We start from the raw sequence: 144,179 nt of genomic DNA, 5'->3' as shown, positions 1-144,179 counted from the left end.
TGTGAGTTTTTGCACGCAGTTGGATAGCAAGAGCTCGTGAGCTGTGATTTCAACTGCCTCGAGGACATACATTTATGAAGAATGGTCAGAACCGAGGCTTCTGCGCAGTTAACACGAAAACAAGGTTGCACACAGACTCGTCCCCAACTTTCAAGCCTACGTCGCTGGTCCTTCTGCCCTTTTAGATATTGTACATATTGTAGTTAGAGATGCAGGGGCTGCTGGTGGTGACGCGTCGCTGTTGCTATACGCTGGCTTTGTGTGAGTTTTTGCACGCAGTAGGACAGCAAGAGCTCGTGAGCTGTGATTTCTACTGCCTCGAGGACACACATCTATAAAGAATGGTCAGAACCGAGGCTTCTGCGCAGTTAACGCGAAAAAAAGGTTGCACACAGACTCGTCCCCAACTTACAAGCTTACGTCGCTGCTCCTTCTGCCGTTTTATATATTGTACAAATAGCACTAAGACATGCAGGGGCTGCTGGCGGTGACGCGTCGCTGTTGCTATACGCTGGCTTTGTGTGAGTTTTTGCACGCAGTAGGCTAGCAAGATCTCGTGAGCTGTGATTTCAACTGCCTCGAGGACACATATTTATGAAGAATGGTCAGAACCGAGGCTTCTGTGCAGTTGACGCGAAAACAAGGTTGCACACAGACTCGTCCCCAACTTTCAAGCCTACATCGCTGGTCCTTCTGCCCTTTTAGATATTGTACATATTGTAGTTAGAGATGCAGGGGCTGCTGGTGGTGACGCGTCGCTGTTGTTATACGCTGGCTTTGTGTGAGTTTTTACACGCAGTTGGATAGCAAGAGCTCGTGAGCTGTGATTTCTACTGCCTCGAGCACATATATTTACGAAAAATGGTCAGAACCGAGGCTTCTGTGCAGTTAACGCGAAAACAAGGTTGCACATAGAATCGTCCCCAACTTTCAAGCCTACGTCGCTGCTCCTTCTGCCCTTTTATATATTGTAGGAATTGTAGAAAGACATGCAGGGGCTGCTGGTGGTGACGCGTCACTGTTGCTATACGCTGGCTTTGTGTGAGTTTTTGCACGCAGTAGGACAGCAAGAGCTCGTGAGGTGTGATTTCTACTGCCTCGAGGACACACATTTATGAAGAATATTCAGAACCGAGGCTTCTGTGCAGTTAACGCAAAAAAAAGGTTGCACACAGACTCGTCTCCAACTTTTAAGCCTACGTCGCTGCTCCTTCTGCCCTTTTATATATTGTACAAATTGTAGTAAGACATGCAGGGCCTGATGGCGGTGACGCGTCGCTGTTGCTGTACGATGGCTTTGTGTGAGTTTTTGCACGCAGTAGGACAGCAAGTGCTCGTGAGCTGTGATTTCTACTGCCTCGAGGACACACATTTATAAAGAATGGTCAGAACCGAGGCTTCTGCGCAGTTAACGCGAAAACAAGGTTGCACACAGACTCGTCCCCAACTTTCAAGCCTACGTCGCTGCTCCTTCTGCCCTTTTAAATATTGTACAAATTGTAGTTAGAGATGCAGGGGCTGGTGGCGGTGATGCGTCGCTGCTGCTATACGCTGGCTTTGTCTGAGTTTTTGCACGCAGTAGGCTAGCAAGAGCTCGTGAGCTATGATTTCTACTGCCTCGAGCACATATATTTACGAAACATGGTCAGAACCGAGGCTTCTGTGCGGTTAACGCGAAAACAAGGTTGCACACAGAATCGTCCCCAACTTTCAAGCCTACGTCGCTGCTCCTTCTGCCCTTTTAGATATTGTACATGTTGTAGTTAGAGATGCAGGGGCTGCAGGTGGTGACGCGTCGCTGTTGCTATACGCTGGCTTTGTGTGAGTTTTTGCACGCAGTACGATAGCAAGAGCTCGTGAGCTGTGATTTCTATGCCTCGAGCACATATATTTATGAAAAATGGTCAGAACCGAGGCTTCTGTGCAGTTAACGCGAAAACAAGGTTGCACACAGACTCGTCCCCAACTTTGAAGCCTACGTCGCTGCTCCTTCTGCCCTTTTAAGTATTGTACAAATTGTAGTTAGTGATGCAGGGGCTGCTGGCGGTGACGCGTCGCTGTTGCTATACGCTGGCTTTGTGTGAGTTTTTGCACGCAGTAGGCTAGCAAGAGCTCGTGAGCTGTGATTTCAACTGCCTCGAGGACAAATATTTATGAAGAATGGTCAGAACCGAGGCTTCTGTGCAGTTAACGCGAAAGCAAGGTTGCACAAAGACTCGTCCACAACTTTGAAGCCTAGTTCGCTGCTCCTTCTGCCCTTTTAGATATTGTACAATTTGTAGTTAGAGATGCAGGGGCTGCTGGCGGTGAGGCGTCGCTGTTGCTATACGCTGGCTTTGAGTGAGTTTTTGCACGCAGTAGGCTAGCAAGTGCTCGTGAGCTGTGATTTCTACTGCCTCGAGGACATACATTTATGCAGAATGGTCAGAACCGAGGCTTCTGTGCAGTTAACGCGAAAACAAGGTTGCACACGGACTCATCCCCAACATTCAAGCCTATGTCGCTGCTCCTTCTGCCCTTTTAGATATTGTACAAATTGTAGTTAAAGATGCAGGGGCTGCTGGGGGTGACGTGTCGCTGTTACTATACGCTCGCTATGTGTGAGTTTTTGCACGCAGTAGGATAGCAAGAGCTCGTGAGCTGTGATTTCAACTGCCTCGAGGACATACATTTATGAAGAATGGTCAGAACCGAGGCTTCTGTGCAGTTAACGCGAAAACAAGGTTGCACACAGACTCGTCCCCAACTTACAAGCCTACGTCGCTCCTCCTTCTGCCGTTTTATATATTGTACAAATAGTAGTAAGACATGCAGGGGCTGCTGGCGGTGACGCGTCGCTGTTGCTATACGCTTTCTTTGTGTGAGTTTTTACACGCAGTAGGCTACCAAGAGCTCGTGAGCTGTGATTTCAACTGCCTCGAGGACAAATATTTATGAAGAATGGTCAGAACCGAGGCTTCTGTGCAGTTGACGCGAAAACAAGGTTGCACACAGACTCGTCCCCAACTTTCAAGCCTACGTCGCTGCTCCTTCTGCCCTTTTAGATATTGTACAAATTGTATTTAGAGATGCAGGGGCTGCTGGCGGTGACGTGTCGCTGTTGCTATACGCTGGCTTTGTGTGAGTTTTTGCACGCAGTAGGATAGCAAGAGCTCGTGAGCTTTGATTTCAACTGCCTCGTGGACAAATATTTACGAAGAATAGCCAGAACCGAGGCTTCTGTGCAGTTGACGCGAAAGCAAGGGTGCACACAGACTCGTCCCCAACTTTCAAGCCTACGTCGCTGCTCCTTCTGCCCTTTTAGATATTGTACAAATTGTAGTTAAAGATGCAGGGGCTGCTGGGGGTGACGCGTCGCTGTTGCTATACGCTGGCTTTGTGTGAGTTTTTGCACGCAGTAGGCTAGCAAGAGCTCGTGAGCTGTGATTTCAACTGCCTCGAGGACAAATATTTACGAAGAATGGTCAGAACTGAGGCTTCTGTGCAGTTGACGCGAAAACAAGGTTGCACACAGACTCGTCCCCAACTTTCAAGCCTACGTCGCTGCTCCTTCTGCCCTTTTAGATATTGTACATATTGTAGTTAGAGATGCAGGGGCTGCTGGTGGTGACGCGTCGCTGTTGCTATACGCTGGCTTTGTGTGAGTTTTTGCGCGCAGTTGGATAGCAAGAGCTCGTGAGCTGTGATTTCAACTGCCTCGAGGACATACATTTATGAAGAATGGTCAGAACCGAGGCTTCTGCGCAGTTAACGCGAAAACAAGGTTGCACACAGACTCGTCCCCAACTTACAAGCCTACGTCGCTGCTCCTTCTGCCGTTTTATATATTGTAGAAATTGTAGTAAGACATGCAGGGGCTGCTGTTAGTGACGCGTCACTGTTGCTATACGCTGGCTTTGTGTGAGTTTTTGCACGCAGTAGGATAGCAAGAGCTCGTGAGGTGTGATTTCTACTGCCTCGAGGACACAAATTTATGAAGAATGGTCAGAACCGAGGCTTCTGTGCAGTTAACGCGAAAACGAGGTTGCGCACAGACTCGTCTCCAACTTTCAAGCCTACGTCGCTGTTCCTTCTGCCCTTTTATATATTGTACAAATTGTAGTAAGACATGCAGTGGCTGCTGGCGGTGAGGCGTCGCTGTTGCTATACGCTGGCTTTGAGTGAGTTTTTGAACGCAGTAGGCTAGCAAGTGCTCGTGAGCTGTGATTTCTACTGCCTCGAGGACATACGTTTATGAAGAATGGTCAGAACCGAGGCTTCCGTGCAGTTAACGCAAAAACAAGGTTGCAGACAAACTCGTCTCGAACTTTAAAGCCTACGTCGCTGCTCCTTCTGCCCTTTCATATATTGTACAAATTGTAGTAAGACATGCAGGGCCTGATGGCGGTGACGCGTCGCTATTGCTATACGATGGCTTTGTGTGAGTTTTTGCACACAGTAGGCTAGCAAGTGCTCATGAGCTGTGATTTCTACTGCCTCGAGGACACACATTTATAATAATGGTCAGAACCGAGGCTTCTGCGCAGTTAACGCGAAAACAAGGTTGCACACAGACTCGTCCCCAATTTCAAGCCTACGTCGCTGCTCCTTCTGCCCTTTTAAATATTGTACAAATTGTAGTTGGAGATGCAGGGGCTGCTGGCGGTGACGTGTCGCTGTTGCTATACGCTGGCTTTGTGTGAGTTTTTGCACGCAGTAGGCTAGCAAGAGCTCGTGAGCTGTGATTTCAACTGCCTCGAGGACAAAAATTTACGAAGAATGGTCAGAACTGAGGCTTCTGTGCAGTTGACGCGAAAACAAGGTTGCACACAGACTCGTCCCCAACTTTCAAGCCTACGTCGCTGCTCCTTCTGCCCTTTTAGATATTGTACATATTGTAGTTAGAGATGCAGGGGCTGCTGGTGGTGACGCGTCGCTGTTGCTATACGCTGGCTTTGTGTGAGTTTTTGCACGCAGTGTGATAGCAAGAGCTCGTGAGCTGTGATTTCAACTGCCTCGAGGACATACATTTATGAAGAATGGTCAGAACCGAGGCTTCTGCGCAGTTAACACGAAAACAAGGTTGCACACAGACTCGTCCCCAACTTTCAAGCCTACGTCGCTGGTCCTTCTGCCCTTTTAGATATTGTACATATTGTAGTTAGAGATGCAGGGGCTGCTGGTGGTGACGCGTCGCTGTTGCTATACGCTGGCTTTGTGTGAGTTTTTGCACGCAGATGGATAGCAAGAGCTCGTGGGCTGTGATTTCTACTGCCTCGAGCACATATATTTACGAAAAATGGTCAGAACCGAGGCTTCTGTGCAGTTAACGCGAAAACAAGGTTGCACATAGAATCGTCCCCAACTTTCAAGCCTACGTCGCTGCTCCTTCTGCCCTTTTATATATTGTAGGAATTGTAGAAAGACATGCAGGGGCTGCTGGTGGTGACGCGTCACTGTTGCTATACGCTGGCTTTGTGTGAGTTTTTGCACGCAGTAGGACAGCAAGAGCTCGTGAGCTGTGATTTCTACTGCCTCGAGGACACACATCTATAAAGAATGGTCAGAACCGAGGCTTCTGCGCAGTTAACGCGAAAAAAAGGTTGCACACAGACTCGTCCCCAACTTACAAGCTTACGTCGCTGCTCCTTCTGCCGTTTTATATATTGTACAAATAGCACTAAGACATGCAGGGGCTGCTGGCGGTGACGCGTCGCTGTTGCTATACGCTGGCTTTGTGTGAGTTTTTGCACGCAGTAGGCTAGCAAGATCTCGTGAGCTGTGATTTCAACTGCCTCGAGGACACATATTTATGAAGAATGGTCAGAACCGAGGCTTCTGTGCAGTTGACGCGAAAACAAGGTTGCACACAGACTCGTCCCCAACTTTCAAGCCTACATCGCTGGTCCTTCTGCCCTTTTAGATATTGTACATATTGTAGTTAGAGATGCAGGGGCTGCTGGTGGTGACGCGTCGCTGTTGCTATACGCTGGCTTTGTGTGAGTTTTTACACGCAGTTGGATAGCAAGAGCTCGTGAGCTGTGATTTCTACTGCCTCGAGCACATATATTTACGAAAAATGGTCAGAACCGAGGCTTCTGTGCAGTTAACGCGAAAACAAGGTTGCACATAGAATCGTCCCCAACTTTCAAGCCTACGTCGCTGCTCCTTCTGCCCTTTTATATATTGTAGGAATTGTAGAAAGACATGCAGGGGCTGCTGGTGGTGACGCGTCACTGTTGCTATACGCTGGCTTTGTGTGAGTTTTTGCACGCAGTAGGACAGCAAGAGCTCGTGAGGTGTGATTTCTACTGCCTCGAGGACACACATTTATGAAGAATATTCAGAACCGAGGCTTCTGTGCAGTTAACGCAAAAAAAAGGTTGCACACAGACTCGTCTCCAACTTTTAAGCCTACGTCGCTGCTCCTTCTGCCCTTTTATATATTGTACAAATTGTAGTAAGACATGCAGGGCCTGATGGCGGTGACGCGTCGCTGTTGCTGTACGATGGCTTTGTGTGAGTTTTTGCACGCAGTAGGACAGCAAGTGCTCGTGAGCTGTGATTTCTACTGCCTCGAGGACACACATTTATAAAGAATGGTCAGAACCGAGGCTTCTGCGCAGTTAACGCGAAAACAAGGTTGCACACAGACTCGTCCCCAACTTTCAAGCCTACGTCGCTGCTCCTTCTGCCCTTTTAAATATTGTACAAATTGTAGTTAGAGATGCAGGGGCTGGTGGCGGTGATGCGTCGCTGTTGCTATACGCTGGCTTTGTCTGAGTTTTTGCACGCAGTAGGCTAGCAAGAGCTCGTGAGCTGTGATTTCAACTGCCTCGAGGACATACATTTATGAAGAATGGTCAGAACCGAGGCTTCTGTGCAGTTGACGCGAAAACAAGGTTGCACACAGACTCGTCCCCAACTTTCAAGCCTACGTCGCTGCTCCTTCTGCCCTTTTATATATTGTACAAATTGTAGTAAGACATGCAGGGGCTGCTGGTGGTGACGCATCACTGTTGCTATACGCTGGCTTTGTGTGTGTTTTTGCACGCAGTAGGATAGCAAGAGCTCGTGAGCTATGATTTCTACTGCCTCGAGCACATATATTTACGAAACATGGTCAGAACCGAGGCTTCTGTGCGGTTAACGCGAAAACAAGGTTGCACACAGAATCGTCCCCAACTTTCAAGCCTACGTCGCTGCTCCTTCTGCCCTTTTAGATATTGTACATGTTGTAGTTAGAGATGCAGGGGCTGCAGGTGGTGACGCGTCGCTGTTGCTATACGCTGGCTTTGTGTGAGTTTTTGCACGCAGTACGATAGCAAGAGCTCGTGAGCTGTGATTTCTATGCCTCGAGCACATATATTTATGAAAAATGGTCAGAACCGAGGCTTCTGTGCAGTTAACGCGAAAACAAGGTTGCACACAGACTCGTCCCCAACTTTGAAGCCTACGTCGCTGCTCCTTCTGCCCTTTTGTGTATTGTACAAATTGTAGTTAGTGATGCAGGGGCTGCTGGCGGTGACGCGTCGCTGTTGCTATACGCTGGCTTTGTGTGAGTTTTTGCACGCAGTAGGCTAGCAAGAGCTCGTGAGCTGTGATTTCAACTGCCTCGAGGACAAATATTTATGAAGAATGGTCAGAACCGAGGCTTCTGTGCAGTTAACGCGAAAGCAAGGTTGCACAAAGACTCGTCCACAACTTTGAAGCCTAGTTCGCTGCTCCTTCTGCCCTTTTAGATATTGTACAATTTGTAGTTAGAGATGCAGGGGCTGCTGGCGGTGACGCGTCGCTGTTGCTATACGCTGGCTTTGAGTGAGTTTTTGCACGCAGTAGGCTAGCAAGTGCTCGTGAGGTGTGATTTCTACTGCCTCGAGGACACACATTTATAAGGAATGGTCAGAACCGAGACTTCTGTGCAGTTAACGCGAAAACAAGGTTGCACACAGACTCGTCCCCAACTTTCAAGCCTACGTCGCTGCTCCTTCTGCCCTTTTAAATATTGTACAAATTGTAGTTAGTGATGCAGGGGCTGCTGGCGGTGACGCGTCGCTGTTGCTATACGCTGGCTTTGTGTGAGTTTTTGCACGCAGTAGGATAGCAAGAGCTCGTGAGCTGTGATTTCAACTGCCTCGTGGACAAATATTTACGAAGAATAGCCAGAACCGAGGCTTCTGTGCAGTTGACGCGAAAGCAAGGTTGCACACAGACTCGTCCCCAACTTTCAAGCCTACGTCGCTGCTCCTTCTGCCCTTTTAGATATTGTACATATTGTAGTTAACGATGCAGGGGCTGCTGGGGGTGACGTGTCGCTGTTGCTATACGCTGGCTTTGGGTGAGTTTTTGCACGCAGTAGGCTAGCAAGAGCTCGTGAGCTGTGATTTCAACTGCCTTGAGGACAAATATTTACGAAAAATGGTCAGAACTGAGGCTTCTGTGCAGTTGACGCGAAAACAAGGTTGCACACAGACTCGTCCCCAACTTTCAAGCCTACGTCGCTGCTCCTTCTGCCCTTTTAGATATTGTACATATTGTAGTTAGAGATGCAGGGGCTGCTGGTGGTGACGCGTCGCTGTTGCTATACGCTGGCTTTGTGTGAGTTTTTGCACGCAGTTGGATAGCACGAGCTCGTTAGCTGGGATTTCAACTGCCTCGAGGACATACATTTATGAAGAATGGTCAGAACCGAGGCTTCTGTGCAGTTGACGCGAAAACAAGGCTGCACACAGACTCGTCCCCAACTTTCAAGCCTACGTCGCTGGTCCTTCTGCCCTTTTAGATATTGTACATATTGTAGTTAGAGATGCAGGGGCTGCTGGTGGTGACGCGTCGCTGTTGGTATACGCTGGCTTTGTGTGAGTTTTTGCACGCAGTTGGATAGCAAGAGCTCGTGAGCTGTGATTTCTACTGCCTCGAGCACATATATTTACGAAAAATGGTCAGAACCGAGGCTTCTGTGCAGTTAACGCGAAAACAAGGTTGCACATAGAATCGTCCCCAACTTTCAAGCCTACGTCGCTGCTCCTTCTGCCCTTTTATATATTGTAGAAATTGTAGTAAGACATGCAGGGGCTGCTGGTGGTGACGCGTCACTGTTGCTATACGCTGGCTTTGTGTGAGTTTTTGCACGCAGTAGGACAGCAAGGGCTCGTGAGGTGTGATTTCTACTGCCTCGAGGACACACATTTATGAAGAATGGTCAGAACCGAGGCTTCTGTGCAGTTAACGCAAAAAAAAGGTTGCACACAGACTCGTCTCCAACTTTTAAGCCTACGTCGCTGCTCCTTCTGCCCTTTTATATATTGTACAAATTGTAGTAAGACATGCAGGGCCTGATGGCGGTGACGCGTCGCTGTTGCTGTACGATGGCTTTGTGTGAGTTTTTGCACGCAGTAGGACAGCAAGTGCTCGTGAGCTGTGATTTCTACTGCCTCGAGGACACACATTTATAAAGAATGGTCAGAACCGAGGCTTCTGCGCAGTTAACGCGAAAACAAGGTTGCACACAGACTCGTCCCCAACTTTCAAGCCTACGTCGCTGCTCCTTCTGCCCTTTTAAATATTGTACAAATTGTAGTTAGAGATGCAGGGGCTGCTGGCGGTGATGCGTCGCTGTTGCTATACGCTGGCTTTGTGTGAGTTTTTGCACGCAGTAGGCTAGCAAGAGCTCGTGAGCTGTGATTTCAACTGCCTCGAGGACATACATTTATGAAGAATGGTCAGAACCGAGGCTTCTGTGCAGTTAACGCGAAAACAAGGTTGCACACAGACTCGTCCCCAACTTACAAGCCTGCGTCGCTGCTCCTTCTGCCGTTTTATATATTGTACAAATAGTAGTAAGACATGCAGGGGCTGCTGGCGGTGACGCGTCGGTGTTGCTATACGCTGGCTTTGTGTGAGTTTTTGCACGCAGTAGGCTAGCAAGATCTCGTGAGCTGTGATTTCAACTGCCTCGAGGACACTTATTTATGAAGAATGGTCAGAACCGAGGCTTCTGTGCAGTTGACGCGAAAACAAGGTTGCACACAGACTCGTCCCCAACTTTCAAGCCTACGTCGCTGCTCCTTCTGCCCTTTTATATATTGTAGGAATTGTTGAAAGACATGCAGGGGCTGCTGGTGGTGACGCGTCACTGTTGCTATACGCTGGCTTTGTGTGAGTTTTTGCACGCAGTAGGACAGCAAGAGCTCGTGAGGTGTGATTTCTACTGCCTCGAGGACACACATTTATGAAGAATGGTCAGAACCGAGGCTTCTGTGCAGTTAACGCAAAAAAAAAAAGGTTGCACACAGACTCGTCTCCAACTTTTAAGCCTACGTCGCTGCTCCTTCTGCCCTTTTATATATTGTACAAATTGTAGTAAGACATGCAGGGCCTGATGGCGGTGACGCGTCGCTGTTGCTGTACGATGGCTTTGTGTGAGTTTTTGCACGCAGTAGGACAGCAAGTGCTCGTGAGCTGTGATTTCTACTGCCTCGAGGACACACATTTATAAAGAATGGTCAGAACCGAGGCTTCTGCGCAGTTAACGCGAAAACAAGGTTGCACACAGACTCGTCCCCAACTTTCAAGCCTACGTCGCTGCTCCTTCTGCCCTTTTAAATATTGTACAAATTGTAGTTAGAGATGCAGGGGCTGCTGGCGGTGATGCGTCGCTGTTGCTATACGCTGGCTTTGTGTGAGTTTTTGCACGCAGTAGGCTAGCAAGAGCTCGTGAGCTGTGATTTCAACTGCCTCGAGGACATACATTTATGAAGAATGGTCAGAACCGAGGCTTCTGTGCAGTTAACGCGAAAACAAGGTTGCACACAGACTCGTCCCCAACTTACAAGCCTGCGTCGCTGCTCCTTCTGCCGTTTTATATATTGTACAAATAGTAGTAAGACATGCAGGGGCTGCTGGCGGTGACGCGTCGGTGTTGCTATACGCTGCCTTTGGGTGAGTTTTTGCACGCAGTAAGCTAGCAAGAGCTCGTGAGCTGTGATTTCAACTGCCTCGAGGACAAATATTTATGAAGAATGGTCAGAACCGAGGCTTCTGTGCAGTTGACGCGAAAACAAGGTTGCACACAGACTCGTCCCCAACTTTCAAGCCTACGTCGCTGCTCCTTCTGCCCTTTTATATATTGTAGGAATTGTTGAAAGACATGCAGGGGCTGCTGGTGGTGACGCGTCACTGTTGCTATACGCTGGCTTTGTGTGAGTTTTTGCACGCAGTAGGACAGCAAGAGCTCGTGAGGTGTGATTTCTACTGCCTCGAGGACACACATTTATGAAGAATGGTCAGAACCGAGGCTTCTGTGCAGTTAACGCAAAAAAAAAAGGTTGCACACAGACTCGTCTCCAACTTTTAAGCCTACGTCGCTGCTCCTTCTGCCCTTTTATATATTGTACAAATTGTAGTAAGACATGCAGGGCCTGATGGCGGTGACGCGTCGCTGTTGCTGTACGATGGCTTTGTGTGAGTTTTTGCACGCAGTAGGACAGCAAGTGCTCGTGAGCTGTGATTTCTACTGCCTCGAGGACACACATTTATAAAGAATGGTCAGAACCGAGGCTTCTGCGCAGTTAACGCGAAAACAAGGTTGCACACAGACTCGTCCCCAACTTTCAAGCCTACGTCGCTGCTCCTTCTGCCCTTTTAAATATTGTACAAATTGTAGTTAGAGATGCAGGGGCTGCTGGCGGTGATGCGTCGCTGTTGCTATACGCTGGCTTTGTGTGAGTTTTTGCACGCAGTAGGCTAGCAAGAGCTCGTGAGCTGTGATTTCAACTGCCTCGAGGACATACATTTATGAAGAATGGTCAGAACCGAGGCTTCTGTGCAGTTAACGCGAAAACAAGGTTGCACACAGACTCGTCCCCAACTTACAAGCCTGCGTCGCTGCTCCTTCTGCCGTTTTATATATTGTACAAATAGTAGTAAGACATGCAGGGGCTGCTGGCGGTGACGCGTCGGTGTTGCTATACGCTGGCTTTGTGTGAGTTTTTGCACGCAGTAGGCTAGCAAGATCTCGTGAGCTGTGATTTCAACTGCCTCGAGGACACTTATTTATGAAGAATGGTCAGAACCGAGGCTTCTGTGCAGTTGACGCGAAAACAAGGTTGCACACAGACTCGTCCCCAACTTTCAAGCCTACGTCGCTGCTCCTTCTGCCCTTTTATATATTGTAGGAATTGTTGAAAGACATGCAGGGGCTGCTGGTGGTGACGCGTCACTGTTGCTATACGCTGGCTTTGTGTGAGTTTTTGCACGCAGTAGGACAGCAAGAGCTCGTGAGGTGTGATTTCTACTGCCTCGAGGACACACATTTATGAAGAATGGTCAGAACCGAGGCTTCTGTGCAGTTAACGCAAAAAAAAAAAGGTTGCACACAGACTCGTCTCCAACTTTTAAGCCTACGTCGCTGCTCCTTCTGCCCTTTTATATATTGTACAAATTGTAGTAAGACATGCAGGGCCTGATGGCGGTGACGCGTCGCTGTTGCTGTACGATGGCTTTGTGTGAGTTTTTGCACGCAGTAGGACAGCAAGTGCTCGTGAGCTGTGATTTCTACTGCCTCGAGGACACACATTTATAAAGAATGGTCAGAACCGAGGCTTCTGCGCAGTTAACGCGAAAACAAGGTTGCACACAGACTCGTCCCCAACTTTCAAGCCTACGTCGCTGCTCCTTCTGCCCTTTTAAATATTGTACAAATTGTAGTTAGAGATGCAGGGGCTGCTGGCGGTGATGCGTCGCTGTTGCTATACGCTGGCTTTGTGTGAGTTTTTGCACGCAGTAGGCTAGCAAGAGCTCGTGAGCTGTGATTTCAACTGCCTCGAGGACATACATTTATGAAGAATGGTCAGAACCGAGGCTTCTGTGCAGTTAACGCGAAAACAAGGTTGCACACAGACTCGTCCCCAACTTACAAGCCTGCGTCGCTGCTCCTTCTGCCGTTTTATATATTGTACAAATAGTAGTAAGACATGCAGGGGCTGCTGGCGGTGACGCGTCGGTGTTGCTATACGCTGCCTTTGGGTGAGTTTTTGCACGCAGTAAGCTAGCAAGAGCTCGTGAGCTGTGATTTCAACTGCCTCGAGGACAAATATTTATGAAGAATGGTCAGAACCGAGGCTTCTGTGCAGTTGACGCGAAAACAAGGTTGCACACAGACTCGTCCCCAACTTTCAAGCCTACGTCGCTGCTCCTTCTGCCCTTTTATATATTGTACAAATTGTAGTAAGACATGCAGGGGCTGCTGGTGGTGACGCGTCACTGTTGCTATACGCTGGCTTTGTGTGTGTTTTTGCACGCAGTAGGATAGCAAGAGCTCGTGAGCTATGATTTCTACTGCCTCGAGCACATATATTTACGAAAAATGGTCAGAACCGAGGCTTCTGTGCGGTTAACGCGAAAACAAGGTTGCACACAGAATCGTCCCCAACTTTCAAGCCTACGTCGCTGCTCCTTCTGCCCTTTTAGATATTGTACATATTGTAGTTAGAGATGCAGGGGCTGCAGGTGGTGACGCGTCGCTGTTGCTATACGCTGGCTTTGTGTGAGTTTTTGCACGCAGTAGGATAGCAAGAGCTCGTGAGCTGTGATTTCTACTGCCTCGAGCACATATATTTACGAAAAATGGTCAGAACCGAGGCTTCTGTGCGGTTAACGCGAAAACAAGGTTGCACACAGAATCGTCCCCAAATTTCAAGCCTACGTCGCTGCTCCTTCTGCCCTATTATATATTGTACAAATTGTAGTAAGACATGCAGGGGCTGCTGGTGGTGACGCGTCACTGTTGCTATACGCTGGCTTTGTGTGAGTTTTTGCACGCAGTAGGACAGCAAGAGCTCGTGAGCTGTGATTTCTACTGCCTCGAGGACACACATCTATAAAGAATGGTCAGAACCGAGGCTTCTGCGCAGTTAACGCGAAAAAAAGGTTGCACACAGACTCGTCCCCAACTTACAAGCTTACGTCGCTGCTCCTTCTGCCGTTTTATATATTGTACAAATAGCACTAAGACATGCAGGGGCTGCTGGCGGTGACGCGTCGCTGTTGCTATACGCTGGCTTTGTGTGAGTTTTTGCACGCAGTAGGCTAGCAAGATCTCGTGAGCTGTGATTTCAACTGCCTCGAGGACACATATTTATGAAGAATGGTCAGAACCGAGGCTTCTGTGCAGTTGACGCGAAAACAAGGTTGCACACAGACTCGTCCCCAACTTTCAAGCCTACATCGCTGGTCCTTCTGCCCTTTTAGATATTGTACATATTGTAGTTAGAGATGCAGGGGCTGCTGGTGGTGACGCGTCGCTGTTGCTATACGCTGGCTTTGTGTGAGTTTTTGCACGCAGTTGGATAGCAAGAGCTCGTGAGCTGTGATTTCTACTGCCTCGAGCACATATATTTACGAAAAATGGTCAGAACCGAGGCTTCTGTGCAGTTAACGCGAAAACAAGGTTGCACATAGAATCGTCCCCAACTTTCAAGCCTACGTCGCTGCTCCTTCTGCCCTTTTATATATTGTAGGAATTGTAGAAAGGCATGCAGTGGCTGCTGGTGGTGACGCGTCACTGTTGCTATACGCTGGCTTTGTGTGAGTTTTTGCACGCAGTAGGACAGCAAGTGCTCGTGAGCTGTGATTTCTACTGCCTCGAGGACACACATTTATAAAGAATGGTCAGAACCGAGGCTTCTGCGCAGTTAACGCGAAAACAAGGTTGCACACAGACTCGTCCCCAACTTTCAAGCCTACGTCGCTGCTCCTTCTGCCCTTTTAAATATTGTACAAATTGTAGTTAGAGATGCAGGGGCTGGTGGCGGTGATGCGTCGCTGTTGCTATACGCTGGCTTTGTCTGAGTTTTTGCACGCAGTAGGCTAGCAAGAGCTCGTGAGCTGTGATTTCAACTGCCTCGAGGACATACATTTATGAAGAATGGTCAGAACCGAGGCTTCTGTGCAGTTGACGCGAAAACAAGGTTGCACACAGACTCGTCCCCAACTTCCAAGCCTACGTCGCTGCTCCTTCTGCCCTTTTATATATTGTACAAATTGTAGTAAGACATGCAGGGGCTGCTGGTGGTGACGCATCACTGTTGCTATACGCTGGCTTTGTGTGTGTTTTTGCACGCAGTAGGATAGCAAGAGCTCGTGAGCTATGATTTCTACTGCCTCGAGCACATATATTTACGAAACATGGTCAGAACCGAGGCTTCTGTGCGGTTAACGCGAAAACAAGGTTGCACACAGAATCGTCCCCAACTTTCAAGCCTACGTCGCTGCTCCTTCTGCCCTTTTAGATATTGTACATGTTGTAGTTAGAGATGCAGGGGCTGCAGGTGGTGACGCGTCGCTGTTGCTATACGCTGGCTTTGTGTGAGTTTTTGCACGCAGTACGATAGCAAGAGCTCGTGAGCTGTGATTTCTATGCCTCGAGCACATATATTTATGAAAAATGGTCAGAACCGAGGCTTCTGTGCAGTTAACGCGAAAACAAGGTTGCACACAGACTCGTCCCCAACTTTGAAGCCTACGTCGCTGCTCCTTCTGCCCTTTTAAGTATTGTACAAATTGTAGTTAGTGATGCAGGGGCTGCTGGCGGTGACGCGTCGCTGTTGCTATACGCTAGCTTTGTGTGAGTTTTTGCACGCAGTAGGCTAGCAAGAGCTCGTGAGCTGTGATTTCAACTGCCTCGAGGACAAATATTTATGAAGAATGGTCAGAACCGAGGCTTCTGTGCAGTTAACGCGAAAGCAAGGTTGCACAAAGACTCGTCCACAACTTTGAAGCCTAGTTCGCTGCTCCTTCTGCCCTTTTAGATATTGTACAATTTGTAGTTAGAGATGCAGGGGCTGCTGGCGGTGACGCGTCGCTGTTGCTATACGCTGGCTTTGAGTGAGTTTTTGCACGCAGTAGGCTAGCAAGTGCTCGTGAGGTGTGATTTCTACTGCCTCGAGGACACACATTTATAAGGAATGGTCAGAACCGAGACTTCTGTGCAGTTAACGCGAAAACAAGGTTGCACACAGACTCGTCCCCAACTTTCAAGCCTACGTCGCTGCTCCTTCTGCCCTTTTAAATATTGTACAAATTGTAGTTAGTGATGCAGGGGCTGCTGGCGGTGACGCGTCGCGGTTGCTATACGCTGGCTTTGTGTGAGTTTTTGCACGCAGTAGGATAGCAAGAGCTCGTGAGCTGTGATTTCAACTGCCTCGTGGACAAATATTTACGAAGAATAGCCAGAACCGAGGCTTCTGTGCAGTTGACGCGAAAGCAAGGTTGCACACAGACTCGTCCCCAACTTTCAAGCCTACGTCGCTGCTCCTTCTGCCCTTTTAGATATTGTACATATTGTAGTTAGAGATGCAGGGGCTGCTGGTGGTGACGCGTCGCTGTTGCTATACGCTGGCTTTGTGTGAGTTTTTGCACGCAGTTGGATAGCACGAGCTCGTGAGCTGGGATTTCAACTGCCTCGAGGACATACATTTATGAATAATGGTCAGAACCGAGGCTTCTGTGCAGTTGACGCGAAAACAAGGCTGCACACAGACTCGTCCCCAACTTTCAAGCCTACGTCGCTGGTCCTTCTGCCCTTTTAGATATTGTACATATTGTAGTTAGAGATGCAGGGGCTGCTGGTGGTGACGCGTCGCTGTTGGTATACGCTGGCTTTGTGTGAGTTTTTGCACGCAGTTGGATAGCACGAGCTCGTGAGCTGTGATTTCTACTGCCTCGAGCACATATATTTACGAAAAATGGTCAGAACCGAGGCTTCTGTGCAGTTAACGCGAAAACAAGGTTGCACATAGAATCGTCCCCAACTTTCAAGCCTACGTCGCTGCTCCTTCTGCCCTTTTATATATTGTAGAAATTGTAGTAAGACATGCAGGGGCTGCTGGTGGTGACGCGTCACTGTTGCTATACGCTGGCTTTGTGTGAGTTTTTGCACGCAGTAGGACAGCAAGGGCTCGTGAGGTGTGATTTCTACTGCCTCGAGGACACACATTTATGAAGAATGGTCAGAACCGAGGCTTCTGTGCAGTTAACGCAAAAAAAAGGTTGCACACAGACTCGTCTCCAACTTTTAAGCCTACGTCGCTGCTCCTTCTGCCCTTTTATATATTGTACAAATTGTAGTAAGACATGCAGGGCCTGATGGCGGTGACGCGTCGCTGTTGCTGTACGATGGCTTTGTGTGAGTTTTTGCACGCAGTAGGACAGCAAGTGCTCGTGAGCTGTGATTTCTACTGCCTCGAGGACACACATTTATAAAGAATGGTCAGAACCGAGGCTTCTGCGCAGTTAACGCGAAAAAAAGGTTGCACACAGACTCGTCCCCAACTTACAAGCCTACGTCGCTGCTCCTTCTGCCGTTTTATATATTGTACAAATAGCAGTAAGACATGCAGGGGCTGCTGGCGGTGACGCGTCGCTGTTGCTATACGCTGGCTTTGTGTGAGTTTTTGCACGCAGTAGGCTAGCAAGATCTCGTGAGCTGTGATTTCAACTGCCTCGAGGACACTTATTTATGAAGAATGGTCAGAACCGAGGCTTCTGTGCAGTTGACGCGAAAACAAGGTTGCACACAGACTCGTCCCCAACTTTCAAGCCTACGTCGCTGCTCCTTCTGCCCTTTTATATATTGTAGGAATTGTTGAAAGACATGCAGGGGCTGCTGGTGGTGACGCGTCACTGTTGCTATACGCTGGCTTTGTGTGAGTTTTTGCACGCAGTAGGACAGCAAGAGCTCGTGAGGTGTGATTTCTACTGCCTCGAGGACACACATTTATGAAGAATGGTCAGAACCGAGGCTTCTGTGCAGTTAACGCAAAAAAAAAAGGTTGCACACAGACTCGTCTCCAACTTTTAAGCCTACGTCGCTGCTCCTTCTGCCCTTTTATATATTGTACAAATTGTAGTAAGACATGCAGGGCCTGATGGCGGTGACGCGTCGCTGTTGCTGTACGATGGCTTTGTGTGAGTTTTTGCACGCAGTAGGACAGCAAGTGCTCGTGAGCTGTGATTTCTACTGCCTCGAGGACACACATTTATAAAGAATGGTCAGAACCGAGGCTTCTGCGGAGTTAACGCGAAAACAAGGTTGCACACAGACTCGTCCCCAACTTTCAAGCCTACGTCGCTGCTCCTTCTGCCCTTTTAAATATTGTACAAATTGTAGTTAGAGATGCAGGGGCTGCTGGCGGTGATGCGTCGCTGTTGCTATACGCTGGCTTTGTGTGAGTTTTTGCACGCAGTAGGCTAGCAAGAGCTCGTGAGCTGTGATTTCAACTGCCTCGAGGACATACATTTATGAAGAATGGTCAGAACCGAGGCTTCTGTGCAGTTAACGCGAAAACAAGGTTGCACACAGACTCGTCCCCAACTTACAAGCCTGCGTCGCTGCTCCTTCTGCCGTTTTATATATTGTACAAATAGTAGTAAGACATGCAGGGGCTGCTGGCGGTGACGCGTCGGTGTTGCTATACGCTGCCTTTGGGTGAGTTTTTGCACGCAGTAAGCTAGCAAGAGCTCGTGAGCTGTGATTTCAACTGCCTCGAGGACAAATATTTATGAAGAATGGTCAGAACCGAGGCTTCTGTGCAGTTGACGCGAAAACAAGGTTGCACACTGACTCGTCCCCAACTTTCAAGCCTACGTCGCTGCTCCTTCTGCCCTTTTATATATTGTACAAATTGTAGTAAGACATGCAGGGGCTGCTGGTGGTGACGCGTCACTGTTGCTATACGCTGGCTTTGTGTGTGTTTTTGCACGCAGTAGGATAGCAAGAGCTCGTGAGCTATGATTTCTACTGCCTCGAGCACATATATTTACGAAAAATGGTCAGAACCGAGGCTTCTGTGCGGTTAACGCGAAAACAAGGTTGCACACAGAATCGTCCCCAAATTTCAAGCCTACGTCGCTGCTCCTTCTGCCCTATTATATATTGTACAAATTGTAGTAAGACATGCAGGGGCTGCTGGTGGTGACGCGTCACTGTTGCTATACGCTGGCTTTGAGTGAGTTTTTGCACGCAGTAGGCTAGCAAGTGCTCGTGAGGTGTGATTTCTACTGCCTCGAGGACACACATTTATAAGGAATGGTCAGAACCGAGGCTTCTGTGCAGTTAACGCGAAAACAAGGTTGCACACAGACTCGTCCCCAACTTTCAAGCCTACGTCGCTGCTGCTTCTGCCCTTTTAAATATTGTACAAATTGTAGTTAGTGATGCAGGGGCTGCTGGCGGTGACGCGTCGCTGTTGCTATACGCTGGCTTTGTGTGAGTTTTTGCACGCAGTAGGATAGCAAGAGCTCGTGAGCTGTGATTTCAACTGCCTCGTGGACAAATATTTACGAAGAATAGCCAGAACCGAGGCTTCTGTGCAGTTGACGCGAAAGCAAGGTTGCACACAGACTCGTCCCCAACTTTCAAGCCTACATCGCTGCTCCTTCTGTCCTTTTATATATTGTACAAATTGTAGTAAGACATGCAGGGGCTGCTGGCGGGGACGCGTCGCTGTTACTATACGCTGGCTTTGTGTGAGTTTTTGCACGCAGTAGGACAGCAAGTGCTCGTGAGCTGTGATTTCTACTGCCTCGAGGACACACATTTATAAAGAATGGTCAGAACCGAGGCTTCTGCGCAGTTAACGCGAAAACAAGGTTGCACACAGACTCGTCCCCAACTTTCAAGCCTACGTCGCTGCTCCTTCTGCCCTTTTAAATATTGTACAAATTGTAGTTAGTGATGCAGGGGCTGCTGGCGGTGACGCGTCGCTGTTGCGATACGCTGGCTTTGTGTGAGTTTTTGCACGCAGTAGGATAGCAAGAGCTCGTGAGCTGTGATTTCAACTGCCTCGTGGACAAATATTTACGAAGAATAGCCAGAACCGAGGCTTCTGTGCAGTTGACGCGAAAGCAAGGTTGCACACAGACTCGTCCCCAACTTTCAAGCCTACATCGCTGCTCCTTCTGTCCTTTTATATATTGTACAAATTGTAGTAAGACATGCAGGGGCTGCTGGCGGGGACGCGTCGCTGTTACTATACGCTGGCTTTGTGTGAGTTTTCGCACGCAGTAGGCTAGCAAGTGCTCGTGAGCTGTGATTTCAACTGCCTCGAGGACATACATTTATGAAGAATGGTCAGAACCGAGGCTTCTGTGCAGTTAACGCGAAAATAAGGTGGCACACAGACTCGTCCCCAACTTACAAGCCTACGTCGCTGCTCCTTCTGCCCTTTTATATATTGTACAAATTGTAGTTAGAGATGCATGGGCTGCTGGCGGGGACGCGTCGCTGTTGCTATACGATGGCTTTGTGTGAGTTTTCGCACGCAGTAGGCTAGCAAGTGCTCGTGAGCTGTGATTTCAACTGCCTCGAGCACATATATTTACGAAAAATGGTCAGAACCGAGGCTTCTGTGCATTAAACGCGAAAACAAGGTTGCACATAGAATCGTCCCCAACTTTCAAGCCTACGTCGTTGCTCCTTCTGCCCTTTTATATATTGTAGAAATTGTAGTAAGACATGCAGGGGCTGCTGGTGGTGACGCGTCACTGTTGCTATACGCTGGCTTTGTGTGAGTTTTTGCACGCAGTAGGACAGCAAGAGCTCGTGAGGTGTGATTTCTACTGCCTCGAGGACACACATTTATGAAGAATGGTCAGAACCGAGGCTTCTGTGCAGTTAACGCAAAAAAAAGGTTGCACACAGACTCGTCTCCAACTTTTAAGCTTACGTCGCTCCTCCTTCTGCCCTTTTATATATTGTACAAATTGTAGTAAGACATGCAGGGCCTGATGGCGGTGACGCGTCGGTGTTGCTGTACGATGGCTTTGTGTGAGTTTTTGCACGCAGTAGGACAGCAAGTGCTCGTGAGCTGTGATTTCTACTGCCTCGAGGACACACATTTATAAAGAATGGTCAGAACCGAGGCTTCTGCGCAGTTAACGCGAAAAAAAGGTTGCACACAGACTCGTCCCCAACTTACAAGCCTACGTCGCTGCTCCTTCTGCCGTTTTATATATTGTACAAATAGCAGTAAGACATGCAGGGGCTGCTGGCGGTGACGCGTCGCTGTTGCTATACGCTGGCTTTGTGTGAGTTTTTGCACGCAGTAGGCTAGCAAGATCTCGTGAGCTGTGATTTCAACTGCCTCGAGCACATATATTTACGAAAAATGGTCAGAACCGAGGCTTCTGTGCAGTTAACGCGAAAACAAGGTTGCACATAGAATCGTCCCCAACTTTCAAGCCTACGTCGCTGCTCCTTCTGCCCTTTTATATATTGTAGAAATTGTAGTAAGACATGCAGGGGCTGCTGGTGGTGACGCGTCACTGTTGCTATACGCTGGCTTTGTGTGAGTTTTTGCACGCAGTAGGACAGCAAGGGCTCGTGAGGTGTGATTTCTACTGCCTCGAGGACACACATTTATGAAGAATGGTCAGAACCGAGGCTTCTGTGCAGTTAACGCAAAAAAAAGGTTGCACACAGACTCGTCTCCAACTTTTAAGCCTACGTCGCTGCTCCTTCTGCCCTTTTATATATTGTACAAATTGTAGTAAGACATGCAGGGCCTGATGGCGGTGACGCGTCGCTGTTGCTGTACGATGGCTTTGTGTGAGTTTTTGCACGCAGTAGGACTGCAAGTGCTCGTGAGCTGTGATTTCTACTGCCTCGAGGACACACATTTATAAATAATGGTCAGAACCGAGGCTTCTGCGCAGTTAACGCGAAAAAAAGGTTGCACACAGACTCGTCCCCAACTTACAAGCCTACGTCGCTGCTCCTTCTGCCGTTTTATATATTGTACAAATAGCAGTAAGACATGCAGGGGCTGCTGGCGGTGACGCGTCGCTGTTGCTATACGCTGGCTTTGTGTGAGTTTTTGCACGCAGTAGGCTAGCAAGATCTCGTGAGCTGTGATTTCAACTGCCTCGAGGACACTTATTTATGAAGAATGGTCAGAACCGAGGCTTCTGTGCAGTTGACGCGAAAACAAGGTTGCACACAGACTCGTCCCCAACTTTCAAGCCTACGTCGCTGCTCCTTCTGCCCTTTTATATATTGTAGGAATTGTTGGAAGACATGCAGGGGCTGCTGGTGGTGACGCGTCACTGTTGCTATACGCTGGCTTTGTGTGAGTTTTTGCACGCAGTAGGACAGCAAGAGCTCGTGAGGTGTGATTTCTACTGCCTCGAGGACACATATTTATGAAGAATGGTCAGAACCGAGGCTTCTGTGCAGTTAACGCAAAAAAAAAAGGTTGCACACAGACTCGTCTCCAACTTTTAAGCCTACGTCGCTGCTCCTTCTGCCCTTTTATATATTGTACAAATTGTAGTAAGACATGCAGGGCCTGATGGCGGTGACGCGTCGCTGTTGCTGTACGATGGCTTTGTGTGAGTTTTTGCACGCAGTAGGACAGCAAGTGCTCGTGAGCTGTGATTTCTACTGCCTCGAGGACACACATTTATAAAGAATGGTCAGAACCGAGGCTTCTGCGCAGTTAACGCGAAAACAAGGTTGCACACAGACTCGTCCCCAACTTTCAAGCCTACGTCGCTGCTCCTTCTGCCCTTTTAAATATTGTACAAATTGTAGTTAGAGATGCAGGGGCTGCTGGCGGTGATGCGTCGCTGTTGCTATACGCTGGCTTTGTGTGAGTTTTTGCACGCAGTAGGCTAGCAAGAGCTCGTGAGCTGTGATTTCAACTGCCTCGAGGACATACATTTATGAAGAATGGTCAGAACCGAGGCTTCTGTGCAGTTAACGCGAAAACAAGGTTGCACACAGACTCGTCCCCAACTTACAAGCCTGCGTCGCTGCTCCTTCTGCCGTTTTATATATTGTACAAATAGTAGTAAGACATGCAGGGGCTGCTGGCGGTGACGCGTCGGTGTTGCTATACGCTGCCTTTGGGTGAGTTTTTGCACGCAGTAAGCTAGCAAGAGCTCGTGAGCTGTGATTTCAACTGCCTCGAGGACAAATATTTATGAAGAATGGTCAGAACCGAGGCTTCTGTGCAGTTGACGCGAAAACAAGGTTGCACACTGACTCGTCCCCAACTTTCAAGCCTACGTCGCTGCTCCTTCTGCCCTTTTATATATTGTACAAATTGTAGTAAGACATGCAGGGGCTGCTGGTGGTGACGCGTCACTGTTGCTATACGCTGGCTTTGTGTGTGTTTTTGCACGCAGTAGGATAGCAAGAGCTCGTGAGCTATGATTTCTACTGCCTCGAGCACATATATTTACGAAAAATGGTCAGAACCGAGGCTTCTGTGCGGTTAACGCGAAAACAAGGTTGCACACAGAATCGTCCCCAAATTTCAAGCCTACGTCGCTGCTCCTTCTGCCCTATTATATATTGTACAAATTGTAGTAAGACATGCAGGGGCTGCTGGTGGTGACGCGTCACTGTTGCTATACGCTGGCTTTGAGTGAGTTTTTGCACGCAGTAGGCTAGCAAGTGCTCGTGAGGTGTGATTTCTACTGCCTCGAGGACACACATTTATAAGGAATGGTCAGAACCGAGGCTTCTGTGCAGTTAACGCGAAAACAAGGTTGCACACAGACTCGTCCCCAACTTTCAAGCCTACGTCGCTGCTGCTTCTGCCCTTTTAAATATTGTACAAATTGTAGTTAGTGATGCAGGGGCTGCTGGCGGTGACGCGTCGCTGTTGCTATACGCTGGCTTTGTGTGAGTTTTTGCACGCAGTAGGATAGCAAGAGCTCGTGAGCTGTGATTTCAACTGCCTCGTGGACAAATATTTACGAAGAATAGCCAGAACCGAGGCTTCTGTGCAGTTGACGCAAAAGCAAGGTTGCACACAGACTCGTCCCCAACTTTCAAGCCTACATCGCTGCTCCTTCTGTCCTTTTATATATTGTACAAATTGTAATAAGACATGCAGGGGCTGCTGGCGGGGACGCGTCGCTGTTACTATACGCTGGCTTTGTGTGAGTTTTTGCACGCAGTAGGACAGCAAGTGCTCGTGAGCTGTGATTTCTACTGCCTCGAGGACACACATATATAAAGAATGGTCAGAACCGAGGCTTCTGCGCAGTTAACGCGAAAACAAGGTTGCACACAGACTCGTCCCCAACTTTCAAGCCTACGTCGCTGCTCCTTCTGCCCTTTTAAATATTGTACAAATTGTAGTTAGTGATGCAGGGGCTGCTGGCGGTGACGCGTCGCTGTTGCTATACGCTGGCTTTGTGTGAGTTTTTGCACGCAGTAGGATAGCAAGAGCTCGTGAGCTGTGATTTCAACTGCCTCGTGGACAAATATTTACGAAGAATAGCCAGAACCGAGGCTTCTGTGCAGTTGACGGGAAAGCAAGGTTGCACACAGACTCGTCCCCAACTTTCAAGCCTACATCGCTGCTCCTTCTGTCCTTTTATATATTGTACAAATTGTAGTAAGACATGCAGGGGCTGCTGGCGGGGACGCGTCGCTGTTACTATACGCTGGCTTTGTGTGAGTTTTCGCACGCAGTAGGCTAGCAAGTGCTCGTGAGCTGTGATTTCAACTGCCTCGAGGACATACATTTATGAAGAATGGTCAGAACCGAGGCTTCTGTGCAGTTAACGCGAAAATAAGGTGGCACACAGACTCGTCCCCAACTTACAAGCCTACGTCGCTGCTCCTTCTGCCCTTTTATATATTGTACAAATTGTAGTTAGAGATGCATGGGCTGCTGGCGGGGACGCGTCGCTGTTGCTATACGATGGCTTTGTGTGAGTTTTCGCACGCAGTAGGCTAGCAAGTGCTCGTGAGCTGTGATTTCAACTGCCTCGAGCACATATATTTACGAAAAATGGTCAGAACCGAGGCTTCTGTGCATTAAACGCGAAAACAAGGTTGCACATAGAATCGTCCCCAACTTTCAAGCCTACGTCGTTGCTCCTTCTGCCCTTTTATATATTGTAGAAATTGTAGTAAGACATGCAGGGCCTGATGGCGGTGACGCGTCGGTGTTGCTGTACGATGGCTTTGTGTGAGTTTTTGCACGCAGTAGGACAGCAAGTGCTCGTGAGCTGTGATTTCTACTGCCTCGAGGACACACATTTATAAAGAATGGTCAGAACCGAGGCTTCTGCGCAGTTAACGCGAAAAAAAGGTTGCACACAGACTCGTCCCCAACTTACAAGCCTACGTCGCTGCTCCTTCTGCCGTTTTATATATTGTACAAATAGCAGTAAGACATGCAGGGGCTGCTGGCGGTGACGCGTCGCTGTTGCTATACGCTGGCTTTGTGTGAGTTTTTGCACGCAGTAGGCTAGCAAGATCTCGTGAGCTGTGATTTCAACTGCCTCGAGGACACTTATTTATGAAGAATGGTCAGAACCGAGGCTTCTGTGCAGTTGACGCGAAAACAAGGTTGCACACAGACTCGTCCCCAACTTTCAAGCCTACGTCGCTGCTCCTTCTGCCCTTTTATATATTGTAGGAATTGTTGAAAGACATGCAGGGGCTGCTGGTGGTGACGCGTCACTGTTGCTATACGCTGGCTTTGTGTGAGTTTTTGCACGCAGTAGGACAGCAAGAGCTCGTGAGGTGTGATTTCTACTGCCTCGAGGACACACATTTATGAAGAATGGTCAGAACCGAGGCTTCTGTGCAGTTAACGCAAAAAAAAAGGTTGCACACAGACTCGTCTCCAACTTTTAAGCCTACGTCGCTGCTCCTTCTGCCCTTTTATATATTGTACAAATTGTAGTAAGACATGCAGGGCCTGATGGCGGTGACGCGTCGCTGTTGCTGTACGATGGCTTTGTGTGAGTTTTTGCACGCAGTAGGACAGCAAGTGCTCGTGAGCTGTGATTTCTACTGCCTCGAGGACACACATTTATAAAGAATGGTCAGAACCGAGGCTTCTGCGCAGTTAACGCGAAAACAAGGTTGCACACATACTCGTCCCCAACTTTCAAGCCTACGTCGCTGCTCCTTCTGCCCTTTTAAATTTTGTACAAATTGTAGTTAGAGATGCAGGGGCTGCTGGCGGTGATGCGTCGCTGTTGCTATACGCTGGCTTTGTGTGAGTTTTTGCACGCAGTAGGCTAGCAAGAGCTCGTGAGCTGTGATTTCAACTGCCTCGAGGACATACATTTATGAAGAATGGTCAGAACCGAGGCTTCTGTGCAGTTAACGCGAAAACAAGGTTGCACACAGACTCGTCCCCAACTTACAAGCCTGCGTCGCTGCTCCTTCTGCCGTTTTATATATTGTACAAATAGTAGTAAGACATGCAGGGGCTGCTGGCGGTGACGCGTCGGTGTTGCTATACGCTGCCTTTGGGTGAGTTTTTGCACGCAGTAAGCTAGCAAGAGCTCGTGAGCTGTGATTTCAACTGCCTCGAGGACAAATATTTATGAAGAATGGTCAGAACCGAGGCTTCTGTGCAGTTGACGCGAAAACAAGGTTGCACACAGACTCGTCCCCAACTTTCAAGCCTACGTCGCTGCTCCTTCTGCCCTTTTATATATTGTACAAATTGTAGTAAGACATGTAGGGGCTGCTGGTGGTGACGCGTCACTGTTGCTATACGCTGGCTGTGTGTGTTTTTGCACGCAGTAGGATAGCAAGAGCTCGTGAGCTATGATTTCTACTGCCTCGAGCACATATATTTACGAAAAATGGTCAGAACCGAGGCTTCTGTGCGGTTAACGCGAAAACAAGGTTGCACACAGAATCGTCCCCAACTTTCAAGCCTACGTCGCTGCTCCTTCTGCCCTTTTAGATATTGTACATATTGTAGTTAGAGATGCAGGGGCTGCAGGTGGTGACGCGTCGCTGTTGCTATACGCTGGCTTTGTGTGAGTTTTTGCACGCAGTAGGATAGCAAGAGCTCGTGAGCTGTGATTTCTACTGCCTCGAGCACATATATTTACGAAAAATGGTCAGAACCGAGGCTTCTGTGCGGTTAACGCGAAAACAAGGTTGCACACAGAATCGTCCCCAAATTTCAAGCCTACGTCGCTGCTCCTTCTGCCCTATTATATATTGTACAAATTGTAGTAAGACATGCAGGGGCTGCTGGTGGTGACGCGTCACTGTTGCTATACGCTGGCTTTGTGTGTGTTTTTGCACGCAGTAGGATAGCAAGAGCTCGTGAGCTGTGATTTCAACTGCCTCGAGCACTTATATTTATGAAAAATGGTCAGAACCGAGGCTTCTGTGCAGTTAACGCGAAAACAAGGTTGCACACAGACTCGTCCCCAACTTACAAGCCTGCGTCGCTGCTCCTTCTGCCGTTTTATATATTGTACAAATAGTAGTAAGACATGCAGGGGCTGCTGGCGGTGACGCGTCGCTGTTGCTATACGCTGGCTTTGTGTGAGTTTTTGCACGCAGTAGGCTAGCAAGAGCTCGTGAGCTGTGATTTCAACTGCCTCGAGGACAAATATTTATGAAGAATGGTCAGAACCGAGGCTTCTGTGCAGTTAACGCGAAAGCATGGTTGCACAAAGACTCGTCCACAACTTTCAAGCCTAGTTCTCTGCTCCTTCTGCCCTTTTAGATATTGTACAATTTGTAGTTAGAGATGCAGGGGCTGCTGGCGGTGACGCGTCGCTGTTGCTATACGCCGGGTTTGTGTGAGTTTTTGCACGCAGTAGGATTGCAAGAGCTCGTGAGCTGTGACTTCTACTGCCTCGAGCACATATATTTATGAAAAATGGTCAGTACCAAGGCTTCTGTGCAGTTAACGCGAAAACAAGGTTGCATACAGACTCGTCCCCAACCTTCAAGCCTATGTCGCTGCTCCTTCTGCCATTTTATATATTGTACAAATTGTAGTAAGACATGCAGGGTCTGCTGGCGGTGACGCGTCGCTGTTGCTATACGCTGGCTTTGAGTGAGTTTTTGCACGCAGTAGGCTAGCAAGTGCTCGTGAGGTGTGATTTCTACTGCCTCGAGGACACACATTTATAAGGAATGGTCAGAACCGAGGCTTCTGCGCAGTTAACGCGAAAACAAGGTTGCACACATACTCGTCCCCAACTTTCAAGCCTACGTCGCTGCTCCTTCTGCCCTTTTAAATTTTGTACAAATTGTAGTTAGAGATGCAGGGGCTGCTGGCGGTGATGCGTCGCTGTTGCTATACGCTGGCTTTGTGTGAGTTTTTGCACGCAGTAGGCTAGCAAGAGCTCGTGAGCTGTGATTTCAACTGCCTCGAGGACATACATTTATGAAGAATGGTCAGAACCGAGGCTTCTGTGCAGTTAACGCGAAAACAAGGTTGCACACAGACTCGTCCCCAACTTACAAGCCTGCGTCGCTGCTCCTTCTGCCGTTTTATATATTGTACAAATAGTAGTAAGACATGCAGGGGCTGCTGGCGGTGACGCGTCGGTGTTGCTATACGCTGCCTTTGGGTGAGTTTTTGCACGCAGTAAGCTAGCAAGAGCTCGTGAGCTGTGATTTCAACTGCCTCGAGGACAAATATTTATGAAGAATGGTCAGAACCGAGGCTTCTGTGCAGTTGACGCGAAAACAAGGTTGCACACAGACTCGTCCCCAACTTTCAAGCCTACGTCGCTGCTCCTTCTGCCCTTTTATATATTGTACAAATTGTAGTAAGACATGCAGGGGCTGCTGGTGGTGACGCGTCACTGTTGCTATACGCTGGCTTTGTGTGTGTTTTTGCACGCAGTAGGATAGCAAGAGCTCGTGAGCTATGATTTCTACTGCCTCGAGCACATATATTTACGAAAAATGGTCAGAACCGAGGCTTCTGTGCGGTTAACGCGAAAACAAGGTTGCACACAGAATCGTCCCCAACTTTCAAGCCTACGTCGCTGCTCCTTCTGCCCTTTTAGATATTGTACATATTGTAGTTAGAGATGCAGGGGCTGCAGGTGGTGACGCGTCGCTCTTGCTATACGCTGGCTTTGTGTGAGTTTTTGCACGCAGTAGGATAGCAAGAGCTCGTGAGCTGTGATTTCTACTGCCTCGAGCACATATATTTACGAAAAATGGTCAGAACCGAGGCTTCTGTGCGGTTAACGCGAAAACAAGGTTGCACACAGAATCGTCCCCAAATTTCAAGCCTACGTCGCTGCTCCTTCTGCCCTATTATATATTGTACAAATTGTAGTAAGACATGCAGGGGCTGCTGGTGGTGACGCGTCACTGTTGCTATACGCTGGCTTTGTGTGTGTTTTTGCACGCAGTAGGATAGCAAGAGCTCGTGAGCTGTGATTTCAACTGCCTCGAGCACTTATATTTATGAAAAATGGTCAGAACCGAGGCTTCTGTGCAGTTAACGCGAAAACAAGGTTGCACACAGACTCGTCCCCAACTTACAAGCCTGCGTCGCTGCTCCTTCTGCCGTTTTATATATTGTACAAATAGTAGTAAGACATGCAGGGGCTGCTGGCGGTGACGCGTCGCTGTTGCTATACGCTGGCTTTGTGTGAGTTTTTGCACGCAGTAGGCTAGCAAGAGCTCGTGAGCTGTGATTTCAACTGCCTCGAGGACAAATATTTATGAAGAATGGTCAGAACCGAGGCTTCTGTGCAGTTAACGCGAAAGCAAGGTTGCACAAAGACTCGTCCACAACTTTCAAGCCTAGTTCTCTGCTCCTTCTGCCCTTTTAGATATTGTACAATTTGTAGTTAGAGATGCAGGGGCTGCTGGCGGTGACGCGTCGCTGTTGCTATACGCCGGGTTTGTGTGAGTTTTTGCACGCAGTAGGATTGCAAGAGCTCGTGAGCTGTGACTTCTACTGCCTCGAGCACATATATTTATGAAAAATGGTCAGTACCAAGGCTTCTGTGCAGTTAACGCGAAAACAAGGTTGCATACAGACTCGTCCCCAACCTTCAAGCCTATGTCGCTGCTCCTTCTGCCATTTTATATATTGTACAAATTGTAGTAAGACATGCAGGGTCTGCTGGCGGTGACGCGTCGCTGTTGCTATACGCTGGCTTTGAGTGAGTTTTTGCACGCAGTAGGCTAGCAAGTGCTCGTGAGGTGTGATTTCTACTGCCTCGAGGACACACATTTATAAGGAATGGTCAGAACCGAGGCTTCTGTGCAGTTAACGCGAAAACAAGGTTGCACACAGACTCGTCCCCAACTTTCAAGCCTACGTCGCTGCTGCTTCTGCCCTTTTAAATATTGTACAAATTGTAGTTAGTGATGCAGGGGCTGCTGGCGGTGACGCGTCGCTGTTGCTATACGCTGGCTTTGTGTGAGTTTTTGCACGCAGTAGGATAGCAAGAGCTCGTGAGCTGTGATTTCAACTGCCTCGTGGACAAATATTTACGAAGAATAGCCAGAACCGAGGCTTCTGTGCAGTTGACGCGAAAGCAAGGTTGCACACAGACTCGTCCCCAACTTTCAAGCCTACATCGCTGCTCCTTCTGTCCTTTTATATATTGTACAAATTGTAGTAAGACATGCAGGGGCTGCTGGCGGGGACGCGTCGCTGTTACTATACGCTGGCTTTGTGTGAGTTTTCGCACGCAGTAGGCTAGCAAGTGCTCGTGAGCTGTGATTTCAACTGCCTCGAGGACATACATTTATGAAGAATGGTCAGAACCGAGGCTTCTGTGCAGTTAACGCGAAAATAAGGTGGCACACAGACTCGTCCCCAACTTACAAGCCTACGTCGCTGCTCCTTCTGCCCTTTTATATATTGTACAAATTGTAGTTAGAGATGCATGGGCTGCTGGCGGGGACGCGTCGCGGTTGCTATACGATGGCTTTGTGTGAGTTTTCGCACGCAGTAGGCTAGCAAGTGCTCGTGAGCTGTGATTTCAACTGCCTCGAGCACATATATTTACGAAAAATGGTCAGAACCGAGGCTTCTGTGCAGTTAACGCGAAAACCAGGTTGCACACAGAATCGTCCCCAACTTTCAAGCCTACGTCGCTGCTCCTTCTGCCTTTTTATATATTGTACAAATTGCAGTAAGACATGCAGGGGCTGCTGGTGGTGACGCGTCACTGTTGCTATACGCTGGCTTTGTGTGAGTTTTTGCACGCAGTAGGATAGCAAGAGCTCGTGAGTTGTGATTTCTACTGCCTCGAGGACACACATTTATGAAGAATGGTCAGAACCGAGGCTTCTGTGCAGTTAACGCGAAAACAAGGTTGCACACAGACTCGTCTCCAACTTTCAAGCCTACGTCGCCTCTCCTTCTGCCCTTTTATATATTGTACAAATTGTAGTAAGACTTGCAGGGCCTGATGGCGGTGACGCGTCGCTGTTGCTATACGCTGGCTTTGTGTGAGTTTTCGCACGCAGTAGGCTAGCAAGTGCTCGTGAGCTGTGATTTCTACTGCCTCGAGGACATACATTTATAAAGTATGGTCAGAACCGAGGCTTCTGTGCAGTTCACGCGAAAACAAGGTTGCATACAGACTCGTCCCCAACTTACAAGCCTGCGTCGCTGCTCCTTCTGCCCTTTTAAATATTGTACAAATTGTAGTTAGAGATGCAGGGGCTGCTGGCGGGGACGCGTCGCTGTTGCTATACGATGGCTTTGTGTGAGTTTTCGCACGCAGTAGGCTAGCAAGTGCTCGTGAGCTGTGATTTCAACTGCCTCTAGGAGATACATTTATGAAGAATGGTCAGAACCGAGGCTTCTGTGCAGTTAACGCGAAAATAAGGTTGCACACAGACTCGTCCCCAACTTACAAGCCTGCGTCGCTGCTCCTTCTGCCCTTTTAAATATTGTACAAATTGTAGTTAGAGATGCAGGGGCTGCTGGCGGGGACGCGTCGCTGTTGCTATACGATGGCTTTGTGTGAGTTTTCGCACGCAGTAGGCTAGCAAGTGCTCTTGAGCTGTGATTTCAACTGCCTCGAGGACATACATTTATGAAGAATGGTCAGAACCGAGGCTTCTGTGCAGTTAACGCGAAAACAAGGTTGCACAAAGACTCGTCCCCAACTTACAAGCCTGCGTCGCTGCTCCTCCTGCCCTTTTATATATTGTACAAATTGTAGTAAGAAATGCAGGGGCTGCTGGGGGTGACGTGTCGCTGTTGCTATACGCTGGCTCTGAGTGAGTTTTTGCACGCAGTAGGCTAGCAAGTGCTCGTGAGCTGTGATTTCTACTGCCTCGAGGACATACATTTATGAAGAATGGTCAGAACCGAGGCTTCTGAACAGTTAACGCGAAAACAAGGTTGCACACAGACTCATCCCCAACATTCAAGCCTATGTCGCTGCTCCTTCTGCCGTTTTATATATTGTACAAATTGTAGTTAGAGATGCATGGGCTGCTGGCGGTGACGCGTCGCTGTTGCTATACGCTGGCTTTGTGTGAGTTTTTGCACGCAGTAGGCTAGCAAGTGCTCGTGAGCTGTGATTTCTACTGCCTCGAGGACATATATTTATGAAGAATGGTCAGAACCGAGGCTTCTGTACAGTTAACGCGAAAACAAAGTTGCACACCGACTCATCCCGAAGATTCAAGCCTATGTCGCTGCTCCTTCTGCCGTTTTATATATTGTACAAATAGTAGTAAGACATGGAGGGGCTGCTGGCGGTGACGCGTCGCTGTTGCTATACGCTGGCTTTGTGTGAGTTTTTGCACACAGTAGGCAAACAAGTGCTCATGAGCTGTGATTTCAACTGCCTCGAGGACATATATTTATGAAGAATGGTCAGAACCGAGGCTTCTGTGCACTTGACGCGAAAACCTGGTTGCACACGGACTCGTCCCCAACTTTCAAGCCTACGTCGCTGCTCCTTCTGCCCTTTTATATATTGTACAAATTGTAGTAAGACATGCAGGGGCTGCTGGGGGCGACGTGTCGCTGTTGCTATACGCTGGCTTTGAGTGAGTTTTTGCACGCAGTAGGCTAGCAAGTGCTCGTGAGCTGTGATTTCTACTGCCTCAAGGACAAACATTGATAAAGAATGGTCAGAACCGAGGCTTCTGTCCAGTTAACACGAAAACAAGGTTGCACACAGACTCGTCCACAGCTTTGAAGCCTACGTCGCTGCTCCATCTCCCCTTTTATATATTGTACAAATTGTAGTAAGACATGCAGGGGCTGCTGGGGGTGACGTGTCGCTGTTGCTATACGCTGGCTTTGAGTGAGTTTTTGCACGCAGCAGGCTAGCAAGTGCTCGTGAGCTGTGATTTCTACTGCCTCAAGGACAAACATTGATAAAGAGTGGTCAGAACCGAGGCTTCTGTCCAGTTAACACGAAAACAAGGTTGCACACAGACTCGTCCACAGCTTTGAAGCCTACGTCGCTGCTCCATCTGCCCTTTTATATATTGTACAAATTGTAGTTAGAGATGCAGGGGCTGCTGGGGGTGACGTGTCGCTGTTCCTATACGCTGGCTTTGAGTGAGTTTTTGCACGCAGTAGGCTAGCAAGTGCTCGTGAGCTGTGATTTCAACTGCCTCGAGGACATACATTTATGAAGAATGGTCAGAACCGAGGCTTCTGTGCAGTTAACGCGAAAATAAGGTGGCACACAGACTCGTCCCCAACTTACAAGCCTACGTCGCTGCTCCTTCTGCCCTTTTATATATTGTACAAATTGTAGTTAGAGATGCATGGGCTGCTGGCGGGGACGCGTCGCTGTTGCTATACGATGGCTTTGTGTGAGTTTTCGCACGCAGTAGGCTAGCAAGTGCTCGTGAGCTGTGATTTCAACTGCCTCGAGCACATATATTTACGAAAAATGGTCAGAACCGAGGCTTCTGTGCATTTAACGCGAAAACAAGGTTGCACATAGAATCATCCCCAACTTTCAAGCCTACGTCGCTGCTCCTTCTGCCCTTTTATATATTGTAGAAATTGTAGTAAGACATGCAGGGGCTGCTGGTGGTGACGCGTCACTGTTGCTATACGCTGGCTTTGTGTGAGTTTTTGCACGCAGTAGGACAGCAAGAGCTCGTGAGGTGTGATTTCTACTGCCTCGAGGACACACATTTATGAAGAATGGTCAGAACCGAGGCTTCTGTGCAGTTAACGCAAAAAAAAGGTTGCACACAGACTCGTCTCCAACTTTTAAGCCTACGTCGCTGCTCCTTCTGCCCTTTTAAATATTGTACAAATTGTAGTTAGAGATGCAGGGGCTGCTGGCGGGGACGCGTCGCTGTTGCTATACGATGGCTTTGTGTGAGTTTTCGCACGCAGTAGGCTAGCAAGTGCTCGTGAGCTGTGATTTCAACTGCCTCGAGGAGATACATTTATGAAGAATGGTCAGAACCGAGGCTTCTGTGCAGTTAACGCGAAAATAAGGTTGCACACAGACTCGTCCCCAACTTACAAGCCTGCTTCGCTGCTCCTTCTGCCCTTTTAAATATTGTACAAATTGTAGTTAGAGATGCAGGGGCTGCTGGCGGGGACGCGTCGCTGTTGCTATACGATGGCTTTGTGTGAGTTTTCGCACGCAGTAGGCTAGCAAGTGCTCTTGAGCTGTGATTTCAACTGCCTCGAGGACATACATTTATGAAGAATGGTCAGAACCGAGGCTTCTGTGCAGTTAACGCGAAAACAAGGTTGCACAAAGACTCGTCCCCAACTTACAAGCCTGCGTCGCTGCTCCTCCTGCCCTTTTATATATTGTACAAATTGTAGTAAGAAATGCAGGGGCTGCTGGGGGTGACGTGTCGCTGTTGCTATACGCTGGCTTTGAGTGAGTTTTTGCACGCAGTAGGCTAGCAAGTGCTCGTGAGCTGTGATTTCTACTGCCTCGAGGACATACATTTATGAAGAATGGTCAAACCGAGGCTTCTGAACAGTTAACGCGAAAACAAGGTTGCACACAGACTCATCCCCAACATTCAAGCCTATGTCGCTGCTCCTTCTGCCGTTTTATATGTTGTACAAATTGTAGTTAGAGATGCATGGGCTGCTGGCGGTGACGCGTCGCTGTTGCTATACGCTGGCTTTGTGTGAGTTTTTGCACGCAGTAGGCTAGCAAGTGCTCGTGAGCTGTGATTTCTACTGCCTCGAGGACATATATTTATGAAGAATGGTCAGAACCGAGGCTTCTGTACAGTTAACGCGAAAACAAAGTTGCACACCGACTCATCCCGAAGATTCAAGCCTATGTCGCTGCTCCTTCTGCCGTTTTATATATTGTACAAATAGTAGTAAGACATGGAGGGGCTGCTGGCGGTGACGCGTCGCTGTTGCTATACGCTGGCTTTGTGTGAGTTTTTGCACACAGTAGGCAAACAAGTGCTCATGAGCTGTGATTTCAACTGCCTCGAGGACATATATTTATGAAGAATGGTCAGAACCGAGGCTTCTGTGCACTTGACGCGAAAACCTGGTTGCACACGGACTCGTCCCCAACTTTCAAGCCTACGTCGCTGCTCCTTCTGCCCTTTTATATATTGTACAAATTGTAGTAAGACATGCAGGGGCTGCTGGGGGCGACGTGTCGCTGTTGCTATACGCTGGCTTTGAGTGAGTTTTTGCACGCAGTAGGCTAGCAAGTGCTCGTGAGCTGTGATTTCTACTGCCTCAAGGACAAACATTGATAAAGAATGGTCAGAACCGAGGCTTCTGTCCAGTTAACACGAAAACAAGGTTGCACACAGACTCGTCCACAGCTTTGAAGCCTACGTCGCTGCTCCATCTCCCCTTTTATATATTGTACAAATTGTAGTAAGACATGCAGGGGCTGCTGGGGGTGACGTGTCGCTGTTGCTATACGCTGGCTTTGAGTGAGTTTTTGCACGCAGTAGGCTAGCAAGTGCTCGTGAGCTGTGATTTCTACTGCCTCAAGGACAAACATTGATAAAGAGTGGTCAGAACCGAGGCTTCTGTCCAGTTAACACGAAAACAAGGTTGCACACAGACTCGTCCACAGCTTTGAAGCCTACGTCGCTGCTCCATCTGCCCTTTTATATATTGTACAAATTGTAGTTAGAGATGCAGGGGCTGCTGGGGGTGACGTGTCGCTGTTCCTATACGCTGGCTTTGAGTGAGTTTTTGCACGCAGTAGGCTAGCAAGTGCTCGTGAGCTGTGATTTCAACTGCCTCGAGGACAACTATTTATGAAGAATGGTCAGAACCGAGGCTTCTCTGCAGTTGACGAGAAAACAAGGTTGCACACAGACTCGTCCCCAACTTTCAAGCCTACTTCGCTGCTCCTTCTGCCCTTTTAGATATTGTACAAATAGTAGTAAGACATGCAGGGGCTGCTGGCGGTGACGCGTCGCTGTTGCTATACGCTGGCTTTGTGTGAGTTTTTGCACGCAGTAGGCTAACAAGTGCGCATGAGCTGTGATTTCAACTGCCTCGAGGACATATATTTATGAAGAATGGTCAGAACCGAGGCTTCTGTGCACTTGACGCGAAAACCAGGTTGCACACGGACTCGTCCCCAACTTTCAAGCCTACGTCGCTGCTCCATCTGCCCTTTTATATATTGTACAAATTGTAGTAAGACATGCAGGGGCTGCTGGCGGTGACGCGTCGCTGTTGCTATACGCTGGCTTTGAGTGAGTTTTTGCAGGCGGTAGGCTAGCAAGTGCTCGTGAGCTGTGATTTCTACTGCCTCAAGGACAAACATTCATAAAGAATGGTCAGAACCGAGGCTTCTGTCCAGTTAACACGAAAACAAGGTTGCACACAGACTCGTCCACAGCTTTGAAGCCTACGTCGCTGCTCCATCTGCCCTTTTATATATTGTACAAATTGTAGTAAGACATGCAGGGGCTGCTGGCGGTGACGCGTCGCTGTTGCTATACGCTGGCTTTGAGTGAGTTTTTGCAGGCGGTAGGCTAGCAAGTGCTCGTGAGCTGTGATTTCTACTGCGTCGAGGACATACATTTATAAAGAATGGTCAGAACCGAGGCTTCTGTGCAGTTGACGCGAAAACCAGGTTGCACACGGACTCGTCCCCAACTTTCAAGCCTACGTCGCTGCTCCTTCTGCCCTTTTATATATTGTACAAATTGTAGTAAGAAATGCAGGGGCTGCTGGGGGTGACGTGTCGCTGTTGCTATACGCTGGCTTTGAGTGAGTTTTTGCACGCAGTAGGCTAGCAAGTGCTCGTGAGCTGTGATTTCTACTGCCTCGAGGATATACATTTATGAAGAATGGTCAGAACCGAGGCTTCTGTACAGTTAACGCGAAAACAAGGTTGCACACAGACTCATCCCCAACATTCAAGCCTACTTCGCTGCTCCTTCTGCCCTTTTAGATATTGTACAAATAGTAGTAAGACATGCAGGGGCTGCTGGCGGTGACGCGTCGCTGTTGCTATACGCTGGCTTTGTGTGAGTTTTTGCACGCAGTAGGCTAACAAGTGCGCATGAGCTGTGATTTCAACTGCCTCGAGGACATATATTTATGAAGAATGGTCAGAACCGAGGCTTCTGTGCACTTGACGCGAAAACCAGGTTGCACACGGACTCGTCCCCAACTTTCAAGCCTACGTCGCTGCTCCATCTGCCCTTTTATATATTGTACAAATTGTAGTAAGACATGCAGGGGCTGCTGGCGGTGACGCGTCGCTGTTGCTATACGCTGGCTTTGAGTGAGTTTTTGCAGGCGGTAGGCTAGCAAGTGCTCGTGAGCTGTGATTTCTACTGCCTCAAGGACAAACATTCATAAAGAATGGTCAGAACCGAGGCTTCTGTCCAGTTAACACGAAAACAAGGTTGCACACAGACTCGTCCACAGCTTTGAAGCCTACGTCGCTGCTCCATCTGCCCTTTTATATATTGTACAAATTGTAGTAAGACATGCAGGGGCTGCTGGCGGTGACGCGTCGCTGTTGCTATACGCTGGCTTTGAGTGAGTTTTTGCAGGCGGTAGGCTAGCAAGTGCTCGTGAGCTGTGATTTCTACTGCGTCGAGGACATACATTTATAAAGAATGGTCAGAACCGAGGCTTCTGTGCAGTTGACGCGAAAACCAGGTTGCACACGGACTCGTCCCCAACTTTCAAGCCTACGTCGCTGCTCCTTCTGCCCTTTTATATATTGTACAAATTGTAGTAAGAAATGCAGGGGCTGCTGGGGGTGACGTGTCGCTGTTGCTATACGCTGGCTTTGAGTGAGTTTTTGCACGCAGTAGGCTAGCAAGTGCTCGTGAGCTGTGATTTCTACTGCCTCGAGGACATATATTTATGAAGAATGGTCAGAACCGAGGCTTCTCTGCAGTTGAGGAGAAAACAAGGTTGCATACAGACTAGTCCCCAACTTTCAATCCTACTTCCCTGCTCCTTCTGCCCTTTTAGATATTGTACAAATTGTAGTTAGAGATGCAGGGGCTGCTGGCTGTGTCGCGTCGCTGTTGCTATACGCTGGCTTTGTGTGAGTTTTTGCACGCAGTAGGCTAGCAAGTGCTCGTGAGCTGTGATTCCTACTGCCTCGAGCAAATACATGTATGAAGAATAGTCAGAACCGAGGCTTCTGTCCAGTTAACGCGAAAACAAGGTTGCACACAGACTCGTCCACAGCTTTCAAGCCTACGTCGCTGCTCCTTCTGCCCTTTTATATATTGTACAAATTGTAGCAAGACACTCAGGGGCTGCTGGCGGTGAGGCGTCGCTGTTGCTATACGCTGGCTTTGAGTGAGTTTTTGCACGCAGTAGGCTAGCAAGTGCTCGTGAGCTGTGATTTCTACTGCCTCGAGGAAATACATTTATGCAGAATGGTCAGAACCGAGGCTTCTGTCCAGTTACCACGAAAACAAGGTTGCACACAGACTCGTCCCCAACTTTCAAGCCTACGTCGCTGCTCCTTCTGCACTTTTATATATTGTGCAAATTTTAGTAAGACATGCAGCGGCTGCTGGGGGTGACGCGTCGCTGTTGCTATACGCTGGCTTTGAGTGAGTTTTTGCACGCAGTAGGCTAGCAAGTGCTCGTGAGCTGTGATTCCTACTGCCTCAAGGACAAACATTCATAAAGAATGGTCAGAACCGAGGCTTCTGTCCAGTTAACACGAAAACGAGGTTGCACACAGACTCGTCCACAGCTTTGAAGCCTACGTCGCTGCTCCATCTGCCCTTTTATATATTGTACAAATTGTAGTAAGACATGCAGGGGCTGCTGGCGGTGACGCGTCGCTGTTGCTATACGCTGGCTTTGAGTGAGTTTTTGGAGGCGGTAGGCTAGCAAGTGCTCGTGAGCTGTGATTTCTACTGCGTCGAGGACATACATTTATAAAGAATGGTCAGAACCGAGGCTTCTGTGCAGTTAACGCGAAAACAAGGTTGCACACAGACTCGTCCCCAACTTTCAAGCCTACGTCGCTGCTCCTTCTGCCCTTTTATATATTGTACAAATTGTAGCAAGACACTCAGGGGCTGCTGGCGGTGAGGCGTCGCTGTTGCTATACGCTGGCTTTGAGTGAGTTTTTGCACGCAGTAGGCTAGCAAGTCCTCGTGAGCTGTGATTTCTACTGCCTCGAGGACATACATTTATGCAGAATGGTCAGAACCGAGGCTTCTGTCCAGTTACCACGAAAACAAGGTTGCACACAGACTCGTCCCCAACTTTCAAGCCTACGTTGCTGCTCCTTCTGCGATTCTATATAGTGTACAAATTGGAGTAAGACATGAAGGGGCTGCTGGCGGTGATGCGTCGCTGTTTCTATACCCTGGCTTTGTGTGAGTTTTTGCACGCAGTAGGCTAGCAAGAGCTCGTGAGCTGTCATTTCTACTGCCTCGAGGACATATATTTATGAAGAATGGTCAGAACCGAGGCTTCAGTGCAGTTAACGCGAAAGCAAGGTTGCACACAGACTCGTCCCCAACTTTCAAGCCTACTTCGCTGCTCCTTCTGCGATTCTATATAGTGTACAAATTGGAGTAAGACATGAAGGGGCTGCTGGCGGTGATGCGTCGCTGTTTCTATACCCTGGCTTTGTGTGAGTTTTTGCACGCAGTAGGCTAGCAAGAGCTCGTGAGCTGTGATTTCTACTGCCTCGAGGACATATATTTATGAAGAATGGTCAGAACCGAGGCTTCAGTGCAGTTAACGCGAAAGCAAGGTTGCACACAGACTCGTCCCCAACTTTCAAGCCTACTTCGCTGCTCCTTCTGCCCTTTTAGATATTGTACAAATTGTAGTTGGAGATGCAGGGGCTGCTGGCGGTGACGCGTCGCTGTTGCTATACGCTGGCTTTGTGTGAGTTTTTGCACGCAGTAGGCTATCAAGTGCTCGTGAGCTGTGATTTCTACTGCCTCGAGGACATATATTTATGAAGAATGGTCAGAACCGAGGCTTCTGCACAGTTAACGCGAAAACAAGGTTGCACACAGACTCATCCTCAACTTTCAAGCCTACGTCGCTGCTCCTTCTGCCCTTTTATATATTGTACAAATTGTAGTAAGACATGCAGGGGCTGCTGGGGGTGACGTGTCGCTGTTGCTATACCCTCGCTTTGAGTGAGTTTTTGCGCGCAGTAGGCTAGCAAGTGCTCGTGAGCTGTGATTTCTACTGCCTCGAGGACAAACATTTATAAATAATGGTCAGAACCGAGCTTTCTGTACAGTTAACGCGAAAACAAGGTTGCACACAGAATCGTCCCCAACTTTCAAGCCTACGTCGCTCCTCCTTCTGCCTTTTTATATATTGTACAAATTGTAGTAAGACGTGCAGGGGCTGCTGGCGGTGACGCGTCGCTGTTGCTATACGCTGGCTTTGGGTGAGTTTTTGCACGCAGTATGCTAGCAAGTGCTCGTGAGCTGTGATTTCTAATGCCTCAAGGACAAACATTCATAAAGAATGGTCAGAACCGAGGCTTCTGTCCAGTTAACACGAAAACAAGGTTGCACACAGACTCGTCCACAGCTTTGAAGCCTACGTCGCTGCTCCATCTCCCCTTTTATATATTGTACAAATTGTAGTAAGACATGCAGGGGCTGCTGGGGGTGACGTGTCGCTGTTGCTATACGCTGGCTTTGAGTGAGTTTTTGCACGCAGCAGGCTAGCAAGTGCTCGTGAGCTGTGATTTCTACTGCCTCAAGGACAAACATTGATAAAGAGTGGTCAGAACCGAGGCTTCTGTCCAGTTAACACGAAAACAAGGTTGCACACAGACTCGTCCACAGCTTTGAAGCCTACGTCGCTGCTCCATCTGCCCTTTTATATATTGTACAAATTGTAGTTAGAGATGCAGGGGCTGCTGGGGGTGACGTGTCGCTGTTCCTATACGCTGGCTTTGAGTGAGTTTTTGCACGCAGTAGGCTAGCAAGTGCTCGTGAGCTGTGATTTCAACTGCCTCGAGGACATACATTTATGAAGAATGGTCAGAACCGAGGCTTCTGTGCAGTAAACGCGAAAATAAGGTGGCACATAGACTCGTCCCCAACTTACAAGCCTACGTCGCTGCTCCTTCTGCCCTTTTATATATTGTACAAATTGTAGTTAGAGATGCATGGGCTGCTGGCGGGGACGCGTCGCTGTTGCTATACGATGGCTTTGTGTGAGTTTTCGCACGCAGTAGGCTAGCAAGTGCTCGTGAGCTGTGATTTCAACTGCCTCGAGCACAAATATTTACGAAAAATGGTCAGAACCGAGGCTTCTGTGCATTTAACGCGAAAACAAGGTTGCACATAGAATCATCCCCAACTTTCAAGCCTACGTCGCTGCTCCTTCTGCCCTTTTATATATTGTAGAAATTGTAGTAAGACATGCAGGGGCTGCTGGTGGTGACGCGTCACTGTTGCTATACGCTGGCTTTGTGTGAGTTTTTGCACGCAGTAGGACAGCAAGAGCTCGTGAGGTGTGATTTCTACTGCCTCGAGGACACACATTTATGAAGAATGGTCAGAACCGAGGCTTCTGTGCAGTTAACGCAAAAAAAAGGTTGCACACAGACTCGTCTCCAACTTTTAAGCCTACGTCGCTCCTCCTTCTGCCCTTTTATATATTGTACAAATTGTAGTAAGACATGCAGGGCCTGATGGCGGTGACGCGTCGCTGTTGCTATACGATGGCTTTGTGTGAGTTTTCGCACGCAGTAGGCTAGCAAGTGCTCGTGAGCTGTGATTTCTACTGCCTCGAGGACATACATTTATAAAGTATGGTCAGAACCGAGGCTTCTGCGCAGTTCACGCGAAAACAAGGTTGCATACAGACTCGTCCCCAACTTACAAGCCTGCGTCGCTGCTCCTTCTGCCCTTTTAAATATTGTACAAATTGTAGTTAGAGATGCAGGGGCTGCTGGCGGGGACGCGTCGCTGTTGCTATACGATGGCTTTGTGTGAGTTTTCGCACGCAGTAGGCTAGCAAGTGCTCGTGAGCTGTGATTTCAACTGCCTCGAGGAGATACATTTATGAAGAATGGTCAGAACCGAGGCTTCTGTGCAGTTAACGCGAAAATAAGGTTGCACACAGACTCGTCCCCAACTTACAAGCCTGCTTCGCTGCTCCTTCTGCCCTTTTAAATATTGTACAAATTGTAGTTAGAGATGCAGGGGCTGCTGGCGGGGACGCGTCGCTGTTGCTATACGATGGCTTTGTGTGAGTTTTCGCACGCAGTAGGCTAGCAAGTGCTCTTGAGCTGTGATTTCAACTGCCTCGAGGACATACATTTATGAAGAATGGTCAGAACCGAGGCTTCTGTGCAGTTAACGCGAAAACAAGGTTGCACAAAGACTCGTCCCCAACTTACAAGCCTGCGTCGCTGCTCCTCCTGCCCTTTTATATATTGTACAAATTGTAGTAAGAAATGCAGGGGCTGCTGGGGGTGACGTGTCGCTGTTGCTATACGCTGGCTTTGAGTGAGTTTTTGCACGCAGTAGGCTAGCAAGTGCTCGTGAGCTGTGATTTCTACTGCCTCGAGGACATACATTTATGAAGAATGGTCAAACCGAGGCTTCTGAACAGTTAACGCGAAAACAAGGTTGCACACAGACTCATCCCCAACATTCAAGCCTATGTCGCTGCTCCTTCTGCCGTTTTATATGTTGTACAAATTGTAGTTAGAGATGCATGGGCTGCTGGCGGTGACGCGTCGCTGTTGCTATACGCTGGCTTTGTGTGAGTTTTTGCACGCAGTAGGCTAGCAAGTGCTCGTGAGCTGTGATTTCTACTGCCTCGAGGACATATATTTATGAAGAATGGTCAGAACCGAGGCTTCTGTACAGTTAACGCGAAAACAAAGTTGCACACCGACTCATCCCGAAGATTCAAGCCTATGTCGCTGCTCCTTCTGCCGTTTTATATATTGTACAAATAGTAGTAAGACATGGAGGGGCTGCTGGCGGTGACGCGTCGCTGTTGCTATACGCTGGCTTTGTGTGAGTTTTTGCACACAGTAGGCAAACAAGTGCTCATGAGCTGTGATTTCAACTGCCTCGAGGACATATATTTATGAAGAATGGTCAGAACCGAGGCTTCTGTGCACTTGACGCGAAAACCTGGTTGCACACGGACTCGTCCCCAACTTTCAAGCCTACGTCGCTGCTCCTTCTGCCCTTTTATATATTGTACAAATTGTAGTAAGACATGCAGGGGCTGCTGGGGGCGACGTGTCGCTGTTGCTATACGCTGGCTTTGAGTGAGTTTTTGCACGCAGTAGGCTAGCAAGTGCTCGTGAGCTGTGATTTCTACTGCCTCAAGGACAAACATTGATAAAGAATGGTCAGAACCGAGGCTTCTGTCCAGTTAACACGAAAACAAGGTTGCACACAGACTCGTCCACAGCTTTGAAGCCTACGTCGCTGCTCCATCTCCCCTTTTATATATTGTACAAATTGTAGTAAGACATGCAGGGGCTGCTGGGGGTGACGTGTCGCTGTTGCTATACGCTGGCTTTGAGTGAGTTTTTGCACGCAGTAGGCTAGCAAGTGCTCGTGAGCTGTGATTTCTACTGCCTCAAGGACAAACATTGATAAAGAGTGGTCAGAACCGAGGCTTCTGTCCAGTTAACACGAAAACAAGGTTGCACACAGACTCGTCCACAGCTTTGAAGCCTACGTCGCTGCTCCATCTGCCCTTTTATATATTGTACAAATTGTAGTTAGAGATGCAGGGGCTGCTGGGGGTGACGTGTCGCTGTTCCTATACGCTGGCTTTGAGTGAGTTTTTGCACGCAGTAGGCTAGCAAGTGCTCGTGAGCTGTGATTTCAACTGCCTCGAGGACAACTATTTATGAAGAATGGTCAGAACCGAGGCTTCTCTGCAGTTGACGAGAAAACAAGGTTGCACACAGACTCGTCCCCAACTTTCAAGCCTACTTCGCTGCTCCTTCTGCCCTTTTAGATATTGTACAAATAGTAGTAAGACATGCAGGGGCTGCTGGCGGTGACGCGTCGCTGTTGCTATACGCTGGCTTTGTGTGAGTTTTTGCACGCAGTAGGCTAACAAGTGCGCATGAGCTGTGATTTCAACTGCCTCGAGGACATATATTTATGAAGAATGGTCAGAACCGAGGCTTCTGTGCACTTGACGCGAAAACCAGGTTGCACACGGACTCGTCCCCAACTTTCAAGCCTACGTCGCTGCTCCATCTGCCCTTTTATATATTGTACAAATTGTAGTAAGACATGCAGGGGCTGCTGGCGGTGACGCGTCGCTGTTGCTATACGCTGGCTTTGAGTGAGTTTTTGCAGGCGGTAGGCTAGCAAGTGCTCGTGAGCTGTGATTTCTACTGCCTCAAGGACAAACATTCATAAAGAATGGTCAGAACCGAGGCTTCTGTCCAGTTAACACGAAAACAAGGTTGCACACAGACTCGTCCACAGCTTTGAAGCCTACGTCGCTGCTCCATCTGCCCTTTTATATATTGTACAAATTGTAGTAAGACATGCAGGGGCTGCTGGCGGTGACGCGTCGCTGTTGCTATACGCTGGCTTTGAGTGAGTTTTTGCAGGCGGTAGGCTAGCAAGTGCTCGTGAGCTGTGATTTCTACTGCGTCGAGGACATACATTTATAAAGAATGGTCAGAACCGAGGCTTCTGTGCAGTTGACGCGAAAACCAGGTTGCACACGGACTCGTCCCCAACTTTCAAGCCTACGTCGCTGCTCCTTCTGCCCTTTTATATATTGTACAAATTGTAGTAAGAAATGCAGGGGCTGCTGGGGGTGACGTGTCGCTGTTGCTATACGCTGGCTTTGAGTGAGTTTTTGCACGCAGTAGGCTAGCAAGTGCTCGTGAGCTGTGATTTCTACTGCCTCGAGGATATACATTTATGAAGAATGGTCAGAACCGAGGCTTCTGTACAGTTAACGCGAAAACAAGGTTGCACACAGACTCATCCCCAACATTCAAGCCTATGTCGCTGCTCCTTCTGCCGTTTTATATATTGTACAAATTGTAGTTAGAGATGCAGGGGCTGCTGGCGGTGACGCGTCGCTGTTGCTATACGCTGGCTTTGTGTGAGTTTTTGCACGCAGTAGGCTAGCAAGTGCTCGTGAGCTGTGATTTCTACTGCCTCGAGGACATATATTTATGAAGAATGGTCAGAACCGAGGCTTCTCTGCAGTTGAGGAGAAAACAAGGTTGCATACAGACTAGTCCCCAACTTTCAATCCTACTTCCCTGCTCCTTCTGCCCTTTTAGATATTGTACAAATTGTAGTTAGAGATGCAGGGGCTGCTGGCTGTGACGCGTCGCTGTTGCTATACGCTGGCTTTGTGTGAGTTTTTGCACGCAGTAGGCTAGCAAGTGCTCGTGAGCTGTGATTCCTACTGCCTCGAGCAAATACATGTATGAAGAATAGTCAGAACCGAGGCTTCTGTCCAGTTAACGCGAAAACAAGGTTGCACACAGACTCGTCCACAGCTTTCAAGCCTACGTCGCTGCTCCTTCTGCCCTTTTATATATTGTACAAATTGTAGCAAGACACTCAGGGGCTGCTGGCGGTGAGGCGTCGCTGTTGCTATACGCTGGCTTTGAGTGAGTTTTTGCACGCAGTAGGCTAGCAAGTGCTCGTGAGCTGTGATTTCTACTGCCTCGAGGAAATACATTTATGCAGAATGGTCAGAACCGAGGCTTCTGTCCAGTTACCACGAAAACAAGGTTGCACACAGACTCGTCCCCAACTTTCAAGCCTACGTCGCTGCTCCTTCTGCACTTTTATATATTGTGCAAATTTTAGTAAGACATGCAGCGGCTGCTGGGGGTGACGCGTCGCTGTTGCTATACGCTGGCTTTGAGTGAGTTTTTGCACGCAGTAGGCTAGCAAGTGCTCGTGAGCTGTGATTCCTACTGCCTCAAGGACAAACATTCATAAAGAATGGTCAGAACCGAGGCTTCTGTCCAGTTAACACGAAAACGAGGTTGCACACAGACTCGTCCACAGCTTTGAAGCCTACGTCGCTGCTCCATCTGCCCTTTTATATATTGTACAAATTGTAGTAAGACATGCAGGGGCTGCTGGCGGTGACGCGTCGCTGTTGCTATACGCTGGCTTTGAGTGAGTTTTTGGAGGCGGTAGGCTAGCAAGTGCTCGTGAGCTGTGATTTCTACTGCGTCGAGGACATACATTTTTAAGAATGGTCAGAACCGAGGCTTCTGTGCAGTTAACGCGAAAACAAGGTTGCACACAGACTCGTCCCCAACTTTCAAGCCTACGTCGCTGCTCCTTCTGCCCTTTTATATATTGTACAAATTGTAGCAAGACACTCAGGGGCTGCTGGCGGTGAGGCGTCGCTGTTGCTATACGCTGGCTTTGAGTGAGTTTTTGCACGCAGTAGGCTAGCAAGTCCTCGTGAGCTGTGATTTCTACTGCCTCGAGGACATACATTTATGCAGAATGGTCAGAACCGAGGCTTCTGTCCAGTTACCACGAAAACAAGGTTGCACACAGACTCGTCCCCAACTTTCAAGCCTACGTTGCTGCTCCTTCTGCGATTCTATATAGTGTACAAATTGGAGTAAGACATGAAGGGGCTGCTGGCGGTGATGCGTCGCTGTTTCTATACCCTGGCTTTGTGTGAGTTTTTGCACGCAGTAGGCTAGCAAGAGCTCGTGAGCTGTCATTTCTACTGCCTCGAGGACATATATTTATGAAGAATGGTCAGAACCGAGGCTTCAGTGCAGTTAACGCGAAAGCAAGGTTGCACACAGACTCGTCCCCAACTTTCAAGCCTACTTCGCTGCTCCTTCTGCGATTCTATATAGTGTACAAATTGGAGTAAGACATGAAGGGGCTGCTGGCGGTGATGCGTCGCTGTTTCTATACCCTGGCTTTGTGTGAGTTTTTGCACGCAGTAGGCTAGCAAGAGCTCGTGAGCTGTGATTTCTACTGCCTCGAGGACATATATTTATGAAGAATGGTCAGAACCGAGGCTTCAGTGCAGTTAACGCGAAAGCAAGGTTGCACACAGACTCGTCCCCAACTTTCAAGCCTACTTCGCTGCTCCTTCTGCCCTTTTAGATATTGTACAAATTGTAGTTGGAGATGCAGGGGCTGCTGGCGGTGACGCGTCGCTGTTGCTATACGCTGGCTTTGTGTGAGTTTTTGCACGCAGTAGGCTATCAAGTGCTCGTGACCTGTGATTTCTACTGCCTCGAGGACATATATTTATGAAGAATGGTCAGAACCGAGGCTTCTGCACAGTTAACGCGAAAACAAGGTTGCACACAGACTCATCCTCAACTTTCAAGCCTACGTCGCTGCTCCTTCTGCCCTTTTATATATTGTACAAATTGTAGTAAGACATGCAGGGGCTGCTGGGGGTGACGTGTCGCTGTTGCTATACCCTCGCTTTGAGTGAGTTTTTGCGCGCAGTAGGCTAGCAAGTGCTCGTGAGCTGTGATTTCTACTGCCTCGAGGACAAACATTTATAAATAATGGTCAGAACCGAGCTTTCTGTACAGTTAACGCGAAAACAAGGTTGCACACAGAATCGTCCCCAACTTTCAAGCCTACGTCGCTCCTCCTTCTGCCTTTTTATATATTGTACAAATTGTAGTAAGACGTGCAGGGGCTGCTGGCGGTGACGCGTCGCTGTTGCTATACGCTGGCTTTGGGTGAGTTTTTGCACGCAGTATGCTAGCAAGTGCTCGTGAGCTGTGATTTCTAATGCCTCAAGGACAAACATTCATAAAGAATGGTCAGAACCGAGGCTTCTGTCCAGTTAACATGAAAACGAGGTTGCACACAGACTCGTTCACAGCTTTGAAGCCTACGTCGCTGCTCCATCTGCCCTTTTATATATTGTACAAATTGTAGTTAAAGATGCAGGGGCTGCTGGGGGTGACGTGTTGCTGTTCCTATACGCTGGCTTTGTGTGAGTTTTTGCACGCAGTAGGATAGCAAGTGCTCGTGAGCTGTGATTTCAACTGCCTCGAGGACAACTATTTATGAAGAATGGTCAGAACCGAGGCTTCTGTACAGTTAACGCGAAAACAAGGTTGCACACCAACTCATCCCGAAGATTCAAGCCTATGTCGCTGCTCGTTCTGCCGTTTTATATATTGTATAAATAGTAGTAAGACATGCAGGGGCTGCTGGCGGTGACGCGTCGCTGTTGCTATACGCTGGCTTTGTGTGAGTTTTTGCACGCAGTAGGCTAACAAGTGCGCATGAGCTGTGATTTCAACTGCCTCGAGGACATATATTTATGAAGAATGGTCAGAACCGAGGCTTCTGTACAGTTAACGCGAAAACAAGGTTGCACACAGACTCGTCCCCAACTTTCAAGCCTAGTTCGCTGCTCCTTCTGCCCTTTTAGATATTGTACAAATAGTAGTAAGACATGCAGGGGCTGCTGGCGGTGACGCGTCGCTGTTGCTATTCGCTGGCTTTGTGTGAGTTTTTGTACGCAGTAGGCTAGCAAGAGCTCGTGAGCTGTGATTTGAACTGCCTCGAGGACAAATATTTATGATGAATGGTCAGAACCGAGGCTTCTCTGCAGTTGACGAGAAAACAATGTTGCACACAGACTCGTCCCCTACTTTCAAGCCTACTTCGCTGCTCCTTCTGCCCTTTTAAATATTGTACAAATTGTAGTTAGAGATGCAGGGGCTGCTGGCGGTGACGTGTCGCTGTTGCTATACGCTGGCTTTGTGTGAGTTTTTGCACGCAGTAGGATAGCAAGAGCTCGTGAGCTGTGATTTCAACTGCCTCGTGGACAAATATTTACGAAGAATAGCCAGAACCGAGGCTTCTGTGCAGTTAAGGAGAAAACAAGGTTGCACACAGAATCGTCCCCAACTTTCAAGCCTACGCCGCTGCTCCTTCTGCCTTTTTATATATTGTACAAATTGTATTAAGACATGCAGGGGCTGCTGGTGGTGACGCGTCACTGTTGCTATACGCTGGCTTTGTGTGAGTTTTTGCACGCAGTAGGATTGCAAGAGCTCGTGAGGTGTGATTTCTACTGCCTCGAGGACATACATTTATGAAGAATGGTCAGAACCGAGGCTTTTGTGCAGTTAAGGCGAAAACAAGGTTGCACACAGACTCGTCTCCAACTTTCAAGCCTACGTCGCTGCTCCTTCTGCGATTTTATATATTGTACAAATTGTAGTTAGACGTGCAGGGCCTGATGGCGGCGACGCGTCGCTGTTGCTATAGGATGGCTTTGTGTGAGTTTTCGCACGCAGTAGGCTAGGAAGTGCTCGTGAGCTGTGATTTCTACTGCCTCGAGGACATACAATTATAAAGAATGGTCAGAACCGAGGCTTCTGTGCAGTTCACGCGAAAAGAAGGTTGCATACAGACTCGTCCCCAACTTTCAAGCCTACATCGCTGCTCCTTCTGCCCTTTTATATATTGTAAAAATGTAGCAAGACACTCAGGGGCTGCTGGCGGTGAGGCGTCGCTGTTGCTATACGCTGGCTTTGAGTGAGTTTTTGCACGCAGTAGGCTAGCAAGTGCTCGTGAGCTGTGATTTCTACTGCCTCGAGGACATACATTTATGCAGAATGGTCAGAACCGAGGCTTCTGTGCAGTTAACGCGAAAACAAGGTTGCACACGGACTCATCCCCAACATTCAAGCCTATGTCGCTGCTCCTTCTGCCCTTTTAGATATTGTACAAATTGTAGTTAAAGATGCAGGGGCTGGCGGGGGTGACGTGTCGCTGTTGCTATACGCCGGCTATGTGTGAGTTTTTGCACGCAGTAGGATAGCAAGAGCTCGTGAGCTGTGATTTCAACTGCCTCGAGGACATACATTTATGAAGAATGGTCAGAACCAAGGCTTCTGCGCAGTTAACGCGAAAACAAGGTTGCACACAGACTTGTCCCCAACTTACAAGCCTACGTCGCTCCTCCTTCTGCCGTTTTATATATTGTACAAATAGTAGTAAGACATGCAGGGGCTGCTGGCGGTGACGCGTCGCTGTTGCTATACGCTTTCTTTGTGTGAGTTTTTGCACGCAGTAGGCTAGCAAGAGCTCGTGAGCTGTGATTTCAACTGCCTCGAGAACATACATTTATGAAGAATGGTCAGAACCGAGGCTTCTGTGCAGTTAACGCGAAAACAAGGTTGCACACAGACTCGTCTCCAACTTTCAAGTCTACGTCGCTGCTCCTTCTGCGATTTTATATATTGTACAAATTGTAGTTAGAGATGCAGGGGCTGCTGGCGGTGATGCGTCGCTGTTCCTACACGCTGGCTTTGTGTGAGTTTTTGCGCGCAGTAGGCTAACAAGAGCTCGTGAGCTGTGATTTCAACTGCCTTGAGGATAAATATTTATGAAGAATGGTCAGAACCGAGGCTTCTGTGCAGTTAACGCGAAAGCAAGGTTGCACAAAGACGCGCCCCCAACTTTCAAGCCTACTTCGCTGCTCCTTCTGCCCTTTTAGATATTGTACAAATTGTAGTTAGAGATGCAGGGGCTGCTGGCGGTGACGCGTCGCTGTTGCTATACGCTGGCTTTGTGTGAGTTTTTGCACGCAGTAGGCTAGCAAGAGCTCGTGAGCTGTGATTTCAACTGCCTCGAGAACATACATTTATGAAGAATGGTCAGAACCGAGGCTTCTGTGCAGTTAACGCGAAAACAAGGTTGCACACAGACTCGTCCCCAACTTACAAGCCTACGTCGCTGCTCCTTCTGCCGTTTTATATACTGTACAAATAGTAGTAAGACATGCAGGGGCTGCTGGCGGTGACGCGTCGCTGTTGTTATACGCTGGCTTTGGGTGAGTTTTTGGACGCAGTAGGCTAGCAAGAGCTCATGAGCTGTGATTTCAACTGCCTCGAGGACAAATATTTATGAAGAATGGTCAGAACCGAGGCTTCTGTGCAGTGGACGCGAAAACAAGGTTGCACACAGACTCGTCCCCAACTTTCAAGCCTACGTCGCTGCTCCTTCTGCCCGTTTAGATGTTGTACAAATTGAAGTTAGAGATGCAGGGGCGGCTGGCGGTGACGTGTCGCTGTTGCTATACGCTGGCTTTGTATGAGTTTTTGCACGCAGTAGGATAGCAAGAGCTCGTGAGCTGTGATTTCTACTGCCTCGAGCACATATATTTATGAAAAATGGTCAGAACCGAGGCTTCTGTGCAGTTAACGCGAAAACAAGGTTGCACACAGACTCGTCCCCAACTTTCAAGCCTACGTCGGTGCTCCTTCTCCCCTTTTAGATATTGTACAAATTGTATTTAGAGATGCAGGGGCTGCTGGCGGTGACGTGTCGCTGTTGCTATACGCTGGCTTTGTGTGAGTTTTTGCACGCAGTAGGATAGCAAGAGCTCGTGAGCTTTGATTTCAACTGCCTCGTGGACAAATATTTACGAAGAATAGCCAGAACCGAGGCTTCTGTGCAGTTGACGCGAAAGCAAGGTTGCACACAGACTCGTCCCCAACTTTCAAGCCTACGTCGCTGCTCCTTCTGCCCTTTTAGATATTGTACATATTGTAGTTAGAGATGCAGGGGCTGCTGGTGGTGACGCGTCGCTGTTGCTATACGCTGGCTTTGTGTGAGTTTTTGCGCGCAGTTGGATAGCAAGAGCTCGTGAGCTGTGATTTCAACTGCCTCGAGGACATACATTTATGAAGAATGGTCAGAACCGAGGCTTCTGCGCAGTTAACGCGAAAACAAGGTTGCACACAGACTCGTCCCCAACTTACAAGCCTACGTCGCTGTTCCTTCTGCCGTTTTATATATTGTAGAAATTGTAGTAAGACATGCAGGGGCTGCTGTTAGTGACGCGTCACTGTTGCTATACGCTGGCTTTGTGTGAGTTTTTGCACGCAGTAGGATAGCAAGAGCTCGTGAGGTGTGATTTCTACTGCCTCGAGGACACAAATTTATGAAGAATGGTCAGAACCGAGGCTTCTGTGCAGTTAACGCGAAAACGAGGTTGCGCACAGACTCGTCTCCAACTTTCAAGCCTACGTCGCTGCTCCTTCTGCCCTTTTATATATTGTACAAATTGTAGTAAGACATGCAGGGGCTGCTGGCGGTGAGGCGTCGCTGTTGCTATACGCTGGCTTTGAGTGAGTTTTTGCACGCAGTAGGCTAGCAAGTGCTCGTGAGCTGTGATTTCTACTGCCTCGAGGACATACGTTTATGAAGAATGGTCAGAACCGAGGCTTCCGTGCAGTTAACGCAAAAACAAGGTTGCACACAAACTCGTCTCCAACTTTAAAGCCTACGTCGCTGCTCCTTCTGCCCTTTCATATATTGTACAAATTGTAGTAAGACATGCAGGGCCTGATGGCGGTGACGCGTCGCTGTTGCTATACGATGGCTTTGTGTGAGTTTTTGCACACAGTAGGCTAGCAAGTGCTCATGAGCTGTGATTTCTACTGCCTCGAGGACACACATTTATAAATAATGGCCAGAACCGAGGCTTCTGCGCAGTTAACGCGAAAACAAAGTTGCACACAGACTCGTCCCCAATTTCAAGCCTACGTCGCTGCTCCTTCTGCCCTTTTAAATATTGTACAAATTGTAGTTAGAGATGCAGGGGCTGCTGGCGGTGACGTGTCGCTGTTGCTATATGCTGGCTTTGTGTGAGTTTTTGCACGCAGTAGGATAGCAAGAGCTCGTGAGCTGTGATTTCAACTGCCTCGTGGACAAATATTTACGAAGAATAGCCAGAACCGAGGCTTCTGTGCAGTTAAGGAGAAAACAAGGTTGCACACAGAATCGTCCCCAACTTTCAAGCCTATGCCGCTGCTCCTTCTGCCTTTTTATATATTGTACAAATTGTATTAAGACATGCAGGGGCTGCTGGTGGTGACGCGTCACTGTTGCTATACGCTGGCTTTGTGTGAGTTTTTGCACGCAGTAGGATAGCAAGAGCTCGTGAGGTGTGATTTCTACTGCTTCGAGGACATACATTTACGAAGAATGGTCAGAACCGAGGCTTTTGTGCAGTTAAGGCGAAAACAAGGTTGCACACAGACTCGTCTCCAACTTTCAAGCCTACGTCGCTGCTCCTTCTGCGATTTTATATATTGTACAAATTGTAGTTAGACGTGCAGGGCCTGATGGCGGCGACGCGTCGCTGTTGCTATAGGATGGATTTTTGTGAGTTTTCGCATGCAGTAGGCTAGGAAGTGCTCGTGAGCTGTGATTTCTACTGCCTCGAGGACATACAATTATAAAGAATGGTCAGAACCGAGGCTTCTGTGCAGTTCACGCGAAAAGAAGGTTGCATACCGACTCGTCCCCAACTTTCAAGCCTACATCGCTGCTCCTTCTGCCCTTTTATATATCGTACAAATTGTAGCAAGACACCCAGGGGCTGCTGGCGGTGAGGCGTCGCTGTTGCTATACGCTGGCTTTGAGTGAGTTTTTGCACGCAGTAGGCTAGCAAGTGCTCGTGAGCTGTGATTTCTACTGCCTCGAGGACAAATATTTATGAAGAATGGTCAGAACCGAGGCTTCTGTGCAGTTAACGCGAAAACAAGGTTGCACACGGACTCATCCCGAACATGCAAGCCTATGTCGCTGCTCCTTCTGCCCTTTTAGATATTGTACAAATTGTAGTTAAAGATGCAGGGGCTGCTGGGGGTGACGTGTCGCTGTTGCTATACGCCGGCTATGTGTGAGTTTTTGCACGCAGTAGGATAGCAAGAGCTCGTGAGCTGTGATTTCAACTGCCTCGAGGACATACATTTATGAAGAATGGTCAGAACCGAAGCTTCTGCGCAGTTAACGCGAAAACAAGGTTGCACACAGACTTGTCCCCAACTTTCAAGCCTACGTCGCTGCTCCTGCCCGTTTAGATGTTGTACAAATTGAAGTTAGAGATGCAGGGGCTGCTGGGGGTGACGCGTCGCTGTTGCTATACGCTGGCTTTGAGTGAGTTTTTGCACGCAGTAGGCTAGCAAGTGCTCGTGAGCTGTGATTTCTACTGCCTCGAGGACAAATATTTATGAAGAATGGTTAGAACCGAGGCTTCTGTGCAGTTAACGCGAAAACAAGGTTGCACACGGACTCATCCCGAACATGCAAGCCTATGTCGCTGCTCCTTCTGCCCTTTTAGATATTGTACAAATTGTAGTTAAAGATGCAGGGGCTGCTGGGGGTGACGTGTCGCTGTTGCTATACGCCGGCTATGTGTGAGTTTTTGCACGCAGTAGGATAGCAAGAGCTCGTGAGCTGTGATTTCAACTGCCTCGAGGACATACATTTATGAAGAATGGTCAGAACCGAAGCTTCTGCGCAGTTAACGCGAAAACAAGGTTGCACACAGACTTGTCCCCAACTTTCAAGCCTACGTCGCTGCTCCTGCCCGTTTAGATGTTGTACAAATTGAAGTTAGAGATGCAGGGGCTGCTGGGGGTGACGCGTCGCTGTTGCTATACGCTGGCTTTGTGTGAGTTTTTGCACGCAGTAGGCTAGCAAGAGCTAGTGAGCTGTGATTTCAACTGCCTCGAGGACAAATATTTATGAAGAATGGTCAGAACCGAGGCTTCTGTGTAGTTGACGCGAAAACAAGGTTGCACACAGACTCGTCTCCAACTTTCAAGTCTACGTCGCTGCTCCTTCTGCGATTTTATATATTGCACAAATTGTAGTTAGAGATGCAGGGGCTGCTGGCGGTGATGCGTCGCTGTTGCTACACGCTGGCTTTGTGTGAGTTTTTGCAGGCAGTAGGCTAACAAGAGCTCGTGAGCTGTGATTTCAACTGCCTTGAGGATAAATATTTATGAAGAATGGTCAGAACCGAGGCTTCTGTGCAGTTAACGCGAAAGCAAGGTTGCACAAAGACGCGCCCCCAACTTTCAAGCCTACTTCGCTGCTCCTTCTGCCCTTTTAGATATTGTACAAATTGTAGTTAGAGATGCAGGGGCTGCTGGCGGTGACGCGTCGCTGTTGCTATACGCTGACTTTGTGTGAGTTTTTGCACGCAGTAGGCTAGCAAGAGCTCGTGAGCTGTGATTTCAACTGCCTCGAGGACATACATTTATGAAGAATGGTCAGAACCGAGGCTTCTGTGCAGTTAACGCGAAAACAAGGTTGCACACAGACTCGTCCCCAACTTACAAGCCTACGTCGCTGCTCCTTCTGCCGTTTTATATACTGTACAAATAGTAGTAAGACATGCAGGGGCTGCTGGCGGTGACGCGTCGCTGTTGTTATACGCTGGCTTTGGGTGAGTTTTTGGACGCAGTAGGCTAGCAAGAGCTCATGAGCTGTGATTTCAACTGCCTCGAGGACAAATATTTATGAAGAATGGTCAGAACCGAGGCTTCTGTGCAGTGGACGCGAAAACAAGGTTGCACACAGACTCGTCCCCAACTTTCAAGCCTACGTCGCTGCTCCTTCTGCCCGTTTAGATGTTGTACAAATTGAAGTTAGAGATGCAGGGGCGGCTGGCGGTGACGTGTCGCTGTTGCTATACGCTGGCTTTGTATGAGTTTTTGCACGCAGTAGGATAGCAAGAGCTCGTGAGCTGTGATTTCTACTGCCTCGAGCACATATATTTATGAAAAATGGTCAGAACCGAGGCTTCTGTGCAGTTAACGCGAAAACAAGGTTGCACACAGACTCGTCCCCAACTTTCAAGCCTACGTCGGTGCTCCTTCTCCCCTTTTAGATATTGTACAAATTGTATTTAGAGATGCAGGGGCTGCTGGCGGTGACGTGTCGCTGTTGCTATACGCTGGCTTTGTGTGAGTTTTTGCACGCAGTAGGATAGCAAGAGCTCGTGAGCTTTGATTTCAACTGCCTCGTGGACAAATATTTACGAAGAATAGCCAGAACCGAGGCTTCTGTGCAGTTGACGCGAAAGCAAGGTTGCACACAGACTCGTCCCCAACTTTCAAGCCTACGAAGCTGCTCCTTCTGCCCTTTTAGATATTGTACAAATTGTAGTTAAAGATGCAGGGGCTGCTGGGGGTGACGCGTCGCTGTTGCTATACGCTGGCTTTGTGTGAGTTTTTGCACGCAGTAGGCTAGCAAGAGCTCGTGAGCTGTGATTTCAACTGCCTCGAGGACAAATATTTACGAAGAATGATCAGAACTGAGGCTTCTGTGCAGTTGACGCGAAAACAAGGTTGCACACAGACTCGTCCCCAACTTTCAAGCCTACGTCGCTGCTCCTTCTGCCCTTTTAGATATTGTACATATTGTAGTTAGAGATGCAGGGGCTGCTGGTGGTGACGCGTCGCTGTTGCTATACGCTGGCTTTGTGTGAGTTTTTGCGCGCAGTTGGATAGCAAGAGCTCGTGAGCTGTGATTTCCACTGCCTCGAGGACATACATTTATGAAGAATGGTCAGAACCGAGGCTTCTGCGCAGTTAACGCGAAAACAAGGTTGCACACAGACTCGTCCCCAACTTACAAGCCTACGTCGCTGCTCCTTCTGCCGTTTTATATATTGTAGAAATTGTAGTAAGACATGCAGGGGCTGCTGTTAGTGACGCGTCACTGTTGCTATACGCTGGCTTTGTGTGAGTTTTTGCACGCAGTAGGACAGCAAGAGCTCGTGAGGTGTGATTTCTACTGCCTCGAGGACACAAATTTATGAAGAATGGTCAGAACCGAGGCTTCTGTGCAGTTAACGCGAAAACGAGGTTGCGCACAGACTCGTCTCCAACTTTCAAGCCTACGTCGCTGCTCCTTCTGCCCTTTTATATATTGTACAAATTGTAGTAAGACATGCAGGGGCTGCTGGCGGTGAGGCGTCGCTGTTGCTATACGCTGGCTTTGAGTGAGTTTTTGCACGCAGTAGGCTAGCAAGTGCTCGTGAGCTGTGATTTCTACTGCCTCGAGGACATACGTTTATGAAGAATGGTCAGAACCGAGGCTTCCGTGCAGTTAACGCAAAAACAAGGTTGCACACAAACTCGTCTCCAACTTTAAAGCCTACGTCGCTGCTCCTTCTGCCCTTTCATATATTGTACAAATTGTAGTAAGACATGCAGGGCCTGATGGCGGTGACGCGTCGCTGTTGCTATACGATGGCTTTGTGTGAGTTTTTGCACACAGTAGGCTAGCAAGTGCTCATGAGCTGTGATTTCTACTGCCTCGAGGACACACATTTGTAAATAATGGCCAGAACCGAGGCTTCTGCGCAGTTAACGCGAAAACAAAGTTGCACACAGACTCGTCCCCAATTTCAAGCCTACGTCGCTGCTCCTTCTGCCCTTTTAAATATTGTACAAATTGTAGTGAGAGATGCAGGGGCTGCTGGCGGTGACGTGTCGCTGTTGCTATACGCTGGCTTTGTGTGAGTTTTTGCACGCAGTAGGATAGCAAGAGCTCGTGAGCTGTGATTTCAACTGCCTCGTGGACAAATATTTACGAAGAATAGCCAGAACCGAGGCTTCTGTGCAGTTAAGGAGAAAACAAGGTTGCACACAGAATCGTCCCCAACTTTCAAGCCTACGCCGCTGCTCCTTCTGCCTTTTTATATATTGTACAAATTGTATTAAGACATGCAGGGGCTGCTGGTGGTGACGCATCACTGTTGCTATACGCTGGCTTTGTGTGAGTTTTTGCACGCAGTAGGATAGCAAGAGCTCGTGAGGTGTGATTTCTACTGCTTCGAGGACATACATTTACGAAGAATGGTCAGAACCGAGGCTTTTGTGCAGTTAAGGCGAAAACAAGGTTGAACACAGACTCGTCTCCAACTTTCAAGCCTACGTCGCTGCTCCTTCTGCGATTTTATATATTGTACAAATTGTAGTTAGACGTGCAGGGCCTGATGGCGGCGACGCGTCGCTGTTGCTATAGGATGGCTTTTTGTGAGTTTTCGCATGCAGTAGGCTAGGAAGTGCTCGTGAGCTGTGATTTCTACTGCCTCGAGGACATACAATTATAAAGAATGGTCAGAACCGAGGCTTCTGTGCAGTTCACGCGAAAAGAAGGTTGCATACCGACTCGTCCCCAACTTTCAAGCCTACATCGCTGCTCCTTCTGCCCTTTTATATATTGTACAAATTGTAGCAAGACACCCAGGGGCTGCTGGCGGTGAGGCGTCGCTGTTGCTATACGCTGGCTTTGAGTGAGTTTTTGCACGCAGTAGGCTAGCAAGTGCTCGTGAGCTGTGATTTCTACTGCCTCGAGGACATACATTTATGCAGAATGGTTAGAACCGAGGCTTCTGTGCAGTTAACGCGAAAACAAGGTTGCACACGGACTCATCCCGAACATTCAAGCCTATGTCGCTGCTCCTTCTGCCCTTTTAGATATTGTACAAATTGTAGTTAAAGATGCAGGGGCTGCTGGGGGTGACGTGTCGCTGTTGCTATACGCCGGCTATGTGTGAGTTTTTGCACGCAGTAGGATAGCAAGAGCTCGTGAGCTGTGATTTCAACTGCCTCGAGGACATACATTTATGAAGAATGGTCAGAACCGAAGCTTCTGCGCAGTTAACGCGAAAACAAGGTTGCACACAGACTTGTCCCCAACTTTCAAGCCTACGTCGCTGCTCCTTCTGCCCGTTTAGATGTTGTACAAATTGAAGTTGGAGATGCAGGGGCTGCTGGGGGTGACGCGTCGCTGTTGCTATACGCTGGCTTTGTGTGAGTTTTTGCACGCAGTAGGCTAGCAAGAGCTAGTGAGCTGTGATTTCAACTGCCTCGAGGACAAATATTTATGAAGAATGGTCAGAACCGAGGCTTCTGTGTAGTTGACGCGAAAACAAGGTTGCACACAGACTCGTCTCCAACTTTCAAGTCTACGTCGCTGCTCCTTCTGCGATTTTATATATTGTACAAATTGTAGTTAGAGATGCAGGGGCTGCTGGCGGTGATGCGTCGCTGTTGCTACACGCTGGCTTTGTGTGAGTTTTTGCAGGCAGTAGGCTAACAAGAGCTCGTGAGCTGTGATTTCAACTGCCTTGAGGATAAATATTTATGAAGAATGGTCAGAACCGAGGCTTCTGTGCAGTTAACGCGAAAGCAAGGTTGCACAAAGACGCGCCCCCAACTTTCAAGCCTACTTCGCTGCTCCTTCTGCCCTTTTAGATATTGTACAAATTGTAGTTAGAGATGCAGGGGCTGCTGGCGGTGACGCGTCGCTGTTGCTATACGCTGACTTTGTGTGAGTTTTTGCACGCAGTAGGCTAGCAAGAGCTCGTGAGCTGTGATTTCAACTGCCTCGAGGACATACATTTATGAAGAATGGTCAGAACCGAGGCTTCTGTGCAGTTAACGCGAAAACAAGGTTGCACACAGACTCGTCCCCAACTTACAAGCCTACGTCGCTGCTCCTTCTGCCGTTTTATATACTGTACAAATAGTAGTAAGACATGCAGGGGCTGCTGGCGGTGACGCGTCGCTGTTGTTATACGCTGGCTTTGTGTGAGTTTTTGGACGCAGTAGGCTAGCAAGAGCTCATGAGCTGTGATTTCAACTGCTTCGAGGACAAATATTTATGAAGAATGGTCAGAACCGAGGCTTCTGTGCAGTTGACGCGAAAACAAGGTTGCACACAGACTCGTCCCCAACTTTCAAGCCTACGTCGCTGCTCCTTCTGCCCGTTTAGATGTTGTACAAATTGAAGTTAGAGATGCAGGGGCGGCTGGCGGTGACGTGTCGCTGTTGCTATACGCTGGCTTTGTATGAGTTTTTGCACGCAGTAGGATAGCAAGAGCTCGTGAGCTGTGATTTCTACTGCCTCGAGCACATATATTTATGAAAAATGGTCAGAACCGAGGCTTCTGTGCAGTTAACGCGAAAACAAGGTTGCACACAGACTCGTCCCCAACTTTCAAGCCTACGTCGCTGCTCCTTCTCCCCATTTAGATATTGTACAAATTGTATTTAGAGATGCAGGGGCTGCTGGCGGTGACGTGTCGCTGTTGCTATACGCTGGCTTTGTGTGAGTTTTTGCACGCAGTAGGATAGCAAGAGCTCGTGAGCTTTGATTTCAACTGCCTCGTGGACAAATATTTACGAAGAATAGCCAGAACCGAGGCTTCTGTGCAGTTGACGCGAAAGCAAGGTTGCACCCAGACTCGTCCCCAACTTTCAAGCCTACGTCGCTGCTCCTTCTGCCCTTTTAGATATTGTACAAATTGTAGTTAAAGATGCAGGGGCTGCTGGGGGTGACGCGTCGCTGTTGCTATACGCTGGCTTTGTGTGAGTTTTTGCACGCAGTAGGCTAGCAAGAGCTCGTGAGCTGTGATTTCAACTGCCTCGAGGACAAATATTTACGAAGAATGGTCAGAACTGAGGCTTCTGTGCAGTTGACGCGAAAACAAGGTTGCACACAGACTCGTCCCCAACTTTCAAGCCTACGTCGCTGCTCCTTCTGCCCTTTTAGATATTGTACATATTGTAGTTAGAGATGCAGGGGCTGCTGGCGGTGACGCGTCCCTGTTGCTATACGCTGGCTTTGTGTGAGTTTTTGCACGCAGTAGGCTAGCAAGAGCTAGTGAGCTGTGATTTCAACTGCCTCGAGGACAAATATTTATGAAGAATGGTCAGAACCGAGGCTTCTGTGTAGTTGACGCGAAAACAAGGTTGCACACAGACTCGTCTCCAACTTTCAAGTCTACGTCGCTGCTCCTTCTGCGATTTTATATATTGTACAAATTGTAGTTAGAGATGCAGGGGCTGCTGGCGGTGATGCGTCGCTGTTGCTACACGCTGGCTTTGTGTGAGTTTTTGCAGGCAGTAGGCTAACAAGAGCTCGTGAGCTGTGATTTCAACTGCCTTGAGGATAAATATTTATGAAGAATGGTCAGAACCGAGGCTTCTGTGCAGTTAACGCGAAAGCAAGGTTGCACAAAGACGCGCCCCCAACTTTCAAGCCTACTTCGCTGCTCCTTCTGCCCTTTTAGATATTGTACAAATTGTAGTTAGAGATGCAGGGGCTGCTGGCGGTGACGCGTCGCTGTTGCTATACGCTGACTTTGTGTGAGTTTTTGCACGCAGTAGGCTAGCAAGAGCTCGTGAGCTGTGATTTCAACTGCCTCGAGGACATACATTTATGAAGAATGGTCAGAACCGAGGCTTCTGTGCAGTTAACGCGAAAACAAGGTTGCACACAGACTCGTCCCCAACTTACAAGCCTACGTCGCTGCTCCTTCTGCCGTTTTATATACTGTACAAATAGTAGTAAGACATGCAGGGGCTGCTGGCGGTGACGCGTCGCTGTTGTTATACGCTGGCTTTGTGTGAGTTTTTGGACGCAGTAGGCTAGCAAGAGCTCATGAGCTGTGATTTCAACTGCCTCGAGGACAAATATTTATGAAGAATGGTCAGAACCGAGGCTTCTGTGCAGTTGACGCGAAAACAAGGTTGCACACAGACTCGTCCCCAACTTTCAAGCCTACGTCGCTGCTCCTTCTGCCCGTTTAGATGTTGTACAAATTGTAGCAAGACACCCAGGGGCTGCTGGCGGTGAGGCGTCGCTGTTGCTATACGCTGGCTTTGTATGAGTTTTTGCACGCAGTAGGATAGCAAGAGCTCGTGAGCTGTGATTTCTACTGCCTCGAGCACATATATTTATGAAAAATGGTCAGAACCGAGGCTTCTGTGCAGTTAACGCGAAAACAAGGTTGCACACAGACTCGTCCCCAACTTTCAAGCCTACGTCGGTGCTCCTTCTCCCCTTTTAGATATTGTACAAATTGTATTTAGAGATGCAGGGGCTGCTGGCGGTGACGTGTCGCTGTTGCTATACGCTGGCTTTGTGTGAGTTTTTGCACGCAGTAGGATAGCAAGAGCTCGTGAGCTTTGATTTCAACTGCCTCGTGGACAAATATTTACGAAGAATAGCCAGAACCGAGGCTTCTGTGCAGTTGACGCGAAAGCAAGGTTGCACACAGACTCGTCCCCAACTTTCAAGCCTACGAAGCTGCTCCTTCTGCCCTTTTAGATATTGTACAAATTGTAGTTAAAGATGCAGGGGCTGCTGGGGGTGACGCGTCGCTGTTGCTATACGCTGGCTTTGTGTGAGTTTTTGCACGCAGTAGGCTAGCAAGAGCTCGTGAGCTGTGATTTCAACTGCCTCGAGGACAAATATTTACGAAGAATGATCAGAACTGAGGCTTCTGTGCAGTTGACGCGAAAACAAGGTTGCACACAGACTCGTCCCCAACTTTCAAGCCTACGTCGCTGCTCCTTCTGCCCTTTTAGATATTGTACATATTGTAGTTAGAGATGCAGGGGCTGCTGGTGGTGACGCGTCGCTGTTGCTATACGCTGGCTTTGTGTGAGTTTTTGCGCGCAGTTGGATAGCAAGAGCTCGTGAGCTGTGATTTCCACTGCCTCGAGGACATACATTTATGAAGAATGGTCAGAACCGAGGCTTCTGCGCAGTTAACGCGAAAACAAGGTTGCACACAGACTCGTCCCCAACTTACAAGCCTACGTCGCTGCTCCTTCTGCCGTTTTATATATTGTAGAAATTGTAGTAAGACATGCAGGGGCTGCTGTTAGTGACGCGTCAGTGTTGCTATACGCTGGCTTTGTGTGAGTTTTTGCACGCAGTAGGATAGCAAGAGCTCGTGAGGTGTGATTTCTACTGCCTCGAGGACACAAATTTATGAAGAATGGTCAGAACCGAGGCTTCTGTGCAGTTAACGCGAAAACGAGGTTGCGCACAGACTCGTCTCCAACTTTCAAGCCTACGTCGCTGCTCCTTCTGCCCTTTTATATATTGTACAAATTGTAGTAAGACATGCAGGGGCTGCTGGCGGTGAGGCGTCGCTGTTGCTATACGCTGGCTTTGAGTGAGTTTTTGCACGCAGTAGGCTAGCAAGTGCTCGTGAGCTGTGATTTCTACTGCCTCGAGGACATACGTTTATGAAGAATGGTCAGAACCGAGGCTTCCGTGCAGTTAACGCAAAAACAAGGTTGCACACAAACTCGTCTCCAACTTTAAAGCCTACGTCGCTGCTCCTTCTGCCCTTTCATATATTGTACAAATTGTAGTAAGACATGCAGGGCCTGATGGCGGTGACGCGTCGCTGTTGCTATACGATGGCTTTGTGTGAGTTTTTGCACACAGTAGGCTAGCAAGTGCTCATGAGCTGTGATTTCTACTGCCTCGAGGACACACATTTATAAATAATGGCCAGAACCGAGGCTTCTGCGCAGTTAACGCGAAAACAAAGTTGCACACAGACTCGTCCCCAATTTCAAGCCTACGTCGCTGCTCCTTCTGCCCTTTTAAATATTGTACAAATTGTAGTTAGAGATGCAGGGGCTGCTGGCGGTGACGTGTCGCTGTTGCTATACGCTGGCTTTGTGTGAGTTTTTGCACGCAGTAGGATAGCAAGAGCTCGTGAGCTGTGATTTCAACTGCCTCGTGGACAAATATTTACGAAGAATAGCCAGAACCGAGGCTTCTGTGCAGTTAAGGAGAAAACAAGGTTGCACACAGAATCGTCCCCAACTTTCAAGCCTACGCCGCTGCTCCTTCTGCCTTTTTATATATTGTACAAATTGTATTAAGACATGCAGGGGCTGCTGGTGGTGACGCATCACTGTTGCTATACGCTGGCTTTGTGTGAGTTTTTGCACGCAGTAGGATAGCAAGAGCTCGTGAGGTGTGATTTCTACTGCTTCGAGGACATACATTTACGAAGAATGGTCAGAACCGAGGCTTTTGTGCAGTTAAGGCGAAAACAAGGTTGCACACAGACTCGTCTCCAACTTTCAAGCCTACGTCGCTGCTCCTTCTGCGATTTTATATATTGTACAAATTGTAGTTAGACGTGCAGGGCCTGATGGCGGCTACGCGTCGCTGTTGCTATAGGATGGCTTTTTGTGAGTTTTCGCATGCAGTAGGCTAGGAAGTGCTCGTGAGCTGTGATTTCTACTGCCTCGAGGACATACAATTATAAAGAATGGTCAGAACCGAGGCTTCTGTGCAGTTCACGCGAAAAGAAGGTTGCATACCGACTCGTCCCCAACTTTCAAGCCTACATCGCTGCTCCTTCTGCCCTTTTATATATTGTACAAATTGTAGCAAGACACCCAGGGGCTGCTGGCGGTGAGGCGTCGCTGTTGCTATACGCTGGCTTTGAGTGAGTTTTTGCACGCAGTAGGCTAGCAAGTGCTCGTGAGCTGTGATTTCTACTGCCTCGAGGACATACATTTATGCAGAATGGTTAGAACCGAGGCTTCTGTGCAGTTAACGCGAAAACAAGGTTGCACACGGACTCATCCCGAACATTCAAGCCTATGTCGCTGCTCCTTCTGCCCTTTTAGATATTGTACAAATTGTAGTTAAAGATGCAGGGGCTGCTGGGGGTGACGTGTCGCTGTTGCTATACGCCGGCTATGTGTGAGTTTTTGCACGCAGTAGGATAGCAAGAGCTCGTGAGCTGTGATTTCAACTGCCTCGAGGACATACATTTATGAAGAATGGTCAGAACCGAAGCTTCTGCGCAGTTAACGCGAAAACAAGGTTGCACACAGACTCGTCTCCAACTTTCAAGTCTACGTCGCTGCTCCTTCTGCGATTTTATATATTGTACAAATTGTAGTTTGAGATGCAGGGGCTGCTGGCGGTGATGCGTCGCTGTTGCTACACGCTGGCTTTGTGTGAGTTTTTGCAGGCAGTAGGCTAACAAGAGCTCGTGAGCTGTGATTTCAACTGCCTTGAGGATAAATATTTATGAAGAATGGTCAGAACCGAGGCTTCTGTGCAGTTAACGCGAAAGCAAGGTTGCACAAAGACGCGCCCCCAACTTTCAAGCCTACTTCGCTGCTCCTTCTGCCCTTTTAGATATTGTACAAATTGTAGTTAGAGATGCAGGGGCTGCTGGCGGTGACGCGTCGCTGTTGCTATACGCTGACTTTGTGTGAGTTTTTGCACGCAGTAGGCTAGCAAGAGCTCGTGAGCTGTGATTTCAACTGCCTCGAGGACATACATTTATGAAGAATGGTCAGAACCGAGGCTTCTGTGCAGTTAACGCGAAAACAAGGTTGCACACAGACTCGTCCCCAACTTACAAGCCTACGTCGCTGCTCCTTCTGCCGTTTTATATACTGTACAAATAGTAGTAAGACATGCAGGGGCTGCTGGCGGTGACGCGTCGCTGTTGTTATACGCTGGCTTTGTGTGAGTTTTTGGACGCAGTAGGCTAGCAAGAGCTCATGAGCTGTGATTTCAACTGCCTCGAGGACAAATATTTATGAAGAATGGTCAGAACCGAGGCTTCTGTGCAGTTGACGCGAAAACAAGGTTGCACACAGACTCGTCCCCAACTTTCAAGCCTACGTCGTTGCTCCTTCTGCCCGTTTAGATGTTGTACAAATTGAAGTTAGAGATGCAGGGGCGGCTGGCGGTGACGTGTCGCTGTTGCTATACGCTGGCTTTGTATGAGTTTTTGCACGCAGTAGGATAGCAAGAGCTCGTGAGCTGTGATTTCTACTGCCTCGAGCACATATATTTATGAAAAATGGTCAGAACCGAGGCTTCTGTGCAGTTAACGCGAAAACAAGGTTGCACACAGACTCGTCCCCAACTTTCAAGCCTACGTCGCTGCTCCTTCTCCCCATTTAGATATTGTACAAATTGTATTTAGAGATGCAGGGGCTGCTGGCGGTGACGTGTCGCTGTTGCTATACGCTGGCTTTGTGTGAGTTTTTGCACGCAGTAGGATAGCAAGAGCTCGTGAGCTTTGATTTCAACTGCCTCGTGGACAAATATTTACGAAGAATAGCCAGAACCGAGGCTTCTGTGCAGTTGACGCGAAAGCAAGGTTGCACACAGACTCGTCCCCAACTTTCAAGCCTACGTCGCTGCTCCTTCTGCCCTTTTAGATATTGTACAAATTGTAGTTAAAGATGCAGGGGCTGCTGGGGGTGACGCGTCGCTGTTGCTATACGCTGGCTTTGTGTGAGTTTTTGCACGCAGTAGGCTAGCAAGAGCTCGTGAGCTGTGATTTCAACTGCCTCGAGGACAAATATTTACGAAGAATGGTCAGAACTGAGGCTTCTGTGCAGTTGACGCGAAAACAAGGTTGCACACAGACTCGTCCCCAACTTTCAAGCCTACGTCGCTGCTCCTTCTGCCCTTTTAGATATTGTACATATTGTAGTTAGAGATGCAGGGGCTGCTGGCGGTGACGCGTCCCTGTTGCTATACGCTGGCTTTGTGTGAGTTTTTGCACGCAGTAGGCTAGCAAGAGCTAGTGAGCTGTGATTTCAACTGCCTCGAGGACAAATATTTATGAAGAATGGTCAGAACCGAGGCTTCTGTGTAGTTGACGCGAAAACAAGGTTGCACACAGACTCGTCTCCAACTTTCAAGTCTACGTCGCTGCTCCTTCTGCGATTTTATATATTGTACAAATTGTAGTTAGAGATGCAGGGGCTGCTGGCGGTGATGCGTCGCTGTTGCTACACGCTGGCTTTGTGTGAGTTTTTGCAGGCAGTAGGCTAACAAGAGCTCGTGAGCTGTGATTTCAACTGCCTTGAGGATAAATATTTATGAAGAATGGTCAGAACCGAGGCTTCTGTGCAGTTAACGCGAAAGCAAGGTTGCACAAAGACGCGCCCCCAACTTTCAAGCCTACTTCGCTGCTCCTTCTGCCCTTTTAGATATTGTACAAATTGTAGTTAGAGATGCAGGGGCTGCTGGCGGTGACGCGTCGCTGTTGCTATACACTGACTTTGTGTGAGTTTTTGCACGCAGTAGGCTAGCAAGAGCTCGTGAGCTGTGATTTCAACTGCCTCGAGGACATACATTTATGAAGAATGGTCAGAACCGAGGCTTCTGTGCAGTTAACGCGAAAACAAGGTTGCACACAGACTCGTCCCCAACTTACAAGCCTACGTCGCTGCTCCTTCTGCCGTTTTATATACTGTACAAATAGTAGTAAGACATGCAGGGGCTGCTGGCGGTGACGCGTCGCTGTTGTTATACGCTGGCTTTGTGTGAGTTTTTGGACGCAGTAGGCTAGCAAGAGCTCATGAGCTGTGATTTCAACTGCCTCGAGGACAAATATTTATGAAGAATGGTCAGAACCGAGGCTTCTGTGCAGTTGACGTGAAAACAAGGTTGCACACAGACTCGTCCCCAACTTTCAAGCCTACGTCGCTGCTCCTTCTGCCCGTTTAGATGTTGTACAAATTGTAGCAAGACACCCAGGGGCTGCTGGCGGTGAGGCGTCGCTGTTGCTATACGCTGGCTTTGAGTGAGTTTTTGCACGCAGTAGGCTAGCAAGTGCTCGTGAGCTGTGATTTCTACTGCCTCGAGGACATACATTTATGCAGAATGGTTAGAACCGAGGCTTCTGTGCAGTTAACGCGAAAACAAGGTTGCACACGGACTCATCCCGAACATTCAAGCCTATGTCGCTGCTCCTTCTGCCCTTTTAGATATTGTACAAATTGTAGTTAAAGATGCAGGGGCTGCTGGGGGTGACGTGTCGCTGTTGCTATACGCCGGCTATGTGTGAGTTTTTGCACGCAGTAGGATAGCAAGAGCTCGTGAGCTGTGATTTCAACTGCCTCGAGGACATACATTTATGAAGAATGGTCAGAACCGAAGCTTCTGCGCAGTTAACGCGAAAACAAGGTTGCACACAGACTTGTCCCCAACTTTCAAGCCTACGTCGCTGCTCCTTCTGCCCGTTTAGATGTTGTACAAATTGAAGTTGGAGATGCAGGGGCTGCTGGGGGTGACGCGTCGCTGTTGCTATACGCTGGCTTTGTGTGAGTTTCTGCACGCAGTAGGCTAGCAAGAGCTAGTGAGCTGTGATTTCAACTGCCTCGAGGACAAATATTTATGAAGAATGGTCAGAACCGAGGCTTCTGTGTAGTTGACGCGAAAACAAGGTTGCACACAGACTCGTCTCCAACTTTCAAGTCTACGTCGCTGCTCCTTCTGCGATTTTATATATTGTACAAATTGTAGTTAGAGATGCAGGGGCTGCTGGCGGTGATGCGTCGCTGTTGCTACACGCTGGCTTTGTGTGAGTTTTTGCAGGCAGTAGGCTAACAAGAGCTCGTGAGCTGTGATTTAAACTGCCTTGAGGATAAATATTTATGAAGAATGGTCAGAACCGAGGCTTCTGTGCAGTTAACGCGAAAGCAAGGTTGCACAAAGACGCGCCCCCAACTTTCAAGCCTACTTCGCTGCTCCTTCTGCCCTTTTAGATATTGTACAAATTGTAGTTAGAGATGCAGGGGCTGCTGGCGGTGACGCGTCGCTGTTGCTATACGCTGACTTTGTGTGAGTTTTTCCACGCAGTAGGCTAGCAAGAGCTCGTGAGCTGTGATTTCAACTGCCTCGAGGACATACATTTATGAAGAATGGTCAGAACCGAGGCTTCTGTGCAGTTAACGCGAAAACAAGGTTGCACACAGACTCGTCCCCAACTTACAAGCCTACGTCGCTGCTCCTTCTGCCGTTTTATATACTGTACAAATAGTAGTAAGACATGCAGGGGCTGCTGGCGGTGACGCGTCGCTGTTGTTATACGCTGGCTTTGTGTGAGTTTTTGGACGCAGTAGGCTAGCAAGAGCTCATGAGCTGTGATTTCAACTGCCTCGAGGACAAATATTTATGAAGAATGGTCAGAACCGAGGCTTCTGTGCAGTTGACGCGAAAACAAGGTTGCACACAGACTCGTCCCCAACTTTCAAGCCTACGTCGCTGCTCCTTCTGCCCGTTTAGATGTTGTACAAATTGAAGTTAGAGATGCAGGGGCGGCTGGCGGTGACGTGTCGCTGTTGCTATACGCTGGCTTTGTATGAGTTTTTGCACGCAGTAGGATAGCAAGAGCTCGTGAGCTGTGATTTCTACTGCCTCGAGCACATATATTTATGAAAAATGGTCAGAACCGAGGCTTCTGTGCAGTTAACGCGAAAACAAGGTTGCACACAGACTCGTCCCCAACTTTCAAGCCTACGCCGCTGCTCCTTCTCCCCATTTAGATATTGTACAAATTGTATTTAGAGATGCAGGGGCTGCTGGCGGTGACGTGTCGCTGTTGCTATACGCTGGCTTTGTGTGAGTTTTTGCACGCAGTAGGATAGCAAGAGCTCGTGAGCTTTGATTTCAACTGCCTCGTGGACAAATATTTACGAAGAATAGCCAGAACCGAGGCTTCTGTGCAGTTGACGCGAAAGCAAGGTTGCACACAGACTCGTCCCCAACTTTCAAGCCTACGTCGCTGCTCCTTCTGCCCTTTTAGATATTGTACAAATTGTAGTTAAAGATGCAGGGGCTGCTGGGGGTGACGCGTCGCTGTTGCTATACGCTGGCTTTGTGTGAGTTTTTGCACGCAGTAGGCTAGCAAGAGCTCGTGAGCTGTGATTTCAACTGCCTCGAGGACAAATATTTACGAAGAATGGTCAGAACTGAGGCTTCTGTGCAGTTGACGCGAAAACAAGGTTGCACACAGACTCGTCCCCAACTTTCAAGCCTACGTCGCTGCTCCTTCTGCCCTTTTAGATATTGTACATATTGTAGTTAGAGATGCAGGGGCTGCTGGCGGTGACGCGTCCCTGTTGCTATACGCTGGCTTTGTGTGAGTTTTTGCACGGAGTAGGCTATCAAGTGCTCGTGAGCTGTGATTTCTACTGCCTCGAGGACATATATTTATGAAGAATGGTCAGAACCGAGGCTTCTGTACAGTTAACGCGAAAACAAGGTTGCACACAGACTCATCCCCAACTTTCAAGCCTACGTCGCTGCTCCTTCTGCCCTTTTATATATTGTACAAATTGTAGTAAGACATGCAGGGGCTGCTGGGGGTGACGTGTCGCTGTTGCTATACGCTGGCTTTGAGTGAGTTTTTGCACGCAGTAGGCTAGCAAGTGCTCGTGAGCTGTGATTTCTACTGCCTCGAGGACAAACATTTATAAATAATGGTCAGAACCGAGCTTTCTGTACAGTTAACGCGAAAACAAGGTTGCACACAGAATCGTCCCCAACTTTCAAGCCTACGTCGCTCCTCCTTCTGCCTTTTTATATATTGTACAAATTGTAGTAAGACGTGCAGGGGCTGCTGGCGGTGACGCGTCGCTGTTGCTATACGCTGGCTTTGGGTGAGTTTTTGCACGCAGTATGCTAGCAAGTGCTCGTGAGCTGTGATTTTTACTGCCTCAAGGACAAACATTCATAAAGAATGGTCAGAACCGAGGCTTCTGTCCAGTTAACATGAAAACGAGGCTGCACACAGACTCGTTCACAGCTTTGAAGCCTACGTCGCTGCTCCATCTGCCCTTTTATATATTGTACAAATTGTAGTTAAAGATGCAGGGGCTGCTGGGGGTGACGTGTTGCTGTTCCTATACGCTGGCTTTGTGTGAGTTTTTGCAGGCAGTAGGATAGCAAGTGCTCGTGAGCTGTGATTTCAACTGCCTCGAGGACAACTATTTATGAAGAATGGTCAGAAGCGAGGCTTCTCTGCAGTTGACGAGAAAACAAGGTTGCACACAGACTCGTCCCCAACTTTCAAGCCTTCTTCGCTGCTCCTTCTGCCCTTTTAGATATTGTACAAATTGTAGTTTGAGATGCAGGGGCTGCTGGCGGTGACGCGTCGCTGTTGCTATACGCTGGCTTTGTGTGAGTTTTTGCACGCAGTAGGCTAGCAAGTGCTCGTGAGCTGTGATTTCTACTGTCTCGAGGACATACATTTATGAAGAATGGTCAGAACCGAGGCTTCTGTACAGTTAACGCGAAAACAAGGTTGCACACCAACTCATCCCGAAGATTCAAGCCTATGTCGCTGCTCCTTCTGCCGTTTTATATATTGTATAAATAGTAGTAAGACATGCAGGGGCTGCTGGCGGTGACGCGTCGCTGTTGCTATACGCTGGCTTTGTGTGAGTTTTTGCACGCAGTAGGCTAACAAGTGCGCATGAGCTGTGATTTCAACTGCCTCGAGGACATATATTTATGAAGAATGGTCAGAACCGAGGCTTCTGTACAGTTAACGCGAAAACAAGGTTGCACACAGACTCGTCCCCAACTTTCAAGCCTAGTTCGCTGCTCCTTCTGCCCTTTTAGATATTGTACAAATAGTAGTAAGACATGCACGGGCTGCTGGCGGTGACGCGTCGCTGTTGCTATTCGCTGGCTTTGTGTGAGTTTTTGTACGCAGTAGGCTAGCAAGAGCTCGTGAGCTGTGATTTCAACTGCCTCGAGGACAAATATTTATGATGAATGGTCAGAACCGAGGCTTCTCTGCAGTTGACGAGAAAACAAGGTTGCACACAGACTCGTCCCCAACTTTCAAGCCTACTTCGCTGCTCCTTCTGCCCTTTTAAATATTGTACAAATTGTAGTTAGAGATGCAGGCGCTGCTGGCGGTGACGTGTCGCTGTTGCTATACGCTGGCTTTGTGTGAGATTTTGCACGCAGTAGGATAGCAAGAGCTCGTGAGCTGTGATTTCAACTGCCTCGTGGACAAATATTTACGAAGAATAGCCAGAACCGAGGCTTCTGTGCAGTTAAGGAGAAAACAAGGTTGCACACAGAATCGTCCCCAACTTTCAAGCCTACGCCGCTGCTCCTTCTGCCTTTTTATATATTGTACAAATTGTATTAAGACATGCAGGGGCTGCTGGTGGTGACGCGTCACTGTTGCTATACGCTGGCTTTGTGTGAGTTTTTGCACGCAGTAGGATTGCAAGAGCTCGTGAGGTGTGATTTCTACTGCCTCGAGGACATACATTTATGAAGAATGGTCAGAACCGAGGCTTTTGTGCAGTTAAGGCGAAAACAAGGTTGCACACAGACTCGTCTCCAACTTTCAAGCCTACGTCGCTGCTCCTTCTGCGATTTTATATATTGTACAAATTGTAGTTAGACGTGCAGGGCCTGATGGCGGCGACGCGTCGCTGTTGCTATAGGATGGCTTTGTGTGAGTTTTCGCACGCAGTAGGCTAGGAAGTGCTCGTGAGCTGTGATTTCTACTGCCTCGAGGACATACAATTATAAAGAATGGTGAGAACCGAGGCTTCTGTGCAGTTCACGCGAAAAGAAGGTTGCATACAGACTCGTCCCCAACTTTCAAGCCTACATCGCTGCTCCTTCTGCCCTTTTATATATTGTAAAAATGTAGCAAGACACTCAGGGGCTGCTGGCGGTGAGGCGTCGCTGTTGCTATACGCTGGCTTTGAGTGAGTTTTTGCACGCAGTAGGCTAGCAAGTGCTCGTGAGCTGTGATTTCTACTGCCTCGAGGACATACATTTATGCAGAATGGTCAGAACCGAGGCTTCTGTGCAGTTAACGCGAAAACAAGGTTGCACACGGACTCATCCCCAACATTCAAGCCTATGTCGCTGCTCCTTCTGCCCTTTAAGATATTGTACAAATTGTAGTTAAAGATGCAGGGGCTGCTGGGGGTGACGTGTCGCTGTTGCTATACGCCGGCTATGTGTGAGTTTTTGCACGCAGTAGGATAGCAAGAGCTCGTGAGCTGTGATTTCAACTGCCTCGAGGACATACATTTATGAAGAATGGTCAGAACCGAGGCTTCTGCGCAGTTAACGCGAAAACAAGGTTGCACACAGACTTGTCCCCAACTTACAAGCCTACGTCGCTCCTCCTTCTGCCGCTTTATATATTGTACAAATAGTAGTAAGACATGCAGGGGCTGCTGGCGGTGACGCATCGCTGTTGCTATACGCTTTCTTTGTGTGAGTTTTTGCACGCAGTAGGCTAGCAAGAGCTCGTGAGCTGTGATTTCAACTGCCGCGAGGACAAATATTTATGAAGAATGCTCAGAACCGAGGCTTCTGTGTAGTTGACGCGAAAACAAGGTTGCACACAGACTCGTCTCCAACTTTCAAGTCTACGTCGCTGCTCCTTCTGCGATTTTATATATTGTACCAATTGTAGTTAGAGATGCAGGGGCTGCTGGCGGTGATGCGTCGCTGTTGCTACACGCTGGCTTTGTGTGAGTTTTTGCACGCAGTAGGCTAACAAGAGCTCGTGAGCTGTGATTTCAACTGCCTTGAGGATAAATATTTATGAAGAATGGTCAGAACCGAGGCTTCTGTGCAGTTAACGCGAAAGCAAGGTTGCACAAAGACGCGCCCCCAACTTTCAAGCCTACTTCGCTGCTCCTTCTGCCCTTTTAGATATTGTACAAATTGTAGTTAGAGATGCAGGGGCTGCTGGCGGTGACGCGTCGCTGTTGCTATACGCTGGCTTTGTGTGAGTTTTTGCACGCAGTAGGCTAGCAAGAGCTCGTGAGCTGTGATTTCAACTGCCTCGAGGACATACATTTATGAAGAATGGTCAGAACCGAGGCTTCTGTGCAGTTAACGCGAAAACAAGGTTGCACACAGACTCGTCCCCAACTTACAAGCCTACGTCGCTGCTCCTTCTGCCGTTTTATATACTGTACAAATAGTAATAAGACATGCAGGGGCTGCTGGCGGTGACGCGTCGCTGTTGTTATACGCTGGCTTTGGGTGGGTTTTTGGACGCAGTAGGCTAGCAAGAGCTCATGAGCTGTGATTTCAACTGCCTCGAGGACAAATATTTATGAAGAATGGTCAGAACCGAGGCTTCTGTACAGTTGACGCGAAAACAAGGTTGCACACAGACTCGTCCCCAACTTTCAAGCCTACGTCGCTGCTCCTTCTGCCCGTTTAGATGTTGTACAAATTGAAGTTAGAGATGCAGGGGCGGCTGGCGGTGACGTGTCGCTGTTGCTATACGCTGGCTTTGTATGAGTTTTTGCACGCAGTAGGATAGCAAGAGCTCGTGAGCTGTGATTTCTACTGCCTCGAGCACATATATTTATGAAAAATGGTCAGAACCGAGGCTTCTGTGCAGTTAACGCGAAAACAAGGTTGCACACAGACTCGTCCCCAACTTTCAAGCCTACGTCGCTGCTCCTTCTCCCCTTTTAGATATTGTACAAATTGTATTTAGAGATGCAGGGGCTGCTGGCGGTGACGTGTCGCTGTTGCTATACGCTGGCTTTGTGTGAGTTTTTGCACGCAGTAGGATAGCAAGAGCTCGTGAGCTTTGATTTCAACTGCCTCGTGGACAAATATTTACGAAGAATAGCCAGAACCGAGGCTTCTGTGCAGTTGACGCGAAAGCAAGGTTGCACACAGACTCGTCCCCAACTTTCAAGCCTACGTCGCTGCTCCTTCTGCCCTTTTAGATATTGTACAAATTGTAGTTAAAGATGCAGGGGCTGCTGGGGGTGACGCGTCGCTGTTGCTATACGCTGGCTTTGTGTGAGTTTTTGCACGCAGTAGGCTAGCAAGAGCTCGTGAGCTGTGATTTCAACTGCCTCGAGGACAAATATTTACGAAGAATGGTCAGAACTCAGGCTTCTGTGCAGTTGACGCGAAAACAAGGTTGCACACAGACTCGTCCCCAACTTTCAAGCCTACGTCGCTGCTCCTTCTGCCCTTTCAGATATTGTACATATTGTAGTTAGAGATGCAGTGGCTCCTGGTGGTGACGCGTCGCTGTTGCTATACGCTGGCTTTGTGTGAGTTTTTGCACGCAGTAGGCTAGCAAGAGCTCGTGAGCTGTGATTTCAACTGCCTCGAGGACATACATTTATGAAGAATGGTCAGAACCGAGGCTTCTGTGCAGTTAACGCGAAAACAAGGTTGCACACAGACTCGTCCCCAACTTACAAGCCTACGTCGCTGCTCCTTCTGCCGTTTTATATACTGTGCAAATAGTAGTAAGACATGCAGGGGCTGCTGGCGGTGACGCGTCGCTGTTGTTATACGCTGGCTTTGTGTGAGTTTTTGGACGCAGTAGGCTAGCAAGAGCTCATGAGCTGTGATTTCAACTGCCTCGAGGACAAATATTTATGAAGAATGGTCAGAACCGAGGCTTCTGTGCAGTTGACGCGAAAACAAGGTTGCACACAGACTCGTCCCCAACTTTCAAGCCTACGTCGCTGCTCCTTCTGCCCGTTTAGATGTTGTACAAATTGAAGTTAGAGATGCAGGGGCGGCTGGCGGTGACGTGTCGCTGTTGCTATACGCTGGCTTTGTATGAGTTTTTGCACGCAGTAGGATAGCAAGAGCTCGTGAGCTGTGATTTCTACTGCCTCGAGCACATATATTTATGAAAAATGGTCAGAACCGAGGCTTCTGTGCAGTTAACGCGAAAACAAGGTTGCACCCAGACTCGTCCCCAACTTTCAAGCCTACGTCGCTGCTCCTTCTCGCCTTTTAGATATTGTACAAATTGTATTTAGAGATGCAGGGGCTGCTGGCGGTGACGGGTCGCTGTTGCTATACGCTGGCTTTGTGTGAGTTTTTGCACGCAGTAGGATAGCAAGAGCTCGTGAGCTTTGATTTCAACTGCCTCGTGGACAAATATTTACGAAGAATAGCCAGAACCGAGGCTTCTGTGCAGTTGACGCGAAAGCAAGGTTGCACACAGACTCGTCCCCAACTTTCAAGCCGACGCCGCTGCTCCTTCTGCCCTTTTAGATATTGTACAAATTGTAGGTAAAGATGCAGGGGCTGCTGGGGGTGACGCGTCGCTGTTGCTATACGCTGGCTTTGTGTGAGTTTTTGCACGCAGTAGGCTAGCAAGAGCTCGTGAGCTGTGATTTCAACTGCCTCGAGGACAAAAATTTTCGAAGAATGGTCAGAACTGAGGCTTCTGTGCAGTTGACGCGAAAACAAGGTTGCACACAGACTCGTCCCCAACTTTCAAGCCTACGTCGCTGCTCCTTCTGCCCTTTTAGATATTGTACATATTGTAGTTAGAGATGCAGGGGCTGCTGGCGGTGATGCGTCGCTGTTTCTATACCCTGGCTTTGTGTGAGTTTTTGCACGCAGTAGGCTAGCAAGAGCTCGTGAGCTGTGATTTCTACTGCCTCGAGGACATATATTTATGAAGAATGGTCAGAACCGAGGCTTCAGTGCAGTTAACGCGAAAGCAAGGTTGCACACAGACTCGTCCCCAACTTTCAAGCCTACTTCGCTGCTCCTTCTGCCCTTTGAGATATTGTACAAATTGTAGTTAGAGATGCAGGGGCTGCTGGCGGTGACGCGTCGCTGTTGCTATACGCTGGCTTTGTGTGAGTTTTTGCACGCAGTAGGCTATCAAGTGCTCGTGAGCTGTGATTTCAACTGCCTCGAGGACAAATATTTATGAAGAATGGTCAGAACCGAGGCTTCTGTGCAGTTGACGCGAAAACAAGGTTGCACACAGACTCGTCCCCAACTTTCAAGCCTACGTCGCTGCTCCTTCTGCCCGTTTAGATGTTGTACAAATTGAAGTTAGAGATGCAGGGGCGGCTGGCGGTGACGTGTCGCTGTTGCTATACGCTGGCTTTGTATGAGTTTTTGCACGCAGTAGGATAGCAAGAGCTCGTGAGCTGTGATTTCTACTGCCTCGAGCACATATATTTATGAAAAATGGTCAGAACCGAGGCTTCTGTGCAGTTAACGCGAAAACAAGGTTGCACCCAGACTCGTCCCCAACTTTCAAGCCTACGTCGCTGCTCCTTCTCGCCTTTTAGATATTGTACAAATTGTATTTAGAGATGCAGGGGCTGCTGGCGGTGACGTGTCGCTGTTGCTATACGCTGGCTTTGTGTGAGTTTTTGCACGCAGTAGGATAGCAAGAGCTCGTGAGCTTTGATTTCAACTGCCTCGTGGACAAATATTTACGAAGAATAGCCAGAACCGAGGCTTCTGTGCAGTTGACGCGAAAGCAAGGTTGCACACAGACTCGTCCCCAACTTTCAAGCCGACGCCGCTGCTCCTTCTGCCCTTTTAGATATTGTACAAATTGTAGGTAAAGATGCAGGGGCTGCTGGGGGTGACGCGTCGCTGTTGCTATACGCTGGCTTTGTGTGAGTTTTTGCACGCAGTAGGCTAGCAAGAGCTCGTGAGCTGTGATTTCAACTGCCTCGAGGACAAAAATTTTCGAAGAATGGTCAGAACTGAGGCTTCTGTACAGTTAACGCGAAAACAAGGTTGCACACAGACTTGTCCCCAACTTACAAGCCTACGTCGCTCCTCCTTCTGCCGCTTTATATATTGTACAAATAGTAGTAAGACATGCAGGGGCTGCTGGCGGTGACGCGTCGCTGTTGCTATACGCTTTCTTTGTGTGAGTTTTTGCACGCAGTAGGCTAGCAAGAGCTCGTGAGCTGTGATTTCAACTGCCGCGAGGACAAATATTTATGAAGAATGCTCAGAACCGAGGCTTCTGTGTAGTTGACGCGAAAACAAGGTTGCACACAGACTCGTCTCCAACTTTCAAGTCTACGTCGCTGCTCCTTCTGCGATTTTATATATTGTACAAATTGTAGTTAGAGATGCAGGGGCTGCTGGCGGTGATGCGTCGCTGTTGCTACACGCTGGCTTTGTGTGAGTTTTTGCACACAGTAGGCTAACAAGAGCTCGTGAGCTGTGATTTCAACTGCCTTGAGGATAAATATTTATGAAGAATGGTCAGAACCGAGGCTTCTGTGCAGTTAACGCGAAAGCAAGGTTGCACAAAGACGCGCCCCCAACTTTCAAGCCTACTTCGCTGCTCCTTCTGCCCTTTTAGATATTGTACAAATTGTAGTTAGAGATGCAGGGGCTGCTGGCGGTGACGCGTCGCTGTTGCTATACGCTGGCTTTGTGTGAGTTTTTGCACGCAGTAGGCTAGCAAGAGCTCGTGAGCTGTGATTTCAACTGCCTCGAGGACATACATTTATGAAGAATGGTCAGAACCGAGGCTTCTGTGCAGTTGACGCGAAAACAAGGTTGCACACAGACTCGTCCCCAACTTTCAAGCCTACGTCGCTGCTCCTTCTGCCCGTTTAGATGTTGTACAAATTGAAGTTAGAGATGCAGGGGCGGCTGGCGGTGACGTGTCGCTGTTGCTATACGCTGGCTTTGTATGAGTTTTTGCACGCAGTAGGATAGCAAGAGCTCGTGAGCTGTGATTTCTACTGCCTCGAGCACATATATTTATGAAAAATGGTCAGAACCGAGGCTTCTGTGCAGTTAACGCGAAAACAAGGTTGCACCCAGACTCGTCCCCAACTTTCAAGCCTACGTCGCTGCTCCTTCTCGCCTTTTAGATATTGTACAAATTGTATTTAGAGATGCAGGGGCTGCTGGCGGTGACGTGTCGCTGTTGCTATACGCTGGCTTTGTGTGAGTTTTTGCACGCAGTAGGATAGCAAGAGCTCGTGAGCTTTGATTTCAACTGCCTCGTGGACAAATATTTACGAAGAATAGCCAGAACCGAGGCTTCTGTGCAGTTGACGCGAAAGCAAGGTTGCACACAGACTCGTCCCCAACTTTCAAGCCGACGCCGCTGCTCCTTCTGCCCTTTTAGATATTGTACAAATTGTAGGTAAAGATGCAGGGGCTGCTGGGGGTGACGCGTCGCTGTTGCTATACGCTGGCTTTGTGTGAGTTTTTGCACGCAGTAGGCTAGCAAGAGCTCGTGAGCTGTGATTTCAACTGCCTCGAGGACAAAAATTTTCGAAGAATGGTCAGAACTGAGGCTTCTGTGCAGTTGACGCGAAAACAAGGTTGCACACAGACTCGTCCCCAACTTTCAAGCCTACGTCGCTGCTCCTTCTGCCCTTTTAGATATTGTACATATTGTAGTTAGAGATGCAGGGGCTGCTGGCGGTGATGCGTCGCTGTTTCTATACCCTGGCTTTGTGTGAGTTTTTGCACGCAGTAGGCTAGCAAGAGCTCGTGAGCTGTGATTTCTACTGCCTCGAGGACATATATTTATGAAGAATGGTCAGAACCGAGGCTTCAGTGCAGTTAACGCGAAAGCAAGGTTGCACACAGACTCGTCCCCAACTTTCAAGCCTACTTCGCTGCTCCTTCTGCCCTTTGAGATATTGTACAAATTGTAGTTAGAGATGCAGGGGCTGCTGGCGGTGACGCGTCGCTGTTGCTATACGCTGGCTTTGTGTGAGTTTTTGCACGCAGTAGGCTATCAAGTGCTCGTGAGCTGTGATTTCTACTGCCTCGAGGACATATATTTATGAAGAATGGTCAGAACCGAGGCTTCTGTACAGTTAACGCGAAAACAAGGTTGCACACAGAATCGTCCCCAACTTTCAAGCCTACGTCGCTCCTCCTTCTGCCTTTTTATATATTGTACAAATTGTAGTAAGACGTGCAGGGGCTGCTGGCGGTGACGCGTCGCTGTTGCTATACGCTGGATTTGGGTGAGTTTTTGCACGCAGTATGCTAGCAAGTGCTCGTGAGCTGTGATTTCTACTGCCTCAAGGACAAACATTCATAAAGAATGGTCAGAACCGAGGCTTCTGTCCAGTTAACATGAAAACGAGGTTGCACACAGACTCGTTCACAGCTTTGAAGCCTACGTCGCTGCTCCATCTGCCCTTTTATATATTGTACAAATTGTAGTTAAAGATGCAGGGGCTGCTGGGGGTGACGTGTTGCTGTTCCTATACGCTGGCTTTGTGTGAGTTTTTGCACGCAGTAGGATAGCAAGTGCTCGTGAGCTGTGATTTCAACTGCCTCGAGGACAACTATTTATGAAGAATGGTCAGAAGCGAGGCTTCTCTGCAGTTGACGAGAAAACAAGGTTGCACACAGACTCGTCCCCAACTTTCAAGCTTTCTTCGCTGCTCCTTCTGCCCTTTTAGATATTGTACAAATTGTAGTTAGAGATGCAGGGGCTGCTGGCGGTGACGCGTCGCTGTTGCTATACGCTGGCTTTGTGTGAGTTTTTGCACGCAGTAGGCTAGCAAGTGCTCGTGAGCTGTGATTTCTACTGCCTCGAGGACATACATTTATGAAGAATGGTCAGAACCGAGGCTTCTGTACAGTTAACGCGAAAACAAGGTTGCACACCAACTCATCCCGAAGATTCAAGCCTATGTCGCTGCTCCTTCTGCCGTTTTATATATTGTATAAATAGTAGTAAGACATGCAGGGGCTGCTGGCGGTGACGCGTCGCTGTTGCTATACGCTGGCTTTGTGTGAGTTTTTGCACGCAGTAGGCTAACAAGTGCGCACGAGCTGTGATTTCAACTGCCTCGAGGACATATATTTATGAAGAATGGTCAGAACCGAGGCTTCTGTACAGTTAACGCGAAAACAAGGTTGCACACAGACTCGTCCCCAACTTTCAAGCCTACGTCGCTGCTCCTTCTGCCCTTTTAGATATTGTACAAATAGTAGTAAGACATGCAGGGGCTGCTGGCGGTGACGCGTCGCTGTTGCTATTCGCTGGCTTTGTGTGAGTTTTTGTACGCAGTAGGCTAGCAAGAGCTCGTGAGCTGTGATTTCAACTGCCTCGAGGACAAATATTTATGATGAATGGTCAGAACCGAGGCTTCTCTGCAGTTGACGAGAAAACAAGGTTGCACACAGACTCGTCCCCAACTTTCAAGCCTACTTCGCTGCTCCTTCTGCCCTTTTAAATATTGTACAAATTGTAGTTAGAGATGCAGGGGCTGCTGGCGGTGACGTGTCGCTGTTGCTATACGCTGGCTTTGTGTGAGTTTTTGCACGCAGTAGGATAGCAAGAGCTCGTGAGCTGTGATTTCAACTGCCTCGTGGACAAATATTTACGAAGAATAGCCAGAACCGAGGCTTCTGTGCAGTTAAGGAGAAAACAAGGTTGCACACAGAATCGTCCCCAACTTTCAAGCCTACGCCGCTGCTCCTTCTGCCTTTTTATATATTGTACAAATTGTATTAAGACATGCAGGGGCTGCTGGTGGTGACGCGTCACTGTTGCTATACGCTGGCTTTGTGTGAGTTTTTGCACGCAGTAGGATTGCAAGAGCTTGTGAGGTGTGATTTCTACTGCCTCGAGGACATACATTTATGAAGAATGGTCAGAACCGAGGCTTTTGTGCAGTTAAGGCGAAAACAAGGTTGCACACAGACTCGTCTCCAACTTTCAAGCCTACGTCGCTGCTCCTTCTGCGATTTTATATATTGTACAAATTGTAGTTAGACGTGCAGGGCCTGATGGCGGCGACGCGTCGCTATTGCTATAGGATGGCTTTGTGTGAGTTTTCGCACGCAGTAGGCTAGGAAGTGCTCGTGAGCTGTGATTTCTACTGCCTCGAGGACATACAATTATAAAGAATGGTGAGAACCGAGGCTTCTGTGCAGTTCACGCGAAAAGAAGGTTGCATACAGACTCGTCCCCAACTTTCAAGCCTACATCGCTGCTCCTTCTGCCCTTTTATATATTGTAAAAATGTAGCAAGACACTCAGGGGCTGCTGGCGGTGAGGCGTCGCTGTTGCTATACGCTGGCTTTGAGTGAGTTTTTGCACGCAGTAGGCTAGCAAGTGCTCGTGAGCTGTGATTTCTACTGCCTCGAGGACATACATTTATGCAGAATGGTCAGAACCGAGGCTTCTGTGCAGGTAACGCGAAAACAAGGTTGCACACGGACTCATCCCCAACATTCAAGCCTATGACGCTGCTCCTTCTGCCCTTTTAGATATTGTACAAATTGTAGTTAAAGATGCAGGGGCTGCTGGGGGTGACGTGTCGCTGTTGCTATACGCCGGCTATGTGTGAGTTTTTGCACGCAGTAGGATAGCAAGAGCTCGTGAGCTGTGATTTCAACTGCCTCGAGGACATACATTTATGAAGAATGGTCAGAACCGAGGCTTCTGCGCAGTTAACGCGAAAACAAGGTTGCACACAGACTTGTCCCCAACTTACAAGCCTACGTCGCTCCTCCTTCTGCCGTTTTATATATTGTACAAATAGTAGTAAGACATGCAGGGGCTGCTGGCGGTGACGCGTCGCTGTTGCTATACGCTTTCTTTGTGTGAGTTTTTGCACGCAGTAGGCTAGCAAGAGCTCGTGAGCTGTGATGTCAACTGCCTCGAGGACAAATATTTATGAAGAATGCTCAGAACCGAGGCTTCTGTGTAGTTGACGCGAAAACAAGGTTGCACACAGACTCGTCTCCAACTTTCAAGTCTACGTCGCTGCTCCTTCTGCGATTTTATATATTGTACAAATTGTAGTTAGAGATGCAGGGGCTGCTGACGGTGACGCGTCGCTGTTGCTATACGCTGGCTTTGTGTGAGTTTTTGCACGCAGTAGGCTAGCAAGAGCTCGTGAGCTGTGATTTCAACTGCCTCGAGGACATACATTTATGAAGAATGGTCAGAACTGAGGCTTCTGTGCAGTTAACGCGAAAACAAGGTTGCACACAGACTCGTCCCCAACTTACAAGCCTACGTCGCTGCTCCTTCTGCCGTTTTATATACTGTACAAATAGTAGTAAGACATGCAGGGGCTGCTGGCGGTGACGCGTCGCTGTTGTTATACGCTGGCTTTGGGTGAGTTTTTGGACGCAGTAGGCTAGCAAGAGCTCATGAGCTGTGATTTCAACTGCCTCGAGGACAAATATTTATGAAGAATGGTCAGAACCGAGGCTTCTGTGCAGTTGACGCGAAAACAAGGTTGCACACAGACTCGTCCCCAACTTTCAAGCCTACGTCGCTGCTCCTTCTCCCCCTTTAGATATTGTACAAATTGTATTTAGAGATGCAGGGGCTGCTGGCGGTGACGTGTCGCTGTTGCTATACGCTGGCTTTGTGTGAGTTTTTGCACGCAGTAGGATAGCAAGAGCTCGTGAGCTTTGATTTCAACTGCCTCGTGGACAAATATTTACGAAGAATAGCCAGAACCGAGGCTTCTGTGCAGTTGACGCGAAAGCAAGGTTGCACACAGACTCGTCCCCACTTTCAAGCCTACGTCGCTGCTCCTTCTGCCCTTTTAGATATTGTACAAATTGTAGTTAAAGATGCAGGGGCTGCTGGGGGTGACGCGTCGCTGTTGCTATACGCTGGCTTTGTGTGAGTTTTTGCACGCAGTAGGCTAGCAAGAGCTCGTGAGCTGTGATTTCAACTGCCTCGAGGACAAATATTTACGAAGAATGGTCAGAACTGAGGCTTCTGTGCAGTTGACGCGAAAACAAGGTTGCACACAGACTCGTCCCCAACTTTCAAGCCTACGTCGCTGCTCCTTCTGCCCTTTTAGATATTGTACATATTGTAGTTAGAGATGCAGGGGCTGCTGGTTGTGACGCGTCGCTGTTGCTATACGCTGGCTTTGTGTGAGTTTTTGCGCGCAGTTGGATAGCAAGAGCTCGTGAGCTGTGATTTCAACTGCCTCGAGGACATACATTTATGAAGAATGGTCAGAACCGAGGCTTCTGCGCAGTTAACGCGAAAACAAGGTTGCACACAGAATCGTCCCCAACTTTCAAGCCTACGTCGCTCCTCCTTCTGCCTTTTTATATATTGTACAAATTGTAGTAAGACGTGCAGGGGCTGCTGGCGGTGACGCGTCGCTGTTGCTATACGCTGGATTTGGGTGAGTTTTTGCACGCAGTATGCTAGCAAGTGCTCGTGAGCTGTGATTTCTACTGCCTCAAGGACAAACATTCATAAAGAATGGTCAGAACCGAGGCTTCTGTCCAGTTAACATGAAAACGAGGTTGCACACAGACTCGTTCACAGCTTTGAAGCCTACGTCGCTGCTCCATCTGCCCTTTTATATATTGTACAAATTGTAGTTAAAGATGCAGGGGCTGCTGGGGGTGACGTGTTGCTGTTCCTATACGCTGGCTTTGTGTGAGTTTTTGCACGCAGTAGGATAGCAAGTGCTCGTGAGCTGTGATTTCAACTGCCTCGAGGACAACTATTTATGAAGAATGGTCAGAAGCGAGGCTTCTCTGCAGTTGACGAGAAAACAAGGTTGCACACAGACTCGTCCCCAACTTTCAAGCTTTCTTCGCTGCTCCTTCTGCCCTTTTAGATATTGTACAAATTGTAGTTAGAGATGCAGGGGCTGCTGGCGGTGACGCGTCGCTGTTGCTATACGCTGGCTTTGTGTGAGTTTTTGCACGCAGTAGGCTAGCAAGTGCTCGTGAGCTGTGATTTCTACTGCCTCGAGGACATACATTTATGAAGAATGGTCAGAACCGAGGCTTCTGTACAGTTAACGCGAAAACAAGGTTGCACACCAACTCATCCCGAAGATTCAAGCCTATGTCGCTGCTCCTTCTGCCGTTTTATATATTGTATAAATAGTAGTAAGACATGCAGGGGCTGCTGGCGGTGACGCGTCGCTGTTGCTATACGCTGGCTTTGTGTGAGTTTTTGCACGCAGTAGGCTAACAAGTGCGCACGAGCTGTGATTTCAACTGCCTCGAGGACATATATTTATGAAGAATGGTCAGAACCGAGGCTTCTGTACAGTTAACGCGAAAACAAGGTTGCACACAGACTCGTCCCCAACTTTCAAGCCTACGTCGCTGCTCCTTCTGCCCTTTTAGATATTGTACAAATAGTAGTAAGACATGCAGGGGCTGCTGGCGGTGACGCGTCGCTGTTGCTATTCGCTGGCTTTGTGTGAGTTTTTGTACGCAGTAGGCTAGCAAGAGCTCGTGAGCTGTGATTTCAACTGCCTCGAGGACAAATATTTATGATGAATGGTCAGAACCGAGGCTTCTCTGCAGTTGACGAGAAAACAAGGTTGCACACAGACTCGTCCCCAACTTTCAAGCCTACTTCGCTGCTCCTTCTGCCCTTTTAAATATTGTACAAATTGTAGTTAGAGATGCAGGGGCTGCTGGCGGTGACGTGTCGCTGTTGCTATACGCTGGCTTTGTGTGAGTTTTTGCACGCAGTAGGATAGCAAGAGCTCGTGAGCTGTGATTTCAACTGCCTCGTGGACAAATATTTACGAAGAATAGCCAGAACCGAGGCTTCTGTGCAGTTAAGGAGAAAACAAGGTTGCACACAGAATCGTCCCCAACTTTCAAGCCTACGCCGCTGCTCCTTCTGCCTTTTTATATATTGTACAAATTGTATTAAGACATGCAGGGGCTGCTGGTGGTGACGCGTCACTGTTGCTATACGCTGGCTTTGTGTGAGTTTTTGCACGCAGTAGGATTGCAAGAGCTTGTGAGGTGTGATTTCTACTGCCTCGAGGACATACATTTATGAAGAATGGTCAGAACCGAGGCTTTTGTGCAGTTAAGGCGAAAACAAGGTTGCACACAGACTCGTCTCCAACTTTCAAGCCTACGTCGCTGCTCCTTCTGCGATTTTATATATTGTACAAATTGTAGTTAGACGTGCAGGGCCTGATGGCGGCGACGCGTCGCTATTGCTATAGGATGGCTTTGTGTGAGTTTTCGCACGCAGTAGGCTAGGAAGTGCTCGTGAGCTGTGATTTCTACTGCCTCGAGGACATACAATTATAAAGAATGGTGAGAACCGAGGCTTCTGTGCAGTTCACGCGAAAAGAAGGTTGCATACAGACTCGTCCCCAACTTTCAAGCCTACATCGCTGCTCCTTCTGCCCTTTTATATATTGTAAAAATGTAGCAAGACACTCAGGGGCTGCTGGCGGTGAGGCGTCGCTGTTGCTATACGCTGGCTTTGAGTGAGTTTTTGCACGCAGTAGGCTAGCAAGTGCTCGTGAGCTGTGATTTCTACTGCCTCGAGGACATACATTTATGCAGAATGGTCAGAACCGAGGCTTCTGTGCAGGTAACGCGAAAACAAGGTTGCACACGGACTCATCCCCAACATTCAAGCCTATGACGCTGCTCCTTCTGCCCTTTTAGATATTGTACAAATTGTAGTTAAAGATGCAGGGGCTGCTGGGGGTGACGTGTCGCTGTTGCTATACGCCGGCTATGTGTGAGTTTTTGCACGCAGTAGGATAGCAAGAGCTCGTGAGCTGTGATTTCAACTGCCTCGAGGACATACATTTATGAAGAATGGTCAGAACCGAGGCTTCTGCGCAGTTAACGCGAAAACAAGGTTGCACACAGACTTGTCCCCAACTTACAAGCCTACGTCGCTCCTCCTTCTGCCGTTTTATATATTGTACAAATAGTAGTAAGACATGCAGGGGCTGCTGGCGGTGACGCGTCGCTGTTGCTATACGCTTTCTTTGTGTGAGTTTTTGCACGCAGTAGGCTAGCAAGAGCTCGTGAGCTGTGATGTCAACTGCCTCGAGGACAAATATTTATGAAGAATGCTCAGAACCGAGGCTTCTGTGTAGTTGACGCGAAAACAAGGTTGCACACAGACTCGTCTCCAACTTTCAAGTCTACGTCGCTGCTCCTTCTGCGATTTTATATATTGTACAAATTGTAGTTAGAGATGCAGGGGCTGCTGACGGTGACGCGTCGCTGTTGCTATACGCTGGCTTTGTGTGAGTTTTTGCACGCAGTAGGCTAGCAAGAGCTCGTGAGCTGTGATTTCAACTGCCTCGAGGACATACATTTATGAAGAATGGTCAGAACTGAGGCTTCTGTGCAGTTAACGCGAAAACAAGGTTGCACACAGACTCGTCCCCAACTTACAAGCCTACGTCGCTGCTCCTTCTGCCGTTTTATATACTGTACAAATAGTAGTAAGACATGCAGGGGCTGCTGGCGGTGACGCGTCGCTGTTGTTATACGCTGGCTTTGGGTGAGTTTTTGGACGCAGTAGGCTAGCAAGAGCTCATGAGCTGTGATTTCAACTGCCTCGAGGACAAATATTTATGAAGAATGGTCAGAACCGAGGCTTCTGTGCAGTTGACGCGAAAACAAGGTTGCACACAGACTCGTCCCCAACTTTCAAGCCTACGTCGCTGCTCCTTCTCCCCCTTTAGATATTGTACAAATTGTATTTAGAGATGCAGGGGCTGCTGGCGGTGACGTGTCGCTGTTGCTATACGCTGGCTTTGTGTGAGTTTTTGCACGCAGTAGGATAGCAAGAGCTCGTGAGCTTTGATTTCAACTGCCTCGTGGACAAATATTTACGAAGAATAGCCAGAACCGAGGCTTCTGTGCAGTTGACGCGAAAGCAAGGTTGCACACAGACTCGTCCCCACTTTCAAGCCTACGTCGCTGCTCCTTCTGCCCTTTTAGATATTGTACAAATTGTAGTTAAAGATGCAGGGGCTGCTGGGGGTGACGCGTCGCTGTTGCTATACGCTGGCTTTGTGTGAGTTTTTGCACGCAGTAGGCTAGCAAGAGCTCGTGAGCTGTGATTTCAACTGCCTCGAGGACATACATTTATGAAGAATGGTCAGAACCGAGGCTTCTGCGCAGTTAACGCGAAAACAAGGTTGCACACAGACTCGTCCCCAACTTTAAAGCCTACGTCGCTGCTCCTTCTGCCCTTTCATATATTGTACAAATTGTAGTAAGACATGCAGGGCCTGATGGCGGTGACGCGTCGCTGTTGCTATACGATGGCTTTGTGTGAGTTTTTGCACACAGTAGGCTAGCAAGTGCTCATGAGCTGTGATTTCTACTGCCTCGAGGACACACATTTATAAATAATGGCCAGAACCGAGGCTTCTGCGCAGTTAACGCGAAAACAAGGTTGCACACAGACTCGTCCCGAATTTCAAGCCTACGTCGCTGCTCCTTCTGCCCTTTTAAATATTGTACAAATTGTAGTTAGAGATGCAGGGGCTGCTGGCGGTGACGTGTCGCTGTTGCTATACGCTGGCTTTGTGTGAGTTTTTGCACGCAGTAGGATAGCAAGAGCTCGTGAGCTGTGATTTCAACTGCCTCGTGGACAAATATTTACGAAGAATAGCCAGAACCGAGGCTTCTGTGCAGTTAAGGAGAAAACAAGGTTGCACACAGAATCGTCCCCAACTTTCAAGCCTACGCCGCTGCTCCTTCTGCCTTTTTATATATTGTACAAATTGTATTAAGACATGCAGGGGCTGCTGGTGGTGACGCGTCACTGTTGCTATACGCTGGCTTTGTGTGAGTTTTTGCACGCAGTAGGATAGCAAGAGCTCGTGAGGTGTGATTTCTACTGCCTCGAGGACATACATTTACGAAGAATGGTCAGAACCGAGGCTTTTGTGCAGTTAAGGCGAAAACAAGGTTGCACACAGACTCGTCTCCAACTTTCAAGCCTACGTCGCTGCTCCTTCTGCGATTTTATATATTGTACAAATTGTAGTTAAACGTGCAGGGCCTGATGGCGGCGACGCGTAGCTGTTGCTATAGGATGGCTTTATGTGAGTTTTCGCATGCAGTAGGCTAGGAAGTGGTCGTGAGCTGTGATTTCTACTGCCTCGAGGACATACAATTATAAAGAATGGTCAGAACCGAGGCTTCTGTGCAGTTCACGCGAAAAGAAGGTTGCATACAGACTCGTCCCCAACTTTCAAGCCTACATCGCTGCTCCTTCTGCCCTTTTATATATTGTACAAATTGTAGCAAGACACTCAGGGGCTGCTGGCGGTGAGGCGTCGCTGTTGCTATACGCTGGCTTTGAGTGAGTTTTTGCACGCAGTAGGCTAGCAAGTGCTCGTGAGCTGTGATTTCTACTGCCTCGAGGACATACATTTATGAAGAATGGTCAGAACCGAGGCTTCTGTGCAGTTAACGCGAAAACAAGGTTGCACACGGACTCATCCCCAACATTCAAGCCTATGTCGCTGCTCCTTCTGCCCTTTTAGATATTGTACAAATTGTAGTTAAAGATGCAGGGGCTGCTGGGGGTGACGTGTCGCTGTTGCTATACGCCGGCTATGTGTGAGTTTTTGCACGCAGTAGGATAGCAAGAGCTCGTAAGCTGTGATTTCAACTGCCTCGAGGACATACATTTATGAAGAATGGTCAGAACCGAGGCTTCTGCGCAGTTAACGCGAAAACAAGGTTGCACACAGACTTGTCCCCAACTTACAAGCCTACTTCGCTGCTCCTTCTGCCCTTTTAGATATTGTACAAATTGTAGTTAGAGATGCAGAGGCTGCTGGCGGTGACGCGTCGCTGTTGCTATACGCTGGCTTTGTGTGAGTTTTTGCACGCAGTAGGCTAGCAAGAGCTCGTGAGCTGTGATTTCAACTGCCTCGAGGACATACATTTATGAAGAATGGTCAGAACCGAGGCTTCTGTGCAGTTAATGCGAAAACAAGGTTGCACACAGACTCGTCCCCAACTTACAAGCCTACGTCGCTGCTCCTTCTGCCGTTTTATATACTGTACAAATAGTAGTAAGACATGCAGGGGCTGCTGGCGGTGACGCGTCGCTGTTGTTATACGCTGGCTTTGGGTGAGTTTTTGGACGCAGTAGGCTAGCAAGAGCTCATGAGCTGTGATTTCAACTGCCTCGAGGACAAATATTTATGAAGAATGGTCAGAACCGAGGCTTCTGTGCAGTTGACGCGAAAACAAGGTTGCACACAGACTCGTCCCCAACTTTCAAGCCTACGTCGCTGCTCCTTCTCCCCTTTTAGATATTGTACAAATTGTATTTAGAGATGCAGGGGCTGCTGGCGGTGACGTGTCGCTGTTGCTATACGCTGGCTTTGTGTGAGTTTTTGCACGCAGTAGGATAGCAAGAGCTCGTGAGCTTTGATTTCAACTGCCTCGTGGACAAATATTTACGAAGAATAGCCAGAACCGAGGCTTCTGTGCAGTTGACGCGAAAGCAAGGTTGCACACAGACTCGTCCCCACTTTCAAGCCTACGTCGCTGCTCCTTCTGCCCTTTTAGATATTGTACAAATTGTAGTTAAAGATGCAGGGGCTGCTGGGGGTGACGCGTCGCTGTTGCTATACGCTGGCTTTGTGTGAGTTTTTGCACGCAGTAGGCTAGCAAGAGCTCGTGAGCTGTGATTTCAACTGCCTCGAGGACAAATATTTACGAAGAATGGTCAGAACTGAGGCTTCTGTGCAGTTGACGCGAAAACAAGGTTGCACACAGACTCGGCCCCAACTTTCAAGGCTACGTCGCTGCTCCTTCTGCCCTTTTAGATATTGTACATATTGTAGTTAGAGATGCAGGGGCTGCTGGTTGTGACGCGTCGCTGTTGCTATACGCTGGCTTTGTGTGAGTTTTTGCGCGCAGTTGGTTAGCAAGAGCTCGTGAGCTGTGATTTCAACTGCCTCGAGGACATACATTTATGAAGAATGGTCAGAACCGAGGCTTCTGCGCAGTTAACGCGAAAACAAGGTTGCACACAGACTCGTCCCCAACTTTAAAGCCTACGTCGCTGCTCCTTCTGCCCTTTCATATATTGTACAAATTGTAGTAAGACATGCAGGGCCTGATGGCGGTGACGCGTCGCTGTTGCTATACGATGGCTTTGTGTGAGTTTTTGCACACAGTAGGCTAGCAAGTGCTCATGAGCTGTGATTTCTACTGCCTCGAGGACACACATTTATAAATAATGGCCAGAACCGAGGCTTCTGCGCAGTTAACGCGAAAACAAGGTTGCACACAGACTCGTCCCCAATTTCAAGCCTACGTCGCTGCTCCTTCTGCCCTTTTAAATATTGTACAAATTGTAGTTAGAGATGCAGGGGCTGCTGGCGGTGACGTGTCGCTGTTGCTATACGCTGGCTTTGTGTGAGTTTTTGCACGCAGTAGGATAGCAAGAGCTCGTGAGCTGTGATTTCAACTGCCTCGTGGACAAATATTTACGAAGAATAGCCAGAACCGAGGCTTCTGTGCAGTTAAGGAGAAAACAAGGTTGCACACAGAATCGTCCCCAACTTTCAAGCCTACGCCGCTGCTCCTTCTGCCTTTTTATATATTGTACAAATTGTATTAAGACATGCAGGGGCTGCTGGTGGTGACGCGTCACTGTTGCTATACGCTGGCTTTGTGTGAGTTTTTGCACGCAGTAGGATAGCAAGAGCTCGTGAGGTGTGATTTCTACTGCCTCGAGGACATACATTTACGAAGAATGGTCAGAACCGAGGCTTCTGTGCAGTTCACGCGAAAAGAAGGTTGCATACAGACTCGTCCCCAACTTTCAAGCCTACATCGCTGCTCCTTCTGCCCTTTTATATATTGTACAAATTGTAGCAAGACACTCAGGGGCTGCTGGCGGTGAGGCGTCGCTGTTGCTATACGCTGGCTTTGAGTGAGTTTTTGCACGCAGTAGGCTAGCAAGTGCTCGTGAGCTGTGATTTCTACTGCCTCGAGGACATACATTTATGCAGAATGGTCAGAACCGAGGCTTCTGTGCAGTTAACGCGAAAACAAGGTTGCACACGGACTCATCCCCAACATTCAAGCCTATGTCGCTGCTCCTTCTGCCCTTTTAGATATTGTACAAATTGTAGTTAAAGATGCAGGGGCTGCTGGGGGTGACGTGTCGCTGTTGCTATACGCCGGCTATGTGTGAGTTTTTGCACGCAGTAGGATAGCAAGAGCTCGTGAGCTGTGATTTCAACTGCCTCGAGGACATACATTTATGAAGAATGGTCAGAACCGAGGCTTCTGCGCAGTTAACGCGAAAACAAGGTTGCACACAGACTTGTCCCCAACTTACAAGCCTACGTCGCTCCTCCTTCTGCCGTTTTATATATTGTACAAATAGTAGTAAGACATGCAGGGGCTGCTGGCGGTGACGCGTCGCTGTTGCTATACGCTTTCTTTGTGTGAGTTTTTGCACGCAGTAGGCTAGCAAGAGCTCGTGAGCTGTGATTTCAACTGCCTCGAGGACAAATATTTTTGAAGAATGGTAAGAACCGAGGCTTCTGTGTAGTTGACGCGAAAACAAGGTTGCACACAGACTCGTCTCCAACTTTCAAGTCTACGTCGCTGCTCCTTCTGCGATTTTATATATTGTACAAATTGTAGTTAGAGATGCAGGGGCTGCTGGCGGTGATGCGTCGCTCTTGCTACACGCTGGCTTTGTGTGAGTTTTTGCACGCAGTAGGCTAACAAGAGCTCGTGAGCTGTGATTTCTACTGCCTCGAGCACATATATTTATGAAAAATGGTCAGAACCGAGGCTTCTGTGCAGTTAACGCGAAAACAAGGTTGCACACAGACTCGTCCCCAACTTTCAAGCCTACGTCGCTGCTCCTTCTCCCCTTTTAGATATTGTACAAATTGTATTTAGAGATGCAAGGGCTGCTGGCGGTGACGTGTCGCTGTTTCTATACGCTGGCTTTGTGTGAGTTTTTGCACGCAGTAGGATAGCAAGAGCTCGTGAGCTTTGATTTCAACTGCCTCGTGGACAAATATTTACGAAGAATAGCCAGAACCGAGGCTTCTGTGCAGTTGACGCGAAAGCAAGGTTGCACACAGACTCGTCCCCAACTTTCAAGCCTACGTCGCTGCTCCTTCTGCCCTTTTAGATATTGTACAAATTGTAGTTAAAGATGCAGGGGCTGCTGGGGGTGACGCGTCGCTGTTGCTATACGCTGGCTTTGTGTGAGTTTTTGCACGCAGTAGGCTAGCAAGAGCTCGTGAGCTGTGATTTCAACTGCCTCGAGGACAAATATTTATGAAGAATGGTCAGAACCGAGGCTTCTGTGTAGTTGACGCGAAAACAAGGTTGCGCACAGACTCGTCTCCAACTTTCAAGTCTACGTCGCAGCTCCATCTGCGATTTTATATATTGTACAAATTGTAGTTAGAGATGCAGGGGCTGCTGGCGGTGATGCGTCGCTGTTGCTACATGCTGGCTTTGTGTGAGTTTTTGCGCGCAGTAGGCTAACAAGAGCACGTGAGCTGTGATTTCAACTGCCTTGAGGATAAATATTTATGAAGAATGGTCAGAACCGAGGCTTCTGTGCAGATAACGCGAAAGCAAGGTTGCACAAAGACGCGCCCCCAACTTTCAAGCCTACTTCGCTGCTCCTTCTGCCCTTTTAGATATTGTACAAATTGTAGTTAGAGATGCAGGGGCGGCTGGCGGTGACGTGTCGCTGTTGCTATACGCTGGCTTTGTATGAGTTTTTGCACGCAGTAGGATAGCAAGAGCTCGTGAGCTGTGATTTCTACTGCCTCGAGCACATATATTTATGAAAAATGGTCAGAACCGAGGCTTCTGTGCAGTTAACGCGAAAACAAGGTTGCACACAGACTCGTCCCCAACTTTCAAGCCTACGTCGCTGCTCCTTCTCCCCTGTTAGATATTGTACAAATTGTATTTAGAGATGCAGGGGCTGCTGGCGGTGACGTGTCGCTGTTGCTATACGCTGGCTTTGTGTGAGTTTTTGCACGCAGTAGGATAGCAAGAGCTCGTGAGCTTTGATTTCAGCTGCCTCGTGGACAAATATTTACGAAGAATAGCCAGAACCGAGGCTTCTGTGCAGTTGACGCGAAAGCAAGGTTGCACACAGACTCGTCCCCAACTTTCAAGCCTACGAAGCTGCTCCTTCTGCCCTTTTAGATATTGTACAAATTGTAGTTAAAGATGCAGGGGCTGCTGGGGGTGACGCGTTGCTGTTGCTATACGCTGGCTTTGTGTGAGTTTTTGCACGCAGTAGGCTAGCAAGAGCTCGTGAGCTGTGATTTCAACTGCCTCGAGGACAAATATTTACGAAGAATGGTCAGAACTGAGGCTTCTGTGCAGTTGACGCGAAAACAAGGTTGCACACAGACTCGTCCCCAACTTTCAAGCCTACGTCGCTGCTCCTTCTGCCCTTTTAGATATTGTACATATTGTATTTAGAGATGCAGGGGCTGCTGGCGGTGACGTGTCGCTGTTGCTATACGCTGGCTTTGTGTGAGTTTTTGCGCGCAGTTGGATAGCAAGAGCTCGTGAGCTGTGATTTCAACTGCCTCGAGGACATACATTTATGAAGAATGGTCAGAACCGAGGCTTCTGCGCAGTTAACGCGAAAACAAGGTTGCACACAGACTCGTCCCCAACTTACAAGCCTACGTCGCTGCTCCTTCTGCCGTTTTATATATTGTAGAAATTGTAGTAAGACATGCAGGGGCTGCTGTTAGTGACGCGTCACTGTTGCTATACGCTGGCTTTGTGTGAGTTTTTGCACGCAGTAGGATAGCAAGTGCTTGTGAGCTGTGATTTCTACTGGCTCGAGGACATACGTTTATGAAGAATGGTCAGAACCGAGGCTTCCGTGCAGTTACCGCAAAAACAAGGTTGCACACAAACTCGTCTCCAACTTTAAAGCCTACGTCGCTGCTCCTTCTGCCCTTTCATATATTGTACAAATTGTAGTAAGACATGCAGGGCCTGATGGCGGTGACGCGTCGCTGTTGCTATACGATGGCTTTGTGTGAGTTTTTGCACACAGTAGGCTAGCAAGTGCTCATGAGCTGTGATTTCTACTGCCTCGAGGACACACATTTATAAATAATGGCCAGAACCGAGGCTTCTGCGCAGTTAACGCGAAAACAAGGTTGCACACAGACTCGTCCCCAATTTCAAGTCTACGTCGCTGCTCCTTCTGCCCTTTTAAATATTGTACAAATTGTAGTTAGAGATGCAGGGGCTGCTGGCGGTGACGTGTCGCTGTTGCTATACGCTGGCTTTGTGTGAGTTTTTGCACGCAGTAGGATAGCAAGAGCTCGTGAGGTGTGATTTCTACTGCTTCGAGGACATACATTCACGAAGAATGGTCAGAACCGAGGCTTTTGTGCAGTTAAGGCGAAAACAAGGTTGCACACAGACTCGTCTCCAACTTTCAAGCCTACGTCGCTGCTCCTTCTGCGATTTTATATATTGTACAAATTGTAGTTAGACGTGCAGGGCCTGATGGCGGCGACGCGTCGCTGTTGCTATAGGCTGGCTTTTTGTGAGTTTTCGCATGCAGTAGGCTAGGAAGTGCTCGTGAGCTGTGATTTCTACTGCCTCGAGGACATACAATTATAAAGAATGGTCAGAACCGAGGCTTCTGTGCAGTTCACGCGAAAAGAAGGTTGCATACCGACTCGTCCCCAACTTTCAAGCCTACATCGCTGCTCCTTCTGCCCTTTTATATATTGTACAAATTGTAGCAAGACACCCAGGGGCTGCTGGCGGTGAGGCGTCGCTGTTGCTATACGCTGGCTTTGAGTGAGTTTTTGCACGCAGTAGGCTAGCAAGTGCTCATGAGCTGTGATTTCTACTGCCTCGAGGACACACATTTATAAATAATGGCCAGAACCGAAGCTTCTGCGCAGTTAACGCGAAAACAAGGTTGCACACAGACTCGTCCCCAATTTCAAGTCTACGTCGCTGCTCCTTCTGCCCTTTTAAATATTGTACAAATTGTAGTTAGAGATGCAGGGGCTGCTGGCGGTGACGTGTCGCTGTTGCTATACGCTGGCTTTGTGTGAGTTTTTGCACGCAGTAGGATAGCAAGAGCTCGTGAGGTGTGATTTCTACTGCTTCGAGGACATACATTTACGAAGAATGGTCAGAACCGAGGCTTTTGTGCAGTTAAGGCGAAAACAAGGTTGCACACAGACTCGTCTCCAACTTTCAAGCCTACGTCGCTGCTCCTTCTGCGATTTTATATATTGTACAAATTGTAGTTAGACGTGCAGGGCCTGATGGCGGCGACGCGTCGCTGTTGCTATACGCTGGCTTTGTGTGAGTTTTTGCACGCAGTAGGCTAGCAAGAGCTCGTGAGCTGTGATTTCAACTGCCTCGAGGACAAATATTTATGAAGAATGGTCAGAACCGAGGCTTCTGTGTAGTTGACGCGAAAACAAGGTTGCACACAGACTCGTCCCCAACTTTCAAGCCTACGTCGCTGCTCCTTCTCCCCTTTTAGATATTGTACAAATTGTATTTAGAGATTCAGGGGCTGCTGGCGGTGACGTGTCGCTGTTGCTATACGCTGGCTTTGTGTGAGTTTTTGCACGCAGTAGGATAGCAAGAGCTCGTGAGCTTTGATTTCAACTGCCTCGTGGACAAATATTTACGAAGAATAGCCAGAACCGAGGCTTCTGTGCAGTTGACGCGAAAGCAAGGTTGCACACAGTCTCGTCCCCAACTTTCAAGCCTACGTCGCTGCTCCTTCTGCCCTTTTAGATATTGTACAAATTGTAGTTAAAGATGCAGGGGCTGCTGGCGGTGACGTGTCGCTGTTGCTATACGCTGGCTTTGTGTGAGTTTTTGCACGCAGTAGGATAGCAAGAGCTCGTGAGCTTTGATTTCAACTGCCTCGTGGACAAATATTTACGAAGAATAGCCAGAACCGAGGCTTCTGTGCAGTTGACGCGAAAGCAAGGTTGCACACAGACTCGTCCCCAACTTTCAAGCCTACGTCGCTGCTCCTTCTGCCCTTTTAGATATTGTACAAATTGTAGTTAAAGATGCAGGGGCTGCTGGGGGTAACGCGTCGCTGTTGCTATACGCTGGCTTTGTGTGAGTTTTTGCACGCAGTAGGCTAGCAAGAGCTCGTGAGCTGTGATTTCAACTGCCTCGAGGACAAATATTTACGAAGAATGGTCAGAACTGAGGCTTCTGTGCAGTTGACGCGAAAACAAGGTTGCACACAGACTCGTCCCCAACTTTCAAGCCTACGTCGCTTCTCCTTCTGCCCTTTTAGATATTGTACATATTGTAGTTAGAGATGCAGGGGCTGCTGGTGGTGACGCGTCGCTGTTGCTATACGCTGGCTTTGTGTGAGTTTTTGCGCGCAGTTGGATAGCAAGAGCTCGTGAGCTGTGATTTCAACTGCCTCGAGGACATACATTTATGAAGAATGGTCAGAACCGAGGCTTCTGCGCAGTTAACGCGAAAACAAGGTTGCACACAGACTCGTCCCCAACTTACAAGCCTACGTCGCTGCTCCTTCTGCCGTTTTATATATTGTAGAAATTGTAGTAAGACATGCAGGGGCTGCTGTTAGTGACGCGTCACTGTTGCTATACGCTGGCTTTGTGTGAGTTTTTGCACGTAGTAGGATAGCAAGAGCTCGTGAGGTGTGATTTCTACTGCCTCGAGGACACAAATTTATGAAGAATGGTCAGAACCGAGGCTTCTGTGCAGTTAACGCGAAAACGAGGTTGCGCACAGACTCGTCTCCAACTTTCAAGCCTACGTCGCTGCTCCTTCTGCCCTTTTATATATTGTACAAATTGTAGTAAGACATGCAGGGGCTGCTGGCGGTGAGGCGTCGCTGTTGCTATACGCTGGCTTTGAGTGAGTTTTTGCACGCAGTAGGCTAGCAAGTGCTCGTGAGCTGTGATTTCTACTGCCTCGAGGACATACGTTTATGAAGAATGGTCAGAACCGAGGCTTCCGTGCAGTTAACGCAATAACAAGGTTGCACACAGACTCATCCCCAACATTCAAGCCTATGTGGCTGCTCCTTCTGCCGTTTTAGATATTGTACATATTGTAGTTAGAGATGCAGGGGCTGCTGGTGGTGACGCGTCGCTGTTGCTATACGCTGGCTTTGTGTGAGTTTTTGCGCGCAGTTGGATAGCAAGAGCTCGTGAGCTGTGATTTCAACTGCCTCGAGGACATATATTTATGAAGAATGGTCAGAACCGAGGCTTCTGTACAGTTAACGCGAAAACAAGGTTGCACACAGACTCATCCCCAACATTCAAGCCTATGTCGCTGCTCCTTCTGCCGTTTTATATATTGTACAAATTGTAGTTAGAGATGCAGGGGCTGCTGGCGGTGACGCGTCGCTGTTGCTATACGCTGGCTTTGTGTGAGTTTTTGCACGCAGTAGGCAAGCAAGTCTCGTGAGCCGTGATTTCAACTGCCTCGAGGACAACTATTTATGAAGAATGGTCAGAACCGAGGCTTCTCTGCAGTTGACGAGAAAACAAGGTTGCACACAGACTCATCCCCAACATTCAAGCCTATGTCGCAGCTCCTTCTGCCGTTTTATATACTGTACAAATAGTAGTAAGACATGCAGGGGCTGCTGGCGGTGACGCGTCGCTGTTGCTATACGCTGGCTTTGTGTGAGTTTTTGCACGCAGTAGGCTAACAAGTGCGCATGAGCTGTGATTTCAACTGCCTCGAGGACATATATTTATGAAGAATGGTCAGAACCGAGGCTTCTGTGCACTTGACGCGAAAACCAGGTTGCACACGGACTCGTCCCCAACTTTCAAGCCTACGTCGCTGCTCCTTCTGCCCTTTTATATATTGTACAAATTGTAGTATGACATGCAGGGGCTGCTGGGGGTGACGTGTCGCTGTTGCTATACGCTGGCTTTGAGTGAGTTTTTGCACGCAGTAGGCTAGCAAGAGCTCGTGAGCTGTGATTTCTACTGCCTCGAGGACATATATTTATGAAGAATGGTCAGAACCGAGGCTTCTGTGCAGTTAACGCGAAAACAAGGTTGCACACAGACTCGTCCCCAACTTTCAAGCCTACTTCGCTGCTCCTTCTGCCCTTTTAGATATTGTACAAATAGTAGTAAGACATGCAGGGGCTGCTGGCGGTGACGCGTCGCTGTTGCTATACGCTGGCTTTGTGTGAGTTTTTGCACGAAGTAGGCTAACAAGTGCGCATGAGCTGTGATTTCAACTGCCTCGAGGACATATATTTATGAAGAATGGTCAGAACCGAGGCTTCTGTGCACTTGACGCGAAAACCAGGTTGCACACGGACTCGTCCCCAACTTTCAAGCCTACGTCGCTGCTCCTTCTGCCGTTTTATATACTGTACAAATAGTAGTAAGACATGCAGGGGCTGCTGGCGGTGACGCGTCGCTGTTGCTATACGCTGGCTTTGTGTGAGTTTTTGCACGCAGTAGGCTAACAAGTGCGCATGAGCTGTGATTTCAACTGCCTCGAGGACATATATTTATGAAGAATGGTCAGAACCGAGGCTTCTGTGCACTTGACGCGAAAACCAGGTTGCACACGGACTCGTCCCCAACTTTCAAGCCTACGTCGCTGCTCCTTCTGCCCTTTTATATATTGTACAAATTGTAGTATGACATGCAGGGGCTGCTGGGGGTGACGTGTCGCTGTTGCTATACGCTGGCTTTGTGTGAGTTTTTGCACGCAGTAGGCTAACAAGTGCGCATGAGCTGTGATTTCAACTGCCTCGAGGACATATATTTATGAAGAATGGTCAGAACCGAGGCTTCTGTGCACTTGACGCGAAAACCAGGTTGCACACAGACTCGTCCCCAACTTTCAAGCCTACGTCGCTGCTCCTTCTGCCGTTTTATATACTGTACAAATAGTAGTAAGACATGCAGGGGCTGCTGGCGGTGACGCGTCGCTGTTGCTATACGCTGGCTTTGTGTGAGTTTTTGCACGCAGTAGGCTAGCAAGAGCTCGTGAGCTGTGATTTCTACTGCCTCGAGGACATATATTTATGAAGAATGGTCAGAACCGAGGCTTCTGTGCAGTTAACGCGAAAACAAGGTTGCACACAGACTCGTCCCCAACTTTCAAGCCTACTTCGCTGCTCCTTCTGCCCTTTTAGATATTGTACAAATAGTAGTAAGACATGCAGGGGCTGCTGGCGGTGACGCGTCGCTGTTGCTATACGCTGGCTTTGTGTGAGTTTTTGCACGCAGTAGGCTAACAAGTGCGCATGAGCTGTGATTTCAACTGCCTCGAGGACATATATTTATGAAGAATGGTCAGAACCGAGGCTTCTGTGCACTTGACGCGAAAACCAGGTTGCACACGGACTCGTCCCCAACTTTCAAGCCTACTTCGCTGCTCCTTCTGCCGTTTTATATACTGTACAAATAGTAGTAAGACATGCAGGGGCTGCTGGCGGTGACGCGTCGCTGTTGCTATACGCTGGCTTTGTGTGAGTTTTTGCACGCAGTAGGCTAACAAGTGCGCATGAGCTGTGATTTCAACTGCCTCGAGGACATATATTTATGAAGAATGGTCAGAACCGAGGCTTCTGTGCACTTGACGCGAAAACCAGGTTGCACACGGACTCGTCCCCAACTTTCAAGCCTACGTCGCTGCTCCTTCTGCCCTTTTATATATTGTACAAATTGTAGTATGACATGCAGGGGCTGCTGGGGGTGACGTGTCGCTGTTGCTATACGCTGGCTTTGTGTGAGTTTTTGCACGCAGTAGGCTAGCAAGTGCTCGTGAGCTGTGATTTCTACTGCCTCTGGGACATACATTTATGCAGAATGGTCAGAACCGAGGCTTCTGTCCAGTTACCACGAAAACAAGGTTGCACACAGACTCGTCCCCAACTTTCAAGCCTACGTTGCTGCTCCTTCTGCGATTCTATATATTGTACAAATTGGAGTAAGACATGGAGGGGCTGCTGGCGGTGATGCGTCGCTGTTTCTATACCCTGGCTTTGTGTGACTTTTTGCACGCAGTAGGCTAGCAAGAGCTCGTGAGCTGTGATTTCTACTGCCTCGAGGACATATATTTATGAAGAATGGTCAGAACCGAGGCTTCTGTGCAGTTAACGCGAAAACAAGGTTGCACACAGACTCGTCCCCAACTTTCAAGCCTACTTCGCTGCTCCTTCTGCCCTTTTAGATATTGTACAAATAGTAGTAAGACATGCAGGGGCTGCAGGCGGTGACGCGTCGCTGTTGCTATACGCTGGCTTTATGTAAGTTTTTGCACGCAATAGGCTAGCAAGTGCTCGTGAGCTGTGATTTCTACTGGCTCGAGGACATATATTTATGAAGAATGGTCAGAACCGAGGCTTCTGTACAGTTAACGCGAAAACAAGGTTGCACACAGACTCGTCCCCAACTTTCAAGCCTACTTCGCTGCTCCTTCTGCCCTTTTAGATATTGTACAAATAGTAGTAAGACATGCAGGGGCTGCTGGCGGTGACGCGTCGCTGTTGCTATACGCTGGCTTTGTGTGAGTTTTTGCACGCAGTAGGCTAGCAAGAGCTCGTGAGCTGTGATTTCAACTGCCTCGAGGACATATATTTATGAAGAATGGTCAGAACCGAGGCTTCTGTGCAGTTAACGCGAAAACAAGGTTGCACACAGACTCGTCCCCAACTTTCAAGCCTACTTCGCTGCTCCTTCTGCCCTTTTAGATATTGTACAAATAGTAGTAAGACATGCAGGGGCTGCTGGCGGTGACGCGTCGCTGTTGCTATACGCTGGCTTTATGTAAGTTTTTGCACGCAGTAGGCTAGCAAGTGCTCGTGAGCTGTGATTTCTACTGGCTCGAGGACATATATTTATGAAGAATGGTCAGAACCGAGGCTTCTGTACAGTTAACGCGAAAACAAGGTTGCACACAGACTCGTCCCCAACTTTCAAGCCTACTTCGCTGCTCCTTCTGCCCTTTTAGATATTGTACAAATAGTAGTAAGACATGCAGGGGCTGCTGGCGGTGACGCGTCGCTGTTGCTATACGCTGGCTTTGTGTGAGTTTTTGCACGCAGTAGGCTAGCAAGAGCTCGTGAGCTGTGATTTCAACTGCCTCGAGGACAAATATTTATGAAGAATGGTCAGAACCGAGGCTTCTGTGCAGTTAACGCGAAAACAAGGTTGCACACAGACTCGTCCCCAACTTTCAAGCCTACTTCGCTGCTCCTTCTGCCCTTTTAGATATTGTACAAATAGTAGTAAGACATGCAGGGGCTGCTGGCGGTGACGCGTCGCTGTTGCTATACGCTGGCTTTATGTAAGTTTTTGCACGCAGTAGGCTAGCAAGTGCTCGTGAGCTGTGATTTCTACTGGCTCGAGGACATATATTTATGAAGAATGGTCAGAACCGAGGCTTCTGTACAGTTAACGCGAAAACAAGGTTGCACACAGACTCGTCCCCAACTTTCAAGCCTACTTCGCTGCTCCTTCTGCCCTTTTAGATATTGTACAAATAGTAGTAAGACATGGAGGGGCTGCTGGCGGTGATGCGTCGCTGTTTCTATACCCTGGCTTTGTGTGACTTTTTGCACGCAGTAGGCTAGCAAGAGCTCGTGAGCTGTGATTTCTACTGCCTCGAGGACATATATTTATGAAGAATGGTCAGAACCGAGGCTTCTGTGCAGTTAACGCGAAAACAAGGTTGCACACAGACTCGTCCCCAACTTTCAAGCCTACTTCGCTGCTCCTTCTGCCCTTTTAGATATTGTACAAATAGTAGTAAGACATGCAGGGGCTGCTGGCGGTGACGCGTCGCTGTTGCTATACGCTGGCTTTATGTAAGTTTTTGCACGCAGTAGGCTAGCAAGTGCTCGTGAGCTGTGATTTCTACTGGCTCGAGGACATATATTTATGAAGAATGGTCAGAACCGAGGCTTCTGTGCAGTTAACGCAATAACAAGGTTGCACACAGACTCATCCCCAACATTCAAGCCTATGTCGCTGCTCCTTCTGCCGTTTTAGATATTGTACATATTGTAGTTAGAGATGCAGGGGCTGCTGGTGGTGACGCGTCGCTGTTGCTATACGCTGGCTTTGTGTGAGTTTTTGCGCGCAGTTTGATAGCAAGAGCTCGTGAGCTGTGATTTCAACTGCCTCGAGGACATACATTTATGAAGAATGGTCAGAACCGAGGCTTCTGTACAGTTAACGCGAAAACAAGGTTGCACACAGACTCATCCCCAACATTCAAGCCTATGTCGCTGCTCCTTCTGCCGTTTTATATATTGTACAAATTGTAGTTAGAGATGCAGGGGCTGCTGGCGGTGACGCGTCGCTGTTGCTATACGCTGGCTTTGTGTGAGTTTTTGCACGCAGTAGGCAAGCAAGTCTCGTGAGCTGTGATTTCAACTGCCTCGAGGACAACTATTTATGAAGAATGGTCAGAACCGAGGCTTCTCTGCAGTTGACGAGAAAACAAGGTTGCACACAGACTCATCCCCAACATTCAAGCCTATGTCGCAGCTCCTTCTGCCGTTTTATATACTGTACAAATAGTAGTAAGACATGCAGGGGCTGCTGGCGGTGACGCGTCGCTGTTGCTATACGCTGGCTTTGTGTGAGTTTTTGCACGCAGTAGGCTAACAAGTGCGCATGAGCTGTGATTTCAACTGCCTCGAGGACAAATATTTATGAAGAATGGTCAGAACCGAGGCTTCTGTGCAGTTAACGCGAAAACAAGGTTGCACACAGACTCGTCCCCAACATACAAGCCTACGTCGCTGCTCCTTCTGCCGTTTTATATACTGTACAAATAGTACTAAGACATGCAGGGGCTGCTGGGGGTGACGCGTCGCTGTTGCTATACGTTGGCTTTGTGTGAGTTTTTGCACGCAGTAGGCTAGCAAGAGCTCGTGAGCTGTGAGTTCAACTGCCTCGAGGACAAATATTTACGAAGAATGGTCAGAACTGAGGCTTCTGTGCAGTTGACGCGAAAACAAGGTTGCACACAGACTCGTCCCCAACTTTCAAGCCTACGTCGCTCCTCCTTCTGCCGTTTTATATATTGTACAAATAGTAGTAAGACATGCAGGGGCTGCTGGCGGTGACGCGTCGCTGTTGCTATACGCTTTCTTTGTGTGAGTTTTTACACGCAGTAGGCTAGCAAGAGCTCGTGAGCTGTGATTTCTACTGCCTCGAGGACACAAATTTATGAAGAATGGTCAGAACCGAGGCTTCTGTGCAGTTAACGCGAAAACGAGGTTGCGCACAGACTCGTCTCCAACTTTCAAGCCTACGTCGCTGCTCCTTCTGCCCTTTTATATATTGTACAAATTGTAGTAAGACATGCAGGGGCTGCTGGCGGTGAGGCGTCGCTGTTGCTATACGCTGGCTTTGAGTGAGTTTTTGCACGCAGTAGGCTAGCAAGTGCTCGTGAGCTGTGATTTCTACTGCCTCGAGGACATACGTTTATGAAGAATGGTCAGAACCGAGGCTTCCGTGCAGTTAACGCAAAAACAAGGTTGCACACAAACTCGTCTCCAACTTTAAAGCCTACGTCGCTGCTCCTTCTGCCCTTTCATATATTGTACAAATTGTAGTAAGACATGCAGGGCCTGATGGCGGTGACGCGTCGCTGTTGCTATACGATGGCTTTGTGTGAGTTTTTGCACACAGTAGGCTAGCAAGTGCTCATGAGCTGTGATTTCTACTGCCTCGAGGACACACATTTATAAATAATGGTCAGAACCGAGGCTTCTGCGCAGTTAACGCGAAAACAAGGTTGCACACAGACTCGTCCCCAACTTACAAGCCTACGTCGCTCCTCCTTCTGCCGTTTTATATATTGTACAAATAGTAGTAAGACATGCAGGGGCTGCTGGCGGTGACGCGTCGCTGTTGCTATACGCTTTCTTTGTGTGAGTTTTTACACGCAGTAGGCTAGCAAGAGCTCGTGAGCTGTGATTTCAACTGCCTCGAGGACAAATATTTATGAAGAATGGTCAGAACCGAGGCTTCTGTGCAGTTGACGCGAAAACAAGGTTGCACACAGACTCGTCTCCAACGTTCAAGCCTACGTCGCTGCTCGTTCTGCGATTTTATATATTGTACAAATTGTAGTTAGAGATGCAGGGGCTGCTGGCGGTGATGCGTCGCTGTTGCTACACGCTGGCTTTGTGTGAGTTTTTGCACGCAGTAGGCTAACAAGAGCTCGTGAGCTGTGATTTCAACTGCCTCGAGGACAAATATTTATGAAGAATGGTCAGAACCGAGGCTTCTGTGCCGTTGACGCGAAAACAAGGTTGCACACAGACTCGTCCCCAACTTTCAAGCCTACGTCGCTGCTCCTTCTGCCCTTTTCATGTTGTACAAATTGAAGTTAGAGATGCAGGGGCGGCTGGCGGTGACGTGTCGCTGTTGCTATACGCTGGCTTTGTATGAGTTTTTGCACGCAGTAGCATAGCAAGAGCTCGTGAGCTGTGATTTCTACTGCCTCGAGCACATATATTTATGAAAAATGGTCAGAACCGAGGCTTCTGTGCAGTTAACGCGAAAACAAGGTTGCACACAGACTCGTCCCCAACTTTCAAGCCTACGTCGCTGCTCCTTCTGCCCTTTTAGATATTGTACAAATTGTATTTAGAGATGCAGGGGCTGCTGGCGGTGACGTGTCGCTGTTGCTATACGCTGGCTTTGTGTGAGTTTTTGCGCGCAGTTGGATAGCAAGAGCTCGTGAGCTGTGATTTCAACTGCCTCGAGGACATACATTTATGAAGAATGGTCAGAACCGAGGCTTCTGCGCAGTTAACGCGAAAACAAGGTTGCACACAGACTCGTCCCCAACTTACAAGCCTACGTCGCTACTCCTTCTGCCGTTTTATATATTGTAGAAATTGTAGTAAGACACGCAGGGGCTGCTGTTAGTGACGCGTCACTGTTGCTATACGCTGGCTTTGTGTGAGTTTTTGCACGCAGTAGGATAGCAAGAGCTCGTGAGGTGTGATTTCTACTGCCTCGAGGACACAAATTTATGAAGAATGGTCAGAACCGAGGCTTCTGTGCAGTTAACGCGAAAACGAGGTTGCACACAGACTCGTCTCCAACTTTCAAGCCTACGTCGCTGCTCCTTCTGCCCTTTTATATATTGTACAAATTGTAGTAAGACATGCAGGGGCTGCTGGCGGTGACGCGTCGCTGTTGCTATACGCTTTCTTTGTGTGAGTTTTTACACGCAGTAGGCTAGCAAGAGCTCGTGAGCTGTGATTTCAACTGCCTCGAGGACAAATATTTATGAAGAATGGTCAGAACCGAGGCTTCTGTGCAGTTGACGCGAAAACAAGGTTGCACACAGACTCGTCTCCAACTTTCAAGCCTACGTCGCTGCTCCTTCTGCGATTTTATATATTGTACAAATTGTAGTTAGAGATGCAGGGGCTGCTGGCGGTGATGCGTCGCTGTTGCTACACGCTGGCTTTGTGTGAGTTTTTGCACGCAGTAGGCTAACAAGAGCTCGTGAGCTGTGATTTCAACTGCCTTGAGGATAAATATTTATGAAGAATGGTCAGAACCGAGGCTTCTGTGCAGTTAACGCGAAAGCAAGGTTGCACAAAGACGCGCCCCCAACTTTCAAGCCTACTTCGCTGCTCCTTCTGCCCTTTTAGATATTGTACAAATTGTAGTTAGAGATGCAGGGGCTGCAGGCGGTGACGCTTCGCTGTTGCTATACGCTGGCTTTGTGTGAGTTTTTGCACGCAGTAGGCTAGCAAGAGCTCGTGAGCTGTGATTTCAACTGCCTCGAGGACAAATATTTATGAAGAATGGTCAGAACCGAGGCTTCTGTGCAGTTGACGCGAAAACAAGGTTGCACACAGACTCGTCCCCAACTTTCAAGCCTACGTCGCTGCTCCTTCTGCCCTTTTAATGTTGTACAAATTGAAGTTAGAGATGCAGGGGCGGCTGGCGGTGACGTGTCGCTGTTGCTATACGCTGGCTTTGTATGAGTTTTTGCACGCAGTAGGATAGCAAGAGCTCGTGAGCTGTGATTTCTACTGCCTCGAGCACATATATTTATGAAAAATGGTCAGAACCGAGGCTTCTGTGCAGTTAACGCGAAAACAAGGTTGCACACAGACTCGTCCCCAACTTTCAAGCCTACGTCGCTGCTCCTTCTGCCCTTTTAGATATTGTACAAATTGTATTTAGAGATGCAGGGGCTGCTGGCGGTGACGTGTCGCTGTTGCTATACGCTGGCTTTGTGTGAGTTTTTGCACGCAGTAGGATAGCAAGAGCTCGTGAGGTGTGATTTCTACTGCCTCGAGGACACAAATTTATGAAGAATGGTCAGAACCGAGGCTTCTGTGCAGTTAACGCGAAAACGAGGTTGCGCACAGACTCGTCTCCAACTTTCAAGCCTACGTCGCTGCTCCTTCTGCCCTTTTATATATTGTACAAATTGTAGTAAGACATGCAGGGGCTGCTGGCGGTGAGGCGTCGCTGTTGCTATACGCTGGCTTTGAGTGAGTTTTTGCACGCAGTAGGCTAGCAAGTGCTCGTGAGCTGTGATTTCTACTGCCTCGAGGACATACGTTTATGAAGAATGGTCAGAACCGAGGCTTCCGTGCAGTTAACGCAAAAACAAGGTTGCACACAAACTCGTCTCCAACTTTAAAGCCTACGTCGCTGCTCCTTCTGCCCTTTCATATATTGTACAAATTGTTGTAAGACATGCAGGGCCTGATGGCGGTGACGCATCGCTGTTGCTATACGATGGCTTTGTGTGAGTTTTTGCACACAGTAGGCTAGCAAGTGCTCATGAGCTGTGATTTCTACTGCCTCGAGGACACACATTTATAAATAATGGTCAGAACCGAGGCTTCTGCGCAGTTAACGCGAAAACAAGGTTGCACACAGACTCGTCCCCAACTTACAAGCCTACGTCGCTCCTCCTTCTGCCGTTTTATATATTGTACAAATAGTAGTAAGACATGCAGGGGCTGCTGGCGGTGACGCGTCGCTGTTGCTATACGCTTTCTTTGTGTGAGTTTTTACACGCAGTAGGCTAGCAAGAGCTCGTGAGCTGTGATTTCAACTGCCTCGAGGACAAATATTTATGAAGAATGGTCAGAACCGAGGCTTCTGTGCAGTTGACGCGAAAACAAGGTTGCACACAGACTCGTCTCCAACGTTCAAGCCTACGTCGCTGCTCGTCCTGCGATTTTATATATTGTACAAATTGTAGTTAGAGATGCAGGGGCTGCTGGCGGTGATGCGTCGCTGTTGCTACACGCTGGCTTTGTGTGAGTTTTTGCACGCAGTAGGCTAACAAGAGCTCGTGAGCTGTGATTTCAACTGCCTTGAGGATAAATATTTATGAAGAATGGTCAGAACCGAGGCTTCTGTGCAGTTGACGCGAAAACAAGGTTGCACACAGACTCGTCCCCAACTTTCAAGCCTACGTCGCTGCTCCTTCTGCCCTTTTCATGTTGTACAAATTGAAGTTAGAGATGCAGGGGCGGCTGGCGGTGACGTGTCGCTGTTGCTATACGCTGGCTTTGTATGAGTTTTTGCACGCAGTAGGATAGCAAGAGCTCGTGAGCTGTGATTTCTACTGCCTCGAGCACATATATTTATGAAAAATGGTCAGAACCGAGGCTTCTGTGCAGTTAACGCGAAAACAAGGTTGCACACAGACTCGTCCCCAACTTTCAAGCCTACGTCGCTGCTCCTTCTGCCCTTTTAGATATTGTACAAATTGTATTTAGAGATGCAGGGGCTGCTGGCGGTGACGTGTCGCTGTTGCTATACGCTGGCTTTGTGTGAGTTTTTGCACGCAGTAGGATAGCAAGAGCTCGTGAGCTTTGATTTCAACTGCCTCGTGGACAAATATTTACGAAGAATAGTCAGAACCGAGGCTTCTGTGCAGTTAACGCGAAAACAAGGTTGCACACAGACTCGTCCCCAACTTACAAGCCTACGTCGCTGCTCCTTCTGCCGTTTTATATACTGTACAAATAGTAGTAAGACATGCAGGGGCTGCTGTTAGTGACGCGTCACTGTTGCTATACGCTGGCTTTGTGTGAGTTTTTGCACGCAGTAGGATAGCAAGAGCTCGTGAGGTGTGATTTCTACTGCCTCGAGGACACAAATTTATGAAGAATGGTCAGAACCGAGGCTTCTGTGCAGTTAACGCGAAAACGAGGTTGCGCACAGACTCGTCTCCAACTTTCAAGCCTACGTCGCTGCTCCTTCTGCCCTTTCATATATTGTACAAATTGTAGTAAGACATGCAGGGGCTGCTGGCGGTGAGGCGTCGCTGTTGCTATACGCTGGCTTTGAGTGAGTTTTATGCACGCAGTAGGCTAGCAAGTGGTCGTGAGCTGTGATTTCTACTGCCTCGAGGACATACGTTTATGAAGAATGGTCAGAACCGAGGCTTCCGTGCAGTTAACGCAAAAACAAGGTTGCACACAAACTCGTCTCCAACTTTAAAGCCTACGTCGGTGCTCCTTCTGCCCTTTCATATATTGTACAAATTGTAGTAAGACATGCAGGGCCTGATGGCGGTGACGCGTCGCTGTTGCTATACGATGGCTTTGTGTGAGTTTTTGCACACAGTAGGCTAGCAAGTGCTCATGAGCTGTGATTTCTACTGCCTCGAGGACACACATTTATAAATAATGGTCTGAACCGAGGCTTCTGCACAGTTAACGCGAAAACAAGGTTGCACACAGACTCGTCCCCAATTTCAAGCCTACGTCGCTGCTCCTTCTGCCCTTTTAAATATTGTACAAATTGTAGTTAGAGATGCAGGGGCTGCTGGCGGTGACGTGTCGCTGTTGCTATACGCTGGCTTTGTGTGAGTTTTTGCACGCAGTAGGATAGCAAGAGCTCGTGAGCTGTGATTTCAACTGCCTCGAGCACATATAATTATGAAAAATGGTCAGAACCGAGGCTTCTGTGCAGTTAACGCGAAAACAAGGTTGCACACAGACTCGTCCCCAACTTTCAAGCCTACGTCGCTGCTCCTTCTGCCCTTTTAGATATTGTACAAATTGTATTTAGAGATGCAGGGGCTGCTGGCGGTGACGTGTCGCTGTTGCTATACGCTGGCTTTGTGTGAGTTTTTGCACGCAGTAGGATAGCAAGAGCTCGTGAGCTTTGATTTCATCTGCCTCGTGGACAAATATTTACGAAGAATAGCCAGAACCGAGGCTTCTGTGCAGTTGACGCGAAAGCAAGGGTGCGCACAGACTCGTCCCCAACTTTCAAGCCTACGTCGCTGCTCCTTCTGCCCTTTTAGATATTGTACAAATTGTATTTAGAGATGCAGGGGCTGCTGGCGGTGACGTGTCGCTGTTGCTATACGCTGGCTTTGTGTGAGTTTTTGCACGCAGTAGGATAGCAAGAGCTCGTGAGCTTTGATTTCAACTGCCTCGTGGACAAATATTTACGAAGAATAGCCAGAACCGAGGCTTCTGTGCAGTTAACGCGAAAACGAGGTTGCGCACAGACTCGTCTCCAACTTTCAAGCCTACGACGCTGCTCCTTCTGCCCTTTTATATATTGTACAAATTGTAGTAAGACATGCAGGGGCTGCTGGCGGTGAGGCGTCGCTGTTGCTATACGCTGGCTTTGTGTGAGTTTTTGCACGCAGTAGGCTAGCAAGTGCTCGTGAGCTGTGATTTCTACTGCCTCGAGGACATACGTTTATGAAGAATGGTCAGAACCGAGGCTTCCGTGCAGTTAACCCAAAAACAAGGTTGCACACAAACTCGTCTCCAACTTTAAAGCCTACGTCGCTGCTCCTTCTGCCCTTTCATATATTGTACAAATTGTAGTAAGACATGCAGGGCCTGATGGCGGTGACGCGTCGCTGTTGCTATACGATGGCTTTGTGTGAGTTTTTGCACACAGTAGGCTAGCAAGTGCTCATGAGCTGTGATTTCTACTGCCTCGAGGACACACATTTATAAATAATGGTCAGAACCGAGGCTTCTGCGCAGTTAACGCGAAAACAAGGTTGCACACAGACTCGTCCCCAATTTCAAGCCTACGTCGCTGCTCCTTCTGCCCTTTTAAATATTGTACAAATTGTAGTTAGAGATGCAGGGGCTGCTGGCGGTGACGTGTCGCTGTTGCTATACGCTGGCTTTGTGTGAGTTTTTGCACGCAGTAGGATAGCAAGAGCTCGTGAGCTGTGATTTCAACTGCCCCGTGGACAAATATTTACGAAGAATAGCCAGAACCGAGGCTTCTGTGCAGTTGACGCGAAAGCAAGGTTGCACACAGACTCGTCCCCAGCTTTCAAGCCTACGTCGCTGCTCCTTCTGCCCTTTTAGATATTGTACAAATTGTAGTTAAAGATGCAAGGGCTGCTGGGGGTGACGTGTCGCTGTTGCTATACGCTGGCTTTGTGTGAGTTTTTGCACGCAGTTGGATAGCAAGAGCTCGTGAGCTGTGATTTCAACTGCCTCGAGGACATACATTTATGAAGAATGGTCAGAACCGAGGCTTCTGCGCAGTTAACGCGAAAAAAAGGTTGCACACAGACTCGTCCCCAACTTACAAGCCTACGTCGCTGCTCCTTCTGCCGTTTTATATATTGTACAAATAGCAGTAAGACATGCAGGGGCTGCTGGCGGTGACGCGTCGCTGTTGCTATACGCTGGCTTTGTGTGAGTTTTTGCACGCAGTAGGCTAGCAAGATCTCGTGAGCTGTGATTTCAACTGCTTCGAGGACACATATTTATGAAGAATGGTCAGAACCGAGGCTTCTGTGCAGTTGACGCGAAAACAAGGTTGCACACAGACTCGTCCCCAACTTTCAAGCCTACGTCGCTGGTCCTTCTGCCCTTTTAGATATTGTACAAATTGTAGTTAGAGATGCAGGGGCTGCTGGCGGTGACGTGTCGCTGTTGCTATACGCTGGCTTTGTGTGAGTTTTTGCACGCAGTAGGCTAGCAAGAGCTCGTGAGCTGTGATTTCAACTGCCTCGAGGACAAATATTTATGAAGAATGGTCAGAACCGAGGCTTCTGTGCAGTTGACGCGAAAACAAGGTTGCACACAGACTCGTCCCCAACTTTCAAGCCTACGTCGCTGCTCCTTCTGCCCTTTTAATGTTGTACAAATTGAAGTTAGAGATGCAGGGGCGGCTGGCGGTGACGTGTGGCTGTTGCTATACGCTGGCTTTGTATGAGTTTTTGCACGCAGTAGGATAGCAAGAGCTCGTGAGCTGTGATTTCTACTGCCTCGAGCACATATATTTATGAATAATGGTCAGAACCGAGGCTTCTGTGCAGTTAACGCGAAAACAAGGTTGCACACAGACTCGTCCCCAACTTTCAAGCCTACGTCGCTGCTCCTTCTGCCCTTTTAGATATTGTACAAATTGTATTTAGAGATGCAGGGGCTGCTGGCGGTGACGTGTCGCTGTTGCTATACGCTGGCTTTGTGTGAGTTTTTGCACGCAGTAGGATAGCAAGAGCTCGTGAGCTTTGATTTCAACTGCCTCGTGGACAAATATTTACGAAGAATAGGCAAAACCGAGGCTTCTGTGCAGTTGACGCGAAAGCAAGGGTGCACACAGACTCGTCCCCAACTTTCAAGCCTACGTCGCTGCTCCTTCTGCCCTTTTAGATATTGTACAAATTGTAGTTTGAGATGCAGGGGCTGCTGGCGGTGACGTGTCGCTGTTGCTATACGCTGGCTTTGTGTGAGTTTTTGCACGCAGTAGGATAGCAAGAGCACGTGAGCTGTGATTTCAACTGCCTCGAGCACATATAATTATGAAAAATGGTCAGAACCGAGGCTTCTGTGCAGTTAACGCGAAAACAAGGTTGCACACAGACTCGTCCCCAACTTTCAAGCCTACGTCGCTGCTCCTTCTGCCCTTTTAGATATTGTACAAATTGTATTTAGAGATGCAGGGGCTGCTGGCGGTGACGTGTCGCTGTTGCTATACGCTGGCTTTGTGTGAGTTTTTGCACGCAGTAGGATAGCAAGAGCTCGTGAGCTTTGATTTCAACTGCCTCGTGGACAAATATTTACGAAGAATAGCCAGAACCGAGGCTTCTGTGCAGTTGACGCGAAAGCAAGGGTGCGCACAGACTCGTCCCCAACTTTCAAGCCTACGTCGCTGCTCCTTCTGCCCTTTTAGATATTGTACAAATTGTAGTTAAAGATGCAGGGGCTGCTGGGGGTGACACGTCGCTGTTGCTATACGCTGGCTTTGTGTGAGTTTTTGCACGCAGTAGGCTAGCAAGAGCTCGTGAGCTGTGATTTCAACTGCCTCGAGGACAAATATTTACGAAGAATGGTCAGAACTGAGGCTTCTGTGCAGTTGACGCGAAAACAAGGTTGCACACAGACTCGTCCCCAACTTACAAGCCTACGTCGCTGCTCCTTCTGCCGTTTTATATCTTGTAGAAATTGTAGTAAGACATGCAGGGGCTGCTGTTAGTGACGCGTCACTGTTGCTATACGCTGGCTTTGTGTGAGTTTTTGCACGCAGTAGGATAGCAAGAGCTCGTGAGGTGTGATTTCTACTGCCTCGAGGACACAAATTTATGAAGAATGGTCAGAACCGAGGCTTCTGTGCAGTTAACGCGAAAACGAGGTTGCGCACAGACTCGTCTCCAACTTTCAAGCCTACGACGCTGCTCCTTCTGCCCTTTTATATATTGTACAAATTGTAGTAAGACATGCAGGGGCTGCTGGCGGTGAGGCGTCGCTGTTGCTATACGCTGGCTTTGAGTGAGTTTTTGCACGCAGTAGGCTAGCAAGTGCTCGTGAGCTGTGATTTCTACTGCCTCGAGGACATACGTTTATGAAGAATGGTCAGAACCGAGGCTTCCGTGCAGTTAACGCAAAAACAAGGTTGCACACAAACTCGTCTCCAACTTTAAAGCCTACGTCGCTGCTCCTTCTGCCCTTTCATATATTGTACAAATTGTAGTAAGACATGCAGGGCCTGATGGCGGTGACGCGTCGCTGTTGCTATACGATGGCTTTGTGTGAGTTTTTGCACACAGTAGGCTAGCAAGTGCTCATGAGCTGTGATTTCTACTGCCTCGAGGACACACATTTATAAATAATGGTCAGAACCGAGGCTTCTGCGCAGTTAACGCGAAAACAAGGTTGCACACAGACTCGTCCCCAATTTCAAGCCTACGTCGCTGCTCCTTCTGCCGTTTTATATACTGTACAAATAGTAGTAAGACATGCAGGGGCTGCTGGCGGTGACGCGTCGCTGTTGCTATACGCTGGCTTTGTGTGAGTTTTTGCACGCAGTAGGCTAACAAGTGCGCATGAGCTGTGATTTCAACTGCCTCGAGGACATATATTTATGAAGAATGGTCAGAACCGAGGCTTCTGTGCACTTGACGCGAAAACCAGGTTGCACACGGACTCGTCCCCAACTTTCAAGCCTACGTCACTGCTCCTTCTGCCCTTTTATATATTGTACAAATTGTAGTATGACATGCAGGGGCTGCTGGGGGTGACGTGTCGCTGTTGCTATACGCTGGCTTTGTGTGAGTTTTTGCACGCAGTAGGCTAACAAGTGCGCATGAGCTGTGATTTCAACTGCCTCGAGGACATATATTTATGAAGAATGGTCAGAACCGAGGCTTCTGTGCACTTGACGCGAAAACCAGGTTGCACACAGACTCGTCCCCAACTTTCAAGCCTACGTCGCTGCTCCTTCTGCCGTTTTATATACTGTACAAATAGTAGTAAGACATGCAGGGGCTGCTGGCGGTGACGCGTCGCTGTTGCTATACGCTGGCTTTGTGTGAGTTTTTGCACGCAGTAGGCTAGCAAGAGCTCGTGAGCTGTGATTTCTACTGCCTCGAGGACATATATTTATGAAGAATGGTCAGAACCGAGGCTTCTGTGCAGTTAACGCGAAAACAAGGTTGCACACAGACTCGTCCCCAACTTTCAAGCCTACTTCGCTGCTCCTTCTGCCCTTTTAGATATTGTACAAATAGTAGTAAGACATGCAGGGGCTGCTGGCGGTGACGCGTCGCTGTTGCTATACGCTGGCTTTGTGTGAGTTTTTGCACGCAGTAGGCTAACAAGTGCGCATGAGCTGTGATTTCAACTGCCTCGAGGACATATATTTATGAAGAATGGTCAGAACCGAGGCTTCTGTGCACTTGACGCGAAAACCAGGTTGCACACGGACTCGTCCCCAACTTTCAAGCCTACTTCGCTGCTCCTTCTGCCGTTTTATATACTGTACAAATAGTAGTAAGACATGCAGGGGCTGCTGGCGGTGACGCGTCGCTGTTGCTATACGCTGGCTTTGTGTGAGTTTTTGCACGCAGTAGGCTAACAAGTGCGCATGAGCTGTGATTTCAACTGCCTCGAGGACATATATTTATGAAGAATGGTCAGAACCGAGGCTTCTGTGCACTTGACGCGAAAACCAGGTTGCACACGGACTCGTCCCCAACTTTCAAGCCTACGTCGCTGCTCCTTCTGCCCTTTTATATATTGTACAAATTGTAGTATGACATGCAGGGGCTGCTGGGGGTGACGTGTCGCTGTTGCTATACGCTGGCTTTGTGTGAGTTTTTGCACGCAGTAGGCTAGCAAGTGCTCGTGAGCTGTGATTTCTACTGCCTCTGGGACATACATTTATGCAGAATGGTCAGAACCGAGGCTTCTGTCCAGTTACCACGAAAACAAGGTTGCACACAGACTCGTCCCCAACTTTCAAGCCTACGTTGCTGCTCCTTCTGCGATTCTATATATTGTACAAATTGGAGTAAGACATGGAGGGGCTGCTGGCGGTGATGCGTCGCTGTTTCTATACCCTGGCTTTGTGTGACTTTTTGCACGCAGTAGGCTAGCAAGAGCTCGTGAGCTGTGATTTCTACTGCCTCGAGGACATATATTTATGAAGAATGGTCAGAACCGAGGCTTCTGTGCAGTTAACGCGAAAACAAGGTTGCACACAGACTCGTCCCCAACTTTCAAGCCTACTTCGCTGCTCCTTCTGCCCTTTTAGATATTGTACAAATAGTAGTAAGACATGCAGGGGCTGCTGGCGGTGACGCGTCGCTGTTGCTATACGCTGGCTTTATGTAAGTTTTTGCACGCAGTAGGCTAGCAAGTGCTCGTGAGCTGTGATTTCTACTGGCTCGAGGACATATATTTATGAAGAATGGTCAGAACCGAGGCTTCTGTACAGTTAACGCGAAAACAAGGTTGCACACAGACTCGTCCCCAACTTTCAAGCCTACTTCGCTGCTCCTTCTGCCCTTTTAGATATTGTACAAATAGTAGTAAGACATGCAGGGGCTGCTGGCGGTGACGCGTCGCTGTTGCTATACGCTGGCTTTGTGTGAGTTTTTGCACGCAGTAGGCTAGCAAGAGCTCGTGAGCTGTGATTTCAACTGCCTCGAGGACAAATATTTATGAAGAATGGTCAGAACCGAGGCTTCTGTGCAGTTAACGCGAAAACAAGGTTGCACACAGACTCGTCCCCAACTTACAAGCCTACGTCGCTGCTCCTTCTGCCGTTTTATATACTGTACAAATAGTACTAAGACACGCAGGGGCTGCTGGCGGTGACGCGTCGCTGTTGCTATACGCTGGCTTTGGGTGAGTTTTTGGACGCAGTAGGCTAGCAAGAGCTCGTGAGCTGTGATTTCAACTGTCTCGAGGACAAATATTTATGAAGAATGGTCAGAACCGAGGCTTCTGTGCAGTTAACGCAATAACAAGGTTGCACACAGACTCATCCCCAACATTCAAGCCTATGTCGCTGCTCCTTCTGCCGTTTTAGATATTGTACATATTGTAGTTAGAGATGCAGGGGCTGCTGGTGGTGACGCGTCGCTGTTGCTATACGCTGGCTTTGTGTGAGTTTTTGCGCGCAGTTTGATAGCAAGAGCTCGTGAGCTGTGATTTCAACTGCCTCGAGGACATACATTTATGAAGAATGGTCAGAACCGAGGCTTCTGTACAGTTAACGCGAAAACAAGGTTGCACACAGACTCATCCCCAACATTCAAGCCTATGTCGCTGCTCCTTCTGCCGTTTTATATATTGTACAAATTGTAGTTAGAGATGCAGGGGCTGCTGGCGGTGACGCGTCGCTGTTGCTATACGCTGGCTTTGTGTGAGTTTTTGCACGCAGTAGGCAAGCAAGTCTCGTGAGCTGTGATTTCAACTGCCTCGAGGACAACTATTTATGAAGAATGGTCAGAACCGAGGCTTCTCTGCAGTTGACGAGAAAACAAGGTTGCACACAGACTCATCCCCAACATTCAAGCCTATGTCGCAGCTCCTTCTGCCGTTTTATATACTGTACAAATAGTAGTAAGACATGCAGGGGCTGCTGGCGGTGACGCGTCGCTGTTGCTATACGCTGGCTTTGTGTGAGTTTTTGCACGCAGTAGGCTAACAAGTGCGCATGAGCTGTGATTTCAACTGCCTCGAGGACATATATTTATGAAGAATGGTCAGAACCGAGGCTTCTGTGCACTTGACGCGAAAACCAGGTTGCACGCGGACTCGTCCCCAACTTTCAAGCCTACGTCGCTGCTCCTTCTGCCCTTTTATATATTGTACAAATTGTAGTATGACATGCAGGGGCTGCTGGGGGTGACGTGTCGCTGTTGCTATACGCTGGCTTTGAGTGAGTTTTTGCACGCAGTAGGCTAGCAAGTGCTCGTGAGCTGTGATTTCTACTGCCTCTGGGACATACATTTATGCAGAATGGTCAGAACCGAGGCTTCTGTCCAGTTACCACGAAAACAAGGTTGCACACAGACTCGTCCCCAACTTTCAAGCCTACGTTGCTGCTCCTTCTGCGATTCTATATATTGTACAAATTGGAGTAAGACATGGAGGGGCTGCAGGCGGTGATGCGTCGCTGTTTCTATACCCTGGCTTTGTGTGACTTTTTGCACGCAGTAGGCTAGCAAGAGCTCGTGAGCTGTGATTTCTACTGCCTCGAGGACATATATTTATGAAGAATGGTCAGAACCGAGGCTTCTGTGCAGTTAACGCGAAAACAAGGTTGCACACAGACTCGTCCCCAACTTTCAAGCCTACTTCGCTGCTCCTTCTGCCCTTTTAGATATTGTACAAATAGTAGTAAGACATGCAGGGGCTGCTGGCGGTGACGCGTCGCTGTTGCTATACGCTGGCTTTATGTAAGTTTTTGCACGCAGTAGGCTAGCAAGTGCTCGTGAGCTGTGATTTCTACAGGCTCGAGGACATATATTTATGAAGAATGGTCAGAACCGAGGCTTCTGTACAGTTAACGCGAAAACAAGGTTGCACACAGACTCGTCCCCAACTTTCAAGCCTACTTCGCTGCTCCTTCTGCCGTTTTAGATATTGTACAAATAGTAGTAAGACATGCAGGGGCTGCTGGCGGTGACGCGTCGCTGTTGCTATACGCTGGCTTTGTGTGAGTTTTTGCACGCAGTAGGCTAGCAAGAGCTCGTGAGCTGTGATTTCAACTGCCTCGAGGACAAATATTTATGAAGAATGGTCAGAACCGAGGCTTCTGTGCAGTTAACGCGAAAACAAGGTTGCACACAGACTCGTCCCCAACATACAAGCCTACGTCGCTGCTCCTTCTGCCGTTTTATATACTGTACAAATAGTACTAAGACATGCAGGGGCTGCTGGCGGTGACGCGTCGCTGTTGCTATACGCTGGCTTTGGGTGAGTTTTTGGACGCAGTAGGCTAGCAAGAGCTCGTGAGCCGTGATTTCAACTGTCTCGAGGACAAATATTTATGAAGAATGGTCAGAACCGAGGCTTCTGTGCAGTTGACGCGAAAACAAGGTTGCACACAGACTCGTCCCCAACTTTCAAGCCTACGTCGCTGCCCCTTCTGCCCTTTTAGATATTGTACATATTGTAGTTAGAGATGCAGGGGCTGCTGGTGGTGACGCGTCGCTGTTGCTATACGCTGGCTTTGTGTGAGTTTTTGCGCGCAGTTGGATAGCAAGAGCTCGTGAGCTGTGATTTCAACTACCTCGAGGACATACATTTATGAAGAATGGTCAGAACCGAGGCTTCTGCGCAGTTAACGCGAAAACAAGGTTGCACACAGACTCGTCCCCAACTTACAAGCCTACGTCGCTGCTCCTTCTGCCGTTTTATATATTGTAGAAATTGTAGTAAGACATGCAGGGGCTGCTGTTAGTGACGCGTCACTGTTGCTATACGCTGGCTTTGTGTGAGTTTTTGCACGTAGTAGGATAGCAAGAGCTCGTGAGGTGTCATTTCTACTGCCTCGAGGACACAAATTTATGAAGAATGGTCAGAACCGAGGCTTCTGTGCAGTTAACGCGAAAACGAGGTTGCGCACAGACTCATCTCCAACTTTCAAGCCTACGTCGCTGCTCCTTCTGCCCTTTTATATATTGTACAAATTGTAGTAAGACATGCAGGGGCTGCTGGCGGTGAGGCGTCGCTGTTGCTATACGCTGGCTTTGAGTGAGTTTTTGCACGCAGTAGGCTAGCAAGTGCTCGTGAGCTGTGATTTCTACTGCCTCGAGGACATACGTTTATGAAGAATGGTCAGAACCGAGGCTTCCGTGCAGTTAACGCAAAAACAAGGTTGCACACAAACTCGTCTCCAACTTTAAAGCCTACGTCGCTGCTCCTTCTGCTCTTTCATATATTGTACAAATTGTAGTAAGGCATGCAGGGCCTGATGGCGGTGACGCGTCGCTGTTGCTATACGATGGCTTTGTGTGAGTTTTTGCACACAGTAGGCTAGCAAGTGCTCATGAGCTGTGATTTCTGCTGCCTCGAGGACACACATTTATAAATAATGGTCAGAACCGAGGCTTCTGCGCAGTTAACGCGAAAACAAGGTTGCACACAGACTCGTCCCCAATTTCAAGCCTACGTCGCTGCTCCTTCTGCCCTTTTAAATATTGTACAAATTGTAGTTAGAGATGCAGGGGCTGCTGGCGGTGACGTGTCGCTGTTGCTATACGCTGGCTTTGTGTGAGTTTTTGCACGCAGTAGGATAGCAAGAGCTCGTGAGCTGTGATTTCAACTGCCTCGTGGACAAATATTTACGAAGAATAGCCAGAACCGAGGCTTCTGTGCAGTTAAGGAGAAAACAAGGTTGCACACAGACTCGTTCCCAACTTTCAAGCCTACGTCGCTGCTCCTTCTGCCTTTTTATATATTGTACAAATTGTATTAAGACATGCAGGGGCTGCTGGTGTTGACGCGTCACTGTTGCTATAGGATGGCTTTGTGTGAGTTTTCGCACGCAGTAGGCTAGGAAGTGCTCGTGAGCTGTGATTTCTACTGCCTCGAGGACATACATTTATGCAGAATGGTCAGAACCGAGGCTTCTGTGCAGTTAACGCGAAAACAAGGTTGCACACGGACTCATCCCCAACATTCAAGCCTATGTCGCTCCTCCTTCTGCCGTTTTATATATTGTACAAATAGTAGTAAGACATGCAGGGGCTGCTGGCGGTGACGCGTCGCTGTTGCTATACGCTTTCTTTGGGTGAGTTTTTACACGCAGTAGGCTAGCAAGAGCTCGTGAGCTGTGATTTCAACTGCCTCGAGGACAAATATTTATGAAGAATGGTCAGAACCGAGGCTTCTGTGCAGTTGACGCGAAAACAAGGTTGCACACAGACTCGTCTCCAACTTTCAAGCCTACGTCGCTGCTCCTTCTGCGATTTTATATATTGTACAAATTGTAGTTAGAGATGCAGGGGCTGCTGGCGGTGATGCGTCGCTGTTGCTACACGCTGGCTTTGTGTGAGTTTTTGCACGCAGTAGGCTAACAAGAGCTCGTGAGCTGTGATTTCAACTGCCTTGAGGATAAATATTTATGAAGAATGGTCAGAACCGAGGCTTCTGTGCAGTTAACGCGAAAGCAAGGTTGCACAAAGACGCGCCCCCAACTTTCAAGCCTACTTCGCTGCTCCTTCTGCCCTTTTAGATATTGTACAAATTGTAGTTAGAGATGCAGGGGCTGCTGGCGGTGACGCGTCGCTGTTGCTATACGCTGGCTTTGTGTGAGTTTTTGCACGCAGTAGGCTAGCAAGAGCTCGTGAGCTGTGATTTCAACTGCCTCGAGGACAAATATTTATGAAGAATGGTCAGAACCGAGGCTTCTGTGCAGTTGACGCGAAAGCAAGGTTGCACACAGACTCGTCCTCAACTTTCAAGCCTACGTCGCTGCTCCTTCTGCCCTTTTAATGTTGTACAAATTGAAGTTAGAGATGCAGGGGCGGCTGGCGGTGACGTGTCGCTGTTGCTATACGCTGGCTTTGTATGAGTTTTTGCACGCAGTAGGATAGCAAGAGCTCGTGAGCTGTGATTTCTACTGCCTCGAGCACATATATTTATGAAAAATGGTCAGAACCGAGGCTTCTGTGCAGTTAACGCGAAAACAAGGTTGCACACAGACTCGTCCCCAACTTTCAAGCCTACGTCGCTGCTCCTTCTGCCCTTTTAGATATTGTACAAATTGTATTTAGAGATGCAGGGGCTGCTGGCGGTGACGTGTCGCTGTTGCTATACGCTGGCTTTGTGTGAGTTTTTGCACGCAGTAGGATAGCAAGAGCTCGTGAGCTTTGATTTCAACTGCCTCGTGGACAAATATTTACGAAGAATAGCCAGAACCGAGGCTTCTGTGCAGTTGACGCGAAAGCAAGGGTGCACACAGACTCGTCCCCAACTTTCAAGCCTACGTCGCTGCTCCTGCTGCCCTTTTAGATATTGTACAAATTGTAGTTAAAGATGCAGGGCCTGCTGGGGGTGACGCGTCGCTGTTGCTATACGTTGGCTTTGTGTGAGTTTTTGCACGCAGTAGGCTAGCAAGAGCTCGTGAGCTGTGAGTTCAACTGCCTCGAGGACAAATATTTACGAAGAATGGTCAGAACTGAGGCTTCTGTGCAGTTGACGCGAAAACAAGGTTGCACACAGACTCGTCCCCAACTTTCAAGCCTACGTCGCTGCTCCTTCTGCCCTTTTAGATATTGTACATATTGTAGTTAGAGATGCAGGGGCTGCTGGTGGTGACGCGTCCCTGTTGCTATACGCTGGCTTTGTGTGAGTTTTTGCGCGCAGTTGGATAGCAAGAGCTCGTGAGCTGTGATTTCAACTGCCTCGAGGACATACATTTATGAAGAATGGTCAGAACCGAGGCTTCTGCGCAGTTAACGCGAAAACAAGGTTGCACACAGACTCGTCCCCAACTTACAAGCCTACGTCGCTGCTCCTTCTGCCGTTTTATATATTGTAGAAATTGTAGTAAGACATGCAGGGGCTGCTGTTAGTGACGCGTCACTGTTGCTATACGCTGGCTTTGTGTGAGTTTTTGCACGCAGTAGGATAGCAAGAGCTCGTGAGGTGTGATTTCTACTGCCTCGAGGACACAAATTTATGAAGAATGGTCAGAACCGAGGCTTCTGTGCAGTTAACGCGAAAACGAGGTTGCGCACAGACTCGTCTCCAACTTTCAAGCCTACGTCGCTGCTCCTTCTGCCCTTTTATATATTGTACAAATTGTAGTAAGACATGCAGGGGCTGCTGGCGGTGAGGCGTCGCTGTTGCTATACGCTGGCTTTGAGTGAGTTTTTGCACGCAGTAGGCTAGCAAGTGCTCGTGAGCTGTGATTTCTACTGCCTCGAGGACATACGTTTATGAAGAATGGTCAGAACCGAGGCTTCCGTGCAGTTAACGCAAAAACAAGGTTGCACACAAACTCGTCTCCAACTTTAAAGCCTACGTCGCTGCTCCTTCTGCCCATTCATATATTGTACAAATTGTAGTAAGACATGCAGGGCCTGATGGCGGTGACGCGTCGCTGTTGCTATACGATGGCTTTGTGTGAGTTTTTGCACACAGTAGGCTAGCAAGTGCTCATGAGCTGTGATTTCTACTGCCTCGAGGACACACATTTATAAATAATGGTCAGAACCGAGGCTTCTGCGCAGTTAACGCGAAAACAAGGTTGCACACAGACTCGTCCCCAACTTACAAGCCTACGTCGCTCCTCCTTCTGCCGTTTTATATATTGTACAAATAGTAGTAAGACATGCAGGGGCTGCTGGCGGTGACGCGTCGCTGTTGCTATACGCTTTCTTTGTGTGAGTTTTTACACGCAGTAGGCTAGCAAGAGCTCGTGAGCTGTGATTTCAACTGCCTCGAGGACAAATATTTATGAAGAATGGTCAGAACCGAGGCTTCTGTGCAGTTGACGCGAAAACAAGGTTGCACACAGACTCGTCTCCAACGTTCAAGCCTACGTCGCTGCTCGTTCTGCGATTTTATATATTGTACAAATTGTAGTTAGAGATGCAGGGGCTGCTGGCGGTGATGCGTCGCTGTTGCTACACGCTGGCTTTGTGTGAGTTTTTGCACGCAGTAGGCTAACAAGAGCTCGTGAGCTGTGATTTCAACTGCCTCGAGGACAAATATTTATGAAGAATGGTCAGAACCGAGGCTTCTGTGCCGTTGACGCGAAAACAAGGTTGCACACAGACTCGTCCCCAACTTTCAAGCCTACGTCGCTGCTCCTTCTGCCCTTTTCATGTTGTACAAATTGAAGTTAGAGATGCAGGGGCGGCTGGCGGTGACGTGTCGCTGTTGCTATACGCTGGCTTTGTATGAGTTTTTGCACGCAGTAGCATAGCAAGAGCTCGTGAGCTGTGATTTCTACTGCCTCGAGCACATATATTTATGAAAAATGGTCAGAACCGAGGCTTCTGTGCAGTTAACGCGAAAACAAGGTTGCACACAGACTCGTCCCCAACTTTCAAGCCTACGTCGCTGCTCCTTCTGCCCTTTTAGATATTGTACAAATTGTATTTAGAGATGCAGGGGCTGCTGGCGGTGACGTGTCGCTGTTGCTATACGCTGGCTTTGTGTGAGTTTTTGCGCGCAGTTGGATAGCAAGAGCTCGTGAGCTGTGATTTCAACTGCCTCGAGGACATACATTTATGAAGAATGGTCAGAACCGAGGCTTCTGCGCAGTTAACGCGAAAACAAGGTTGCACACAGACTCGTCCCCAACTTACAAGCCTACGTCGCTACTCCTTCTGCCGTTTTATATATTGTAGAAATTGTAGTAAGACACGCAGGGGCTGCTGTTAGTGACGCGTCACTGTTGCTATACGCTGGCTTTGTGTGAGTTTTTGCACGCAGTAGGCTAGCAAGTGCTCGTGAGCTGTGATTTCTACTGCCTCGAGGACACACATTTATAAATAATGGTCAGAACCGAGGCTTCTGCGCAGTTAACGCGAAAACAAGGTTGCACACAGACTCGTCCCCAACTTACAAGCCTACGTCGCTCCTCCTTCTGCCGTTTTATATATTGTACAAATAGTAGTAAGACATGCAGGGGCTGCTGGCGGTGACGCGTCGCTGTTGCTATACGCTTTCTTTGTGTGAGTTTTTACACGCAGTAGGCTAGCAAGAGCTCGTGAGCTGTGATTTCAACTGCCTCGAGGACAAATATTTATGAAGAATGGTCAGAACCGAGGCTTCTGTGCAGTTGACGCGAAAACAAGGTTGCACACAGACTCGTCTCCAACTTTCAAGCCTACGTCGCTGCTCCTTCTGCGATTTTATATATTGTACAAATTGTAGTTAGAGATGCAGGGGCTGCTGGCGGTGATGCGTCGCTGTTGCTACACGCTGGCTTTGTGTGAGTTTTTGCACGCAGTAGGCTAACAAGAGCTCGTGAGCTGTGATTTCAACTGCCTTGAGGATAAATATTTATGAAGAATGGTCAGAACCGAGGCTTCTGTGCAGTTAACGCGAAAGCAAGGTTGCACAAAGACGCGCCCCCAACTTTCAAGCCTACTTCGCTGCTCCTTCTGCCCTTTTAGATATTGTACAAATTGTAGTTAGAGATGCAGGGGCTGCAGGCGGTGACGCGTCGCTGTTGCTATACGCTGGCTTTGTGTGAGTTTTTGCACGCAGTAGGCTAGCAAGAGCTCGTGAGCTGTGATTTCAACTGCCTCGAGGACAAATATTTATGAAGAATGGTCAGAACCGAGGCTTCTGTGCAGTTGACGCGAAAACAAGGTTGCACACAGACTCGTCCCCAACTTTCAAGCCTACGTCGCTGCTCCTTCTGCCCTTTTAATGTTGTACAAATTGAAGTTAGAGATGCAGGGGCGGCTGGCGGTGACGTGTCGCTGTTGCTATACGCTGGCTTTGTATGAGTTTTTGCACGCAGTAGGATAGCAAGAGCTCGTGAGCTGTGATTTCTACTGCCTCGAGCACATATATTTATGAAAAATGGTCAGAACCGAGGCTTCTGTGCAGTTAACGCGAAAACAAGGTTGCACACAGACTCGTCCCCAACTTTCAAGCCTACGTCGCTGCTCCTTCTGCCCTTTTAGATATTGTACAAATTGTATTTAGAGATGCAGGGGCTGCTGGCGGTGACGTGTCGCTGTTGCTATACGCTGGCTTTGTGTGAGTTTTTGCACGCAGTAGGATAGCAAGAGCTCGTGAGCTTTGATTTCAACTGCCTCGTGGACAAATATTTACGAAGAATAGCCAGAACCGAGGCTTCTGTGCAGTTGACGCGAAAGCAAGGGTGCACACAGACTCGTCCCCAACTTTCAAGCCTACGTCGCTGCTCCTTCTGCCCTTTTAGATATTGTACAAATTGTAGTTAAAGATGCAGGGGCTGCTGGGGGTGACGCGTCGCTGTTACTATACGCTGGCTTTGTGTGAGTTTTTGCACGCAGTAGGATAGCAAGAGCTCGTGAGGTGTGATTTCTACTGCCTCGAGGACACAAATTTATGAAGAATGGTCAGAACCGAGGCTTCTGTGCAGTTAACGCGAAAACGAGGTTGCGCACAGACTCGTCTCCAACTTTCAAGCCTACGTCGCTGCTCCTTCTGCCCTTTTATATATTGTACAAATTGTAGTAAGACATGCAGGGGCTGCTGGCGGTGAGGCGTCGCTGTTGCTATACGCTGGCTTTGAGTGAGTTTTTGCACGCAGTAGGCTAGCAAGTGCTCGTGAGCTGTGATTTCTACTGCCTCGAGGACATACGTTTATGAAGAATGGTCAGAACCGAGGCTTCCGTGCAGTTAACGCAAAAACAAGGTTGCACACAAACTCGTCTCCAACTTTAAAGCCTACGTCGCTGCTCCTTCTGCCCTTTCATATATTGTACAAATTGTTGTAAGACATGCAGGGCCTGATGGCGGTGACGCATCGCTGTTGCTATACGATGGCTTTGTGTGAGTTTTTGCACACAGTAGGCTAGCAAGTGCTCATGAGCTGTGATTTCTACTGCCTCGAGGACACACATTTATAAATAATGGTCAGAACCGAGGCTTCTGCGCAGTTAACGCGAAAACAAGGTTGCACACAGACTCGTCCCCAACTTACAAGCCTACGTCGCTCCTCCTTCTGCCGTTTTATATATTGTACAAATAGTAGTAAGACATGCAGGGGCTGCTGGCGGTGACGCGTCGCTGTTGCTATACGCTTTCTTTGTGTGAGTTTTTACACGCAGTAGGCTAGCAAGAGCTCGTGAGCTGTGATTTCAACTGCCTCGAGGACAAATATTTATGAAGAATGGTCAGAACCGAGGCTTCTGTGCAGTTGACGCGAAAACAAGGTTGCACACAGACTCGTCTCCAACGTTCAAGCCTACGTCGCTGCTCGTTCTGCGATTTTATATATTGTACAAATTGTAGTTAGAGATGCAGGGGCTGCTGGCGGTGATGCGTCGCTGTTGCTACACGCTGGCTTTGTGTGAGTTTTTGCACGCAGTAGGCTAACAAGAGCTCGTGAGCTGTGATTTCAACTGCCTTGAGGATAAATATTTATGAAGAATGGTCAGAACCGAGGCTTCTGTGCAGTTGACGCGAAAACAAGGTTGCACACAGACTCGTCCCCAACTTTCAAGCCTACGTCGCTGCTCCTTCTGCCCTTTTCATGTTGTACAAATTGAAGTTAGAGATGCAGGGGCGGCTGGCGGTGACGTGTCGCTGTTGCTATACGCTGGCTTTGTATGAGTTTTTGCACGCAGTAGGATAGCAAGAGCTCGTGAGCTGTGATTTCTACTGCCTCGAGCACATATATTTATGAAAAATGGTCAGAACCGAGGCTTCTGTGCAGTTAACGCGAAAACAAGGTTGCACACAGACTCGTCCCCAACTTTCAAGCCTACGTCGCTGCTCCTTCTGCCCTTTTAGATATTGTACAAATTGTATTTAGAGATGCAGGGGCTGCTGGCGGTGACGTGTCGCTGTTGCTATACGCTGGCTTTGTGTGAGTTTTTGCACGCAGTAGGATAGCAAGAGCTCGTGAGCTTTGATTTCAACTGCCTCGTGGACAAATATTTACGAAGAATAGTCAGAACCGAGGCTTCTGTGCAGTTAACGCGAAAACAAGGTTGCACACAGACTCGTCCCCAACTTACAAGCCTACGTCGCTGCTCCTTCTGCCGTTTTATATACTGTACAAATAGTAGTAAGACATGCAGGGGCTGCTGTTAGTGACGCGTCACTGTTGCTATACGCTGGCTTTGTGTGAGTTTTTGCACGCAGTAGGATAGCAAGAGCTCGTGAGGTGTGATTTCTACTGCCTCGAGGACACAAATTTATGAAGAATGGTCAGAACCGAGGCTTCTGTGCAGTTAACGCGAAAACGAGGTTGCGCACAGACTCGTCTCCAACTTTCAAGCCTACGTCGCTGCTCCTTCTGCCCTTTTATATATTGTACAAATTGTAGTAAGACATGCAGGGGCTGCTGGCGGTGAGGCGTCGCTGTTGCTATACGCTGGCTTTGAGTGAGTTTTTGCACGCAGTAGGCTAGCAAGTGCTCGTGAGCTGTGATTTCTACTGCCTCGAGGACATACGTTTATGAAGAATGGTCAGAACCGAGGCTTCCGTGCAGTTAACGCAAAAACAAGGTTGCACACAAACTCGTCTCCAACTTTAAAGCCTACGTCGCTGCTCCTTCTGCCCTTTCATATATTGTACAAATTGTAGTAAGACATGCAGGGCCTGATGGCGGTGACGCGTCGCTGTTGCTATACGATGGCTTTGTGTGAGTTTTTGCACACAGTAGGCTAGCAAGTGCTCATGAGCTGTGATTTCTACTGCCTCGAGGACACACATTTATAAATAATGGTCTGAACCGAGGCTTCTGCGCAGTTAACGCGAAAACAAGGTTGCACACAGACTCGTCCCCAATTTCAAGCCTACGTCGCTGCTCCTTCTGCCCTTTTAAATATTGTACAAATTGTAGTTAGAGATGCAGGGGCTGCTGGCGGTGACGTGTCGCTGTTGCTATACGCTGGCTTTGTGTGAGTTTTTGCACGCAGTAGGATAGCAAGAGCTCGTGAGCTGTGATTTCAACTGCCTCGAGCACATATAATTATGAAAAATGGTCAGAACCGAGGCTTCTGTGCAGTTAACGCGAAAACAAGGTTGCACACAGACTCGTCCCCAACTTTCAAGCCTACGTCGCTGCTCCTTCTGCCCTTTTAGATATTGTACAAATTGTATTTAGAGATGCAGGGGCTGCTGGCGGTGACGTGTCGCTGTTGCTATACGCTGGCTTTGTGTGAGTTTTTGCACGCAGTAGGATAGCAAGAGCTCGTGAGCTTTGATTTCAACTGCCTCGTGGACAAATATTTACGAAGAATAGCCAGAACCGAGGCTTCTGTGCAGTTGACGCGAAAGCAAGGGTGCGCACAGACTCGTCCCCAACTTTCAAGCCTACGTCGCTGCTCCTTCTGCCCTTTTAGATATTGTACAAATTGTATTTAGAGATGCAGGGGCTGCTGGCGGTGACGTGTCGCTGTTGCTATACGCTGGCTTTGTGTGAGTTTTTGCACGCAGTAGGATAGCAAGAGCTCGTGAGCTTTGATTTCAACTGCCTCGTGGACAAATATTTACGAAGAATAGCCAGAACCGAGGCTTCTGTGCAGTTAACGCGAAAACGAGGTTGCGCACAGACTCGTCTCCAACTTTCAAGCCTACGACGCTGCTCCTTCTGCCCTTTTATATATTGTACAAATTGTAGTAAGACATGCAGGGGCTGCTGGCGGTGAGGCGTCGCTGTTGCTATACGCTGGCTTTGAGTGAGTTTTTGCACGCAGTAGGCTAGCAAGTGCTCGTGAGCTGTGATTTCTACTGCCTCGAGGACATACGTTTATGAAGAATGGTCAGAACCGAGGCTTCCGTGCAGTTAACCCAAAAACAAGGTTGCACACAAACTCGTCTCCAACTTTAAAGCCTACGTCGCTGCTCCTTCTGCCCTTTCATATATTGTACAAATTGTAGTAAGACATGCAGGGCCTGATGGCGGTGACGCGTCGCTGTTGCTATACGATGGCTTTGTGTGAGTTTTTGCACACAGTAGGCTAGCAAGTGCTCATGAGCTGTGATTTCTACTGCCTCGAGGACACACATTTATAAATAATGGTCAGAACCGAGGCTTCTGCGCAGTTAACGCGAAAACAAGGTTGCACACAGACTCGTCCCCAATTTCAAGCCTACGTCGCTGCTCGTTCTGCCCTTTTAAATATTGTACAAATTGTAGTTAGAGATGCAGGGGCTGCTGGCGGTGACGTGTCGCTGTTGCTATACGCTGGCTTTGTGTGAGTTTTTGCACGCAGTAGGATAGCAAGAGCTCGTGAGCTGTGATTTCAACTGCCTCGAGCACATATAATTATGAAAAATGGTCAGAACCGAGGCTTCTGTGCAGTTAACGCGAAAACAAGGTTGCACACAGACTCGTCCCCAACTTTCAAGCCTACGTCGCTGCTCCTTCTGCCCTTTTAGATATTGTACAAATTGTATTTAGAGATGCAGGGGCTGCTGGCGGTGACGTGTCGCTGTTGCTATACGCTGGCTTTGTGTGAGTTTTTGCACGCAGTAGGAGAGCAAGAGCTCGTGAGCTTTGATTTCACCTGCCTCGTGGACAAATATTTACGAAGAATAGCCAGAACCGAGGCTTCTGTGCAGTTGACGCGAAAGCAAGGGTGCGCACAGACTCGTCCCCAACTTTCAAGCCTACGTCGCTGCTCCTTCTGCCCTTTTAGATATTGTACAAATTGTATTTAGAGATGCAGGGGCTGCTGGCGGTGACGTGTCGCTGTTGCTATACGCTGGCTTTGTGTGAGTTTTTGCACGCAGTAGGATAGCAAGAGCTCGTGAGCTTTGATTTCAACTGCCTCGTGGACAAATATTTACGAAGAATAGCCAGAACCGAGGCTTCTGTGCAGTTAACGCGAAAACGAGGTTGCGCACAGACTCGTCTCCAACTTTCAAGCCTACGACGCTGCTCCTTCTGCCCTTTTATATATTGTACAAATTGTAGTAAGACATGCAGGGGCTGCTGGCGGTGAGGCGTCGCTGTTGCTATACGCTGGCTTTGAGTGAGTTTTTGCACACAGTAGGCTAGCAAGTGCTCGTGAGCTGTGATTTCTACTGCCTCGAGGACATACGTTTATGAAGAATGGTCAGAACCGAGGCTTCCGTGCAGTTAACCCAAAAACAAGGTTGCACACAAACTCGTCTCCAACTTTAAAGCCTACGTCGCTGCTCCTTCTGCCCTTTCATATATTGTACAAATTGTAGTAAGACATGCAGGGCCTGATGGCGGTGACGCGTCGCTGTTGCTATACGATGGCTTTGTGTGAGTTTTTGCACACAGTAGGCTAGCAAGTGCTCATGAGCTGTGATTTCTACTGCCTCGAGGACACACATTTATAAATAATGGTCAGAACCGAGGCTTCTGCGCAGTTAACGCGAAAACAAGGTTGCACACAGACTCGTCCCCAATTTCAAGCCTACGTCGCTGCTCCTTCTGCCCTTTTAAATATTGTACAAATTGTAGTTAGAGATGCAGGGGCTGCTGGCGGTGACGTGTCGCTGTTGCTATACGCTGGCTTTGTGTGAGTTTTTGCACGCAGTAGGATAGCAAGAGCTCGTGAGCTGTGATTTCAACTGCCTCGTGGACAAATATTTACGAAGAATAGCCAGAACCGAGGCTTCTGTGCAGTTGACGCGAAAGCAAGGTTGCACACAGACTCGTCCCCAGCTTTCAAGCCTACGTCGCTGCTCCTTCTGCCCTTTTAGATATTGTACAAATTGTAGTTAAAGATGCAAGGGCTGCTGGGGGTGACGTGTCGCTGTTGCTATACGCTGGCTTTGTGTGAGTTTTTGCACGCAGTTGGATAGCAAGAGCTCGTGAGCTGTGATTTCAACTGCCTCGAGGACATACATTTATGAAGAATGGTCAGAACCGAGGCTTCTGCGCAGTTAACGCGAAAAAAAGGTTGCACACAGACTCGTCCCCAACTTACAAGCCTACGTCGCTGCTCCTTCTGCCGTTTTATATATTGTACAAATAGCAGTAAGACATGCAGGGGCTGCTGGCGGTGACGCGTCGCTGTTGCTATACGCTGGCTTTGTGTGAGTTTTTGCACGCAGTAGGCTAGCAAGATCTCGTGAGCTGTGATTTCAACTGCTTCGAGGACACATATTTATGAAGAATGGTCAGAACCGAGGCTTCTGTGCAGTTGACGCGAAAACAAGGTTGCACACAGACTCGTCCCCAACTTTCAAGCCTACGTCGCTGGTCCTTCTGCCCTTTTAGATATTGTACAAATTGTAGTTAGAGATGCAGGGGCTGCTGGCGGTGACGTGTCGCTGTTGCTATACGCTGGCTTTGTGTGAGTTTTTGCACGCAGTAGGATAGCAAGAGCTCGTGAGCTGTGATTTCAACTGCCTCGTGGACAAATATTTACGAAGAATAGCCAGAACCGAGGCTTCTGTGCAGTTGACGCGAAAGCAAGGTTGCGCACAGACTCGTCCCCAACTTTCAAGCCTACGTCGCTGCTCCTTCTGCCCTTTTAGATATTGTACAAATTGTAGTTAAAGGTGCAAGGGCTGCTGGGGGTGACGTGTCGCTGTTGCTATACGCTGGCTTTGTGTGAGTTTTTGCACGCAGATGGATAGCAAGAGCTCGTGAGCTGTGATTTCTACTGCCTCGAGCACATATATTTACGAAAAATGGTCAGAACCGAGGCTTCTGTGCAGTTAATGCGAAAACAAGGTTGCACATAGAATCGTCCCCAACTTTCAAGCCTACGTCGCTGCTCCTTCTGCCCTTTTATATATTGTAGGAATTGTAGAAAGACATCCAGGGGCTGCTGGTGGTGACGCGTCACTGTTGCTATACGCTGGCTTTGTGTGAGTTTTTGCACGCAGTAGGACAGCAAGTGCTCGTGAGCTGTGATTTCTACTGCCTCGAGGACATACGTTTATGAAGAATGGTCAGAACCGAGGCTTCCGTGCAGTTAACGCAAAAACAAGGTTGCACACAAACTCGTCTCCAACTTTAAAGCCTACGTCGCTGCTCCTTCTGCCCTTTCATATATTGTACAAATTGTAGTAAGACATGCAGGGCCTGATGGCGGTAACGCGTCGCTGTTGCTATACGATGGCTTTGTGTGAGTTTTTGCACACAGTAGGCTAGCAAGTGCTCATGAGCTGTGATTTCTACTGCCTCGAGGACACACATTTATAAATAATGGTCAGAACCGAGGCTTCTGCGCAGTTAACGCGAAAACAAGGTTGCACACAGACTCGTCCCCAACTTACAAGCCTACGTCGCTCCTCCTTCTGCCGTTTTATATATTGTACAAATAGTAGTAAGACATGCAGGGGCTGCTGGCGGTGACGCGTCGCTGTTGCTATACGCTTTCTTTGTGTGAGTTTTTACACGCAGTAGGCTAGCAAGAGCTCGTGAGCTGTGATTTCAACTGCCTCGAGGACAAATATTTATGAAGAATGGTCAGAACCGAGGCTTCTGTGCAGTTGACGCGAAAACAAGGTTGCACACAGACTCGTCTCCAACTTTCAAGCCTACGTCGCTGCTCCTTCTGCGATTTTATATATTGTACAAATTGTAGTTAGAGATGCAGGGGCTGCTGGCGGTGATGCGTCGCTGTTGCTACACGCTGGCTTTGTGTGAGTTTTTGCACGCAGTAGGCTAACAAGAGCTCGTGAGCTGTGATTTCAACTGCCTTGAGGATAAATATTTATGAAGAATGGTCAGAACCGAGGCTTCTGTGCAGTTAACGCGAAAGCAAGGTTGCACAAAGACGCGCCCCCAACTTTCAAGCCTACTTCGCTGCTCCTTCTGCCCTTTTAGATATTGTACAAATTGTAGTTAGAGATGCAGGGGCTGCTGGCGGTGACGCGTCGCTGTTGCTATACGCTGGCTTTGTGTGAGTTTTTGCACGCAGTAGGCTAGCAAGAGCTCGTGAGCTGTGATTTCAACTGCCTCGAGGACAAATATTTATGAAGAATGGTCAGAACCGAGGCTTCTGTGCAGTTGACGCGAAAACAAGGTTGCACACAGACTCGTCCCCAACTTTCAAGCCTACGTCGCTGCTCCTTCTGCCCTTTTAATGTTGTACAAATTGAAGTTAGAGATGCAGGGGCGGCTGGCGGTGACGTGTGGCTGTTGCTATACGCTGGCTTTGTATGAGTTTTTGCACGCAGTAGGATAGCAAGAGCTCGTGAGCTGTGATTTCTACTGCCTCGAGCACATATATTTATGAATAATGGTCAGAACCGAGGCTTCTGTGCAGTTAACGCGAAAACAAGGTTGCACACAGACTCGTCCCCAACTTTCAAGCCTACGTCGCTGCTCCTTCTGCCCTTTTAGATATTGTACAAATTGTATTTAGAGATGCAGGGGCTGCTGGCGGTGACGTGTCGCTGTTGCTATACGCTGGCTTTGTGTGAGTTTTTGCACGCAGTAGGATAGCAAGAGCTCGTGAGCTTTGATTTCAACTGCCTCGTGGACTAATATTTACGAAGAATAGGCAAAACCGAGGCTTCTGTGCAGTTGACGCGAAAGCAAGGGTGCACACAGACTCGTCCCCAACTTTCAAGCCTACGTCGCTGCTCCTTCTGCCCTTTTAGATATTGTACAAATTGTAGTTAGAGATGCAGGGGCTGCTGGCGGTGACGTGTCGCTGTTGCTATACGCTGGCTTTGTGTGAGTTTTTGCACGCAGTAGGATAGCAAGAGCTCGTGAGCTGTGATTTCAACTGCCTCGAGCACATATAATTATGAAAAATGGTCAGAACCGAGGCTTCTGTGCAGTTAACGCGAAAACAAGGTTGCACACAGACTCGTCCCCAACTTTCAAGCCTACGTCGCTGCTCCTTCTGCCCTTTTAGATATTGTACAAATTGTATTTAGAGATGCAGGGGCTGCTGGCGGTGACGTGTCGCTGTTGCTATACGCTGGCTTTGTGTGAGTTTTTGCACGCAGTAGGATAGCAAGAGCTCGTGAGCTTTGATTTCAACTGCCTCGTGGACAAATATTTACGAAGAATAGCCAGAACCGAGGCTTCTGTGCAGTTGACGCGAAAGCAAGGGTGCGCACAGACTCGTCCCCAACTTTCAAGCCTACGTCGCTGCTCCTTCTGCCCTTTTAGATATTGTACAAATTGTAGTTAAAGATGCAGGGGCTGCTGGGGGTGACACGTCGCTGTTGCTATACGCTGGCTTTGTGTGAGTTTTTGCACGCAGTAGGCTAGCAAGAGCTCGTGAGCTGTGATTTCAACTGCCTCGAGGACAAATATTTACGAAGAATGGTCAGAACTGAGGCTTCTGTGCAGTTGGCGCGAAAACAAGGTTGCACACAGACTCGTCCCCAACTTTCAAGCCTACGTCGCTGCTCCTTCTGCCCTTTTATATATTGTACAAATTGTAGTAAGACATGCAGGGGCTGCTGGCGGTGAGGCGTCGCTGTTGCTATACGCTGGCTTTGAGTGAGTTTTTGCACGCAGTAGGCTAGCAAGTGCTCGTGAGCTGTGATTTCTACTGCCTCGAGGACATACGTTTATGAAGAATGGTCAGAACCGAGGCTTCCGTGCAGTTAACGCAAAAACAAGGTTGCACACAAACTCGTCTCCAACTTTAAAGCCTACGTCGCTGCTCCTTCTGCCCTTTCATATATTGTACAAATTGTAGTAAGACATGCAGGGCCTGATGGCGGTGACGCGTCGCTGTTGCTATACGATGGCTTTGTGTGAGTTTTTGCACACAGTAGGCTAGCAAGTGCTCATGAGCTGTGATTTCTACTGCCTCGAGGACACACATTTATAAATAATGGTCAGAACCGAGGCTTCTGCGCAGTTAACGCGAAAACAAGGTTGCACACAGACTCGTCCCCAATTTCAAGCCTACGTCGCTGCTCCTTCTGCCCTTTTAAATATTGTACAAATTGTAGTTAGAGATGCAGGGGCTGCTGGCGGTGACGTGTCGCTGTTGCTATACGCTGGCTTTGTGTGAGTTTTTGCACGCAGTAGGATAGCAAGAGCTCGTGAGCTGTGATTTCAACTGCCTCGTGGACAAATATTTACGAAGAATAGCCAGAACCGAGGCTTCTGTGCAGTTGACGCGAAAGCAAGGTTGCACACAGACTCGTCCCCAACTTTCAAGCCTACGTCGCTGCTCCTTCTGCCCTTTTAGATATTGTACAAATTGTAGTTAAAGATGCAAGGGCTGCTGGGGGTGACGTGTCGCTGTTGCTATACGCTGGCTTTGTGTGAGTTTTTGCACGCAGTTGGATAGCAAGAGCTCGTGAGCTGTGATTTCAACTGCCTCGAGGACATACATTTATGAAGAATGGTCAGAACCGAGGCTTCTGCGCAGTTAACGCGAAAAGAAGGTTGCGCACAGACTCGTCCCCAACTTACAAGCCTACGTCGCTGCTCCTTCTGCCGTTTTATATATTGTACAAATAGCAGTAAGACATGCAGGGGCTGCTGGCGGTGACGCGTCGCTGTTGCTATACGCTGGCTTTGTGTGAGTTTTTGCACGCAGTAGGCTAGCAAGATCTCGTGAGCTGTGATTTCAACTGCTTCGAGGACACATATTTATGAAGAATGGTCAGAACCGAGGCTTCTGTGCAGTTGACGCGAAAACAAGGTTGCACACAGACTCGTCCCCAACTTTCAAGCCTACGTCGCTGGTCCTTCTGCCCTTTTAGATATTGTACAAATTGTAGTTAGAGATGCAGGGGCTGCTGGCGGTGACGTGTCGCTGTTGCTATACGCTGGCTTTGTGTGAGTTTTTGCACGCAGTAGGATAGCAAGAGCTCGTGAGCTGTGATTTCAACTGCCTCGTGGACAAATATTTACGAAGAATAGCCAGAACCGAGGCTTCTGTGCAGTTGACGCGAAAGCAAGGTTGCACACAGACTCGTCCCCAACTTTCAAGCCTACGTCGCTGCTCCTTCTGCGATTTTATATATTGTACAAATTGTAGTTAGAGATGCAGGGGCTGCTGGCGGTGATGCGTCGCTGTTGCTACACGCTGGCTTTGTGTGAGTTTTTGCACGCAGTAGGCTAACAAGAGCTCGTGAGCTGTGATTTCAACTGCCTTGAGGATAAATATTTATGAAGAATGGTCAGAACCGAGGCTTCTGTGCAGTTAACGCGAAAGCAAGGTTGCACAAAGACGCGCCCCCAACTTTCAAGCCTACTTCGCTGCTCCTTCTGCCCTTTTAGATATTGTACAAATTGTAGTTAGAGATGCAGGGGCTGCTGGCGGTGACGCGTCGCTGTTGCTATACGCTGGCTTTGTGTGAGTTTTTGCACGCAGTAGGCTAGCAAGAGCTCGTGAGCTGTGATTTCAACTGCCTCGAGGACAAATATTTATGAAGAATGGTCAGAACCGAGGCTTCTGTGCAGTTGACGCGAAAACAAGGTTGCACACAGACTCGTCCCCAACTTTCAAGCCTACGTCGCTGCTCCTTCTGCCCTTTTAATGTTGTACAAATTGAAGTTAGAGATGCAGGGGCGGCTGGCGGTGACGTGTCGCTGTTGCTATACGCTGGCTTTGTGTGAGTTTTTGCACGCAGTAGGATAGCAAGAGCTCGTGAGCTTTGATTTCAACTGCCTCGTGGACAAATATTTACGAAGATTAGGCAAAACCGAGGCTTCTGTGCAGTTGACGCGAAAGCAAGGGTGCACACAGACTCGTCCCCAACTTTCAAGCCTACGTCGCTGCTCCGTCTGCCCTTTTAGATATTGTACAAATTGTAGTTAGAGATGCAGGGGCTGCTGGCGGTGACGTGTCGCTGTTGCTATACGCTGGCTTTGTGTGAGTTTTTGCACGCAGTAGGATAGCAAGAGCTCGTGAGCTGTGATTTCAACTGCCTCGAGCACATATAATTATGAAAAATGGTCAGAACCGAGGCTTCTGTGCAGTTAACGCGAAAACAAGGTTGCACACAGACTCGTCCCCAACTTTCAAGCCTACGTCGCTGCTCCTTCTGCCCTTTTAGATATTGTGCAAATTGTATTTAGAGATGCAGGGGCTGCTGGCGGTGACGTGTCGCTGTTGCTATACGCTGGCTTTGTGTGAGTTTTTGCACGCAGTAGGATAGCAAGAGCTCGTGAGCTTTGATTTCAACTGCCTCGTGGACAAATATTTACGAAGAATAGCCAGAACCGAGGCTTCTGTGCAGTTGACGCGAAAGCAAGGGTGCGCACAGACTCGTCCCCAACTTTCAAGCCTACGTCGCTGCTCCTTCTGCCCTTTTAGATATTGTACAAATTGTAGTTAAAGATGCAGGGGCTGCTGGGGGTGACGCGTCGCTGTTGCTATACGCTGGCTTTGTATGAGTTTTTGCACGCAGTAGGCTAGCAAGAGCTCGTGAGCTGTGATTTCAACTGCCTCGAGGACAAATATTTACGAAGAATGGTCAGAACTGAGGCTTCTGTGCAGTTAACGCGAAAACGAGGTTGCGCACAGACTCGTCTCCAACTTTCAAGCCTACGACGCTGCTCCTTCTGCCCTTTTATATATTGTACAAATTGTAGTAAGACATGCAGGGGCTGCTGGCGGTGAGGCGTCGCTGTTGCTATACGCTGGCTTTGAGTGAGTTTTTGTACGCAGTAGGCTAGCAAGTGCTCGTGAGCTGTGATTTCTACTGCCTCGAGGACACACATTTATAAATAATGGTCAGAACCGAGGCTTCTGCGCAGTTAACGCGAAAACAAGGTTGCACACAGACTCGTCCCCAATTTCAAGCCTACGTCGCTGCTCCTTCTGCCGTTTTATATATTGTACAAATAGCAGTAAGACATGCAGGGGCTGCTGGCGGTGACGCGTCACTGTTGCTATACGCTGGCTTTGTGTGAGTTTTTGCACGCAGTAGGCTAGCAAGATCTCGTGAGCTGTGATTTCAACTGCTTCGAGGACACATATTTATGAAGAATGGTCAGAACCGAGGCTTCTGTGCAGTTGACGCGAAAACAAGGTTGCACACAGACTCGTCCCCAACTTTCAAGCCTACGTCGCTGGTCCTTCTGCCCTTTTAGATATTGTACAAATTGTAGTTAGAGATGCAGGGGCTGCTGGCGGTGACGTGTCGCTGTTGCTATACGCTGGCTTTGTGTGAGTTTTTGCACGCAGTAGGATAGCAAGAGCTCGTGAGCTGTGATTTCAACTGCCTCGTGGACAAATATTTACGAAGAATAGCCAGAACCGAGGCTTCTGTGCAGTTGACGCGAAAGCAAGGTTGCACACAGACTCGTCCCCAACTTTCAAGCCTACGTCGCTGCTCCTTCTGCCCTTTTAGATATTGTACAAATTGTAGTTAAAGATGCAAGGGCTGCTGGGGGTGACGTGTCGCTGTTGCGATACGCTGGCTTTGTGTGAGTTTTTGCACGCAGTTGGATAGCAAGAGCTCGTGAGCTGTGATTTCAACTGCCTCGTGCACATATATTTACGAAAAATGGTCAGAACCGAGGCTTCTGTGCAGTTAACGCGAAAACAAGGTTGCACATAGAATCGTCCCCAACTTTCAAGCCTACGTCGCTGCTCCTTCTGCCCTTTTATATATTGTAGGAATTGTAGAAAGACATCCAGGGGCTGCTGGTGGTGACGCGTCACTGTTGCTATACGCTGGCTTTGTGTGAGTTTTTGCACGCAGTAGGACAGCAAGAGCTCGTGAGGTGTGATTTCTACTGCCTCGAGGACACACATTTATGAAGAATGGTCAGAACCGAGGCTTCTGTGCAGTTAACGCAAAAAAAAGGTTGCACACAGACTCGTCTCCAACTTTAAAGCCTACGTCGCTGCTCCTTCTGCCCTTTCATATATTGTACAAATTGTAGTAAGACATGCAGGGCCTGATGGCGGTGACGCGTCGCTGTTGCTATACGATGGCTTTGTGTGAGTTTTTGCACACAGTAGGCTAGCAAGTGCTCATGAGCTGTGATTTCTACTGCCTCGAGGACACACATTTATAAATAATGGTCAGAACCGAGGCTTCTGCGCAGTTAACGCGAAAACAAGGTTGCACACAGACTCGTCCCCAACTTACAAGCCTACGTCGCTCCTCCTTCTGCCGTTTTATATATTGTACAAATAGTAGTAAGACATGCAGGGGCTGCTGGCGGTGACGCGTCGCTGTTGCTATACGCTTTCCTTGTGTGAGTTTTTACACGCAGTAGGCTAGCAAGAGCTCGTGAGCTGTGATTTCAACTGCCTCGAGGACAAATATTTATGAAGAATGGTCAGAACCGAGGCTTCTGTGCAGTTGACGCGAAAACAAGGTTGCACACAGACTCGTCTCCAACTTTCAAGCCTACGTCGCTGCTCCTTCTGCGATTTTATATATTGTACAAATTGTAGTTAGAGATGCAGGGGCTGCTGGCGGTGATGCGTCGCTGTTCCTACACGCTGGCTTTGTGTGAGTTTTTGCACGCAGTAGGCTAACAAGAGCTCGTGAGCTGTGATTTCAACTGCCTTGAGGATAAATATTTATGAAGAATGGTCAGAACCGAGGCTTCTGTGCAGTTAACGCGAAAGCAAGGTTGCACAAAGACGCGCCCCCAACTTTCAAGCCTACTTCGCTGCTCCTTCTGCCCTTTTAGATATTGTACAAATTGTAGTTAGAGATGCAGGGGCTGCTGGCGGTGACGCGTCGCTGTTGCTATACGCTGGCTTTGTGTGAGTTTTTGCACGCAGTAGGCTAGCAAGAGCTCGTGAGCTGTGATTTCAACTGCCTCGAGGACAAATATTTATGAAGAATGGTCAGAACCGAGGCTTCTGTGCAGTTGACGCGAAAACAAGGTGGCACACAGACTCGTCCCCAACTTTCAAGCCTACGTCGCTGCTCCTTCTGCCCTTTTAGATATTGTACAAATTGTATTTAGAGAAGCAGGGGCTGCTGGCGGTGACGTGTCGCTGTGCTATACGCTGGCTTTGTGTGAGTTTTTGCACGCAGTAGGATAGCAAGAGCTCGTGAGCTTTGATTTCAACTGCCTCGTGGACAAATATTTACGAAGAATAGGCAAAACCGAGGCTTCTGTGCAGTTGACGCGAAAGCAAGGGTGCACACAGACTCGTCCCCAACTTACAAGCCTACGTCGCTGCTCCTTCTGCCATTTTATATATTGTAGAAATTGTAGTAAGACATGCAGGGGCTGCTGTTAGTGACGCGTCACTGTTGCTATACGCTGGCTTTGTGTGAGTTTTTGCACGCAGTAGGATAGCAAGGGCTCGTGAGGTGTGATTTCTACTGCCTCGAGGACACAAACTTATGAAGAATGGTCAGAACCGAGGCTTCTGTGCAGTTAACGCGAAAACGAGGTTGCGCACAGACTCGTCTCCAACTTTCAAGCCTACGACGCTGCTCCTTCTGCCCTTTTATATATTGTACAAATTGTAGTAAGACATGCAGGGGCTGCTGGCGGTGAGGCGTCGCTGTTGCTATACGCTGGCTTTGAGTGAGTTTTTGCGCGCAGTTGGATAGCAAGAGCTCGTGAGCTGTGATTTCAACTGCCTCGAGGACATACAGTTATGAAGAATGGTCAGAACCGAGGCTTCAGCGCAGTTAACGCGAAAACAAGGTTGCACACAGACTCGTCCCCAACTTACAAGCCTACGTCGCTGCTCCTTCTGCCGTTTTATATATTGTAGAAATTGTAGTAAGACATGCAGGGGCTGCTGTTAGTGACGCGTCACTGTTGCTATACGCTGGCTTTGTGTGAGTTTTTCCACGCAGTAGGATAGCAAGAGCTCGTGAGGTGTGATTTCTACTGCCTCGAGGACACAAACTTATGAAGAATGGTCAGAACCGAGGCTTCCGTGCAGTTAACGCAAAAACAAGGTTGCACACAAACTCGTCTCCAACTTTAAAGCCTACGTCGCTGCTCCTTCTGCCCTTTCATATATTGTACAAATTGTAGTAAGACATGCAGGGCCTGATGGCGGTGACGCGTCGCTGTTGCTATACGATGGCTTTGTGTGAGTTTTTGCACACAGTAGGCTAGCAAGTGCTCATGAGCTGTGATTTCTACTGCCTCGAGGACACACATTTATAAATAATGGTCAGAACCGAGGCTTCTGCGCAGTTAACGCGAAAACAAGGTTGCACACAGACTCGTCCCCAATTTCAAGCCTACGTGGCTGCTCCTTCTGCCCTTTTAAATATTGTACAATTTGTAGTTAGAGATGCAGGGGCTGCTGGCGGTGACGTGTCGCTGTTGCTATACGCTGGCTTTGTGTGAGTTTTTGCACGCAGATGGATAGCAAGAGCTCGTGAGCTGTGATTTCTACTGCCTCGAGCACATATATTTACGAAAAATGGTCAGAACCGAGGCTTCTGTGCAGTTAACGCGAAAACAAGGTTGCACATAGAATCGTCCCCAACTTTCAAGCCTACGTCGCTGCTCCTTCTGCCCTTTTATATATTGTAGGAATTGTAGAAAGACATCCAGGGGCTGCTGGTGGTGACGCGTCACTGTTGCTATACGCTGGCTTTGTGTGAGTTTTTGCACGCAGTAGGCTAGCAAGATCTCGTGAGCTGTGATTTCAACTGCTTCGAGGACACATATTTATGAAGAATGGTCAGAACCGAGGCTTCTGTGCAGTTGACGCGAAAACAAGGTTGCACACAGACTCGTCCCCAACTTTCAAGCCTACGTCGCTGGTCCTTCTGCCCTTTTAGATATTGTACAAATTGTAGTTAGAGATGCAGGGGCTGCTGGCGGTGACGTGTCGCTGTTGCTATACGCTGGCTTTGTGTGAGTTTTTGCACGCAGTAGGATAGCAAGAGCTCGTGAGCTGTGATTTCGACTGCCTCGTGGACAAATATTTACGAAGAATAGCCAGAACCGAGGCTTCTGTGCAGTTGACGCGAAAGCAAGGTTGCACACAGACTCGTCCCCAACTTTCAAGCCTACGTCGCTGCTCCTTCTGCCCTTTTAGATATTGTACAAATTGTAGTTAAAGGTGCAAGGGCTGCTGGGGGTGACGTGTCGCTGTTGCTATACGCTGGCTTTGTGTGAGTTTTTGCACGCAGATGGATAGCAAGAGCTCGTGAGCTGTGATTTCTACTGCCTCGAGCACATATATTTACGAAAAATGGTCAGAACCGAGGCTTCTGTGCAGTTAACGCGAAAACAAGGTTGCACATAGAATCGTCCCCAACTTTCAAGCCTACGTCGCTGCTCCTTCTGCCCTTTTATATATTGTAGGAATTGTAGAAAGACATCCAGGGGCTGCTGGTGGTGACGCGTCACTGTTGCTATACGCTGGCTTTGTGTGAGTTTTTGCACGCAGTAGGACAGCAAGAGCTCGTGAGGTGTGATTTCTACTGCCTCGAGGACACACATTTATGAAGAATGGTCAGAACCGAGGCTTCTGTGCAGTTAACGCAAAAAAAAGGTTGCACACAGACTCGTCTCCAACTTTCAAGCCTACGTCGCTGCTCCTTCTGCCCTTTTATATATTGTACAAATAGTAGTAAGACATGCAGGGGCTGCTGGCGGTGACGCGTCGCTGTTGCTATACGCTTTCTTTGTGTGAGTTTTTACACGCAGTAGGCTAGCAAGAGCTCGTGAGCTGTGATTTCAACTGCCTCGAGGACAAATATTTATGAAGAATGGTCAGAACCGAGGCTTCTGTGCAGTTGACGCGAATACAAGGTTGCACACAGACTCGTCTCCAACTTTCAAGCCTACGTCGCTGCTCCTTCTGCGATTTTATATATTGTACAAATTGTAGTTAGAGATGCAGGGGCTGCTGGCGGTGATGCGTCGCTGTTGCTACACGCTGTCTTTGTGTGAGTTTTTGCACGCAGTAGGCTAACAAGAGCTCGTGAGCTGTGATTTCCACTGCCTTGAGGATAAATATTTATGAAGAATGGTCAGAACCGAGGCTTCTGTGCAGTTAACGCGAAAGCAAGGTTCCACAAAGACGCGCCCCCAACTTTCAAGCCTACTTCGCTGCTCCTTCTGCCCTTTTAGATATTGTACAAATTGTAGTTAGAGATGCAGGGGCTGCTGGCGGTGACGCGTCGCTGTTGCTATACGCTGGCTTTGTGTGAGTTTTTGCACGCAGTAGGCTAGCAAGAGCTCGTGAGCTGTGATTTCAACTGCCTCGAGGACAAATATTTATGAAGAATGGTCAGAACCGAGGCTTCTGTGCAGTTGACGCGAAAACAAGGTTGCACACAGACTCGTCCCCAACTTTCAAGCCTACGTCGCTGCTCCTTCTGCCCTTTTAATGTTGTACAAATTGAAGTTAGAGATGCAGGCGCGGCTGGCGGTGACGTGTCGCTGTTGCTATACGCTGGCTTTGTATGAGTTTTTGCACGCAGTAGGCTAGCAAGAGCTCGTGAGCTGTGATTTCAACTGCCTCGAGGACAAATATTTACGAAGAATGGTCAGAACTGAGGCTTCTGTGCAGTTGACGCGAAAACAAGGTTGCACACAGACTCGTCCCCAACTTTCAAGCCTACGTCGCTGCTCCTTCTGCCCTTTTAGATATTGTACATATTGTGGTTAGAGATGCAGGGGCTGCTGGTGGTGACGCGTCGCTGTTGCTATACGCTGGCTTTGTGTGAGTTTTTGCGCGCAGTTGGATAGCAAGAGCTCGTGAGCTGTGATTTCAACTGCCTCGAGGACATACATTTATGAAGAATGGTCAGAACCGAGGCTTCTGCGCAGTTAACGCGAAAACAAGGTTGCACACAGACTCGTCCCCAACTTACAAGCCTACGTCGCTGCTCCTTCTGCCGTTTTATATATTGTAGAAATTGTAGTAAGACATGCAGGGGCTGCTGTTAGTGACGCGTCACTGTTGCTATACGCTGGCTTTGTGTGAGTTTTTGCACGCAGTAGGATAGCAAGAGCTCGTGAGGTGTGATTTCTACTGCCTCGAGGACACAAATTTATGAAGAATGGTCAGAACCGAGGCTTCTGTGCAGTTAACGCGAAAACGAGGTTGCGCACAAACTCGTCTCCAACTTTAAAGCCTACGTCGCTGCTCCTTCTGCCCTTTCATATATTGTACAAATTGTAGTAAGACATGCAGGGCCTGATGCCGGTGACGCGTCGCTGTTGCTATACGATGGCTTTGTGTGAGTTTTTGCACACAGTAGGCTAGCAAGTGCTCATGAGCTGTGATTTCTACTGCCTCGAGGACACACATTTATAAATAATGGTCAGAACCGAGGCTTCTGCGCAGTTAACGCGAAAACAAGGTTGCACACAGACTCGTCCCCAATTTCAAGCCTACGTCGCTGCTCCTTCTGCCCTTTTAGATATTGTACAAATTGTAGTTAAAGATGCAAGAGCTGCTGGGGGTGACGTGTCGCTGTTGCTATACGCTGGCTTTGTGTGAGTTTTTGCACGCAGTTGGATAGCAAGAGCTCGTGAGCTGTGATTTCAACTGCCTCGAGGACATACATTTATGAAGAATGGTCAGAACCGAGGCTTCTGCGCAGTTAACGCGAAAAAAAGGTTGCACACAGACTCGTCCCCAACTTACAAGCCTACGTCGCTGCTCCTTCTGCCGTTTTATATATTGTACAAATAGCAGTAAGACATGCAGGGCCTGATGGCGGTGACGCGTCGCTGTTGCTGTACGATGGCTTTGTGTGAGTTTTTGCACGCAGTAGGATAGCAAGAGCTCGTGAGCTGTGATTTCTACTGCCTCGAGCACATATATTCACGAAAAATGGTCAGAACCGAGGCTTCTGTGCAGTTAACGCGAAAACAAGGTTGCACATAGAATCGTCCCCAACTTTCAAGCCTACGTCGCTGCTCCTTCTGCCCTT

The sequence above is a fragment of the Dermacentor andersoni genome, unplaced genomic scaffold (genome assembly GCF_023375885.2).
Source record: "Dermacentor andersoni unplaced genomic scaffold, qqDerAnde1_hic_scaffold ctg00000039.1, whole genome shotgun sequence".
NCBI lineage: Eukaryota > Metazoa > Arthropoda > Arachnida > Ixodida > Ixodidae > Dermacentor > Dermacentor andersoni.
This window is presented reverse-complemented; position numbering follows the sequence as displayed.